Source organism: Nerophis ophidion, linkage group LG01 (assembly GCF_033978795.1).
Source record: "Nerophis ophidion isolate RoL-2023_Sa linkage group LG01, RoL_Noph_v1.0, whole genome shotgun sequence".
In the NCBI taxonomy this organism is placed as follows: Eukaryota; Metazoa; Chordata; class Actinopteri; order Syngnathiformes; family Syngnathidae; genus Nerophis; species Nerophis ophidion.
Genome location: NC_084611.1, coordinates 35,139,447 through 35,261,777, shown reverse-complemented (window position 1 = coordinate 35,261,777; position 122,331 = coordinate 35,139,447). Strand labels below are relative to the sequence as shown.

General features: G+C 40.3%; 4 protein-coding genes and 1 long non-coding RNA gene across 13 annotated transcripts; 3 read left to right on the top strand and 2 right to left on the bottom strand.

The window, feature by feature from the left end:
- Positions 1–17,839: 17,839 nt before the first annotated feature.
- rmi1 (RMI1, RecQ mediated genome instability 1, homolog (S. cerevisiae)) lies at positions 17,840–38,501 on the bottom strand. Of its 5 annotated transcripts, none has more exons than XM_061901475.1 (10): positions 37,505–37,617; positions 37,164–37,351; positions 33,729–33,919; positions 32,474–32,584; positions 29,100–29,249; positions 28,948–29,018; positions 28,749–28,872; positions 25,879–25,972; positions 23,208–23,403; positions 17,840–19,826 (listed from the first exon to the last, which is right to left on the bottom strand). In XM_061901475.1, the coding sequence occupies exons 2-10, from the start codon at positions 37,174–37,176 to the stop codon at positions 18,914–18,916; spliced, it is 1,863 nt and encodes a 620-aa protein (XP_061757459.1). In that variant the 5' UTR covers positions 37,177–37,351; positions 37,505–37,617; the 3' UTR covers positions 17,840–18,913. The 5 variants fall into 5 exon arrangements, with proteins under 5 accessions (XP_061757459.1, XP_061757454.1, XP_061757476.1 ...); XM_061901470.1 differs by having other exon boundaries at positions 17,840–19,829; positions 37,505–37,616; XM_061901492.1 differs by lacking the exons at positions 37,164–37,351; positions 37,505–37,617 and adding an exon at positions 38,347–38,501 and having other exon boundaries at positions 17,840–19,829.
- On the top strand, positions 37,666–58,364 carry hnrnpk (heterogeneous nuclear ribonucleoprotein K). Of its 3 annotated transcripts, none has more exons than XM_061901530.1 (16): positions 37,666–37,755; positions 44,110–44,245; positions 47,593–47,690; positions 47,845–47,901; positions 48,602–48,645; positions 50,029–50,101; positions 50,170–50,283; positions 52,173–52,301; positions 52,549–52,868; positions 53,127–53,174; positions 54,882–54,915; positions 55,667–55,682; positions 55,974–56,006; positions 56,101–56,159; positions 56,571–56,740; positions 57,629–58,364. In XM_061901530.1, exons 2-16 carry the CDS (start codon positions 44,191–44,193, stop codon positions 57,657–57,659), a joined length of 1,281 nt encoding a protein of 426 aa, XP_061757514.1. In that variant the 5' UTR covers positions 37,666–37,755; positions 44,110–44,190; the 3' UTR covers positions 57,660–58,364. The 3 variants fall into 3 exon arrangements, with proteins under 3 accessions (XP_061757514.1, XP_061757496.1, XP_061757505.1); XM_061901512.1 differs by having other exon boundaries at positions 54,876–54,915; XM_061901521.1 differs by lacking the exon at positions 57,629–58,364 and adding an exon at positions 57,410–57,622 and having other exon boundaries at positions 54,876–54,915.
- Positions 58,365–60,419: 2,055 nt separating this feature from the next.
- On the top strand, positions 60,420–85,426 carry qng1 (Q-nucleotide N-glycosylase 1). Of its 3 annotated transcripts, none has more exons than XM_061901417.1 (7): positions 60,420–60,507; positions 64,452–64,652; positions 66,282–66,428; positions 66,872–66,984; positions 74,951–75,094; positions 75,310–75,505; positions 81,337–85,426. In XM_061901417.1, the coding sequence occupies exons 2-7, from the start codon at positions 64,463–64,465 to the stop codon at positions 81,567–81,569; spliced, it is 1,023 nt and encodes a 340-aa protein (XP_061757401.1). In that variant the 5' UTR covers positions 60,420–60,507; positions 64,452–64,462; the 3' UTR covers positions 81,570–85,426. The 3 variants fall into 3 exon arrangements, with proteins under 3 accessions (XP_061757401.1, XP_061757410.1, XP_061757418.1); XM_061901426.1 differs by lacking the exon at positions 81,337–85,426 and adding an exon at positions 78,944–79,568; XM_061901434.1 differs by lacking the exon at positions 60,420–60,507 and having other exon boundaries at positions 64,462–64,652; positions 66,281–66,428.
- Positions 84,695–98,089, bottom strand: LOC133553352 (uncharacterized). Its single transcript, XR_009806901.1, has 3 exons — positions 97,858–98,089; positions 88,640–88,772; positions 84,695–87,636 (listed from the first exon to the last, which is right to left on the bottom strand). It is a non-coding gene; the product is annotated as an uncharacterized LOC133553352 (long non-coding RNA).
- LOC133553347 (kinesin-like protein KIF27) lies at positions 87,017–118,157 on the top strand. The gene is made up of 13 exons (XM_061901448.1): positions 87,017–87,628; positions 88,657–88,860; positions 97,330–98,216; positions 98,802–98,924; positions 98,996–99,145; positions 101,234–101,409; positions 101,489–101,694; positions 101,770–102,008; positions 105,531–105,761; positions 105,836–106,027; positions 107,658–107,846; positions 114,075–114,273; positions 116,599–118,157. Exons 1-13 carry the CDS (start codon positions 87,325–87,327, stop codon positions 117,075–117,077), a joined length of 3,579 nt encoding a protein of 1,192 aa, XP_061757432.1. The 5' UTR covers positions 87,017–87,324; the 3' UTR covers positions 117,078–118,157.
- Positions 118,158–122,331: the final 4,174 nt, after the last annotated feature.

Sequence of the window (122,331 nt, the reverse complement as noted above, 5' to 3'; positions counted from 1 at the left end):
TACATCCAGCGGCCTGTGAAGCAGCGGAGTATAGTACCAGCTGAGGCCGTCAAAGGAACAGACGCAAGCGGTGTGATCGGAAGCAGAAACGCGGATGCCGAGCGGGGCTAAAAACAAAGCAAAAGGCTAATCCCCACAGAACACCGCTTCCCTCCATTCTGAAGCCGGATTTAAAAGGAAGACACGAGCCCACTGGTCTAGGTAAGGAGTCAGTTGAGTTCGAACAAGTTTTTTCTGCTTTGACTGTTTCAGAGTTGGACATGCGTTCCACTGAGGTGGCAAATTATGATGCATTCAGTTTATCAAAGCACCAGACAAACAATCGGAACATGCGTTCTAATGAGGTGGCAAATTATGATGCGTTCTGTTTATCAAAGCACCAAACAAACAATCGGAAAATTCCCGTCATATCAATTCCTAGATATGGCCGTAATTATTTTAAGTGCACTGCGCATAATAAGCACAACATTATTAATATTGCTACTACGGATAATTTGATCAAAAACTCCTTAAAACAGCTCACTACATAGAATACAGGCTTTTTAAACATAAGATCATTGTCTCCCAAAATGTTATTTGTTAATAAGGTCATCAGAGACAACAATCTTAACGTCATCTGTCTCAGCGAAACCTGGCTTAAACCAGACAACTTTTTTGCGCTAAATGAGGCATCTCCTCCTAACTATACGTATGCGCATATTGCCCGTCCCCTTAAAAGGGGTGGGGGGGTCGCACTAATATACAACGAAAACTTTAACCTTAGTCCTAACATAAATAATAAATATAAATCGTTTGAGGTGCTTACTATGAGGTCTGTCACACCGTTGCCTCTATACCTGGCTGTTATCTACCCCCCCCCCCCCCCCCCCCCCAGGGCCCTATTCAGACATTATCAATGAATTCTCAGAGTTTGTTGCTGATCTAGTGACGCACGCCGATAATATAATTATAGTGAGGGACTTTAATATCCATATGGCGCTCCAGACTATAGTTGATAGCTGTGGTCTTACACAAATAGTAAATGAACCCACGCATTGCAACGGTCATACGATAGACCTAGTATTTGTCAAGGGTATCACCGTTTCCAAAGTTATGATACTCCCGTATACTAAAGTAATGTCCCATCATTACCTTATAAAATTCAAGGTTCAGACTCATGTTCGGCAAACTAATAATACTAATAACTGCTATAGCAGCCGCAACATTAATGCTGCCACAACGACGACTCTTGCTGGCCTACTGCCCTCGGTAATGGCACCATTCCCAAAGTATGTGGGCTCTATTGATAACCTCACTAACAACTTTAACGACGCCCTGCGCGAAACTATTGAAAGTATAGCACCGCTGAAGTTAAAAAGGCTCCAAAAAGGCGTACCTCATGGTTTAGAGAAGAAACTAGAAATCAGAAATTATTATGTAGAAAGCTGGAACGCAAATGGCGAACGACTAAACTTGAGGTGCACCATCAAGCATGGAGTGATGGTTTAATAACTTATAAACGCATGCTTACCTTAGCTAAAGATAAATATTACTCAAATCTCATCCACCTTAATAAAAACGATCCTAAATTTTTGTTTAGTACGGTTTCATCGCTAACCCAACAAGGGACTCCTTCAGTAGCTCCACCCACTCAGCAGATGACTTTATGCAATTCTTTAATGAGAAAATTGAAGTCATTAGAAAAGAGATTAAAGACAATGCGTCCCAGCTACAACTGGGTTATATTAACACAGATACGACTGTATATACGGCGGATACTGCCCTCTAAAATAGTTTCTCTCGTTTTAAAGAAATAACATTAGAAGAATTGTTACAACGTGTAAATGGAATAAAACAAACAACATGTTTACTTGACCCACTTCCTGGGAAACTTATCAAGGAGCTCTTTGTATTATCAGGTCCATCAGTGCTAAACTTTATAAACTTATCACTTTCCTCTGGGACTGTTCCCCTAGCATTTAAAAAAGCAGTTATTCATCTTCTCCTTAAAAGACCTAACCTCGATCCTGACCTCATGGTAAACTACCGACCGGTGTCTCACCTTCCCTTTATTTAAAAAATCCTCGAAAAAATTGTTGCGGAGCAGTTAAATGAACACTTAGCGTCTAACAATCTATGTGAAACCTTTCAATCCGGTTTCAGGGCAAATCACTCTACGGAGACAGCCCTCGCAAAAATGACTAATGATTTATTGCTAATGATGAATTCTGATGCGTCATCTATGTTGCTGCTCCTCGATTTTAGCGCTGCTTTTGATACCGTCGATCATAATATTTTATTAGAGCGTATCAAAACACGAATTGGTATGTCAGACTTAGCCCTGTCTTGGTTTAACGCTTATCTTACTGACAGGGTGCAGTGCGTCTCCCATAAAAATGTGACCTCGGACTATGTTAAGGTAACGTGTGGACTTCCCCAGGGTTCGGTCCTTGGCCCTGCACTCTTCAGCATCTATATGCTGCCGCTGGGTGACGTCATACGCAAATACGGTGTTAGCTTTCACTGTTATGCTGATGACACCCAACTCTACATGCCCCTAAAGCTGACCAACACGCCGGATTGTAGTCAGCTGGAGGCGTGTCTTAATAAAATTAAACAATGGATGTCCGCTAACATTCTTTTGCAACTCAACGCCAAAAAAACAGAAATGCTGATTATCGGTAATAGTTTTTGTTTTCTTAGCCAAGTTTTGTACCTCCGATGTAAGCGCCTTTTGTTTTCACCTTTTGATAGATTAATTAAAAGATGTCATTACCTTCACGTCGTGTCCGGTTCAGTTGCTTTGCACCACGGGAAAACAAACCGCACCATTGTTCACGTCATGACAAGTTACAGGATCATACAACTATCTCCACCATACATGGAGTTGACAGTGCACTATGGGCTGACCTCTCACACTATTAACTAGATCCACTTGACGTCCATTGCACCAGTCGCCCGGGGGGGGGGTCCCCTCCAAGGTTTCTCATTGCATCCCAATAAGTTGAGTTTGTTCTTGCCCAGATGTGGGACCATACGGCAGGTACGTGGATTGCCCACCTGGGCGCAATTCTGAGATCACCTGTCAGTGTGTAAAAGGGCACGAGTCAGGAGGAGAGGGGCAAAAGGAGCTGGAGAGACGCGAGCACATGCAGCGTGATATCAACAGAGAGCGAAGGACAGATAACGACGCGGGAGGCTGAAAAGCGACCGGAAGAGCGAGCAGTGGAAGAGGAAGGAGCTGAAAAGCGTCCTGACCAGAGAGTAAGTACTATTGAAAAAAAAACGGTCACAAACTGCTTGCAGTCGTGCCAGTCCTTGGTGGTCCATGGAACACCGACAGCGAGAGACTATCACAATAACGTTTATGTCAAACACACACACAAGTGAATGCAAGGCATACTTGGTCAACAGCCATACACGTCACACTGACGGTGGCCGTATAAACAACTTTAAAACTGTTACAAATATGCGCCACACTGTGAACCCACACCAAACAAGAATGACAAACACATTTCGGGAGAACATCCGCACCGTAACACAACATAAACACAACAGAACAAATACCCAGTACCCTTTGCAGCACTAACTCTTCCAGGATGCTACAATAACATCTACGGCTTTTGGAGCTCAGTGCACAACTGCACACACAACAGGAAGGAGACGCAGCAGAAGAACAAAGAAGAGACATGGCGACGACGAGTAAGAAGAAGAAATACGCTTGCAAGTTCCAATATGGTTGGAAAAAAAGAATTTAATTTCATCCAGGACAGCTCGAAGGGGAAGGGGTATGCTGCCTGCACCTCAACTCCCGCCCCCAACACCCTCCCACCCCCCATCTCCTGAATTCGGAGGTCTCAAGGTTGGCAAGTATTCCTGTCGCTGATGAGCTCCCTGGGCTTCTTAAGCCAGAGCAAACCTGCGTTCCGGGCCAGAACATAGCTACCTGTTCTCCGTACAGTAAGTAAACTCGTGTCTAGCTCTGTGCTCACTCTCGCTCTTTGTGCTCTTCCCCGTCGTGCCCATTGTGTCCTGTGTGTTGTGTCGTCATCCAGCTTCCCGTCTTCATTCCCCTGTTGTCAAGCTGTGTCTCGTCTTCCCGGAGCCCCTCTGACCACGACGCCTTGCTCCAGCCCTTGACCTTCCGCCTGTCTCTGGACTTCCGAGCCTGCCTTGCCCTATCTCGGACTTCCGCCTCTCACTCAACACTCCCGGTAACACTCAATATATAATCACTACACATGGTCGCACACATACACATTTTGGATTAGTTACATTTTATATTGTTTATTATGATAAATAGAGCCAAAGGACGTCCTATTGAAAAATAAACAAAGTCAAAAACTGCTTGCAGTCGTGTCAGTCCTTTATGGTCCATGGAACCCCGACAGCGAGAGACTGTCACAATAATGTTCAAACACGCACCCACACGCACACAAGGGAAGGCAAGCATACTTGGTCAACAGCCATACACGTCACACTGACGGTGGCCATACAAACAACTTTAACACTTTTACAAATATGCGCCACACTGTGAACCCACACCAAACAAGAATGACAAACACATTTCGGGAGAACATCCGCACCGTAACACAACATAAACACAACAGAACAAATACCCAGTATCCTTTGCAGCACTAACTCTTCCGGGATGCTACAATAACATCTACGGCTTTTGGAGCTCAGTGCACAACTGCACACACAATAACAAGGAGACGAAGCAGCAGAATAATGAAGAGATATGGCGATGACAAGTAAGAAGAAGAAATACGCTTGCTAGTTCCAAATTGATTGGAAAAAAATAATTTCATTTTATCCAGGACAGCTCTTGAGGAAGGGGTATGCTGCCTGCACCTCACCCCCCCTCATGTCCTACTAATTTCTGACGGGATCGTGCTGCCCACCTCTGAACATAACATGATTTTTTGCTTTTTTTATCCATTTATCTTCTCCTGAAGTCTTTTCATCCGCTGCATTAATGATAAGAACTAAGGTTGGGGGGAAAAAAAGACTTGATGATGTTGGAGAGGTGTAAAGGGAGCAAAGAAAAGCACTCTGCACAGCTTGTCAAATTACCTTTCTAATGACCCGCTTGTCTGCCAGTCTTATCTCAGTGCAGGAAGGGAGAAAAAAAAAAAAAGACAAGTGGGGGAGCAAAGCCATTCTTTACCTTGTCACAAGAATCACTCATTGGTCTCTTTCTCACGCTCGTCTCTTTCAAGGCCTGTTTGGCTGCGGCATGCCGCTTGTATTCAAATGTTAGTAATGACTTAGCAGTATGCGAGCGCGCAGCGTTGCATTGTGGGCTTGTCAATCGCTTGTCTGCATTCTTTCAAGAGTTGCCCCGTGGAGACATAATGGGATTTTCCATTAAGTCTCCTTAATGATTATTCACCTGAGCCATCACTGAAAGGTCACAGACAGGATGGATTATTTCTGCTTAATTGCAGGAATTACATCTGTAGAAATCCTTTTTTTTTTTTTCTACAAAGGAATATTAGATGAGAAACGTCCGCTGATAGAGTCATATTGCTACCAAAAGTTTTAATTGAATCATTGTTTGTGCACAAGTCAGCATTATAATGCAAGTAAACCTTGACACTCATGTGAATATTAATAAAATATTAATCCCAGAATTTATTTTTCCCACATAAAATTAGCTTTTTCTAATATTTTTAGTCTTTTTACGCCATTTCCCAACAGCTTTTTTCAGTAATATTATGGTTATTCTTATGTTTTCAAGTAATATTAACTTATCTTAGCTTTTTTAGTAATAATGTGACTTTCCTATAATTTCTTTAATAACTTTTTTGTCATATTATGACATTATTAGTGTAACATTAAAAATAAATTATCCTAAAATCAATCCTTTTTCCTACATAAAAATAGCATTTTTAAAATATTTTTGGTATGAAATTTTTACACCATTTTCCCAACACACTTCATCAGCTTTTTCCAGTAATATTGTGACTATTCTAATGTTTTCTGGTAATATTAAATAATATCGAAGTCATTTTTTATATCGTAAAATGATGCTTTTTTCCACGTAAAACATGTTTTTCCCAAAAGTTATTATGACATTCAATGACAATCTGTTTTTCTAGTAATACAATGACTATTATTTTATTTGTTTCTAGTAATATTAACACAATAGTAGTATTAAAAATATCTTGGAATTGTGCTTTTTTGTCATCAGTTTTTCTAGTATAATTGTGACTTTCCTATAGTTTTGTTATAACTTTTTTGTCATTTTATGACATAATTAGTATAACATTAAAAAATTACAGTGAAGGGACGCTAATATAGGGGTATTGTTCTCACGTCTGCGGGTCTGTGTTAGCAGACGAGCAGCAGAGTTCTGCACGAGCTGCAGGCGGGCGAGGGAGGCCTGGATAATGCCTACATACAGGGCATTGCAGTAGTCTAAACCATTCGAGATAAAGGCGTGAATTAATTTCTCGAGATCATGTCCTGACAGAAGCGGTTTCACTTTCGCTATTTGGCGTAATTGATCAAATCTTTTTTGAACGACGCTTCTGATTTGTTTTTCGAATTCAAAATCTGAGTCGAACTTTACCCCCACGTTTGTGACACAGTCGCTGAGATACGGGGTCAGAGTGCCGAGGTCAACGTTGGGGGAGGGAGAGCGACTTGGACCGAACTACATAACTTCTGTATTGTCTTCATTTGGACTCAGGAAGTTAGCTGAAAGCCTTTTTGATTGATTAATTGATACTTTTATTAGTAGATTGCACAGTTCAGTACATTTTCCGTACAATTGACCACTAAATGGTAACACCCGAATAAGTTTTTCAACTTGTTTAAGTCGGGGTCCACGTTAATCAATTCATGGTAAGCCAGGCTTTGATGTCGTGCAGGCAGTCAATCAGACGTTGAACGGTGATAATTTTGTGCCATGGGAAAATAGATCTGGCAATCATCGCCATAAAAATGAAATGCAATACCATCCATCCATCCATCCATCTTTTTCCGCTTATCCGAGGTCGGGTCGCGGGGGCAACAACCTAAGCAGGGAAACCCAGACTTCCCTTTCCCCAGCCACTTCGTCTAGCTCTTCCCGGGGGATCCCGAGGCGTTCCCAGGCCAGCCGGGAGACATAGTCTTCCCAACGTGTCCTGGGTCTTCCCCGTGGCCTCCTACCGGTTGGACGTGCCCTAAACACCTCCCTAAGGAGGCGTTCGGGTGGCATCCTGACCAGATGCCCGACCGGATTTGCGGCCTTATGTTTTGGACACTCGGGTGAAGAGAGGGGCGGAGCTTTCTACCGATCATCACCTGGTGGTGAGTTGGCTGCGATGGTGGGGGAGGATGCCGGACAGACCTGGCAGGCCCAAACGTATTGTGAGGGTCTGCTGGGAACGTCTGGCTGAGTCTCCTGTAAGAGAAAGTTTCAATTCCCACCTCCGGAAGAACTTCGAACATGTCACGAGGGAGGTGCTGGACATTGAGTCCGAGTGGAGCATGTTCCGCACCTCTATTGTCGAGGCGGCTGATCGGATCTGTGGCCGCAAGGTAGTTGGTGCCTAAAACCCCTTGGTGGACACCAGCGGTGAGGGATGCCGTCAAGCTGAAGAAGGAGTCCTATCGGGTCCTTTTGGCTCATAGGACTCCGGAGGCAGTGGACAGGTACCGACAGGCCAAGCGGTGTGCGGCTTCAGCGGTCGCTGAGGCAAAAACTCGGACATGGGAGGAGTTCGGGGAAGCCATGGAAAACGACTTCCGGACGGCTTCCGCCGCCTCAGGAAGGGGAAGCAGTGCACTATCAACACCGTGTATGGTGCGGATGGTGTTCTGCTGACCTCAACTGCGGATGTTGTGGATAGGTGGAAGGAATACTTTGAAGACCTCCTCAATCCCACCAACACGTCTTCCTATGAGGAAGCAGTGCCTGGGGAATCTGTGGTGGACTCTCCTATTTCTGGGGTTGAGGTCGCTGAGGTAGTTAAAAAGCTCCTCGGTGGCAAGGCCCCGGGGGTGGACGAGATCCGCCCGGAGTTCCTTAAGGCTCTGGATGCTGTGGAGCTGTCTTGGTTGACAAGACTCTGCAGCATCGCGTGGACATCGGGGGCGGTACCTCTGGATTGGCAGACCAGGGTGGTGGTTCCTCTTTTTAAGAAGGGGGACCGGAGGGTGTGTTCCAACTATCGTGGGATCACACTCTTCAGCCTTCCCGGTAAGGTTTATTCAGGTGTACTGGAGAGGAGGCTACGCCGGATAGTCGAACCTCGGATTCAGGAGGAACAGTGTGGTTTTCGTCCTGGTCGTGGAACTGTGGACCAGCTTTATACTCTCGGCAGGGTTCTTGAGGGTGCATGGGAGTTTGCCCAACCAGTCTACATGTGTTTTGTGGACTTGGAGAAGGCATTCGACCGTGTCCCTCGGGAAGTCCTGTGGGGAGTGCTCAGAGAGTATGGGGTATCGGACTGTCTTATTGTGGCGGTCCGCTCCCTGTACGATCAGTGCCAGAGCTTGGTCCGCATTGCCGGCAGTAAGTCGAACACATTTCCAGTGAGAGTTGGACTCCGCCAAGGCTGTCCTTTGTCACTGATTCTGTTCATAACTTTTATGGACAGAATTTCTAGGAAATGCAATACCGTACTTCCTAAAAATAGAACCAAGGGGGAGAAGGTAAAGCGCAAATAAGATTGGGGTAAGGATTGAGCCCTGCGGGACCCCGTGTGGTAGAGGAGCTGTGGGAAACATAAAACTGTCTATTTTTACACAAAAACTCCTGTCGGTTAGGTACGCCCTTAATACCCACACAGTCCTCAAGACGTAATACAATGACTATCATTTTATTTGTTTCTAGTAATATTAACACAGTAGTAGTATTAAAAATATCTTGGAATTGTGCCTTTTTGTCATCAGCTTTTCTAGTATAATTGTGACTTTTTTTAATAACTTTTTTGTCATTTTATGACATTATTAGTGTAACGTTAAAAAATAATTATCTTAAAATCATGCCTTTTTCCTACGTAAAATTTGCTTTTTGTAATATTTTTTTCTATATGAACTATTTACGCCATTTCCCCAACAACCTTTTATCAGCTTTTTCCAGTAATATTGTGGCTATTCTTAAGTTTTCTAGTAATATTAAATAATATAATAGTATTTTTTTAAATGGTAAAATTATGCATGTTTCCAACGTACAATTAGCTTTTCCGATTACTTTTTATGACAATTTCCCTGTAACATTTAATCTGTTTTCCTAGTAATACTGTGACTAGTAATACTTGTTTCTAGTAATATTGATACAATACTAGGATTAAAAAATATCTTGGAATTGTGCCTTTTTGTCATCGGCTTATTTTTTTTTTGCAAATAATGATTAACTTAGAATTTCATGGCTGCAACACATGCCCAAGTAGTTGTGAAAGGGCATGTTCACCACTGTGTTACATCATATTTTATTTTAACAACACTCAATAAACATTTGGGAACTGAGGAAACTAATTTTTGAAGCTTTGAAAGTGGAATTATTTACCATTCTTACTTGATGTACAGCCTAAGTAGTTCAACAGTCCAGGGTCTTGTTGTCGTATTTTACGCTTCATAATCCGCCACACATTTTCGATGGGAGACATGTCTGGACTGCAGGCGGGCCAGGAAAGTACCCGCACTCTTTTACTACGAAGCCAAGCTGTTGTAACACTTGTCTTGCTGAAATAAGCAGGGGCGTGCATGATAACGTTGCTTGGATGACAACATATGTTGCTCCAAAACCTGTATATACCATTCAGCATTAATGGTGCCTTCACAGATGTGTAAGTTATCCATGCCTTGGGCACTAATACACCACCATACCATCACAGATGCTGGCATTTGAACTTTGCGCCTATAATAATCAGGATGGTTATTTTCCTCTTTGTTCGGGAGGACCACACGTCCACAGTTTCCAAATATAATTTGAAATGTGGACTCGTCAGACCACAGAACACTTTTCCACTTTGCATCAGTCCATCTTAAATGAACTCGGGCCCAGCGAAGTTGGGGGCATTCCTGGGTGTTGTTGATAAATGGCTTTCGCTTTGCATAGTAGAGTTTTAACTTGCACTTACAGATGCAGCGACCAACTGTAGTTACTGACAGTGGTTTTATGAAGTGTTCCTGAGCCCATGTGGTGAAATCCTTTACACATTGATGTCGGTTTTCGACGCAGTACCGCCTGAGGGATAAAAGGTCCGTATTATCATCGCTTACGTGCTGTGATATTTTCAGATCCTCTAAACCAATTGATGATTTTACGGACCGTAGATGGTAAAATCTCTAAATTCCTTGCAATAGCTCTTTGAGAATTAATGTTCTAAAACTGTTCGACAATTTGCTTACTAATTGGTGACCCTCGCCCTATCCTTGTTTGTTAATTACTTAGCATTTCATGGAACCTGCTTTTATACCCAATCATGGCATCCACCTGTTCCCAATTAGCCTGCACACCTGTGGGATGTTCCAAATAAGTGTTTGATGAGCATTCCTCAACTTTATCAGTATTTATGGCCACTTTTCCCAACTTCTTTGTCACGTGTTGCTGGCATCAAATTCTAAAGTTAATGATTATTTGCAAAAAAAAAAATGTTTATCACTTTGAACATCAAATATGTTGTCTTTGTAGCATATTCAACTGAATATGGGTAGAAAATGATTTGCAAATCATTGTATTCCGTTTAAATTTACATTTAACACAATTTCCCAACTCATATGGAAACGGGGTTTGTACTTGAATGTTTTTCACATAAGTATACAGCTCTTCTTCTTTATATTTCTTAAAATATCACAATAAACAAAACAAATTACAGCTGTTGTCTTTACATTTCATAAAATGTCACAATAAATTAATCAAATATGTTTTACTCTATTTAATACAAATGATCTTAAAAGTAAGTATTTCATTCCCCTAACAATCCAAAAGTACTGTGAGTTTCTTATAAACCGTTGTGACATCATTTCTTCTAATTTTCTGACTTTATTCCGATGAAAGTCAGAGAAATAATATTTTGATGAAGAGATTTGAATGGACTGTGCAATGGAGGAGCGGTCAAATGAAGAGTACACTCCATTAAGAGCCAAAAAAGCTCCTCCGTCCAATCCTCTTTTCAAGGCTCTCCGTCCAGATGAGGCGAAATAAAGCAAAAGTTTAATATAGCTTAAGTTCAATTTCCTGGTATTTTTCTCTTCCTTTAATGATTCACATCCTCAAGCCCGGGGCACATTTTCATTTCGGCCCTAAAAGAGCACTTGAGCCATCAGAAAGGATTTTTATTTTATTACTAATAGTAATAAGGCAAAGAAAACTACAGCTGCTCAAGTTTTTTTTTTTTTCTTCCCCCACCAGACTTTTTTCAGGATTGTTTATTTGCTTTTTCCCTTGAAGCTGGAAGGCGTATAGTGCATGAAGCTGTACGGGACCATTAGACAAATTAGCACAGCGCTCTCCCCCATATGGGCACCGGCCCTCCACGTCTCTACGGTCTCGGCCGCTATTTGCAATCGGGGGAAAGAAAAAAAACATTCCAACTAAAAGGGGAATGAACACTTATTTTATCTCCAGCTACTGTACATCTCCGGCCCTCAAGTGGGGGGACTAACGTAATCATGTTAGTAATATGGCAAATGGAAAGCTATTAGGGCGGAAAAGTGCTTTCTGGTGAGCGCTGCTGGAATATGGACTCTGCTTTCTCAATGCATCTACATTATGGATGGAAAAGGTTCCTGTTAGCTTTTCTGTATTTCTTGTCCACGGCTCACCTTGTCGCTGTTACAATCATTTGTAACACTTTAAGTCAAGCTAAAATCAATCCAAAAATATGCTAAGTTATCTGTTGTTAGTTTTGCTGCTACTGTATGACATGCAAACCAGCAGTGTGGTACTTATGGAGTTATGGAAATGCATGCAATACAGTATGCATTATTGTGTCGTTAGCAATGAGACCGCCAGAGCCCCCAGAGCTGTCATCTCATCCAGACTCCTTAGCGCGTAACGGGCTATCAACATGCATAGTCGGGTCTGGATTTTAGATGCTCAATCTGATTAGTCCCTAATGAAGAAAGAGCAGCCACGTGAATGGAAGCGCACAGAGCGGCGTCGGGAAGGAAGTCCACCGCCATGAGCTGTGTGAACACATATATTAACGTAAACATACATTTTGGATTTTTCAGGGCGTTGGAAACCCTACAGGATTTTGGTTTTTGTCCCGTTTATAGATATGCTCAAAGGTTTTGAGGCTGTCGTTCGGCAACTTATCATTTCAGCTCGCCCTGCATATTTTTAAAAGTGACTATAAACTAACTCTGAATAATAGTGTTGTGTTTGGGACGCTCCTTTGCCCATCAACTTCCTGTACCTGTAGCAAAGCAAAGCATTTTTTATTTTTTTTTAATGCATTAGTGGTGTCTGTAACTAATAAGTATTTAGTCAGCCACCGATTGTGCAAGTTCTCCCACTTAAAATGGTGACGGAGGTCTGTAATTTTCATCATAGGTACACTTCAACTGTGAGAGACAGAATGTGAAAAAAATCCAGAAATTCACATTGTAGGAATTTTAAAGAATTTATTTGTAAATCATGGTGGAAAATAAATATTTGGTCAACCATTCAAAGCTCTCACTGATGGAAGGAGGTTTTGGCTCAAAATCTCACGATACATGGCCCCATTCATTCTTTCCTTAACACGGATCAATCGTCCTGTCCCCTTAGCAGAAAAACAGCCCTAAAGCATGATGTTTCCACCCCCATGCTACAAAGTAGGTATGGTGTTCTTGGGATGCAACTCAGTATTCTTCTTCCTCCAAACACGATGAGTTGAGTTTATACCAAAATGGATACATGGATGATACAGCAGAGGACTGGGAGAATGTCATGTGGTCAGATGAAACCAAAATAGAACTTTTTGGTATGAAGTCAATTCGTCGTGTTTGGAAGAAGAAGAATACTGAGTTGCATTCCAAGAACACCAGACCTACTGTGTAGCATGGGGGTGGAAACATCATGTGTTGGGGCTGTTTTTCTGCTAAGGGGACAGGACGAAAAGAAAGAATGGGGCCATGTATCGTGAGATTTTGAGCCAAAACCTCCTTCCATCAGTGAGAGCTTTGAATGGTTGACCAAATACTTATTTTCCACCATAATTTAAAAATAAATTATTTAAAATTCCTAGAATGTGAATTCCTGGATTTTTTTTCTCACATTCTGTCTCTCACAGTTGAAGTGTACCTATGATGCAAATTAAAGACCTCTGTCATCATTTTAAGTGGGAGAACTTGCCCAATCGGTGGCTGACTAAATACTGTTTTGCCCCACTGTATGTATATCCATATATAAATACATACATATATATATAAACACATATATATATATATATATATATATATATATATATATGTGTGTAATATATATAAATACACGTACATACATACACACACGTGTGTATGTATATATTCTATATATATATATATATATACACGTGTATATATACGTATGTATATATACATATATACGTATATTTGTATAAACTTACAAGTGTATATATAAATATATATATATATATATATATATATATATATATATATATATATATATATATATATATATACATACACACACATACATACATATAAACGTAAATATATACATGTATATACATACATATATACCGGTACGTATATATTAGGGGTTTAACGGTACGTGTATTTGTATTGAACCGTTTCGGATGTGTACCGAACGAGTTTCCACAAGAACATATGAAGTAGCCGCCTAAGCTAATGTCTTAACAAGCTGTTTTGCTTTCTGCCTCTGTCTCCTACACAGCACCCAGCATGGTTCCACCCACACAACCATCTGATTGGTTACAACCAAAGCGGTAACAGCCAATCAGCAGTGCATATTCAGAGCGGAAACAACCAATCAGCAGTGCGTATTCAGAGCGCATGTAGTCAGCGCTTCAGCGTCGAGCAGATTGGTGTTTAGCTGGTGAGCATAATGCAGCGTACTCTCCCCAAATGATAATAAACACTTCCCAGTCAACTACTAGTATCATCACTATGAGCCCGTCAACGTTCTAGAAACAAACTGCAGCTCAGCTCACTCGCAGTCCTGGCTTGAGGTGAAGGCTAATTAACTTTTAGCGTAACGTTAGCTCATTTTGTGGTGTGTGTGTGTGTGTGTGTGTGTTACGGACAGTGTTGATTGAGCTGTGTTGAAGCAGCAAAAAAGGACATTATGTTAAATGAAGAGTTTCTGTCTGTGATAATGTATATAATAATGTAAGTGCATCATTAAGCCTACATGAACTCCATGGTGTTCTGGTATGAATAGTGTCTCCTATTGCTATTGCACAATTTTTTCAGCTCCAGTTACATTAATCATTAGTAATGTAGCAGCCTAGATTTGAATGGCAGTGTCCCTGCTATCACATGTTGATAAAAATATAACATTTACATAATAAAAATCGACTACAGGCTTCCCAAATGCTGTAATAAATTAAACACGATGAGTTGACTTGAAACTGTTTAATGTTGCACTTTTTATATGTAGAAGAAAAGTTTGGTCATTTTATTTACAAACCCTGTTTCCATATGATTTGGGAAATTGTGTTGATGTAAATATAAACGGAATACAATGATTTGCAAATCATTTTAAACCCATATTCAGTTGAATATGCTACAAAGACAACATATTTGATGATCTAACTGATAAACATTTTTTATTTTTTTGCAAATAATCATTCACTTTAGAATTTGATGCCAGCAACACGTGACAAAGAAGTTGGGAAAGGTGGCAATAAATACTGATAAAGTTGAGGAATGCTCATCAAACACTTATTTGGAACATCCCACAGGTGTGCAGGCTAATTGGGACAGGTGGGTGCCATGATTGGATATAAAAACAGCTTCCCAAAAAATACACCCCTTTGTCCACAACTGCAAATACTAAAAACAATTTAAGAACAAGGTTTCTCAAAGGGCAATTACAAGAAATTTTGGGATTTCAACATCTACGGTCCATAATATAATCAAAAGGTTTAGAGAATCTGTAGAAATCACTCCATGTAAGCGGCATGGCCGGAAACCAACATTGAATGACCGTGACCTTCGATCCCTCAGACGGCACTGTATCAAAAACCAACATCAATCTTTAAAGGATATCACCACATGGGCTCAGGAACACTTCAGAAAACCACTGTCACTAAATACAGTTCGTCGCTACATCTGTAAGTGCAAGTTAAAGGTCTACTATGAAAAGCGAAAGCTATTTATCAACAACATCCAGAAACGCCGCCAGCATCTCTGGGCCGGATGGACTGATGCAAAGTGGAAAAGTGTTCTGCGGTCTGACAAGTCCAAATTTCAAATTGTTTTCTGAAATATTCAACATCGTGTCATCCGGACCAAAGGGGAAGCGAACCATCCAGACTGTTATCGACGCAAAGTTCAAAAGCCAGCATATGTGATGGTATGGGGGTGCATTAGTACCCAAGGCATGGGTAACTTACACATCTGTGAAGGCACCATTAATGCTGAAAGGTACATACTTGTTTTGGAACAACATATGCTTCAATCTAAGCGCCGTCTTTTTCATGGACGCCCCTGCTTATTTCAGCATGTGTTACAACAGTGTGGCTTCGTAAAAAAAAGAGAGCAGGTACTTTCCTGGCCCGCCTGCAGTCCAGACCTGTCTCTCATCAAAAATGTGTGGTGCATTATGGAGCGTAAAATACAATAGCGGCGACCCCGGACTGTTGAACGACTGAAGCTCTACATAAAACAAGAATGGGAAATAATTCCACTTTCAAAGCTTCAACAATTAGTTACCTCAGTTCCCAAACATTTGTTGAGTGTTGTTAAAAGAAAAATGTGATGTAACACAGTGGTGAACATGCCCTTTCCCAACTACTTTGGCACGTGTTGCAGCCATGAAATTCTAAGTTAATTATTTGCAAAAAAATAATAAAGTTTATGAGTTTGAACATCAAATATCTTGTCTTTGTAGTGCATTCAATTGAATATGGTTTGAAAAGGATTTGCAAATCATTGTATTCCGTTTATATTTACATCTAACACAATTTCCCAACTCATATGGAAACGGAGTTTGTAATCTAAGCAACATCTTGAGGCAGTTTAATTTGGGATTAACGTGGGCAGAATTATTATAGTGTTCCCAATGTTAAAATGATAAAGCCATTGTTTACAACTTTGGTAAATAAATAACCCAAAAATTAATATTTTGTTGTTTTCTTACTGTACCGAAAATGAACTGAACCGTGACCTCTAAACCGAAGTACGTACCGAACCGAAATTTTTGTGTACCGTTACACCCCTAGTATATATACATATATATATACATATGTATATATAAATATATATACATATATATATGTGTGTATATATACACACGCATATGTATATATATATATATGTGTATATATACACACACACGCATATATGTATATATATCTAATATATATATATATATATACATATATACATGGATATATATCTAATATACATATATATACAGTGGGGCAAAACAGTATTTAGTCAGCCACCGATTGTGCAAGTTCTCCAACTTAAAATGATGACAGAGGTCTGTAATTTTAATCATAGGTACATTTCAACTGTGAGACAGAATGTGAAAAAAAATCCAGGAATTCACATTGTAGGAATTTTAAAGAATTTATTTGTTAATTATGGTGGAAAATAAGTATTTGGTCACTTCAAACAAGGAAGATCTCTGGCTCTCAGAGACCTGTAACTTCTTCTTTAAGAAGCTCTTCTGTCCTCCACTCGTTACCTGTATTAATGGCACCTGTTTGAACTGTATAAAAGACACCTGTCCGCAGACTCCAAAACTCCACTATGGCCAAGACCAAAGAGCTGTCGAAGAACACCAGGAAAATAATTGTAGACCTGCACCAGACTGGGAAGAGTGAATCTACAATAGGCAAGCAGCTTGGTGTGAAAAAATCAAATGTGGAAGCAATTATCAGAAAATGGAAGACCTACAAGACCACTGATAATCTCCCTCAATCTGGGGCTCCACGCAAGATCTCATCCCATGGGGTCAAAATGATCGTGACAACGGTGAGCAAAAATCCCAGAGGCACATGGGGGGACCTGGTGAATGACCTGCAGAGAGCTGGGACCAAAATAAAAAAGGTTACCATCAGTAACACACTACGCCGACAGGGAATCAAATCCTGCAGTGGCAGACGTGTCCCCCTGCTTAAGCCAGTGCATGTACAGGCCCGTCTGAAGTTTGCCCGAGAGCACGTGGATGATACAGCAGAGGATTGGGAGAATGTCATGTGGTCAGATGAAACCAAAATAGAACTTTTTGGTATAAATTCAACTCGTTGTGTTTGTAGGAAGAAGAACACTGAGTTGCATCCCAAGATCACCACTCCTACTGTGAAGCATGGGGGTGGAAACATCATGCTCTGGGGCAGTTTTTCTGCTAAGCGGACAGGAAGACTGATCCGCGTTAAGGAAAGAATGAATGGGGCCATGTATCGTGAGATTTTGAGCCAAAACCTTCTTCCATCAGTGAGAGCTTTGAAGATGAAACGTGGCTGGGTCTTCCAGCATGACAATAATCCCAAACACACGGCAACAAAGGAGTGGCTCCATAAGAAGCATTTGAAAGTCCTGGAGTGGCCTAGCCAGTCTCCAGACCTCAACCCCATAGAAAATCTGTGGAGGTAGTTGAAAGTCTGTGTTGCTCAGCGACAGCCCCAAAACATCACAGGAATGGGCCAAAATACCAGCTACTGTGTGTGCAAACCTTGTAAAGACCTATAGTAATCATTTGACCTGTTATAGCCAACAAAGGTTATATTACAAAGTATTGAGTTGAATTTTTGTTATTGACCAAATACTTACACACACAGACGCACACAAATATCTATATACATAAACATACATACATGCATATATACTTACGTATATACATCCACATATATAGATACACATACATATATGTATGTAAAATATATACACACACACTACACATTGACAAACTGTACATAACTTAATTAAAAAAAAATATTGCAAAGTTCAACACTTAAAATATAGTGATTTCTTCATCAGAGCAGCTACGTTTGAGTTTCCAGTGTTTCCTAAGAGGGGACACTGACTCAAACCTTGAAACAAACTGTTTGCTTTTCATATAATCTTGAGGAGTTGTGGGACCCACTCAGATGCAAATCTTTAATAGATTAAAACAAACAAAAAAAAGACGACTTTCCAAACAACTGCATACAGTTAATATTAACAAAGCGTAAACATTAGTGCCACATGAAGCTATTAGGACAAAAACACAGAGGAGCTGTGTAATGAACAGAAAGAATCGAAAATCATGTCTGCTTCCTCGTTTCCCTTTCCTCTTATTTTCCCTCCTGGGGCGACTTTATTGAAGACCCGCGCTGCCCTTGGATATTCAATTATTTTCCAGGCACACGTAATAGAGGTAATGAATGAATGCAAAGCCGCCAATTCATTACTGCAATCTGAATATAAACCCCCTTCCGTTTTCTCCACTCCAAAGATGGTATAGGTTTAAATACTCTTTAAAATTGTAAATTCTTTTTGGTCTGGCTTTAGTTGAAATTCAAATTTTTTTGATATCTGATGGAGGGCACAAAATATCAGTGTGAATAAATGAATGAAGCGTGGTCTCAATGACAGCATGTTATATTCACATATAGCAGATGGGCTGCATTGCAGCATGGACTTCAAGTTCACACATTGTCTCCTCCAGATTGGAAGCAGAAGGACAGCTTGATCATCAGACCCCCACCAAAAAAAGTCTCATTAAAAAACATCTTTAAGGCTTGCGCTGATGTAAAATGCCATATTTGGCTTTTCTCATTTTCACATCCAGCAGTGAGTTCGTTCTCATTACAGCCTCCCCCACCAATTCTCATTTCCTCCTGTCTCTCACCCTTGCCTCCAGCCCCCGATGGACCCTCTCGTTGACAGGCTCGGCCCGGGTCACCACCGCTCTCCTGCTGCCCTCGGCGACCACCTCGATGGTCATGAGGCAGCACATGTCCACCAGCTCCTCTTGACATCGCCTCATTCCGGCATCCAGCTCGCCCCTGCGGGCGGGGTCTCGCCTCATGGCGCCTTTCTCCGCCACCGAGAAGCCCAGCAGGCCCGTCAGGACATGGTCTGAGAGCTCCACGTCTAGATAGCCGCTTCCGTCGGACACGGTGGCGCAGATTCGCCAGAGGCCGTTGTTGGCGCTCAGTTTGCCCAAGAGAGTGACGATGAAGGCTTTGACGAGGATCCTAGTGGAGGCGGGTGGTTCTGGCACGGAGAAGATGTCCTCCAGCAGGTTCAGGTATGTAAATGGCGGCGAGGACAGAGTGATGGGGGGAATTTTTGGCGCGATTTTATCAACTTCGGCGGCCCTTGGGGCGTGACTTTCTCCCTTGACTGCATGATGGGAGCTCTCAAAATTCCTAATAGAAAGCACATCGATTTCATTTCCACCTAAGTGGCTGAGAGCGCCTCCTGATTCCACTTCATCAGATTCAGCTTCTGCAGGAAAAGTGTCCATATTGTCCTCCATGACGTCACCTCCATCCTGTACAAGAGGACGGACAATGTCTCTGTTCTGGGCCCTGTCCACTTCTGCTGCCCCCTGAATGATCGCGTTGTCCAACTCGTCCAGGGTCAGGTCGTCAAAGTCCTCGTCGGGAAAGTCATCGGCCAAGGTCACGTGGTCCGGAGACCGCGGGTCAACGGGGTTGTAGTCCTCCTGCTCGTTGCTAGGGCGACGGCTTTGGAATGAATTGAACGCACCAGCGTTGGGGTGGGTAGAGGCCTCACTTCTAAAAGACAACGTTATACATTAAACTAAATGGACACATCGATCCAACAAAAGAAGAGGAAATTAGAAAACTATTACCACTACAAGTGCGACACCCACTACTGATAGTACTACTTATTCAAACAACCTTAGTTCCTTACATTACTCCATAACAAGGTTGTTCTGATACCAATAGTTTGGTAGCGGTACCAATATATATATATATATATATATATATATATATATATATATGCATATAAACACACACACACACATATATATATGTATATATATATATATATATATATATATATATATATACACACACACACATATATATGTACACATATATAGATATGTATACACATATATGTACACACACACATATATACACGTATATATATATATACACACATATATATATATACACACACACATATATATATATATATACACACACACACACACATATATATATATGTATACACATATATGTACACACACACACATATATATATATATATATATATATATATATATATATATATATATATATATATATACACACACACACACACACATATACATATATATATATATATATATATATATATATATATATATATGTATATATATATATATATATATATACAAACCCCGTTTCCAAATGAGTTGGGAAATTGTGTTCGATGTAAATATAAACGGAATACAATGATTTGCAAATCATTTTCAACCCATATTCAGTTAAATATGCTACAAAGACAACATACTGTATTTGATGTTCAACTTTTTTTTTTGCAAATAATCATTAACTTTAGAATTTGATGCCAGCAACACGTGACAAAGAAGTTTGGAAAGGTGGCAATAAATACTGATAAAGTTGAGGAATGCTCATCAAACACTTATTCGGAACATCCCACAGGTGTGCAGGCTAATTGGGAACAGGTGGGTGCCATGATTGGGTATAAAAACAGCTTTCCAAAAAATGCTCAGTCTTTCACAAGAAAGGAAGGGGCAAGGTACACCACTTTGTCCACAACTCCGTGAGCAAATAGTCAAACAGTTTAAGAAAGACGTTTCTCAAAGTGCAATTGCAAGAAACTTAGGGATTTCAACATCTCCGGTCCATAATATCATCAAAAGGTTCAGAAAATCTGGAGAAATCACTCCACGTAAGCGGCATGGCCGGAAACCAATATTGAATGACCGTGACCGTAACCTTTGATCCCTCAGACGGGTATCAAAAACCAACATCAATCTCTAAAGGATATCACCACATGGGCTCAGGAAAACTTCAGAAAACCACTGTCACTAAATACAGTTCGTCGCTACATCTGTAAGTGCAAGTTAAAGCTCTACTATGCAAACCGAAAGCCTTTATCCACAACATCCAGAAACGCCGGCGGCTTCTCTGGGCCCGAGATCATCTAAGATGGACTGATGCAAAGTGGAAAAGTATTCTGTGGTCTGACAAGTCCACATTTCAAATTGTTTTTGGAAATATTTGACATCGTGTCATCCGGACCAAAGGGGAAGCGAACCATCCAGACTGTTATCGACGCAAAGTTCAAAAGCCAGCATATGTGATGGTATGGGGGTGTATTAGTGCCCAAGGCATGGGTAACTTACACATCTGTTGCTGAAAGGTACATACAGGTTTTGGAACAACATATGCTGCCTTCTGAGCGCCGTCTTTTCCATGGACGCCCCTGCTTATTTCAGCAAGACAATGCCAATCCACATTCAGCACGTGTTACAACAGCGTGGCTTCGTAAAAAAAGAGTGCGGGTACTTTCCTGGCCCGCCTGCAGTCCAGACCTGTCTACCATCGAAAATGTGTGGCGCATTATGAAGCGTAAAATGAGACAGCGGAGACCCCGGACTGTTGAACGACTGAAGCTCTACATAAAACAAGAATGGGAAAGAATTCCACTTTCAAAGCTTCAACAACTACTTTCCTCAGTTCCCAAACATTTATTGAGTGTTGTTTAAAAAAAAAAGGTGATGTTACACAGTGGTGAACATGCCCTTTCCCAACAACTTTGGCACGTGTTGCAGCCATGAAATTCTAAGTTAATGATTATTTGCAAAAAAAAAGTTAAGTTTATGAATTTGAACATCAAATATGTTGTCTTTGTAGCATAGTCAACTGAATATGGGTTGAAAATGATTATATTTACATCTAACACAATTTCCCAACTCATATGGAAACAGGGTTTGTATATACATATATAAACACATACATATACATATACAGTATACGTGTGTATATATATATATATATATATATATATATATATATATATATATATACATATATATATATACACACACACACGTATGGGGGTGCATACGTGTGTATATATAAATATACACACACACACACACACACACACACACACACACACACACACACACACACACACACACGCACACACACACACACACACACACACACACACACACACACACACACACATATTTTCTTTTTTTTTTTTAAACAATCGTTTACTTTGACAGAACTAATACAGTGGTCCCCAACCACCGGGCTCAATTGGTACCGGGCCGCAGAAGAATTTATTATTATCATCATTATTTTTTTATTTTTATTTTTATTAAATCAACATAAAAACACAAGACACGTTCACAATTAGTGCACCAACCCAAAAAAACTCCCTTTTTCATGACAAAATAAAAAAAATAATCGGGCCGCGGAACAAATTATCAAGCATTGACCGGTCCGCAGCTACAAAAAGGTTGGGGACCACTGCACTAATGTATACATGTATCAATTAAATGATTAAAAAAATGTATGTCTGCAAACATGTTTTCCACCAAGCTCATGAAAAAGATGTGCTAATAAATGAACAGAAAAAGGAAGGCTATAAAATGCCAAAGTAAAAGTAATAAATTCTGTATTTGTCCACAATACATTCTCTATAAAGTAAAGCTATTCAGCCCATCCATTAGCAGTCTGATCTCCACCAAGGCCAAACAATAATGTCAGCTACAGTTGTTTAATTATAGCAGTGTTTTGCAACCAATATCATGAATGATACTGCGCTATTTGAGGGTATCAAATAAGACGTGCTGAAATCATTGTAAATAAATAAGGGAAACTGTGTCTTCTAAAGCATTAGCCACACATAATTGTATGTCATAAAGTATTCATACTGTCCTCAATATCGATATTTTGTCCCAGGTGTACATTCTCCCCAGTAACAACACACAAGGAAATGAAACCTCCCTTGGTAAAAATTGCTCGTTGCCACAGCAATAAATGCCACCGAAGCAATCTAAAATGTAAAATGTCATGACGATTATGATGCCAGTGATGCAGGGCTGGGGAAGGGGAGTTTAAACTACTAACTGTCAAGACATCGCACTGACAACCACTCACCTGGATGAGACACTCCTGACAGTGGAGCTTCTGGAGGACTGAGTGGAAATCGGGCTCAGTGTCCTATAGCCGCTGTCGTGAGGGGGCCGAACCGGAAGCCTTTCCACCATCATCTCCTCATTTTGGGCCTCCAGACTGGCCAACAGATCTTGGTCATCAAGTTCTAGGTCCAGACCTCGCTGGTTTGTAGCATTACCTTTGGTAGATTTCATAGTAACACAATAGGGATGGGTATTGATAAGATGTTTCCGGTTCTGATTACACTTAACTGATTGGAGTATCCGTAAACAGTTAATGTGCAGTATGTAGATGCTGAAGAAACAAGTCTGTGTCAGAAAACCAACAAATTTAGCTGAACTATACAGATTTTGTCAAGAGTGGTCCAAAATTCAAACAGAAGCTTGCCAGAAGCTCGTAGATGGCTACCAAAAGTGCCTTACTGCAATGAAACTTGTCAATGCTCATGTAACAAAATATAAACATTGCTGTATGTATACTTTTGACCCAGCAGATTTGGTCACATTTTTCATGGACCCACTGTTACGTTTCGGGAGCGCACAGCTGCACTGGTAGCGTTCCTTCCAAGGCAGAAGACAAGCAGGAGTAGCATGCAGGTAAGATGCAGAGAGGTAGCATCATGGGTAATGTTAGCTGTGGGGCGAGTGGTAATACAAGCGAAAGAAGGTGCGAATCTGGTAACAAATAAATGAATAATTCATTCCCAAGAAAAAAAGCAGGGGGTCCATCGTCTGACGGTGGTTTGGCTTCAAGCAGGAATATGTCGAACAGACAACCGTAATTTGTAAAGTGTGGGCCAAAAGCGTTGCTAAAAAAAGTAGCATTACTGCTAATATGTAGCATCATTTGAAAAGTCACTCGCTAAATAATGAAGAGTGCTTGAAACTCCGCATGTCAACATATCTGTTCGGTGCCACACCAACAAAATGCAGAGGCAACTATTTCCACATCAACACTGTATGAAAAAAATAGTCAACAACCGAAGGGGATAACGTCCGCAGTAACCTACCACATACATAGCGAAGGACATACACTGTTTGATTTCCTATCCATCCATCCATCCATCTTCTTCCGCTTATCCGAGGTCGGGTCGCGGGGGCAGCAGCCTAAGCAGGGAAGCCCAGACTTCCCTCTCCCCAGCCACTTCGTCTAGCTCTTCCCGGGGGATCCCGAGGCGTTCCCAGGCCAGCTGGGAGACATAGTCTTCCCAACGTGTCCTGGGTCTTCCCGGAGGCCTCCTACCGGTTGGACGTGCCCTAAACACCTCCCTCGGGAGGCGTTCGGGTGGCATCCTGACCAGATGCCCGAACCACCTCATCTGGCTCCTCTCGATGTGGAGGAGCAGCGGCTTTACTTTGAGTTCCTCCCGGATGACAGAGCTTCTCACCCTATCTCTAAGGGAGAGCCCCGCCACACGGCGGAGGAAACTCATTTCGGCCGCTTGTACCCGTGATCTTATCCTTTCGGTCATGACCCAAAGCTCATGACCATAGGTGAGGATGGGAACGTAGATCGACCGGTAAATTGAGAGCTTTGCCTTCCGGCTCAGCTCCTTCACCACAACAGATCGGTACAACATCCGCATTACTGAAGACGCCGCACCGATCCGCCTGTCGATCTCACGATCCACTCTTCCCCCACTCGTGAACAAGACTCCTAGGGACTTGAACTCCTCCACTTGGGGCAGGGTCTCCTCCCCAACCCGGAGATGGCACTCCACCCTTTTCCGGGAGAGAACCATGGACTCGGATTTGGAGGTGCTGATTCTCATTCTGGCCTATTATGCAACTAATTTTTATTTGACAGGTTTGGAAATATCTTGTGTGAGATCATGCACAAAAGTGCACTTTATTTGTTTTAAACCATTGTAGTGGCATTTTGTACAAAAAGTGCACTTGAATTTAGTGTTGTTTTGATATGTCATCTTAGTGACATCATGCACAAAAGTGCACTCATAGCTTGTTTTAAAATGTTTCTGACAATCTTGCACTTTCTGTTTTGAAATGACATGAATGTTTGTGCCACTCCTTAATAACTGTTTAATAAATACAGTTTTGCTAAATTGACTTAGTTGTGGTTTCCCTCTCTGCATGAAAGTTTAAAATGAGCATATATTAATGCAGGATGAACAAGAATGTTTTAATGTAGACACATAGAATCATCATACTGCTGTGATTACATGCATCAAATGTTAATTCAAGGCTAAGGCCTAAGTAAACATTGATTGATTGATTGATATAAAGTGTGTATACAAAACATTAATGGAGGGTTTTGAAGTTGTCTAGGAGGGCATTAAATTTTAACAACGTTGACTCGTATTCGATGCATCTTCCAAGCATTTTTTTATCATCTTTAAAATCTTAATTAAAAAAAGACGTGTTGTTGTCTTTCATAATTATTGTGAATAATAGGCAAAACTCCAAAAAAAGTGCAGTTCTCCTTCAAGATAACAAGAAATGCAGTGTATTATTAGTTTAGGGGAGGAGCTCAACACTGTGTCTAAGGATACATAATTAGTGGCTAGCCGCTTTTCAGCCAGACAGGATCGGCGTTTGTGATCGGAGACTTCAAATCGGCAACAGCCACACGAAAATTGTCCGATACTGATCGGTGGCTGGTCGTTCGCCACATCCCCAGAATTGTGATAGTGTACCTTGGTTTGACTGGTGAGCATCCGCCCTGACTTCCTCCCCTTGCTCCTGAGGATGATCTTCAGGAAGTCCCAGGGTCCGACATAGTACCCTTCCCTGGCGGAAAAGTGACAGTGGAATCTAATCTTTTTTTTAATTATTATTAAAAATCAAAAACAAAAATCTACCCTTTTCATACAGGAATCTTGCAAAATTAAGGACCATAGGAATAGACAATGGCCAAATGGATGGTGCCACTTGGATGGTTGCAGACTTATGCGCTATTAAGCGCTTAAAGTTAGGCACATTTATCTTATTTGTATTTTCCCATCCAGCCTGCGGACGAGCCCACCCATGCGTAAGTCAGGCAAGAGTTTTTAAGTTGTGAATGAAAAAGTTAAAGTTCCAACGATTGTCACACACACACACACTGGCTGTGGTGAAATGTGTCCCCTGCATTTAACCCATCCCCTTGTTCACCCCCTCGGAGGTGAGGGGATCAGTGAGCAGCAGCAGCCTGCGCCACGCTCGGGAAACATTTGGTGATTTAACCTCCAATTCCAACCCTTAATGCTGAGTGCCAAGCAGAGAGGCAATGGGTCCCATTTTTTGTAGTCTTTGGTATGACTTGGCCGGAGTTTGAACTCACGACCTCCCAGTCTCAAGGCAGACATTGTAACCACAAGACCACTGAGCTGGGCTTCTGGTCTTCAAGGCATGCTCATTACTAATGAGGCAGACTTTGCAGGTGCACCCTTTTTTTAAAACGGTGCAGCATGGAGTTTTACTAATACTTGTAAATGTCATTGAAATACAAAAAAATAACACTTCAAATTTTAAAAGGCGTATCAAATCAGATAGTACTAGCCACGTGAACGTGTGTCGCCATGGTGATGTAATGTGTGCACGCTACATCTCCTATTCCTCATTAGCTGTGAAAAGAAATCTGTAGATGAAACTTTGTTTCCCTTATTTTTACAACCACTTTGATGTTATTTGTGATGTTAAGAGTTAGGTTTAGTATACATGTTTGTGAAGCTGTGATGTGTCTAAGGGGCTTAAACAGCTCTGTGTGTGTGTGTGTGCGTGTGTGTGTGCTTGCACGGGGGAAGTGTGACAGTTTGATATAAACTTTTTTCACTTAGCACATGGGAGAATTGTGAATCATATTTATATAGCGCTTTTCTCTAGTGACTTAAAGCGCTTTACATAGTGAAACCCAATATCTAAGTTACATTTAGATGGACGGCATGGCGCGGTTGGGAGAGTGGATGTGCCAGCAACCTGAGGGTTCCTGGTTCAATCCCCACCTTCTACTATCCTAGTCACGTCCGCTGTGTCCTTGAGCAAGACACTTCACCCTTACTCCTGATTGGTCCTGGTTAGCGCCTTGCAGGGCAGCTCCCACCATCAGCGTGTGTATGTGTGTGTGAATGGGTGAATGTGGAAATGGTGTCAAAGAGTTTTGAGTTCTTTAAAAAGGTAGAAAAGCGCTATACAAGTATAACCCATTTACCATTTAGACCAGTGTGGGTGGCACTGGGAGCAGGTGGGTAAAGTGTCTTGCCCAAGGACCCAACGGCTGTGACTAGGATGGCGAAAGCAGGAATCGAACCTGGAACCCTCAAGTTGCTGGCACGGCCACTCCACCAACCGAGCTATGCCGCCCCACTTGGGAATTGGGAAATGCACCATTAAAGACCTACTGAAATGAGATGTTCTTATTTAAACGGGAATAGCAGGTCCATTCTATGTGTCATTATTGATCATTTCATGATATTGCCATATATTTGCTGAAAGGATTTAGTAGAAAACATTGACGATAAAGTTCACAACTTTTGGTCGCTAATAAAAATGCCTTGCCTTTACCGGAAGTAGCAGAGGATGTGCGCGTGATGTCACGGGTTGTAGGGCTCCTCACATCTGCACATTGATTACAATCATAGACACCAGCAGCGCGAGCGACTCCGAAAGAGAAAGCGACGATTTCCCATTAATTTGAGCGAGGATGAAAGATTCGTGGATGAGGATATTGAGAGTGATGGACTAGAAAAAAAAAATAAGGCGATTGTAGTGGGAGCGTTTCAGATGTTATTAGACATATTTACCAGGATAATTCTGGAAAATCCCTTATCTGCCTATTGTGTTGCTAGTGTTTTAGTGAGATTATAAAGTACCTGAAAGTAGGATGGGTGTAACCACGGGTGAAGTGACCGCCAGTGTCTCCGTGGGAAGAGGTAATAGTCGCCGCAGCAGCTGCAGGAGGACGCAAGCTCCGCTCATAACTACGGTAAGAGGCAACTTATTACCACAATTTTCTCACCGAAACCTAGCGGTTGACATGTGGTTGGGATCCATGTTCGCTTGACCGCTCTGTTCCATAGTAAAGCTTCACCTTCGGGAATTTTAAACAAGGAAACACCGACTGTGTTTGTGTGGCTAAAGGGTAAAAGCTTCCCACCTCCATCTTTCTACTTTGACTTCCCCATTATTAATTGAACAAATTGCAAAACTTTCAGCAACACAGATGTCCAGAATACTGTGTAATTATGCGATTAAACCAGAGTACTTATAGCTTGGATCGGGCTGGAAAATAATGTCCGCTACAACCCGAGACGTCAAACGCACGCGTCATCATACCGCAACGTTTTCAACAGGACACTTCGCGGGAAATTTTAAATTGCAATTTAGTAAACTAAAAAGGCCGTATTGGCATGTGTTACAATGTTAATATTTCATCATTGATATATAAACTATCAGACTGCGTGGTCGGTAGTAGTGGGTTTCAGTAGGCCTTTAAAGTCTTCAATGTGTGACCAATTGGAATTGAATTTGGGTGCTAAATGGTTAACAAGTCATACAGTACATCAACAAGTCAATTGTTTGATGTCACCTGGTTGTTCCTCTCAGACAGCTCTTCCACTTCCCCGCCCAGGACCTTCACGTTGGACGGCCCCAGCAGAATCACTCCAAGTCTGCAAACCATCTGCCCTTGCAGCTGCAACTTGACACCGGGTCTAGTGGTCCATAGAGGCCATTAAGTGTCCTGTTTTCATTCTGAATTTAGAATGCAAATATATATGTGGAACTACCTAAGAGCAGTGCTCAGTGCAGGGACGGTCTGATACTCCATGGCCTCCAAGCTCTGGACTCCATCGGTCACCTGGGATGAAGATCATGTGGTTATTCGGGGAGGGAACAAAACCTATTTGAGAAACATGATACCCATAATCCACTACCCGACCTGCAGTAAGAGCATGCGTGTGGGTCTGGCCTCCCACGATCTCTGCGTGGTCTGTGTGACAGCAGATACGTCATCATTGGAGCAGTCTGTGCCCTTCCATTTCTGCAGCTGGCCATACGCAGGCTGACTGATGTCCAGTAATGAGTCAACCTGCAACAGAGAAAGAAGAATCAAGTCACACTGCTTTTTTTCTCACTTCAAATAATACATTTCACCGAATATACTCGATAAATGCAGCCCAGGGGCTATTTTTGGACTTTTTGACTGGAGAGGCAATGTTTTACGTCACATTTTTCACATTCATTATGACCATACATACAGGTGAACAAAAAAGAGAACAAGTGAGGATATGTATAACAAACTAGGACAAAAGTATTGGGATAGTATATGAAAGGTGTCCATCTTGTATCATATGCTTTAGTTTTTAGTTTTGGGGTTTGGGTACATACACAAGAAAATTAACTATAAAGTCATTTTTTTAATAAAGAAAAGTTTCCCACATATTGATCTGATTATATATTGGATTGGAATGGAACTATCTTGTCATTGCACTTAAAAAGTACAACTAAATTTGTTTTCAGCTCAAACCCGTCCAAGAGCAGACAGACATACAGTAGACACGGGTAGACAGAACAGGAAAACTCATGGATTGCTACACGGACGGTGACCAGCAGTAAATTAAGAAAAAAAAAACTGGTAAACGTAGTCAATAAATATAATCTAAAATATTAATTCAAACTACCTTAAACATTGGAAAAGTAGGACTCCCTAAAATGTGACTTTGCCGATAAATATACGGTAATTAAAAACCTTCAGAATGTTTTTATAGTTATTTTTTTAATAAATTTGTGTTACTCAGTATCCCAAATTTACTTAAAAAAAAATTCTAATCAAACAATAATAATTCAGGTAAAAGTCACACTTTAGATGTGACTCTGGGTTTTCACTCAGACCTGCTACCCCATTACTGAAAAGTTTAAACTATTCTAAAAAATCAAATGGTCGAAAGGAAGTTGCATCATTCATGTCAGGCTTACCCCTGACAGTTTGTTTGTGTTTTAGTTTTTCCTCTGTGTGTGTGTAGTATTTCCTGTCTTTAGTTCCTGTCAGCGCTCTTATTTTGTCTGTTTCCTGTTTTTTCCCCTGCGCGCTGTTTCCCTTCAGATGCGGCTGATTGGCACCTGGCCACACCTGGCGTCAATCAGCCCGCTCTTTCCTATCCAGTCTGTGCTGGATTATTGTCATGTATTGTTGTTGTTACCTGTCGTGTCGTATCATATCGTGTCAATGCAGCGTTGCGGTAAGCTATATTTGATAGTGGTTTGTAGCTTACTGTCTTTTGTTCCCTGCTTCCAAGTTTGTTTTCATATTATAAGTACAACTTCTGTTTCTTGCTCGATACCTGCTAGCTTCCATGCTAGGCCTTTTTGTTTGTTATCCGCCTCGTGAGGGCTTTTTTTTGTAACCCTTTGGTTTGTTCTTGTTTTAGTATTTTTATTAAATCATGTTTTCTCACTCCATGCCTGCCTCCATCTCTGCATCTTGGGGTTCGTCACAAACTAACTCTGACAGAATAATCCAGCCAAATTCGAACCCCGCAGAGATTTCCATGGCGGAGAGGCTTAATTTACCGTTAAAATTAATGGCTAAATTAAAGAAGAGTTCGGCCGCGTTTCAAACCCTCTCCCACCCACCCCTGTTGTCTGTGGGCCTATCTGGGGACGTCTTGGATCCGTCCCTTGAGGGACCGCCTCGCAAATTGCAGTGGCGTTCTATTCGCCGTCGCCACCTGACTCTTCCCCGATGGGTGCGGGGACACTTGGCCTGGCAGCCCACCGCCTTGTCTTCCCTCCACCCTCCCTTGACTTTGGACAGTTTTTTTTTCTTAACGAGATATTGCAAGGAATTTAGGGATTTTACCATCTACGGTCCGTAATGTCATCAAAAAGTTCAGAGAATCCGGAGAAATCACGTAAGGGATGATATTACGGACCTTTGATCCCTCAGGCGGTACTGCATCAAAAACCGACATCAGTGTGTAAAGGATATCACCACATGGGCTCAGGAACACTTCATAAAATCTCTGTCAGTAACTACAGATGGTCGCTACATCTGTCAGTGCAAGTTAAAACTCTACTATGCAAAGCCAAACCCATTTACCAACAACACCTAGAAACGCCGCCGGCTTCGCTGGGCCCGATGCAAGGTGGAAAAGTGTTCTGTGGTCTGACGAGTCCACATTTCAAATTGTATTTGGAAACAGAGAACATGGTGTCCTCCAGAGCAAAGAGGAAAATAACCGTTCGGATTGTTATAGGCGCAAATTTCAAAAGCCAGCATCTGTGATGTATGGGGGTGTATTAGTGCCCAAGGCATGGGTAACTTACACATCTGTGAAGGCACCATTAATGCTGAAAGGTCCATACAGCTTTTGGAGCAACATATGTTGTCATCCAAGCAACGTAATCATGGACGCCCCTGCTTATTTCAGCAAGACAATGCCAAGCCACGTGTTACAACAGCGTGGCTTCGTAGTAAAAGTGTGCGGGTACTTTCCTGGCTCGCCTGCAGTCCAGACCTGTCTCCCATCGAAAATGTGTGGTGCATTATGAAGCCTAAAATACGACAGCGGAGATCCCGGACTGTTGAACGACTGAAGCTCTACATAAAAGAAGAATGGGAAAGAATTCCACTTTCAAAGCTTCAACAATTAGTTTCCTCAGTTCCCAAACGTTTATTGAGTGTTGTTAAAAGAAAAGGTGATGTAACACAGTGGTGAACATGCCCTTTCCCAACTACTTTGGCACGTGTTGCAGCCATGAAATTCTAAGTTAATTATTATTTGAAAAAAAAATTAAGTTTATGAGTTTCAACATCAATAATCTTGTCTTTGTAGTGCATTCAATTGAATATGGGTTGAAAAGGATTTGCAAATCATTGTATTCCGTTTATATTTACATCGAACATAATTTCCCAACTCATATGAAAACGGGGTTTGTACTTTTGGCAATATAGTGTAGTTCTCCCTCGGTGAGTTGGAACCAAACCTAGCACTAACATTCACAAAACATTGGCATTTTCCCGATACATTTTAGAACCATTTAAATTACTTTATTTAACATACATAAATAATTTATGTTTGACATTTGTCCGTTCAAATCGTGACACATTGGTGAATTGATAATTTTCCCAACTCTATTATTTACTGTATAAGGTAATTGACTGTATGGTTGTATTTTAATTCATTGTATAAATGCATACCTCACACTTACTGATTTTGTTACCCTGTATTTGTAAATGTGTAATGACAATAAAGTTGAATCGCATCAAGTAGTGTATGTGCTGGTGTGTCCCCATTTCATATCAGTTGGTACCTGGACACAGAAGGTACCACTGAGCTCAGTCTTCAGGGCTTGAGCGAGGCCATCGGGGAGAACAGGGTAGTCCAAGTCCTTCAGGTCCGTCAAGAGCCACTGGTCAAGCGCCTGAGGATTCCCGATTGCCATGCAAATAAGGAATAACAGTTGTTAGTGTCAGGCTGGTTTAAACTTAGGCCATGTCTACACTAAGTCATTTAACACCTTAAACAAATCATTATTTAGCCTAAGCCCCGTTTTAGCCACACTAAACCAGCTTTTAACGTCCCCCTCCTCGGAACAATTTTTACACATGTAAGACAGCCGTGTAATTCTTGAATCTCCGGCACTTAGCTTTGTATGGACTCATTGATCGTTTACAAAGTGAGTTTGGAGAGGAAGAGACGCCAGAAAGACCTCGCTCCACACAGGAAGTTATGTGAGAAAGAACGCGCGACAGCCAGCTTCATAATAAAGCGGTTTCTCGGAGCTAACCACTGGAAATATGGAGGCGAGTCATCCTGACATGCTCGTGTTTCTCCTTCTTCTACATGTACAGATGCTTGTGGAAATCACACATCAATACCTTAAGAGAAAGCGATTGCAGCTATTTGGGATACAACACTTCTCAAACGGCAAGAGAACTTTCCAATGTGCGGCCTGGTCAGCTATGATGCTACTCAGCGAAAAACTTTGTCCATTTGTCGAAGGAGAGACAACGAGAATGCAAGCTCCGGGTGAATGCATTTGGACTAGCAAAGCAGACTGTATCAGTTATTGTCCGCCATGTATGTCGAGGACACAAGTTCTCGGTCCAGAGTATATACAGTCACCAAAAACGAATGGACAATGAAGGTGAGGCAAAAGAGAGAAGAGTGTCCTGACCAGATACCTACATCCCTAGATTGATTAATGTTAATTGTTATTTATCATATTATTTACTTGTCTAATAAAGATTTGATTAATTTATGATGGCTTAGATGGGATTCACTATAAGAGGGCCCCGCAGCACAATAAATTCCAGTTAATTGAAATACCACAACACTGGATATTGTTCAGATAAGTTACAGTTAAGAACTTGCACACAAAGCAACACTGGAGGTGACTACGACGTGCGCATTTTCCACGCATGCGTACGAGGTCGCGTTGCGCCGGCGGACGGAGTGGGGCGGGGGTGTTAAACTGTGCCATTAGTGTGCATGGACATGAATAAGGTTAGGTGTGATTTACCCTGGATAGTTTAAACAGGGCCTTAGATCCACTCAAGTCCTACCTGTTGGTTGATTTGCTGTTGCGATAGTCGACCTGCTCCTCCGGCCTCTTCTTGTAGCCACTCCACACATGCCTCCAGCCAGGCGAAAGGCACCCGGATATGCCAGGCGGATTGCAGCCAGGCCTGTGTCACCTGTACCACAGCCTGAGGAGCCATCTGTTTTTCTTCTTCGGGTATAGCTTTAACTTCACCTGTAGCAATGTCATTAAGCGCAAGCAAAGAACCGAATGTTTAGTCGATTTAAAGTTAAAGTTAAAATACCAATTATTGTCAACCAACAAACGAGATTTCTCTACAGAATCTCCTCTCTGGTCAACAAAAGCACCATGAAGATTCTAGCGGGAACTCTCATTCAACCCTTTTTAGATTACCCCAGCACCTCCAAAACCCTCAAATCTAGACTCCAAACACCCCAGAACAAGCTAGAAGGTTACTTCTATACCTCCACCCCAGATCACACCTCACTCCTACCCACTTCTCCAAAGTGGGCTGGTTCAGGCTGGAGGACAGTGTAAAACAACTTGCACTGAGCCTAGTCTATAAAATTCGCTACACCTCCGATACCGAAGTACGTGTCAAACTACTTCCATAACGTAAATGACCGCCATAACCACAACACCAGGGGGAACTCCACAAAACCATGTTAAACCCAGATTCCGATCTAACAAAGGTCTTAACTCATTCTCTTTCTATGCCACATCAATATGGAATGCAATCCTAACAGGTGTAAAAGAAACTGCATCTCTACCCTCCTTCAAAACCGCACTAAAAGAACACCTCCAGGCAACTACAACCCGAGACTACAACTACAACCCTCCCCCCACCACATTCCACCTCCCCCAATTGTAAATAATCAAATGTATATACTTGTTCTAATGCTTTCTGAGCTCACTATGTTCACTGTACATATCCTACGAAGTCAGACCTACACTGTTTCCATGTCCATTTCTCAAATGATATAATTGTTGATAAGCCCGCACCCCCCCCCCCCCCCCCCGGATTGTTAATAATGTAAATAATTCAATGTATATACTCTGATGATAACTTGTGTGATGACTGTATTATGCTGATAGTATACATTTGTACCATGAATTGATTAATGTGGACCTAGACTTAAGCAAGTTGAAAAACGTATTTGGGTCTCACCATTTAGTGGTCAATTGTACGGAATATGTACTGTACTGTGCAATCTACTACTACAAGTTTGAATTAATTTCAAAAACACACGCAGCACGGTGGCAGAGGCGTTAGTGCGTCTGCCTCACAAAACGAAGGTCCAGGGTTCGATCCTGCGCTCGGGATCTTTCTGTGTTGAGTTTGCATGTCCTCCCCGTGACTGCGTGGGTTCCCTCCGGGTACTCCGGCTTCCTCCCACTTTCAAAGACATGCACCTGTGGATAGGTTTATTGGAAACACGAAATTGGCCCTAGTGTGTGAATGCGAGTGTGAATGTTGTCTGTCTATCTGTGTTGGCTCTGTGATGAGGTCGCGACTTGTCCAGGGTGTACACCGCCTTCCGCCCGATTGTAGCTGAGATAGGCTCCAGCGCCCCCCGCGAACCCGGAGGGAATAAGCGGTAGGAAATGGATGGATGGATAGACACTAGGTGTGGTGAAATTACTCTCTGAATTTGACCCCTTGTTCACCCCCTCGGAGCAGGTGAGGGGAGCAGTGAGCAGCAGCGGTGGCTGCGCTCGGGAATCATTTTTGGTGATTTAACCCCCAATTCCAACCCGTGATGCTGAGTGCCAAGCAGGGAGGTAATGGGTTCCATTTTTATAGTCTTTGGTATGATTCGGCCGGGGTTTGAACTCACAACCTACCGGGGCGGTATAGCTCGGTCGGTAGAGTGGCCATTCAGCAACTTGAGGGTTCCAGGTTCGATCCCTGTTTCCGCCATCCTAGTCGCTGCCGTTGTGTCCTTGGGCAAGACACTTTACCCACATGCTCCCAGTGCCACCCACACTGGTTTACATGTAATTTAGATATTTAGTTCCACTAGGTAAAGTGCCTTGAGTCACTAGAGCAGGGGTAGGGAACCTATGGCTCTCAAGCCAGATGTGGCTCTTTTGATGACTGCATCTGGCTCTCGGATAAATCTCAGCTGACATTGCTTAACACGATAAGTAATGAATAATTCTGCTGGTAATCCATCCATCCATTTTCTACCGCTTGTCCCGTTCGGGTCGTGGGGTTGCTGGAGCCTATCTCAGCTGCATTCAGTGTTAAAAATAACGTTCAAAATATAAAACATTCTCATGCATTTTAATCCATCCATCCGTTTTCTAGAAGTCGCATTCATGGAAAGAAGTATTTTATTTATCGGTTAGCTTCAGAATAACAGTGTTATTTAAAAAGAACAAGAGACGTATTATACTGTAAAAATGTTGGTCTTACTTAGAAATGCACACACTTAGTTGTATTCAGAGTTAAAAAAAATATTATATGGCTCTCACTGAAATACATTTAAAAATATTTAGCTTTCATGGCTCTCTCAGCCAAAAACGTTCCCGACCCCTGCACTAGAGAAAAAGTGCTATATAAATATAATTCATATCAGGGCGGATACTCTAACGTAAGTACGTAAGTGTCACGCAGCGAGAAGCCAAAGTACAATAATAAAACAAATCACAAACATACATACATCCATTTCCTACCGCTTATTCCCTTTGGGGGCGCTGGTGCCTATCTCAGTTACAATCGGGCAGAAGGCGGTGTATACCCTGGACAAGTCGCCACCTCATCGCAGGGCCAACACAGACAGACGGCTGCTAGACTTTTGACAAGAAGAAGAAAGTTTGATCATATTACGCCTATATTGGCTCACCTGCACTGGCTTCCTGTGCACTTAAATGTGACTTTAAGGTGTTACTACTTACATATAAAGTTTTCCTTGCCCTTATGTGGGCTCTACTGAGGATGTCGTTGTGGTTTGTGCAGCCCTTTGAGACACTGGTGATTTAGGGCTATATAAATAAACATTGATTGATTGATAGACAGACAACATTCACACTCTAGGGACCATTTAGGGACCTCTTGGGATGGTTTCCTGCTGGCTCCACTTTGGACGGGACTCTCGCTACTATATTGGATCCACTTTGGTCTGGATTCTGGATTCTCACGGTTATGTTAGCTCCACTATGGATTGGACTTTCACAATATCATGTTAGATCTGCTCGACATCCATTGCTTTCGGTCCCCTGGGTGGGGGGTTGCCCACATATGCGGTCCTCTCCAAGCTTTCTCATAGTCATCATTGTCACTGTCACCGACGTCCTACTGGGGATAGTTTTCCTTGCCCTTATGTGGGGTCTACCGAGTATGTCGTTTTGGTTTGTGTTGTGGTTTATGCAGCCCTTTGAGACACTTGTGATTTAGGGCTATATAAATAAACACTGATTGATTGATCGATAGACAGACAACATTTACACTTACATTCACACACCATTTAGTGTTGCCAATCAACCTATCCCCAGACGCATGTCTTTGGAGGTGGGAGGAAGCCGAAGTACCCGGAGGAAACTCACGCAGTCACGGGGAGGACATGCAAACTCCACACAGAAAGATCTTGAGCCAGGGATTGAACCCAGGACTACTCAGGCACTCACTCCTCTTCCATCGTGCTGCTCACAAACATACAATTACGTGCGGAAACAGTGTGATAAAACGGGCCGAAACTATATATTTTTAAGGCTCTATCGAGTATTATACTGTTAATATTCATATACAACTGTCGCCTTTGACCCAATATGTGGAGAAGTTCACATTTAACCTACCTCAAGACCAGAAAAAAAAGCGCCACTATTTTGCAGCTCACACGACTTCCGTTAGAGGCGGGTATTGTACTACAAAGCAAAAAAAAAGATTTTTGATTGACAGCCACGAGAACCAATCAGACTCGCACTCTAAAAGGACTTTGTTCCTCTTGTTTAGCCAATGGGTTTGCTGGTTGACATGCGCACTTTCATTTCGCAAGCAACGGAAGGGGGAGCGGCAAAGCGGGCAAGGCATCGCACTGTACTTTTGGGTTAGTACGCTCTTTTTTATACCGAGTTGTTTTTATTTTACAAAAATGTATACTTACTTACACCACAGCCATAAATCGTGGTGTTGCAAAAATTAAATTGCGGCGCCAAGCTGTCCAAATGAGCCAACATCATTTGTAGCAAAATGGCGACGTTAGCGAACTGTGGCTAACGGCTAGCGTCATTGCTTTGAAGTGCTCTTTAAATTCTCGTAGTTTAACGACGCAGCTATCTCCAGTTTGGTGTATACTAGTGCGTTGTCATCCCCTGGCCAAATAGGAGAATTGTTAAGACCTTTACGGACGTCGTTTTAATGATAGTTTAATGGCGGTCCACTTTACGAAGCGCCAAGCTAACTCGCCCCCAAGCTAGCTAGCATAACTGGATTGCAATGACTAGCTACAGCAATCTGCCTGAACTGTTGCCAAGGTAGTGTTGAAATTAGTAAACATATTATCGCCGTTTCTGTTGTTTAAAGTTACTTATCCATGGACGTTTGACTAATGCATCCGTGAATGCGCTTGTTATTCGTTGTACACCATGAATTGATTAACGTAGAACCCGACTTAAACAAGTTCCATCCATCCATTTACTTCCGCTTATACGAGGTCGGGTCGGGGGGGCAGCAGCCTAAGCAGAGAAGTCCAGACTTCCCTCTCCCCAGCCGCTTCGTCCAACTCCTCCCGGGGGCTCCCAAGGCGTTCACAGGCCAGCCGGGAGACATAGTCTTTCCAACGTGTCCTGGGTCTTCCCCATGGCCTCCTACCGGTCGGTCTGCCCGAAACACCTCCCTAGGGAGGCGTTCGGGTGGCATCCTGACCAGATGCCCGAACCACCTCATCTGGCTCCTCCCGGATGGCAAAGCTTCTCACCCTATCTCTAAGGCAGTGGTTCTCAACCTTTTTTCAGTGATGTACCCCCTGTGAACATTTTTTTAATTCAAGTACCCCCTAAACAGAGCAAAGGATTTTTGGTTAAAAAAAAAAAAAAGATAAAGAAGTAAAATACAGCACCATGTCATCAGTTTCTTATTTATTAAATTGTATAACAGTGCAAAATATTGCTCATTTGTAGTGGTCTTTCTTGAACTATTTGGAAAAAAATATATACAAATGTATAAAAAACTTGTTGAAAAATAAACAAGTGATTCAATTATAAATATTTCTACACATAGAAGTAATCATCAACTTAAAGTGCCCTCTTTGGCGATTATAATAGAGATCCATCTGGATTCATGAACTTAATTCTAAACATTTCTTGACAAAAAAAAGAAATCTTTAACATCAATATTTATGGAGCAGGTCCACAAAAAATCTAGCTGTCGACACTGAATATTGCATTGTTGCATTTCTTTTCACAGTTTATGAACTTACATTCATATTTTGTTGAAGTATTATTCAATAAATATATTTATAAAGGATTTTTGAATTGTTACTATTTTCATTATATTAAAAAAAAAATCTCACGCACCCCTTGGCATACCTTCAAATACCCCCAGGGGTACGCGTACCCCCATTTGAGAACCACTTCTCTAAGGGAGAGACCCGCCACCCGTCTGAGGAAACTCGTTTCAGCCGCTTGTACCTGTAATCTTGTCCTTTCGGTCATAACCCAAAGCTCATGACCATAGGTGAGGATGGGACCGTGTATTGACCCGTTAATTGAGCGCTTTGCCTTCCGACTCAGCTCCTTCTTCACCACAATGGATCGATACAGCGTCCGCATTACTGAAGACGCTGCACCGATCCGCCTTTCGATCTCACGATCCACTCTTCCCTCACTTGTGAACAAGATTCCGAGGTACTTGAACTTCTCCACTTGGGGCAGGGTCTCCTCCCCAACCTGGAAATGGCACTCCACCCTTTCCCGGACGAGAACCATGGGCTCGGACTTGGAGGTGCTGATTCTCATCCCAGTCGCTTCACACTCTGTTGCGAACCGATCCAATGACTTAAACATGTTGAAAAACTTATACGGGTGTTACTTTTTAGTGGTCAATTGTACGGAATATGTACTGTACTGTGCAATCTACTAATTTAAGTTTTAATCAATCAATTCACTAATGCCAAGTGTTGATTACTGGTGTCCACCGCACCTTTAAGCCCAAGGTAATTCATTTAAATCAGGCTGATGATGGAGGAGTAGCATTTTAGTATATGTAAATAAACTGATGATATTGGCGCTGAAAAAAGTAAAACGCAAAGATACAAATTGAGGTGATTTAAAAACTTTTTTTTTTCTCCGCAAATGCACCTCAAAAGTCGCCCTTGCAGTTTTTGTAGCTTTCCTTTCATTTGCTGTAATTTCCATCTGCTTTGAAAGGTTAGCGCGTCTGCCTTACAATACGAAGGTCCTGGGCTTGGGATCTGTGGAGTTCTTTGCGTGACTGCATGGGTTCCCTTCTGGATACTCCGGCTTCCTCCCACTTCCAAAGACATGGTCCTGGTCATAGGTTGATTGGCAACACTAACTTGGCTCTAGTTTGTGAATATGAGTGTGATTGTTGTCTGTCTATCTGTGTTGGCCCTGTGATGAGATGGTGACTTGTCCAGGGTGTACCCTGCCTTCCGCCCGAATATAGCTGACATAGGCTCCAGCACCCCCCGCAATCCTAAAAGCAACAAGCGGTAGAAAATGGATGGATAGATGGGCCCATGGACAGATTCACATTGCGACAAGGCACTATTTTGAGGGTAATTTGGGCAATATGGTAAGGTTTTTAAAAATCCCACAAATGGGAAAAGGGAATAGTAGTGATTGTTGCCTTCTACTGCCATCACACCTACTCATGCTGTAGTGTCAAAATAAATATTTTCGATTTTCATCCTGTTTCACAGCCATTAGTGTCAATGCATTGAATTAGTCCGATTCTACAACCCGTGTTTGGTTTTTGAAAAGTCGGGCTAACACACCTAGGTTATGCAATTGAAAACCAGATCTCCTTGAGTGGGTAGCGACGGAAATGGAGAATGTCAGCCAAATTTGGACTCTCGAAGGAAGGACGAGTGATTTAGACTTAGACAAACTTTAATGATCCACAAGTCAAATTGTCCCAAACATTTGAAAGACAAGCAGGTATTTTACAAATAAATGAATAAAGTCTATGTAAACCCCTTCACGCTGCATTCGTGCACTTCAAACTAATTATTAATAACTGTATTGAACACAACTGCCAAGATAATCCATACTAATAACCACCTTCACCTGGAACAGTATTGACCGTAACATGAACTGTCTTTACCTTCGGATTTAGAAAAACCTTCCATCAAATCAATATTATATATTATGAATCAACTCCAAGACATTCAACATTTTTGTTTCCGTGATTCGCCGTTTGGAAATTCCTTAAAACACACTCTCGCTGGTCTTTTTTTGCCTTGGACCTGCATCCTTTCCAAGGCCTTCTTGGTAGTAGCGTCATGATCAGATCATTTCTTGATGCTGTCTATTTAACACCAGAAAAGCCATTAGAGACGGAAATATTTTTTATATGTGCCAATATTACAGCTGACATCAGGTACAACATACCTAGGCGGATAACTTGTAAGGAGCTACAGATGCCTGGGTCAATGGGATAAGCAATACAATAATGCACGCTAAAATGAAAAAAGCGCACCCCCCCAATGTGCGGTAGGCACATGGCGTATGACCAATCACATTAGAGAGTGTGCATGGACACTAGGACTTCACATGTAGGTGTGAAAATACAAAAAACTGAACTACTTGAGAAATCGGACACATTTTTGGGCATGGAAATGTGGTGATTGTCTTTATTATGAACTCTGTTTGGAACTAACTTGATACATATGGTATGGGTTTAACAAATGTCACATGACTGGTTGTTTAGCATCCCCAGAACAGTGCTTCAAATGCTTCCTGAGAAGCTATTTGCTTCTACCTGTTTGTTTATGTTCCTCTGATCAGCACGCTCCTACTCTTGTAACAAGACAATAGCAACCTTTCTCAAGCAAAAACAATGTTTTTTTTGATTGATTGATTGATACTTTTATTAGTAGATTGCACAGTTCAGTACATAGTCCGTACAATTGACCACTAAATGGTAACACCCGAATAAGTTTTTCAACTTGTTTAAGTCGGGGTCCACGTTAATCAATTCATGGTAAGATTTATCCATAAGAGTTTTGAAACCTGTTTTCTTGACCCACACACCACAAAGTTGTAGACATCGATGCTTTTCTAAGCTTTCATCTGTTTTGCTGTGTGGAAAGACTATGGACCGCCAAATATTTCGTCATATTTAAGAACTCGACTAGAGCTTCAGCTATAGAATATTCTTATCAAATATCCCAATCAATTAAACAAGTAATCAAATAAATCATATTTTGCCCAATTAATTTTTATTTTTTTTGTCCTGTTTTCATTATTGGAGGCTGACACGCACAGCTGAAATGCATCCGTGGTTGATTGTGCCAATTTGTGTGTGCTAACAAAAACAGGTGCGCTCACAGCCCAATGTGCTGTGTGGTGTGACCGCATAAACAAAGTCCTTGTCTCTCATGCATTTTTAATGATTATTTTACTGTGCCGTTTAAATGGTGGTTTCTCCACGCAAATCCGCTAAGCTGTTTTCAACCTGCCAACAATACATAAACAATATAAAAAGACAAACCACTTAATGATGACGACAACCATTTTAAATTATAAGAATGCAATACAGTTTATTGCATTCTTTGCATGAAAAATAGTAATCAATGTTTATTTTGCCATAATATGTTTGAGATGAAAACACACACACATATATATATATATATATATATATATATATATATAAATAATCAGTTCAAAATTTGTATTCTTGTCCATCCGAGCACCCACTGGCAGAATTGTAGATCGCCGCCTATGCTATAGAGACTATAGTGGGTGCAAGTGCAAGCTATCCAAGTAGCAAGTGGTTGCATGACTTGAATAACCCGAATAACATTGCACGACTACTTTCACGTGGTTACTAATAAAAGGCCAATTGAACACGACAGCTCGGATAGCATTGTTAGTTTTCAACACCTTTTAGCGACATTTGATGACATCGCAGGAGTGAGAGAACACATCCTGGTTATCATAACGAATAACATTTAGTTTACTAACACAACTTTTGCGTTTACATTTGATAATAGATGACTAGCCTCGCCTCCGGACGTCCTTCAAATCGGATGCTTTTTCTACCGGTGCTACAGCATCGAACTTGTGCTATTGTGGTATGTGCGCTCCACTTTGCAATGTTTCCATACTACTGCATTTTCTTTCAATTTTTTTGTGATTATCCTACACCTTAGACACCTTTTGTCGCTTTTTAATTCCCTCGTTTTGCTATCGCTCTTGTCCACTGTTTTCTGCGGCGTCTGCCATTGCGAGTGATGTCGGCGAAAAACTTTTCTAAACTCAAGCGTATTTAATTAAAAGATTGGCGTTGTTGTGCAGTGCAGGGGGCGTATGGTGTGTGACGTACACACGCTGTGTGCAATACCAAAACAGTCCGTGCGAAAGGTGAGCTTTGACTACTGTTTCCTAAACAAGGCAGAATGCCGTAAACTCAACAACGCCTGTAGGCAATGAAAATTCCGCGAATATATTTTGTAATCGAATTACTCAAGTTACTCGAGGAATTGTTTCAGCTCTAAACTTGACCGACAGATAGTCCTGGAGATCATTTGACAAATCTTTTTTTGATTATGCAGGGGTCGGGAACCTTTTTGGCTGAGAAAGCCATACAAGCCAAATATTTTAAAAAGTATTTCCGTGAGAGCCATATAATGTTTTTTTTTTAAGACTGAATACAACTAAATGTGTGCATTTTTAAGTAAGACCAACATTTTTAGAGTATAATAAGTCTCTTTATTATTTTTAATAACATTGTTATTCTGAAGCTAACCAACAATAAATAAAATACTTCTTACCATTAATGCGACTTCTTGAACAGGTGCGGTAGAAACCGGTTGGATGGATTAAAATGCATGACAATGATTTATATTTTGAACGTTATTTTTGACACTGATAACCAGCGGAATTATTCATTACTTACTTTGCTAAGCAATGTCAGTTAAGATTTGTCTGAGCCAGGTGCAGTCCTCAAGAGCCACATCTGGCTCGAGATCCATAGGTTCCCTACTACTGATGGATAGGGATCAATCCTATTACATAGTTTGAGTTTTTTCTTGTATCTGCTGTTAGTGGTAATATTTAGACTCCTTGCATACTTTGCTGCACAATAGCCATATTTGTTTGGTCGACCACCAGTTTGTTTGCTTCTGTTCAAAAGTCACGTAACTGATTACTACCTATATGCGCTTTGCTTTTTTTGCATCTCCAAGCAAACGCCTCCTCTCTTACAATGTTGACAGTTTACAAGACCGAGGAAGTTTTCTCGTTTCCCCCTGCTGTCACCGTTGTGCCAACTCCTGGTTTTCCACGGTCAGAAGATCATGGACATGAAAGACGATCAAGACGATTCCTCGTTCGGCAACATGGAAGCAAACGGTAAATGGACACTGCATCAGGAAAGTATTCAGTGCCTTACTTTTTCCACATTTTGTTATGTTGCAGCCCTGTTCTAAAATGAAATACATGTATTTTTGTCCTTAAAATTCTAAACACAATACCCCATAACTGCAATGTGGAAAATGTTTCTTTTAGAGCTTTTTAAAATGTATTAAAAAAACAAATAACATGTACATAAGTATTCATGACCTTTGTGCCATACATTGTTGATGCATCTTTGGCAGCAATTACAGCCTCAAGTATTTTTGAATGTCACACATTGGCACACCTATTTTTGGGCAGTTTCCTTCATTCATTCCATCAGGTTGGATGAGATACTTTTTCAGATCTCCAAAGATGTTCAGTTAGATTCAAATCTAGGCTCTGGCTCGGCCACGCAAAGACATTAATAGTTGTCCTGAAGCCTTTTTTTTTTTATCTTGGCCATGTGCTTTAATAAGGTTGTTGTTCTGCTGAAAGATGAACCGTTTCTCCTGTCTTGATTTCAAGAGGGCTCCATCCAGGATGTTCCTGTACATTTTTGCATTCATCCTTCCCTCCATCCTGACGAGTCTTTCAGTTCCTGCCGCCGAAAAACATCCTTACAGCATGATGCTGCCACCACCATGCTTCACTGTAGGGGTGGTATTGGCCTGGTGATGAGCCTTGCCTGTTTTTTTTCCCAAACAGGACACTTGGCATTCTCACCAAGGAGCTAATGTTTGTTTGTCAGACCAAAGAAATTTGTTTCTCATGGTCAGAGTGCATTTTGGCGAACTCCAGGTGGGCTGCCACATGCTTTTTGCTAAGGAATGGCTTCCGTCCGGCCACTCCTCCTATACAGGCCTGATTGGTGGGTTGCTGCAGAGATGGTTGTCCTTCTGTGAGGTTCTCTCTCTCTCCACAGAGGAATGCTGTAGCTCTGACAGAATGACCATCGGGTTCTTGGTTACTTTCCTGACTAGGGCTAGACCAGTGGTTCTCAACCTTTTTTCAGTGATGTACCCCCTGAGAATATTTTATAACTTAAGTACCCCCTAATCAGAGCAAAGCATTTTTGGTTGAAAAAAAGAGATGAAGAAGTAAAATACAGCACTGTGTCATCAGTTTCTGATTTATTAAATTGTGTAAATATAATGTTAGACCTGCTCGACTTCCATTGCTTTCGGTCCCCTAGAGCAGTGGTTCTCAAATGGGGGTATGCGTATGCTGGGGGTACTTGAAGGTTTGCCAGGGGGTACGTGAGATTTTTTTTAAATATTATAAAAATAGCAACAATTCAAAAATCCTTTATAAATGTATTTATTGAACAATATTTAAACAAAATATGAATGTACGTTCATAAACTGGAAAGAAATGCAACAATGCAATATTCAGTGTTGACAGCTAGATTGTTCCATAAATATTGATGTTAAAGATTTCTTTTTTTGTGAAGAAATGTTTAGAATTAAGTTCATGAATCCAGATGGATCTCTATTACAATCCCCAAAGAGGGCACTTTAAGTTGATGATTACTTCTATGTGTAGAAATCTTTATTTATAATTGAATCACTTGTTTATTTTTAAACAAGTTTTTAGTTATTTTTATATCTTTTTTTCCAAATAGTTCAAGAAAGACGACTACAAATGAGCAATATTTTACACTGTTATACAATTTAATAAATCAGCAACTGAAGACATAGTGCTGTATTTTACTTCATCTCTTTTTTTCAACAAAAAATGATTTTCTCTTGAATTAAAAACATTTTCACAGGGGGTACATCACTGAAAAAAGGTTGAGAACCACTACCCTGGGGGGGGGGGGGGGGGGGGGGGGGGTTTGCCCACACATGTGGTCCTCGCCCAAGGTTCTCATAGTCATCATTGCCACCGACATCCCACTGGGTCATCATTGTCACCTACGTCACACTGGGTGTGAGTTTTCCTTGCCCTTATGTGGGCCTACCGAGGATGTCGTAGTGGTTTGTGTTGTGGTTTTGTGCAGGCCTTTGAGACACTAGTGATTTAGGGCTATATAAGTAAACATTGATTGATTGAAAATATTGCTCATTTGTAGTGGTCTTTCTTGAACTATTTGGAAAAAAAAAGATATAAAAATAACTACAAACTTGTTGAAATATAAACAATTGATTCAATTATAAATAAAGATTTCTACACATAGAAGTAATCATCAACTTAAAGTGTCCTCTTTGGGGATTGTAATAGAGATCCATCTGGATTCATGAACTTAATTCTAAACATTTCTTCACAAAAAAAGAACTCTTTAACATCAGTATTTATGGAACATGTCCACAAAAAATCTAACTGTCAACACTGAATATTGTTTAGTTAAAGTACCAATGATTGTCACACACATACTAGATGTGGCGAAATTATTCTCTGCATTTGACCCATCACCCTTTATCAACCCCTGGGAGGTGAGGGGAGCAGTGGGCAGCAGTGGTGCTGCGCCCAGGAATCATGGTGATTTAACCCCTAATTACAACCCTTAATGCTGAGTGCCAAGCAGGGAGGTAATGGGTCCCATTTTTATAGTCTTTGGTATGACTCGGCCGGGATTTGAGCTCACAACCTACCGATCTCAGGGCGGACACTAACCACTAGGCCACTGAGTAGGTATTGCATTGTTGCATTTCTTTTCACAGCTTATGAACTTACATTCATATTTTGTTGAAGTATTTTTCAATAACTATATTTATAAAGGATATTTGAATTGTTGCTATTTTTAGAATATTTTTGAAAAATCTCACCTACCCCTTGGCATACTTTTAAGTACCCTCAAGGGTACGTGTACCCCCATTTGAGAATCACTGGGCTAGACGGCCGGCAGGCTCTAGGAAGAATCCGGGTGGTTCCCAACTTCTGTCATTTACGGATGATGGAGGCCATTATGCTCACTGGAACTTTCAAGGCAGCATATTTTTTTCTGTACCCTTCCCTGGATTTGTGCCTACAGACAAGTCTGCCTCGTTGGTCCACAGTCATAAGACTGCAACTTATCAAAATGTGGAAAAAGTAAAGCGCTGGGAATACTTTCCGGATGCACTGTAATGTTTTCAATGTAGCTTCTGTAAAAAAGCCCTTGGTTTTGGTAGCTAATTTCCGGGTACTTAATCCTAAATGAAATTGTATGTACAAGAAAGTAGTTATTTCCTGATGACATCTGTGTTTGCTACTTGTTTTTCTTGGTGAAATGTTCACACAATAACAATTGTGTGCACTTATTGTACCTCACATGGACCAGGTTAGAAAGCTATCATTTACTCAGTATGTTGTAGTTGATTTTTTTTTAACTGAAGCGATGTTAGCTGGCCTCATGCCGTGTGTTTTTATCTCCTTTACGCCAGGTAAGCGCCCCGCTGAGGATGCAGATGAGCAGAAATCATTCAAGCGCTCCAGGAACTCTGAGGAGTTGATTGAGCTGCGCATCCTCCTGCAGAGCAAAGTAAACTAGCTTGTTTTATTTTTTCATTTCTATTTGTATGTCTGAACTGTACATAATGAACGTATATCCGTTTGTCTGGCTCTGCAACAACTTATTTTTTCCGACCTGACAAATTATTTTTAGTTACTCTTATCAATTGTGTTTTTACTTGCAGAACGCAGGGGCTGTTATCGGAAAAGGTGGCAAAAACATCAAAGCCCTACGTTCAGACGTGAGTAGAACTGAAATGTTCTGTCTTTTTTGCCCCTGTTCCTCAGCATCTTAAAAACTTAATCCTCTATTGAGCAACAATATTTTTTGATAAGATTCTGCTTGAAGAATAATTTTTATTTGATTGCCTTAGAAAAAAATGCTATTGTTCCTACTATTAATTGTATGGCCATGCATTTCAAATCACTTGTGTTGTGTGTTTTAACGATAAGAAGTGCATAGTGTTGTGTTCACTTGCAGACTTCAGGTAACCCGGCCAAGTCTTAATTATTTCCTTTAAAGTCTCTTGCCCTCCACAGTTTGCCCCCCTCCCTCTCCACTGTCTTCTAGTCTGTTCCCCAACATTGAACTCTTCATGTTCTTTAATATGAGTGACCTATTTTTCCAATGTCAACCTCTTTACTCTCTTTGACAAGCCAATCTCTGAGAGAAATGAAGACACACAATTTGATCAGTGTAGAGCCTGTATATTAAAAATGTTTCCACTCTCCCCTCTCCCTTGTTTATTATTTTACTGTTGACTTTTTTGCCCACTTCCTCCTCTGTTGCCCATGTTCTGGACGGCCCCTCCTGCGCCCGCCCGCCCACCTGACACCCCGGTTGGCCCTGCCCATAATCGTGCCCTGTCCCTAAACGGGCCGCCTTACTTGATTGACATCCGTGCTCGAATGGCCCTGGCCCCCTGCCCATGCCACGCCCAGTACAATGCCAGTGTGTCAGTCCCAGACAGCAGTGGGCCTGAGCGGTATGTCCCTAAGCTCCTCCCTCTCACTGCCTGACTACAGGTCAAACAGACAAGAGACGATCAGTCATAGTCATCCTGCCTCTTTTCAAGTCACTGTGTTACTATTATAATCTACTTGTGTTCAATATATTGTAGCCACAGTTAAAATGCCTTAATGCTTTCATGTTCAGTGTTGCCTGTTTAAAGCCATGTCAGCATCCTTTACATACCACATCCGCATTGAAACTTTTAAAGGTTTTTCCACAATCTGCCACTGGTCTTTTCCCCAATCTTGTTAGAATCTGCCTATGTGCCAGCAGTTCTTTTTTTAATTTACTTACTGATTACTTATTTTGTTAATTTTTTCCTATCCTGTGTTTTCATCTCCCCCTTCTTTTAAAGTGGAAGTTTTGGGTGGTTTATGTTGTTGTCGGCTCCATAAATGCTCACCTGTGGCTTTCCCCGGCACATTCTATCCTTGCAATGTTGCGTGTTTCATAACAAAAGGGCTTAGCGTCCTATCCATTCCCTGATACCATTCATTGTGTGTGCGTGCGTGCGTATGTGTGTGTGTTTTGCTCACTAGCCTCTTGCTTCATCCCAATGTAGCTTTTAATTACTGCAATGGTTGGACGAAAAGGGTGCCTCTGTCCCAGTCCCTGCTCATAACTGTGCCCTTTGGTTTTATAGTTTGGCTACTCCCATCACCTAATTAGCACCGTTTACAGTTACGGCAATCCTAATTTGACTTCCATGTACAAACTTTGCTTCAGTAGTTTTATAAAAAAAATTTTGCCAAAGTCCTCCGGTGAGCGGATGTACAATGGTAGTTTTGACTTCGCTAACTTGATTAAATCAACATTTTTTAAGACAAGGACATGTTAACCTATCCTTTTTAAAATTTGGTTTGAACCGCTTTTTTGGAATGTAGTAATGCGCAACCACTAAATATTTTTTGCTTTTTTTGCAAATTATGTAGCATCCAGTGGTGCTTTTTTCCCCCTGAGCCAGATTGTCCCCAGACTTGCCTCTCCTCATCTTTTCCGTTCAGTATTTCACTGATTCCTCTTATTTTGTTTTGGGTTTTCCTTTATCTCTTTTCCTACTTCTATCTGATCTGGACTAAATATGACATTCCTTTGTATCTGCTTTGTTCAGTTTGTGGCTTTTGGCCAGCTACAGTGTGGTGTTATCTCACTGTCCTGTCATTAGGCGTCACAATTTATTCCAATAATCTGGATTTACTTAAATGGGGTTTGACAGTTTTCTGTGGTTCTGTGGGGGATTACTTTTAATTCTCCCATCTAACATGCTTTCCCTTCCTTCTGGCATGCCTTGTTGGGCACTCCACCATGTGTATGGCTCTGCCACTGCCTTGTCATTGCCGCTCCCAACCTAATAAAGCATCCTGTACATCTCTGCCGACATCGACACCGTCGGAGAGATCATGCTCAAGATTATCCCAACCCTGGAAGAGGTGAGGACCTGACACAACATTTCACACAGACCTGAATAGTGGCATTAACAGGTTAATGTACCCCACAGTACCAGCAGTACAATGGAATGGATTTTGACTGTGAGCTGCGTCTACTGATCCACCAGAGCTTGGCTGGCTCCATTATTGGAGTCAAGGGATCCAAGATCAAGGAGCTCAGAGAGGTATTTTTTAAATGAAACCACAAAGGTTTTTACTGATTTAAACTTAGGCAATATCGACCTGATGTTAAACATTCTCCTGTAGCCTATCCCAGCTTCACTAGGGCAAAAGGCAGGGTACACCCTGGAAATGTCTCCATCTAAACACAGAGACAACATTCACTCTCGCATCCACACACCGAGGCCAATTTAGGGTTGCCAATCAGCCTATCCCCAGGTGCATGTCTTTGGGGTGGGAGGAGGCCAGAGTACCCGGAGGGAATCCATGCAGTTACGAGGAGACCATGCAACCCCCACACAGAAAGACTTTAAGCCTGGGGATCGAACCCAGGACATTATTATGAGAAACCAGCTGTTCCTCCGTGCTACCCGGGATTCATTTCAATTTGATAATGATAGGCGGTGTTAGTACTAGAAATGTAATGGTATCAAAATCTCACTGTACCATATTATCACGATATTAAGGGCACAGTACGATATTAGTTTGTGGTATATGTCTAAAAAAAATTCCATAGTGTGTAAAATTAAGTGGCAGGATTTTTTAGGAATAACACACTTCCTGTAATTGAACACAAACATAATGCAAAAATGTTCTAATAGTACTACAAACATGTATTTTTAATAGCCGAGAATTGTGCAGGGCATCCAGTTTTTTGAGAAAATGTTACTTGCAGTTAAGTGTCTTTAAAGTGACAATGTAAACATCCAGTGTAAAACAATGTTCAGTTTAGTGTCTTCCAACGTTTACTTTCTGAGATGCAGTGTTGTCCACAGTAGACATGTTTTTATATTAGTTTGGAATATGCTGTTTCTCAGATTAACTATTTAACCATTAATAATGTAAATACCTCACAAACAGATGTTTGGCTGTTTATAAGGCGACTATTTGTCTGTGGTGTAAGCTGCCTTCCGCTCGAGTGCAGCTGGATAGGTCCCTGAAACCCTGGGACATGGAGACAGACAAGCGGTGGAAAATGGGATGAATGGATTGAGTATTTATCAAGTAGCTTTTCAGTTTACTCCTATTTCCTGCGGTTTACAGTTGTTTTTTTTGTTACGTGACCAGCTGGCTTTGTGTCGCCTTGGAAATGCTTGAGATGAAAGTGCATATGCATAATTTTAGAACGCAGACTTTACCTGTGCCAAAGAGGTTATGTTTTCGCCAGGGGTTGTTCGTCTGTTTGTTAGCAACATAACTCAAATAGTTATATATTTCAAATAATTTTATCTGGAAATGTCCAAGAAAAACATTTCCTTTATCTGATTCGAACGCTGTTTTCAGCGTTCCACGCCCCCACCTGGTTGGCCTGCACTGCACAGAGGAGTCTGGTAGATGTAGTTTAATTTCAGACCCGGCCATCGCTAAAGCGGAAGACAAAAAATACATATCAAGTTTTTGTTTGGTACCGTCACGCATCACACCATTATTTTAAAGACTTTGAAACCACAATACTGTTACACCCTTAGTTACTACCTGTTGTATTCAGATGACATGCTAGCATTACAGGGGCTGGGATGACAGAGTGGTTCAAAAACAAGCACATTTATTTATGGTTATGCCACGCTTTGTGTTCAATATGTTTCAACATATCACCATTTTGATGTAATGTCAGCCTTGCTATTATTACAAGTAGCACTTTTACAATTTTTTCTTGTAAAATAAAGCCAAATTTTAGAGTGTTCCCACAATCTGGGCGCCATTTTGCTGTCTGAAGCAACTACGCACGTTGCGTAATGACATTCCAACCCGCAAGAATCGTTAAGGGAATCATTTGAAAAATTGACAGCGGTTTTAAGGAATTGATACCCCAGGAACCAGTTCTCAACAAGAACCGGTTTTCAATTCCCATCCTTACTGGTAAATATACGTATTTTTGTGTCCATTTCTCTAGACCACAAAGACCAGTATCAAGCTGTTTCAGGAGTGTTGCCCTCAATCGACAGAGCGAGTCGTGCTTGTCAACGGTAAAATGGAGCGTGTGGTTGAGTGTATCAAGACTATGTTGGAGATCATCGCTGATGTAAGTTAGACAATTTCAACGTGCCTCCTTTTTGTTTTAAAACATTTTTAAATGTATTGTTTCATTTTAGGACCCAAAATAATTTTTTCCTGTTTACGTATGTCGTGTACCTAACCCACCCATTTGGACATACACTGTGCATTGCTTTACACTGTATGTTGTCGTTTTGGAGTAGTATAGGTTCAAGTGTTTTCCTATTAACTTGCACTTCTTTTTTTTAACTTTCTAATTTGTTCTTTTCCGCCAGGCTCCAATTAAAGGCCGTTCACAGCCTTACGACCCTAATTTCTATGACGAAACATACGAATATGGAGGGTTTACTATGATGTTTGAGGAGAGAGGTAGCAGCCGCCGGCTAATGGGAGGCTTCCCCATGCGAGGGAGCAGGTCCAGTGCCGGCGACCGGGGCTATGACCGAATGTCATCTAGCAGATCGGGACGGGCATCCTTGTCTTCCTCACGCAGGGATTACGATGACATTAGCCCTCGTCGAGGTCCTCCTGCACACCACCAGAGCAGGAGCGGGAGGGGCAGCAGTATGTCGATGGGTCGCTCACACCGAGGCGGGTAAGACCGGTTGTGCTTTTTAAAGTGACAGGTTGTTTGATTCTCTTCAGGTGCGTATTTATGATATTTTATTTCTATATTGCCCAGACTTGCTTTACATTGGTGCTTTCATCGGATAAATGGTGTCTAGTTGTAGTTGTACTATGCGTGCATCTGAAAAAAATTATATTGTTTTCCATTTCATTAAGTATGTTCTCATGCCTGGTTGTCTGGGTGTTTTTTTGTCTTTTTTTTCCCCATCTCCATCTTTCCCGACAGAGATGATCGTTACTATGACTCATACCGTGGCTCAGATGAAAGGTCAAAGTAAGTTTCAGTCTTCTGCCCCCAAACCTCTGCTCCCCTAATGTATTCCTCTAGTAGTCATTTTTGTTTGTCACACAGGCTTCAGAGTAGTTTGTCTCTAATATGCAACCCTTCTCATCCCAGTTCCTCTTTCAATTGTGTTGGAAGTAGAGTGCTATGTTCCTCTTGTGCTGAAGACCATTAGAACCTTTTTGTAATACATGGTGGTGTGGGTGATGGTCACATGCTAGTGGGAAGTTGACAAGCTGTCACGATAGTCTCTAACAAACCTGCTTATAGGATAGTAGAGTAGGGATGCACGATAAATATGTACCGTATTTTTCGGAAAATGCATAATAAAGAAGGAAAGAAACATAAGTCACACTGAAGTATAAGTCGCATTTTTGGGGGAAATTTATTTGATAAAACCCAACACCAAGAATAGACATTTGAAAGGCAATTTAAAATAAATAAAGAATAGTGAACAACAGGCTGAATAAGTGTACGGTATATGACGCATAAATAACCAACAGAGAAGGTGCCTGGTATGTTAATGTAACAAATTATGGTAAGAGTCATTCAAATAACTAACATATAGAACATGCTATACGTTTACCAAACAATCTGTCACTCCTAATCGCTAAATTTCATGAAATCTTATACGTGTAGTCTCTTACGTGAATGAGCTAAATAATATTATTTGATATTTTACGGTAATGTGTTAATAATTTCACACATAAGTAACTCCTGGGTATAAGTCGCACTCCTGGCCAAACTATGGAAAAATCTGCAACTGAAAAAGACGGTAGTTTTTTAAATGGATACACATTACTTCCTGCTTCTCGAGTATTACTAATAACTACATCACTTTTTAATTTAGATTTAACAAATTTTTACACACCGGTCGTGGGGGAGCTTTTTTTTTCTTTTCAGACTTTCAGTACATCATCATAGCGGTGCTGATGTTTTCAGGAGACTGAAGTTTGATGTGTTGAAGCTCAATGCTTGTTTTTTTCCCCTCTCTCTGAGTGAGCTTAGGAGGTTTCCAAAAGGCAGTTAACAGCATGAGCAGCAGAAAAGGAGTGCTTGATTTGCTCACTCTAACCTCCCTACAGGACGGTACCGGTAATCTCGCCTCACTTTAGCATTTTTTTAAAATCCTCGGTTATTGGAGCTATTTTTTATGTTATCGGATTTCTTGTATGACCTCATTCCCCTGATAATTATCAGCCCCCTATTTATCGTGCACCTCAATAGCACTATATATTTGTTGTACTTATCCACCTTGTAAATGCACCAATTCAAAACCACCGCAGTTCAACATATGGAACTTGGGAAAGAAGAGCAGATTTCAATCAAATGTCGTTTATTCATGCTCTTCAGTAGCGACAAGAGTAGCAAATAAATGCACATTATGAGAGGGGAGCAGCGGCAGCCCTTGGCTCTGATTTTCATCACCACCACCTGTCACTCCTCTCACCATAACACTGTCAGAGCTGTTCCTGTTACTGTGTGGGAAGATGGCTGAGAGTAAATGTGTTTATACTGTAATCTTGCTCAGCGTGTGTGTGCAGGTTGACCCGGACCAGATTTATTTTTTCTTCCTTGGAATGTTTTCAAGCATTTCTGAGCATTTTCCTATTTCTTTCCACCCCCACCCGCATCGTTCCTGACTACCTCCCATCTTCCCCTCCCACCCTCTGTACCACTCCTCATCACCAGTGACAGAAGAGGCAGACCGGATCGCTACAGCGATAACATGGTTAGTGACCCTTGCTAAATACATGCGGCTCTGCTTGTAACAACTCACAGGGTGCCAGCATCCTGAGGCTAGTGCGTACTGGTCGGTTCCAGTCTCCGACAAGCTGTGATTGTGCATCATGTTGTACTCATGCCAATGCCTCATTGCGCTTTATTAACGACAAAGCTGGCCACCCGTGCACAAACCCACCTCGGCTCAAGACTGGCATTTGAGCTCGTTCTGGCGCTATGTAGAAGTCGTCCCACCAAAATGACCGTAATCACCGCAGCTGGAGACATCCCATAATAATCAACTATAATTGTCCTCTTACTGTGTACTTTTCATGGCCAGGCCTGTTTTTCTGTATAAGAGAGAGGGGTGGTGGTGACCACAATTGGTTGCTAGGCAATAATAACGCTTTGTTGACAGACTCTCTCTCTTTCTCTCTCTCACCCCCCACTCTCTCAGAACTGGCAGGATACTGCCTGCCGTTGCTGGGCAACAGTATTTTGAATTGCTTGTTGCCCCGGTGACAGCAGCCGCTGAATAGCAGGTGAAAATGGGGGCTGATGAGATGCAGGGAGAGAGGAATAAGGAGGAGTCTGGCATATGGATGAAAACCGGGTGGCTTTTAGTTGAGTCTACTCCATTGACGAGGTTACAGTGTGATCCGCGTTGGGCTTACAATGTACTCCTCAGTCTGCATGTGTAGGGAGAAGAAGGGGTGCACTCCCATTTTTAACATCTCTGTATTTCTCTTTGTTTTTCACAGAGTGGAGGAGGATATGGTAAGTCTCAAACCTTTTTATTGGTCTGCACTACGAGGATATGGAATGTTCCTTCTCTTGAACTACCGACTGTATTGCCTTCAGCAAACTGTTACCTTTTGAATTGTATACAAGTGGATCAACATGCAGAACGGAACCTTCAAGCTTGGTGTGATGACATTTTGCAAGATATTTTTTAATTTGCATGCAATCTCAAATGTAGTAGATTCCTCGTACATTTTTTTTTTTTCGGCTTTTAAAAATAGTTGCCTAAATGTACATTACCTTTTTGTCGCTTTCTTGCGTGCTTAGACAACAGTTCCTCCTGGGATGGCTACCAATCCGGTGAGTTTTAAGAATGCCCTGCTTACTCCCTCAGTTCCTTTTTTCCTGTTGTCCCTGCTGTGATTCTACACCTGTTTTTATCTGTTGCCATCAGGTGGACGGTGCTCTTACAACGACCCTGTCATTACCACACAAGTGACCATCCCTAAAGATGTGAGTAAATACCCGCATTAATGTTGACATTTAGTCACATACCTGGTCGCATGGTCATGGGTACCATAGTGGTTCAAATTGCCATCAATTCCGACTTTGTGCGCCTTTCACATCTGTGATTGACTGACAGCCAGTACAGGGTGTAGCCCGCCATCGGCTTTAAGTCAGAAGGGGTAGGCTACCCTTCACCCCCACCTGCTGTGACCCTGAGCAGTATAAGATGTATAGAAAATGGATGGAGATTCAATATATGATGGTCTGTGTCACCTGTTGGGTATTTTGAAAACCACTCCCAAACAATTACACTTTTTCCAATATTATATGGGGATATTTTATTGAAATGGAAATTTTTGCACTAATTTGCGCACATTTTTCTCCTCATCCCCTCTCCGCTTACCCTGGCCCTTCCAGCTGGCGGGCTCCATTATTGGCAAGGGGGGCCAGCGGATCAAACAGATCCGCCATGACTCCGGAGCGTCCATCAAGATCGATGAACCTCTGGAAGGTTCGGAGGACCGAATCATCACCATCGTGGGCACCCAGGATCAGATTCAGAATGCCCAGTACCTTCTGCAGGACAGGCAAGTTTTAAATTTGAATATTTACTGCACTAGCATCCTCTAGTACTTGATGAGTCTATTAGTCTTAGCTTGTCTACTTAAGAAATGGTTATATATTTTTGATGATGATTGTGAAATACATGTTGCATCCTGGTGCAAGCTAACTTAGTTTCTCTTGCCTGCTGTCTTCTTCACTAACACCCTTCCTTTTTTCCCGTGCAATCTGCAAAGTAGTTCAAACCTTCCTCTTTCATGAAATGGCTATGACAAGGCAATTTATTAATATTTTATATATTATTTTTTCAATTGGACTTTTCCTGTCGAAAGGTTCCTCAAATTGGTCAGACACCCCCAATTTTCATTTGCCTACGAAGCCGTTTCACTGTGAAGCAGGGAGTGGATTGATTCTTCCCCCGGCCGCTGCTGTGTGGAAGACTAGTGATTTTGTTGTTTTTAGTTAGATCAAGCGACAACAAATCACAGTCTGCCATATAGCAGGGGCTCCTCCTCTTCTGTCTCCCTTGGCAACCAGTAGGCACGTATACAACACACGACTTCCTTGTTGATGCTCGCCAAGCTTAGCCTGAATGCTAATACAGCGCTACAACCTGCTGTTGCTGTCTAATTAGTGGTGGTGTTGTCATGGTAACTAACCCTGCCTCCCTTTTCCTTCCTCTCCACCCCCTTCAGTGTGCTGCACCTGCTTGGACTCAAGGACTAACCACACCCCCCTCTTTTTTCTTTTTTTTTTGGCCACTTTTTTCATTTTACCCGTTGTCCTTTTCCTCAAAGGACACCACAGCCCTACACGCCTAGTTATACTCTATGCTTTAATACATGGTTTAACTGTGACTGGTGAATTGTTGCTGTTGTAAATTTTATTTATTTTTTTCACTCTTCTTATTTCAGTGTGAAGCAGTTCTCTGGTCTTTTGCTGTAGACTCCCTGGATTGAAGCAGATTTGCCCCCTTGCTCCCTTTTGTTTTTTTTTCTTTCTCCCTAACTTTTTGCCCTCGCCCCTTTCTGGCTCCACACAGCCCCCTTCAGACTATTAATTCTGGATTTTGGGTATCTTTTTCTTTTTCTAATTTTATTTTTGTATTTTTAATGAAATTAAATGTCAAACATTCCTGTTCATCAAATATGTTCTGCATTCTTTTAAATGTATTCTTTTAGTTGATTTGCTTACTGTTTCCAACACGTGTATTGAAGCATATCCTTATCGCTTGGCAGACAAAAAATTTCATTTGTGATGGTTTTGTATATTGTTAATGTGTAGCTTTTTCCCTCAGTCCTGACTCACACACTGCTGTAAAACATCTAGAATGTAAGCTTCCATTGTTTTGTTTTTTCCAACACAATTTTGTGTCATTTGTGGCAGGACTTGTTTATGCACCAGATATACTACACATTGACAATTTACTACAATGTTCATAGGTGTTGTGTGAGTTAAATACATTCATCATTCAATTGTACTTCCAAATGGAAAGACATGACAGTTTTGTTACTAAACTTTATTGATGAAATGGAAATAAATTAACAATAAAGCCACCTTGTCTGTGCTCTACTACACTTGCTTGATGTGCGTGCTCGAAAGCTTATTTGTCAAATTGTAAAATGAATAAAGATGCCACTTTTCACTTCATGTGTTTGCTTATTAAAGATATATTTGAAGGCATGACTATTTGTAAATTATAGTGATTAATTATTTTACTATTAATCACTTTCTAACAAATTGTGAAGGCAGCTTACAAAAGTGGGAAATTGCTTTTTTTTCCAAAAATGTTTAGCAAATCATATCAAAATGTACATTAAGAAACACATTTTAATTTTTTTTAGAAGAACAAATATTTTAAATCGATTTGTAAATTTTTCTTTGACTTTTGGACTGGCAGCAGAATTTGGACACAGCAAAATATGTCCTGTACCACAAGTCACTGCATGTTCTCTATTGCTTGCTAGTGTTATATCTGAGTTATAGGTGTAGAAATATGGGGAAACAGCTGCAAATGTGCACTTTATTCATTAACCGTGTTACAAAAAAGATCAATTAGACTGATTCATAATGTTGGATATAGAGAACATACAAACCTTTAATTTATTTAGTCAAAAATATTGGAAGTTAAATGATTTGGTAAAATTGCAAACTATAACCTGCTACCCAAGAATGTACAACAATTATTCTCAACTAAAAGAGAGAAATATAACCGTAAAGGAAAAACTAACTGGAAACATTTGTATGCACGTACAACTCCAAAAATCTTTAGCATGTCAGTATGTGGAATTAAATTATGGAATGGATAAAGTAAAGAAGTTAAACAACATACTGATATGATTCAGTTTATGAGGTTGTTCAAATTAATAGTGCTTACAAAGAAGAATTATGAGAAATACCTTCAACTTTATTGAAAATGTGTTATTCTTCATCTCAGTATCCAACCAGTAACCAGTCTCCAAGGTTTCTCATTCGGTTGAGTTTTTTTCTTGCCCTGATGTGGGATCTGATTTGATTTTATTTTTATTTTTATTAAGGTTCCCCATTAGCTGGTTGCCACAACAACCCACTAGTCTCCCTGGGGTCCACAAACTCAATACCTCCATCCATCCATTTCCTACCACTTGTCCCTCTTGGGGTCACGGGGAGGTGCTGGAGCTCATCTTAACTGCATTCGGGCGGAAGGCATCATACACCCTGGACAATTCGCCACCTCATCGCAGGGCCAACACAAGTAGACAAACAATATTCATACTCACATTCACACATTAGGGACCATTTAGTGTTGCCAATCAACCTATCCCCAGGTGCATGTTTTTAGAGGTGGGAGGAAACCGGAGTACCCGGACGGAACCCATGCGGTCAAGAGGAGAACATGCAAATTCCACACAGAAAGATCCTGAGCCTGGGATTGAACTCAAGACTTCTCATGACCTTCATATTGTGAGGCACATGCATGCACTAACCCATGTTTCACCGTGCTGCCCAAACTCAATACAATTACAAGTAAAAGCATATGGGAAGAGCTGGATGAAGTGGCTGGGGAGAGGGAAGTCTGGGCTTCCCAGCTTAGGCTGCTGCCCCCGCGACCCGACCTAGGATAAGCGGAAGAAGATGGATGGATGGAGCATAGAATTAAAACTACACAATACAGGGGAAAAAGCATCAATAAGAAAACAAGCAAACAATTTACAGTCACAGAATAATAATTACCATATAAATATAAATTACACAATACAAAACCCGAGGATGTCGTCGTGGCTTGTGCAGCCCTTTGAGATACTCGTGATTTAGGACTATATAAGTAAACTTTGATTGATTATGTTTATCATGACTGCCTTAATCATCTATTACAAGAACTGCTGTATTAATCATTCACTTATGTAATTGTGTTGCAAAAAGAAGACAGTAAATGTATGTATTTGTAAGGGGTAGGAGTAAATAAGATTTGCTTCTTCCTACTCCTTTTCGGACAGGATGTAAAGAGAAATGATATGAAATTGTGTGATGTATTTTACTGTAAGTGTGTTCATGTTCGAAATTAACTCAAACTCAAACTTGAAAAAAAAGGAGACGAAAGACTACCAATTGGTTTTGTGTGACAATAGTCCAACTTCAAGGTCAGTGTGTTTGGTTTGTCTTGTAATTAGTAACGAATTGAAGCTATTTCCGGTTTTGTCAGCTGACTGCCAGTGATTGGTTGAGAATGTACAGGCGGAGGCTCTGATTGGGCAAATTTCACTTACACACTGAGCGGATGTAGATGGGCGTGTCCAACGTGCTGCCAGGAGCGGTAAGTTGTGTTTGTACGACGAGGAAAATTGATTAAAAGCGTGTCAAAAACTACAATTACACGTTTCTAAGTGTTTGTATGAAGTAAAAAGCATAATATTTAGCACATGTTGATACGTAGACCTGAAACAATGCAGCCAACATCGGCTAGCTTTTAGAAAACGTAGTTGTAAATGTGTGATACAGTCTGTTAATTCAATCAAAAGTTGGATTTAAACGTACAATCTTTTAAGTTTTAGAGAAAGACGTGAATATAATTCAGTTCAGTTTCAGTGTATTTCGAACATGTATTAAGTGAATTGAATTATATTTATATAGCGCTTTTTCTCTAGTGACTCAAAGCGCTTTACATAGTGAAACCCAATTACCAAATTTTACATTTAAACCAGTGTGGGTGGCACTGGGAGCAGGTGGGTAAAGTGTCTTGCCCAAGGACACAACGGCAGCGATGAGGATGGCGGAAGTGGGGATCGAACCTGCAACCCTCAAGTTGCTGGCACGGCCACTCTATCAACCGAGCTATACCGACCCTGTAATGCATCGTACAATTCCAGTTGTTTTATTACAGCACGTCCGAAAAGGAGTAGGAAGAAGCAGAGCTTATTTATTCCTACCCCTTTTTATACCATAGCAATTTGATCCCATTTCCTTGTTCTCTCTAACAGAACGTTGAACAAATAAATAATATACCATAGTATTACCTGACACCTGTCACATATACAGCTGTCACATATACTGTAATATTCCATCCATCCATTTTCTACCGCTTATTCCCTTTGGGTTCGCGGGGGGCGCTGGTGCCTATCTCATCTACAATCGGGTGGAAGGCGGTGTAGTCCCTGGACAAGTCGCTATCTTATCGCAGGGCCAAAACAGATAGACAACATTCACACTCACATTCACACACTAGGGCCAATTTTAGTGTTGCCAATCAACCTATTCCCAGGTGCATGTCTTTGGAGGTGGGAGGAAGCCGGAGTACCCGGAGGGAACCCACGTATTCAGGGGAAGGACATGCAAACTCCCCACAGAAAGATCTTAAGCCCGGGATTGAATCCTGACTACTCAAGACCTTCGTATTGTGAGGCAGACGCACTAACCCCTCTGCCACGGTGAAGGCACTGTAATATTGTACATGGTAATTGTTATATATTGTATATATCAGGGGTCGGCAACCCGCGGCTCTTCGACCACTCTGATGTGGCTCAGCTGCATACTTGCCGACCGCCCGGAGAAAGAAGCCCGGTAGATTTCCAAATTTTAGTTTCTCTATCAGAAATCGACCAGGTAAACATTTTTAAATTTTCACCCAGACATCAACCTTTAGGGCATGCCGTGATGACAATGCCTCTAACACCTTTTGTACATGTCATCGCGCCAGGATTTTCACCATGCTATCTGCGTGCCGGCCGGCCGGTCACATTTTCAATGCAACCTCTATTTGAACGCACAAGCAACTGCAAGGCATACTTGTTCAACAGCCATACAGGTCACACTGAGGGTTGTGATGTAAACAACTTTAGCACTCTTACTAATATGCGCCACACTGTGAACCCACACCAAACAAGAATGACAAACACATTTCAGGAAAACATCCGCACTATAACACAACATAAACACGTCACAACAAATACCCAGAATACCCAGCTACCACCAACCCAACCCCGCCCACCTCAACCGACGCACGAAGGGTTTGGGGGGGAGAGGTTGGCTTGGTGGTAGCTGGGTATTCTGGATATTTTTTCTGTCGTGTTTATGTTGTGTTATAGTGTGGATGTTCTCCTGTGTTTGTCATTCTTGTTTGGGCTAGCTTCACAGTGTGGCGCATATCACTAAGACTGCTAAAGTTGTTTAAACGGCCACCCTCAGTGTGACTTGTATTGCTGTTGAATAAGGATGCCTTGCAGTCTTACGTGTGTCTGCAACAGCTTCGTCAAACAATTCTTTGGGCTTGCAAGCTATTTGTACAAACTGTAGAGGGCGGTAGTGCCATTATTGTACGCCCTTATTATTGTTAATTGGGTGAACACCAGCATACATTCGAGAGAATAATTACTCTGAAATTCGGGAGTCTCCCGGGAAAATTGGGAGGGTTGGCAGGTGTGACGCTGTCAAGCGGCATTCTTATAAAACTCGCGGGCCGCACTAACATTAAATTTTCATATTAAGGTGCGGGCCTCATATCTGAGACCCCAGGTGTATACGTAGCACAAAGCAAAAAATACTCAGTATGCAGTATTATTTCATTATGTGGCTCCCATTGTTTTCTTTACTTTGTGAAACGGGTCAAAATGGCTCTTTGAGTTGTAAAGGTTGCCGACCCCTGTTATATATGATATAGAAAGTATCATGTTAGACCCGCTCGACATCTATTGCTTTCGGTCCCTTAGAGGGGGGGTTGCCCACATATGCGGTCCTCTCCAAGGTTTCTCATAGTCATCATTGTCACTGTCACCGACATCCCACTGGGGTGAGTTTTCCTTGCCCTTATGTGGGCTCTACCGAGGATGTCGTTGTGGTTTGTGCAGCCCTTTGAGACACTGGTGATTTAGGGCTATATAAATAAACACTGATTGATTGATTGAAAGACATAATATATCAATATATATTATATACTGTACATATATTATGTAAATATTAAATACACATGTTATAATTTACATCGCTATATTTAGTCTATTTATACCTGCACTGTCCTTTCCATCCTTACACTTACCATCATTGTAAGTGAGGTACTGTGCGGAACAATTTCCCTTGTGTATCATTAAAGTTTGTCTAAGTCTAAGCATACAAATATTAAATACATAAATAATATTTGTCTCAATTAAAAAAAAAAATAGGGTTCAAGATATTCATCATAATTCTTGTTCTGTGTACTTTGTGAATACTTGTAGTTTGAACATTCTCTTAAACTGAATCATATTGGTGCTTTCTTTGATTTCTTTGGTTATTCCGTTCCCTCCATCCATCCATTTTCTACTGCTTATTCGATTTGGGTTCGCGGGGGGCGCTGGAGCTGGAGCCTATCTCAGCTACAATCGGGCGGAAGGCGGGGTACCCCCTGGACAAGTCGCCAACTCATCACAGGGCCAACACAGATAGACAGACAACATTCACACTCACATTCACACGCTAGGACTAATTTAGTGTTGCCAATCAACCTATCCCCAGGTGCATGTTTTTGGAGGTGGGAGGAAGCCGGAGTACCCGGAGGGAACCCACGCAGTCATGGGGAGAACATGCAAACTCCACACAGAAAGATCCCGATCGCAGGATCGAACCCAGGACCTTTGTATTGTGAGGCAGACGCACTAACCCCTGTACCACCGTGCTGCCTGGTTAATCCGTTCGATAATTTAATTCCACATACTCATATACTGAAGGTTTTAAGTATTGAACAAGCATATACATTTTTTAAATTAGATTTTTCTCTAAGGTTATAGGTCTCCTCTTTTGTTGAGAAAAATTGTTGAACATTCTTGGGTAGCAGTTTATAGTTTGCCTTGTACATAATTTTAGCTGCTTGCAAATGCACCAAATGGTAGAATTTCAATAATTGTGATTTAATAAATAAAGGGTTTGTATGTTCGCTATATTATGTATTATTCTAATTGATATTTTTTGTAACACACTTAGTGAATGAAGTGCACATTTGTAGTTGTTTCCCCATAGTTCTACACAATAACTCAGATATGATAACAGTAGAGAATATGAAGTGATTTTTGGTCTAGAACATGTTTTGCTTTATTCATTATTGACTTTATGTTGTATATTTTTTTACATGAGATTTCCAATTCATTGTATCATCTATTATTACACCCTAAAATGTGTTTTCTTTTACCCTTTCAATATTTAATCCCGTCTGTCTGTATAATGTAATAACAGTTGTGTTATTGTCTACAAAAATGCAATAGATGATGCATTATTTTGTATTATCTGTCCCAGCATAGTCCACCATGGAGCCTCCATTGTTTCCAAGGCAGTCGGGCAAGTTTGTAGCAGAGCGCAGTCAGGATGTGTTTGTGGAGGATGAAGGCATCCAGAAGGTGGCCGAGATGCTCTACGCTCTGCGGAACAGTGAAGAGCTGACTGCCAATGGCTGGAAGAAGGCCAACCCTCTGGCCCCTGCAGCTACCTCTGACCAGGGTAGTGTTGATCCTGCAAGTCGCTGTGACTCCACTTACAGTTGTGCTCATAAGTTTACATACCCTGGGAGAATTTATGATTTCTTGGCCATTCTTCAGAGAGTATGAATTATAACACAAAAACCTTTCTTCCACTCATGCTTAATGGTTGTGTGAAGATATTTATTGGCAAACAACTGTGTTTACTCTTTTTAAATCAAAAATGACAAAAGAAAGTACCCAAATGACCCTGATCAAAAGTTTACATACCCCTGTGACTTTGATCTGATAACATGCACAAAAGTTGACACAAACAGGTTTGAATGGTTAATCAAGGTTCCAAACCTCACCTGTGCCATGTTTGTTTATAATTAATGTGTGTGTATAAAAGGTCAGTGAGTTTCTGGGCTTCTGACAGACCATTGCATCTTTCATCCAGTGCTGCACAGATGTTTATGGATTCTGAGTCATGGGGAAGGCAAAAGAATTGTCAAAAGATCTGCGAGAAAAGGTAAGTGAACTGCATAAAACAGGAAAGGGATATAAAAAGATTTTAAAGGAATTTAGAATGCCAATCAGCAGTGTTCAAATGCTGATTAAGAAGTGGAAAATGAGGGATTCAGGTAGACCAATTAAGAAGTGGAAAATGAGGGATTCAGGTAGACCAGCAAAGATTTCATCCACAACAGCAGGAAAAGTGTTCGAGATGCAAAGAAAAATACACAAATAACTTCAGCTGAAATAACTTGAAGAAAAATGGGCTGCATGGTCAAGTCGCCAGAAGAAAGCCATTTCTGCGCAAATTTCACAATGTATCCCGCCAAACAGCACAAAGACAAGCCTCAAAACTTCTGGAACAGTAATTTGGAGTGATGGCTTTCTTCTGGCGACTCGACCATGCAGCCCATTTTTATTCAAGTTTCTCCTTATTGTGGATCTTGAAACAGCCGCACCACAATATTTCAGAGAGTTCTGTATTTCAGCTGAAGTTATTTGTGGATTTTTCTTTGCATCTTGAACAATTTTCCTAGCAGTTGTGGCTGAAATCTTTGCTGGTCTACTTGAATCCCTCATTTTCCACTTCTTAATCAGCGTTTGAACATTCTCAATTCTTTGGATATCTTTTTATACCCTTCTACTGTTTTGTGCAGTTCAATTACCTTTTCTCGCAGATCTTTTGACATTATTTTGCCTTCCCCATTACTCAGAATCCAGAAACATCTATGCAGCACTGGATGAAAGATGCAATGGTTTGTCAGAAGCCCAGAAACTCACTGACATTTTACACAAACACATTAATTACAAACAAACATGTCACAGGTGAGGATTGAAACCTTGATTAGCCATTCAAACCTGTTTGTTTCAACTTTTGTGCATGTTATCAGATCAAAGTCACTGGAGTATCTACATTTTTGATCAGGGTCATTTGGGTACTTTCTTCTGTCATTTTGATTTAAAAAGAGTAAACACGGTTGTTAGCCAATAAATAGCTTCACACAACCATTAAGCATGAGTGGAAGAAATGTTTTTGTGTTATCATTCACATTATCTGAAGAATGGCCAAGTAATCATAAATTCCCCCAGGGTATGCAAACTTATGAGCACAACTGTATTTTGATGTAGTTTGTGTTTCTCGCTCAAACCCTGCAGGCTTTCAATTGGGTGTTTGTGGTGGACACTTTGAACTTCTCCTTCTGGCCCGAGAAGGACACCGAACAATGCGAGGTGACTTTTAAAGGCACCACGCACACGGGCTACATGACCCTCTGTGCCGCCATCGCCAGGGCCATTGATGAAGGTAAGGCGCTGTTAATCCTTTTTGTTCGAAACCTGTAACCTGACTGTCTGTACGCACGTTTCTTTTCAGCCCTCTACCCCCCCATGGGCTGTCCAATTATTGTGAATGTGCCCTTTGCTTGAACTTGGACAGCTGGTGGGGGGCGGGGGGTGATGCTGGTAACTCTGCACACGCCAGTGCATCATTTGCAATTAGCGGGAATGATGCTGGATATTAATCAATAAGGTTTTATATGAAACGCCGCTTTCCTATGTGTGCTCGCCGTGGCCTTTTGCAATTAAGGGGAATTCTCCCCATAGCATGGCTGCGCAGCGTGAATCCCATGAAATTATGTTGTCGGGGCTTCTTCACAGAAATTCCTGCTGTAGAGAGCCTCCCCCCACCACTCTGCCCTCTTCACTTGTTACCAGTTGAATGCATACTTGCTCCTCTTCCCTCCCCAGGGGTGCCCATCACGGATCCCAATTTCTTCTCTCAGATGAGCGTAGAGGAGTTGGCGCACGTTCTCCGCTCGGACAACGCAACGCCCATGCCGATGCTTCGCGAGCGTCACCAGGTTGCACAGTTATTCACCTGCTCACATCCAATACGAAATTCGGCAAAAAAACCCCATATGTAATTAGGAGTGGGTACTGTTGCGTCTGACCAGTCTTCCCTCTCAGGGAATTAAAGTCACTGGTCAATCCCAATTTCTTTCAGATGACATATATGCAGAGTAAAAAGGACCATCAAGACAGAGTTGGAATATTATTAAGTTTTACTAAAACTTTAGGAGACCAGTCCACACCAATGCGGTCACACCGGCATCTCGAAATGGTCTAACATTCAAACGGGAAGAGACAACTTCTTGAATTAATAGGCACGTACTGATTCAACCAGTGCCATTTTATGATACTTATGTCGTATGTCACGTCTGGTTGCACACTTGGCGGGTCAACAAGCACGTAGAGCGGACTCGGTCGGACTGCCTCTAGGAAATGTAAATTTTCAATTCCATTAAAACCTCTAAAGGCCTTAGTGGCCACATGCGTGGACAGCACCTTTTAGCTTTTATTTCCAAAATTGTGTACACTACTGAATTGGGGTCTTATGCTACTATATGGACACTTATACTGCTATCTGGTGGTGTCAAAAAAGTATAATAAAATGGAATTTGGGAAAAAAAAAGGGTAAAAATAAAAATTAGCATGTCACTAAACATGAAGTACACGTTTGTGTACTTACGGACTAAGTACATTATATTTAAAGATGATTTTTAGTTTTTATTATAATCAGGGTCCTATAAGCCCAAATAGCAAAGAGAAATAAAAAAAGCATGTAAACAAACAACTTGGGCCTTAAAAGGTTAAAGCAAGAATGCCTGATAGAAAACACTTGTACTGAGAGGTCCACTTTTCACAATACGATAGCTCGATTAGATTTGCCATAGACTGATGAGCATTAGCAATATTGCATGAAAATTTCAACACCTCTAAATTTGTTACTGAAAACTACTATTAAGATGACACCAGAATCCAAAATTATCCACCTGCTCACATCTAATCAGAAAGTCAGCAACAATAAAAAATACATATGCCGTTAGGAGTGGGTACCAAAAAATCTCGGTACTCCCGGGTATTGATTCACAAAAATCCAGACAGTGTCATATGACGATACTTTTGTTGTATGTCACGTCCGGTTGCACACTTGGCCAGCTCAAACACTTGGCGGGTAAACAAGCAGCTTGGGCGGACTCAGTCAGACTGCCTGTAGGTAATGTTGCAATTTTCAATTCCATCAAAGCAGGTATGCCTGATAGAAAACACTTGTGCTGAGATGTTCCACTTTTCAAAATACGCTAACTCAATGCTAATTGGATTTGCCATAGACATCCTATTGACGAGCATTAGCAATTTTACATGGCGATTTCAACACCTCGAAATTAGACAGTGAAAAGTACAACTAAGATTCTACAAGGTTTCAAAATGATCCACCTGCTCACATCCAATCAGAAAGTCAGCAACAATAAAAATACATATGTTACGTTAAGAGTGGATACCGAATTATGTCATTACTACCGGGTATTGATTCACATAAAATCAAACTGTGCCATATTACGATACTTTTGCCCTATGTCACATCCAGTTTCACACTCAAACACTTGGCAGGTAAACAAGCACGTAGAGCAGACCCAGTCGGACTGCCTCTAGGTAACGTTGCAATTTTCAATTCCATCAAAGCAAGTATGCCTGATAGAAAACACTTGTACTGAGAGGTTCCATATTTCTAAATACGCTAGCTCAATGCTAATTTACATTGGATTTGCCATAGACATCCTACTGATGAGCATTAGCAATTTTACATGGCGATTTCAAAACCTCCAAATTTGGTAGTGAAAACTACAGCTAAGAATCCAGCTATTTCCAAAAGTATCCACATGCTCACATCCAATCAGGAATGCAGCACAAATAAAATAACTATAAGCAATTAGGAGTGGGTACCTAATTCAGTACTATTATAGGTACAAACCAAATTCCGATGGTACCACCGGGTATCGATTCACGTAAAATCAAACGGTGTCATATTTTGATACTTTTGTTGTATATCACATCCGGTTAGCATTAGCGATTTTATATGGCAATTTCCACACCTCCAAATATGGTAGTGAAAACTACAAGTAAGATGCATGTTAAAATCAAACAACTGATAATGTAATAAGTGTAAATTGTAAAGTACTTACAAACACGTTTTAGTGCGCAACATAATGGAAGATTCAGCTTAATGGCAAAGACTACTCCCTGATTAGGCAACACACCATATAGTGCATAGGTGTCAAATTCAAGGCCAGTGGCCAAATCTGGCCTGCCACGTTATTTTATTTGGCCCGCAAAAGCCTGGAAATAATATGCATTAATAAAATGTTTCATCTTTTCTTACTAACTATATTTGTTGTTTCCCCTTTGACATTAAAACTCATGTACTGTGTATCTTTTAAAATATTACAGTATATTATCATATATTTGAAAAATATATTTTTGTAAAATAAAGATAAATACTAGGGGTGTGGGGAAAATTTCGATTCGAATACGAATCGCGATCTTCACATTGTGCGATTCAGAATCAATTCTAATTTTTTTTTAAATCGTTTTTTTGTTGTTGATTTTTTATTTTTTTATTTATTTTTTTAATCAATCCAACAAAACAATACACAGCAATACCATAACAATGCAATCCAATTCCAAAACCAAACCTGACCGAGCAACACTCAGAACTGCATGTGTGAGACAATCATTGGTACTTTAACTTTAACTTTAAACAGAGCAATTGAAAGGAGACACAAACACGACACAGAACAAACCAAAAGTACTGAAACAAAAATTTATATTATCCACAACAGTTTCAATATTAGTTATAATTTCAGCATCGCAGTGATTAAAAATCCCTCATTGACATTATCATTAGACATTTATAAAAAAAAAAAATAAAAACAATAGTGTCACAGTGGCTTACACTTGCATCGCATCTCATAAGCTTGACAACACACTGTGTCCAATGGTTCGTTTAATAGTTAAAAAAAATTTACATTATTGCAATCATTTGATAAAACATTGTCCTTTACAATTGTAAAAGCTTTTTTTTAAAAATCCACTACTCTGCTAGCATGTCAGCAGACTGGGGTAGATCCTGCTGAAATCCTGTGTATTGAATGAATACAGAATCGTTTAGAATCGGAAAACTATCGTTTTTGAATCGAGAATCGCGTTGAATCGAAAAAATTGATTTATAATCGAATCGCGACCAGATAGACAAGATTTACACTCACATTCACACACTAGGGCCAATTTAGTGTTGCCAATCAGGTGCATGACATCCCCAGGTGCATGTCTTTGGAAGTGGGAGGAAGCCGGAGTACCCGGAGGGAACCCATGCAGTCACGGGGAGGACATGCAAACTCCACACAGAAAGGCATCTTATTTCAAAATAATTTGAAAAAGCAACTTTTCTTACCTTCTGGTACCTGCTGATCTGAATTTGGGATCTGCTTAAATCCGGAAAAATTGCTCATCCGCCTTTGTAGTTTGTACCGACTACATAGTCGATAAGCTTCTTCTTTTTCTCTATCTTCTTATGTGACATTCATCCTCCGCTGTTGTCACTTCTAATATAAAGTAGTGTAAAGTTCTTACTTATATTTTTCAGTAAACTCGCCATGAAAGCGCTAAAACATACCGGTGTAGTGAGTTTATATTATTCACCCAAGGAACTTAAGTTATTAGAGTTCCAGTCGGACGCTTTTTCACGGGACAGACTTGTTGTTGTTTCCGGATGAGGGGATGCTGCTTCGTTATTGATTTAAGTAAAGTCTGAATGTCATTGTAGAGGTTGCCCGCTAGTGGGTTCTTCAGACCACTGCACACGGCCAGGAGAGCCCTGAATTCAGGGTATAACTTTATTTTCATCCAATTGTACAAAGTCTTTTGCTTTTCAGCAAAATGTATTTTCTGCGTCTGTCTCTCAGCAGTACTTCCAACGCCAACCACGTCTCTCCTCCCGGTTGCTGCTTATACAGAGCGACAGGTGATTAGATAACAATGCCCAAGTGGGCCGTGCACGCACCTTTTGCTGACTTCGAGGCTAGTCCTGCCACACCCCGTTCCAATGCAGGCCCGCAGGCCACGCCCCCCTCCACTGTCATTAAAACAGTTAGCTCCATCTTTTGACACTTCTTCAACTCCCGTCCTTGCACACTACACCGCTACAACAAATATGACGGGGAAAAGACGCTGCCGAAAGTGAGCCACGTAAATCAGACCGCCCACAAAACGGCCCATCCGGAAGCGACTGTCAGAAAGCGGCTTGTAGATGATCTCTAAAACTTAATCGGTGCAACATTTTGACCAAAGAACCACCATTACATGTTATGTAGACCACAAGGAAGTGTTTTACATTTACAAAAAAAAGGAATAATATGACTCCTTTAATGCGCCATATACAAACCCCGGTTCCATATGAGTTGGAAAATTGTGTTAGAGGTAAATAAAAACAGAATACAATAATTCTCAAATCCTTTTCAACTCATATTCATTTGAATGCACTAAAAAGACAACATATTTGATGTTGAAACTCATAAACTTAATTTTTTTTTTTTTGCAAATAATAATTAACTTAGAATGTCATGGCTGCAACACGTGCCAAAGTAGTTGGGAAAGGGCATGTTCAACACTGTGTTACATCACCTTTTCTTTTAACAACACTCAATAAACGTTTGGGAACTGAGGAAACCAATTATTGAAGCATTGAAAGTGGAATTCTTTCCCATTCTTGTTTTATGTAGAGCTTCAGTCGTTCAACAGTCCTGGGTCTCCGCTGTCGTATTTTACGCTTCATAATGCGCCACACATTTTTGATGGGAGACAGGTCTGGACTGCAGGCGGGCCAGGAAAGTACCCACACTCTATTTTTTACAAAGCCACGCTGTTGTAACACGTGCTGAATGTGGCTTGGCATTGTCTTGCTGAAATAAGCAGGAGTGTCTATGAAAAAGACGGCGCTTAGTGGCAGCATATGTTGCTCCAAAACCTGTATGGACCTTTCAGCATTAATGGCGCCTTCACAGAAGTCTAAGTTACCCATGCCTTGGGCACTAATGCACCCCCATACCACCACGGATGCTGGCTTTTAAACTTTGCGTCGATAACAGTCTGGATGGTTTGCTTCCCTATTGGTCCGGATGACACGATGTCGAATATTTCCAAAAACAATTTGAAATGTGGACTGGTCAGACCACAGAACACTTTTCCACTTTGCATCAGTCCATCTTAGATGATCTCGGGCCCAGAGAAGCCTGCGGCGTTTCTGGATGTTGTTGATAAATGGCTTTTGCTTTGCGTAGTAGAGCTTTAACTTGCACTTACGGTTGTAGCGATGAACTGTATTTAGTGACAGTGGTTTTCTGAAGAGTTCCTGGGCCCATGTGGTGATATCCTTTAGAGATTGATGTCGGTTTTTGATACAGTGCCGTCTGAAGGATCGAAGGTCACGGTCATTCCATGTTGGTTTCTGGCCATGCCGCTTACGTGGTGTGATTTCTCCAGATTCTCTGAACCTTTTGATGATATTATGAACCGTAGATGTTGAAATCCCTGAATTTCTTGCAATTGCACTTTGAGAAACGTTGTTCTTAAACTGTTTGACTATTTGCTCACGCAGTTGTGGACAAAGGGGTGTACCTCGCCCCATCCTTTCTTGTGAAAGACTGAGCATTTTTTGGGGAGCTGTTTTTATACCCAATCATGGCACCCACCTGTTCCCAATTAGCCTTATTTGGATGTTCCAAATAAGTGTTTGATGAGCATTTCTCAACTTTTTCAGTATTTATTGCCACCTTTCCCAACTTCTTTGACACGTATGCTGGCATCAAATTCTAAAGTTGATGATTATTTGCAAAAAAAAACATGTTTATCATTTTGAACATCAAATATGTTGTGTTTGTAGCATATTCAACTGAATATGGGTTGAAAATAATTTGCAAATCATTGCATTCCGTTTATATTTACATCTAACACAATTTCCCAACTCATATGGAAACGAGGTTTGTAATCCGGTGCGCCTTTTATTTGAAAATAGATAGAAAATAGACCATTCATCGACAGTGCACCTTATAATTCGGTGGGCCCTACGGTTCGGAAAATACGGTACTACAATGGAGAATCATAAACAACTTACAATAACACGTGACCACGACTATTTGCAAAGAAAGTACCACAAGGCATGACGGTAAGCCAGAGACACTATTGACACAGTATATTCTTTTTTTTAACGCTAGACTGTTTCTTTGGAAATAAGTCAAAGAAAAAGTACAACATCCAGAGTTAGTCAAGCACATTGATGTCTTACACTTGTGCAGTTGGACAAACTTCGCATGTTAGACTTAATTTATACTGTGTTGGGTAAATCCAGCATAATAACAGTTCATCCGTGTTAGAGCTGTAAAAATGTTTTGATTAGTTCGATAAGAAAAAAGCATAGCTTTATGTTCTGTTGCTTTGATTAAATGTTTGTTGAGTGTAACTAATAACAATTGCATGGAGTGCCAGGAACTTTAAATATACGAACATAGTTTCAACACGGCCCACGCAAGAGAGACCACATGATTGCGTTTGCCTTTTTTTTTATTCACGCGTTTAAAAAGTGCAATTTCAATGTTGATTGATGATGTGCATTTATTAGAAAAGAGAATAAAATTTATGGCAAGCAAAAAAAAAATCTTTATTTCACAAATTTCCCATAAAACACACATTGAGGCTATAAAGTGTGTTTTATTCGATTACTCGATAAACCGAACAAGCAAATCAATAAATCACTCGTTTGCTAAAATAATTGATATCTGCAGCCTGGATCCGGATTTTTTTTTTGTTGATGTCACTACGGCGGTTCAAATTTCAAAGTTTTTGTATGACTTTTTTGCCCATTTCTGTTGTCAAATTCAGAGTTGTACGGCTTTGGGGGTGATTTAATTTGAAGTTTCCACTGTAGGGCTCGGGATCTTTCTGTGTGGAGTTTGCATGTTCTCCCCGTGAATGCGTGGGTTCCCTCCGGGTACTCTGGCTTCCTCCCACTTCCAAAGACATGCACCTGGGGATAGGTTGATTGGCAACACTAAATTGGCCCTAGTGTGTGAATGTTAGTGTGAATGTTGTCTGTCTATCTGTGTTGGCCCTGCGATGAGGTGGTGACTTGTCCAGGGTGTAAAACGCCTTCCGCCCGATTGTAGCTGAGATAGGCGCCAGCGCCCCCCGCGACCCCAAAAGGGAATATGCAGTAGAAAATGGATGTACCCGCCTTTTGCCCGATTGCAGCTGAGATAGGCGCCAGCGCCCCCCGCGACCCCAAAAGGGAATAAGCGGTAGAAAATGGATGGATGGATGGATGGATGGGTTTCCACTGTAGGAGAAATGATGTGGCAGACGTGACATGCTGTTTGAAAACAAAACAAAACACTTTTAGTAATTGCTGTGATCTTCATGCGATGTGACGACATCATTGTTTTATCTGACCATGATGTCGCCTTTTGTCGTCGGTAGAAGTTGTTGATTTACGTTGCGTTTTCTTGGTGATTAATTTTTACTCTGTGAATGAACAGGAATGCTAGTAAACTTGATTTGTTATTTTTTATTAGTATCCCTATTTTTTTTTTAGTATTTATAGTCATTTTGTGACAAAATTTTAGGTTTTTATTTTTTTATTTTACAATAATATCAAACACTGAGTCCAAGTATACGTATTCCAGCACATCCGTACCAAGAAAAGCACTTTATAAGTGTGATGTAATATTGTTATTATATATTTTCCTATGCGGCTTACAAACTATTTTGGCATGTCATCCGAGGTTTGCTATGATAGGCCGTGATGTCCTTGTTCTTGTCTCTGCTTTTACACACAATGGAAACGTGCAAGGTGCTATTTCTAGCTAGATTAACATCGCACTTTATTTACAGCTCTGTATAACACGTGCACACCTCCTCCTGTCTTTTAACAATAAGGTGCTGACGGAAGGCGGCCGCGTGCTTTTGAAACACGGCGGAAGCTTCTGCAATTTCATCAGCCAAGCTGGGGCCGACGCCCGGAAGATGGTGGAGCTCATTGTGGACAAGATTCCTTCGTACAGAGACGAAGCTACCTATGAGGTTTGTCAGCATTGTTTGAGTCCAATATGAAGTTTTAATCCATTTCTGGATGTTGTTGCTAGGATGCACGCTTTATTAATAATGTCACTATACTCATATTGTATAGGTATTAGATGAGCAATGAACAGGCTGTGATGTAAGGGCTCCCTCTGGTGGCCAAAGACAGCAAAGCAACAGGTGTCCCATTCAAAGAGTACCCCTCCGCTTCATTCCAGGGTAAGAGAATCGCATTCTACAAGCGAGCTCAAATCCTGGTGGCCGACTTCTGGGGCATCATGGCAGCCCGGGGCGAGGCGGACATCTCTAACATGGACTGGCTGACCATGTTCGCTGACTACAGGATCCCTCAGGTCCTCGTCTACTTCGGCGCCCTGCGGTACTCCGACGCTCTTCTGGGCATGCTCCACAATGGTGTGTGTGAGTGTGTGTCGCTTCGTCAGGTGCACCCGCACCTTCTCATGCAAGAGCAACATCAAAACATTATATTCATACTAGCTTATCCCCCAGCTTTAGTTACACTACTGAAAACTGTTTTTAATATTTTGGTTGACTTTGTTAACCACGTTCGAGGGTCTAAATCGGGGGTGTCAAACGTACGGGCCGTGGACCGGATCAGGCCCGCAGAATGAGTTTGCCAAGTATAAAAATGAGCCGAAATTTTTTGATGAAAGACAGTGCTGTTGTAAATGTGTCCACTAGATGTCACAATAGCAATTTTTTGTATCTTTGTAGATGATGCCAAATATGTGCAAAATAAACCACATGATGTTAGTACATCAGGTGTGGAAAATGAGCAAACTACATGAATAACATCCTGTAATTTGATTTTGATATTTTTTTATCTTGATATACCGTATTTTTCGAACTATAAGTCGCAGTTTTTTTCATAGTTTGGCCGGGGTTGCGACTTATACTCAGGAGCGACTTCTGTGAAATTTTTAACACATTACCATAAAATATCAAATAAAACTATTTAGCTCATTCACATAATAGACTAGACGTATAAGATTTCATCGGATTTAGCAATGCGGAGTGACAGATAGTTATTTGAATGACTCTTACCATAATATGTTACGTTAACATACCAGGCACCTTCTCAGTTGGTTATTTATGCGTCATATAACGTACACTTATTCAGCCTGTTGTTCACTATTCTTTATTTATTTTAAATTGCCTTTCAAATGTCTATTCTTGGTGTTGGGTTTGATCAAATAAATTTCCCCAAAAAATGCGACTTATACTCCAGTGTGACTTATATATGTTCTTTTCCTTCTTTATTATGCATTTTCGGCAGGTGCGACTTATACTCCGAAAAATACGGTATTGAAAATGAACACCAACGAGTTGACATGAACATTATCAGATAATTTATCCGGAAAGTAAAAATAACGACAAATAAAGGTAGAATACTATCAACATGTAAGTGTAAAAAAAAACCAACAACATTATGATTAGTACATTTTCAGAATGTGCTTGTTCTATTTTTAAACAAAGAAAACATCTGAAGTTGTCTTTATTTTTTTAAGATATCGTGCCATGATTTTACCAGTCTGGCCCACTTGGGAGTAGATTTTTCTCCATGTGGCCCCTGATTTAAAATGAGTTTGACACCCCTGCTCTAAATACTTTTAGATAGACAAAAATATGTCGTTTCACAATTATTCAAACCACAATCGTACAAGTTTACCTCATGCTAAAAATGTAATAAACATCAAATAAGTCATGTGTTAGTAAATACTTTTATTGTAAATAGATTATAAATGAATATATATTCCAGAAATGTATTCATTACTTTATTGTTTCGCAAAGGAGCATACCCTGCATTTCCTTGATTCCGCCCACTACCGCCTGATAGGTCACTCAACAAACACATAAATTCACGATTTTTTTTCAATAGAATTAATTCAGGTTTATACGTCACAATGTAATAATTATAAATTGTGAGTCAGTCTTTAACAGTTTGTTGTTATTGATTTAGTTTTATTTAACTAAGGAACTATAAAAATGTATATACAGTACAGGTCAACAGTTTGGACACACCTTCTCATTCACAACACAACTGATGGTCCCAACCCAATTGATAAAGCAAGAAATTCCACTAATCAACCCTGATAAGGCACACCTGTAAAGTGAAAACCATTTCAGGTGACTACCTCTTGAATTTCATGGAGAGAATGCCAGGAGTGTGCAAAGCAGTAATCATAGCAAAGCGTGGCTATTTTGAAGTGTTTTCGATTACTTCACCTTTTTTTGTTAAGTACATAACGCCACGTGTGTTCATTCATAGTTTTGATGCCTTCAGTGACAGTCTACAATGTAAATAGTCATGAAAATAAAGAAAACACATTGAATGAGAAGGTGTGTCCAAACTATTGGCCTGTACTGTGTGTATATATGAAACTTCTTTTTTTCAAAACCTTTTATCATTAGTATTCAATATTTTTAGGATTTATATCAGGGGTCCCTAAACTTTTTGACTCGGGGGCTGCATTGGGTTAAACAAGATTATATATATATACAAAAAAAGAAAAAAAAAAAATATATATATATATATTGATGTCACATTATTGCCTGAGTGGCTATGAGACACAGAGTAATAACCATCCATCCATTTTCTACCGCTTGTCCCTTTTTGGAGTCGCGGGGGTTGCTGGAGCCTATCTCAGCTGCATTCTGGCGGAAGGCGGGTTGCACTCTTGACAAGTCGCTACCTCATCGCAGGGCCAACACAGATAGACAGACAACATTCACGCTCACACTCATACACTAGGGCCAATTTAGTTTTGCCAATCAATCTATCCCCAGGTGCGTGTCTTTGGAGGTGGGAGAAAGCCGGAGTACCCGGAGGGAACCCACGCAGTCACGGGGAGAACATGCAAACTCTACACAGAAAAATCCCAAACTCAGGACTACTCAGGACCTTCGTATTGTGAGGAACATGCACTAACCCCTCTGCCACCATACAAGCGGTGGAAAATGTATTAGAAAGGACAGATTTAAAAAAATAATAAATATGTGTATATATATATATATATATATATATATATATATATATATATATATATATATATATGTGTGTATATATATATATATATGTGTGTGTATATGTATATATATATGTGTATATATATATATGTATATATATATATATATATATATATATATATATATATATATATATATATATATATATATGTTTGTTTTTTTTCTAACTTGGGACTTCCTGCGGGCTGGATTTTGGAGGCTGGCGGGCCATAGTTTGGGGACCCCTGAGTTATGATTTTTAAAAATATTTTTTTATGATTTTTTTATTACCAAATAGATCACTGATTTCAATATAAGGCCTTAAAATGTCTTAGATTATATTAATTTCTCATAGATAGTCTTAAACATGACTATACAAGGTCTTCAAAATATAATATGTCGGGTCAGGACCCGGATGTGGACCTTAGTAAATATTATGGTAAAAGTGAATGGAACGATAATGGAAAAAGTAAAAAATCGGGGACAAGTCTGTCAAAAGCTGCCAAAAAAGCTGCACTGTTATTGACTTATACTTTTCGGTGGATCTTAAATCTTCTTCATGACGGTCTTAAAGGTCAAACTCCGTTTCCATGTGAGTTGGGAAATTGTGTTAAAGGGAAATATAAATGGAATACAATGATTTGCAAATCCTTTTCAACCCATATTCAATTGAATGCACTACAAAGACAAGATATTTGATGTTTAAACTCATAAACTTTTTTTGTTTTGCAAATAATAATTAACTTAGAATTTCATGGCTGCAACACGTGCCAAAGTAGTTGGGAAAGGGCATGTTCACCACTGTGTTACCAAAACCTCTTGCAGTTGGCCCAGGGATGGGAGATGGAGGTCCACCTGGGGCAGAAGCTCCTCTTCCCAGAGGCAGTACTGTCCACCACTCTGAGACCAGACTTAGTTTTGTGGTCCCCAGAGGGAAAGAAAATCATCCTGGTGGAACTTACTCTCCCGTGGGAGGAGGGATGTGAGGAAGCGGCAGAGAGGAAGAAAACAAAGTACCAACAACTTGTCCAGGACTGCCGGGACAAGGGGTGGACAGCATGGCTGATGACAGTGGAAGTTGGTTGTCGAGGATTCCCTGCGCAATCTGTGTGGAATATGAGGACAAAGGTTGGATTGAGAGGTCACTTGAGAAAAACAGCCGTTCGTAGGCTGGGAGAAGCGGCGGAGAGAGCCTCCTGTTGGCTCTGGCATAAAAGAGAGGACAATAGCTGGAAGCCTGGATGAGAGGAGCAGTGATCTGGCCAATCTCTGCTGACCCACCAACCGGAGAGTGTTGTGGTTAAGGGTCGAAACACTCGGTGAACGTTGGGGACCACCTGATGACCTCTTGTCCAGGCCAAAGCTTTATCCATTAGAAATGGATTATAATAGCATCTTTGATGTATTTTCAAACCTTTTCTTTTAACAACACTCAATAAACGTTTGGGAACTGAGGAAACTAATTGTTGAAGCTTCGAAAGTGGAATTCTTTACGATTCTTGCTTGATGTACAGCTTAAGTTGTTCAACAGTCCGGGGTCTTGTTGTCGTATTTTACGCTTCATAATGCGCCACACATCTTTGATGGGAGATATGTCTGCACTGCAGGCGGGCCAGGAAACTACCCGCACTCTTTTACTACGAAGCCACGCTGTTGTAACACGTGGCTTTGCATTGTTTTGCTGAAATAAGCAGGGGCGTCCACGATAACGTTGCTTGGATGACAACATATGTTGCTCCAAAACCTGTATGGACCATTCAACATTAATGGTGCCTTCACAGATGTGTAAGTTACCCATGTCTTGGGCACTTATACACCCCCATACCATCACAGATGCTGGCTTTTGAACTTTGCGCCTATAACAATCCGGATAATTATTTTCCTCTTTGTTCCGTAGGACACCACGTCCACAGTTTCCAAATATAATTTGAAATGTGGACTCGTCAGATCACAGAACACTTTTCCACTTTGCATCAGTCCATCTTGGTTGCGTTCGGGCCCAGCGAAGCCGGCGGCGTTCCTGGTGTTGTTGATAAATGGCTTTCGCTTTGCATAGTAGTGTTAATTTGCACTTCCAGATTTAGCGACCAACTGTAGTTACTGACAGTGGTTTTATGAAGTGTTCCTGAGCCTATGTGGTGATATCTTTTACACACTGATGTCGGTTTTTGATGCAGTACCGCCTGAGGGATCAAAGGTCCGTAATATCATCACTTACGTGCAGTGATCTCTCCAGATTCTCTGAACCTTTTGATGATTTTACGGACCGTAGATGGTGAAATCCCTAAATTCCTTGCAATAGCTCATTGAGAAATGTTGTTCTAAAACTTTGCTTACAAATTGGTGACCATCACCCCATCCTTGTTTGTGAATTACTTAGCATTTCATGGAAGCTGCTTTTATACCCAATCATGGCACCTACCTGTTCCCAATTAGCCTACACACCTGTGGGATGTTCCAAATAAGTGTTTGATGAGCATTCCTCAACTTTATCAGTATTTAATGCCACCTTTCCCAACTCCTTTGTCACGTGTTGCTGGCATCAAATTCTAAAGTTAATGATAATTAGGAAAAAACAAGGTTTATCAGTTTTAACATCAAATATGTTGTCTTTGTAGCATATTCAACTGAATATGGGTTGAAACTGATTTGCAAATCATTGTATTTCGTTTATATTTACAACTTACACAATTTCCCAATTCATATGAAAACGGGGTTTGCACAATAATAATAAAATAAATACAATAACTACAAAAACTACTTATTTATATACTAATGAGTCTATATGTATATAGTATATATAAATATGTATGCATAATATATAAATATATTTAGATCAAATCGTGAACGAGGCCGGGACGACAACACTCGGCATCTGGTCGCGAACGGCTCGGTGCCCCTCGCTGCGAGGCGGGCTATATCGCAGTCCGGTGGGCACGGCCTCCGGGGGGCACACCGAGCACATGGCTAATTTGCATGCTAGGGCGGGTACAAGAGTGGTAGAAACGTTGCGGGTGGTACCGGAAAGTGGGGCGCACGGGACGTTCCGCGCCCGGTCACGGGGGCGCGTAAAACGGGCGGGATTTTTTGGAGAGTAATCACATGGTTCTTCTCTCTTATAGAGCGGTGTATTTGTTCCAAATGCCCTGGATATGGAAAGTGCAGCGTACCTAATGTTGTGACCCAACGTGAAAACCTTTTACAACCTCGTCCTCCAGGCGAGCTGCTGCCCTCAGGCGACAGGAGAGAGGTGGAGATCCGAGCGTGTTCCATCTGGGCGGTGGAGCGCATCAGGACGCGTTTGAGCGAGCTGCTGCAAGAGCGGGACGGCAGGAGCAGCGGCAGCATCAACTCTGCTATCATCGACTTCTACCTGTGGCCGTACGCCAAGCAGCACCACCAAGAGATGGCCCACATCCCCATACACCACACACGCTCCATCTACTACTGACAAGATGGCTGCCTTCGCACAGAGTAGGCAGTGCCTTCTAAACTGGAGGTTTTCAACCTTTTTCTTTTTGACCTCGGAAGCCAACTTTTCCACTACAGATTGGTCCGGGGCCCATTTAAATTTTAACACTGAATTAGTAATGTACTATTGATTTTGCTCATATTCAATAATTACATTTAACCTTACAGTTTTTAATAGGATAAACCTTGCCAAATGTTATGAAACCATGTGTTACCAGGCTGATTAGAAAAAAAATAGTGCGTATGTCATACTTGCCAACCCTCCCGATTTTCCCGGGAGACTCCCGAATTTCAGAGCCCCTCACGAAAATCTCCCGGGGTAACCATTCTCCTGATTTCCACCCAGACAACAATATTGGGGGCGTGCTTTAAGTCACATAATATCTACGGCTTTTCACACACACAAGTGAATGCGATGCATACCTGGTCAACAGCCATACAGGTCACACTGAGGGTGGCCGTATAAACAACTTTATCACCATTACAAATATGCGCCACACTGTAAACCCACACTAAACAAAAATGACAAAACACATTTCGGGAGAACATTCGCACCGTAACACAACATAAAGACAACAGAACAAATACCCAGACCCCTTGCAGCACTAACTCTTCCGGGACGCTACAATATACACCCCCTACCCCTCCACTCCAACCCCCTCCCCCCCATCTCACGAATTCAGAGGTCTCAAGGTTGGCAAGTATGGCATAAGTAGGGGCTCAAAAATAACTCATGAACAATTTAATTCACATACAATTATAACCTTAATGAATGAATGTTTCTTAACAAAAATGTCAATAAAATAAAAGTGCTTATGAAAATACAGCTTTATCACTCGGTCATAATGTTTGCGCTTAACAAACTTCGACTTTCGCTGTCAATACTGCCACAAGTGGTGGAAATGTATATTACATCCGAGTACCGCTGCGGCCCAGACGCAGACTAACAATGACAATGGTTAAACACTGTTCTAAGCCACCCACACAAGTCATAAATGTAGGTGCCAGCATTTGGACCATGGTGGCATACAATATTACAGTGAAGCACATCACATATTTCATGTCTTTCTTTGACTAGAGATAAATACATTTGTGAAGAATTCAAATTTAAATGGAATGTAGTGGAATATCCCATCAAAATTAAAATTTGTAAAATATTGTTTTAATGTTGGAAAAATAATTACATGTAAAAAAAAAAATATTTACCAAATGTTGCATCTTTAAGATTGATACATTGAGTTTATATTTTACTTAATATATACACTTCAATTTTTATGAAGTATTGACACTTGTAATTTTTCTCATTTTTAGAAATTCAATAAAGTGGAAAAAATTAAAATTTCAAGTGTAGACTGAAGTCCCTCAAAATATTTAATACTTTATGAATTACAAAAACTTTAGTTAATCTTCACTTTTCATCTTAGCTGTACTGCAATATTAACTGATATTTAAACATGCAGAAATAAACCCAGTGACATGCTGCTGAAATATGGTATTATCTTTATTGTACTTTTTACACTGTATAAGTACATCAGTAATTATATGAATATTATAATATTGTGTGAATGCTCAAAAGCACTCACACTTATGATTTTTTACACTAAAATTAATCTATTCATTAAACCACTACTACTGCAGATTTTGGCGAGCTCAGCCTTCCACATTTTTCACCCGATTCAAACCGTTCCCACTTCAAACTATTCAGGAATCACGGGGTTTCCCTTGAAAAATCCCCAGATTTCCCAGCATTCAAGGTTTTCTGGGACATTTTTCCCATTCAAAATGAAATGGCCATTTTTCAAACTTTCACCATTTCCACATTTTTCAACCGATTCAAACCATTCCACCTTCACCACATTCCACCATCCTGGAAATTTAAACAACCTTTTTTCCAGGTTGAAAAAAAAAACATTCCAGGATTTTCCAGAATTCCTGGCTTTCCAAAGCCCTAAACCCACCCTTTTTCTGGCGACTACTCCTTCCACATTCAATGCATTTTAACCGTTCCACCGTCAAAACATTCCTTTTAATCTGGACAGAAAACGAAGTTGTTTTTTGAACTGGAAAAATTCCTGGTTTTCCTTAAATTCCAGGAATTCCGTATTACCATTTTTCAATTCAACATGTTACTACTTCAACATTTCTCGACTGATTTGAAAAATTTCAACACCAGCCATTGCAACTCATTCACACCATTTAAGTTTTTTACCATTTTCAAAAAAAAATCCCGCTTTTCCTAAAATTTCCAAACTTTGTGGAAATTCCCATTAAAATTAAGGGGACATTCCAACTTCTAAATATTCAGCCTGTTTGGGAATTGTGTGCTCTATTTCAACAATACTAAGAAAAAAAAAAGTTTGTTTGTATACGAAAATTAATTTATCTTCCGTTTAGCAATCGCATTTTTATCGTAAGTCCCATCTCAAAACTCCTTTGCATTCTCTCGACTTTAAATAGACCCCCCCTTTTAGACAGTTGATCTGCCGTCTCTTTTCTGTTGGGGACGTCTCTGCGCTGCTGACTTGTCTCCACTCAAGATAATTGCCTGCTGACCCCACTATGGACTGGACTCTCACACTATTCCCTAGATCCACTTGACGTCCATTGCACCGGTCGGTTCCCCACATCTGCGGTCCTCTCCAAGGTTTCTCATTGTAGCCCACTGGGTGGAGTTTTTCCTTGCCCTGATGTGGGATTTGAGCCTAGGATGTCTTTGTGGCTTGTGCAGCCCTTTGAGACACTCGTGATTTAGGGCTGTATAAATAAATGGATTGATTGATGATCGTAGGTTATAAAATCTTTTTTATACGTTTTGTACACTTTGTGTAATTTAATCATATACATAAGACAAAGGTACGCTAAAATATTTTGTCATAAATGACTAATTTAAAGCACAAAAGTACAATATTGAGCTAACTATTAGGTCTGGCAACCAAACAAGGTACTTCTCTGTCATTAAACTGTTTTTTAACTTTTTAACTGCTTTTTATCTGACAACTTGTTCTTAGGGCATACTTGCCAACCTTGAGACCTCCGATTTCAGGAGGTGGGGGCGTGGTCGGATAAGGGGGTGCGGGGGGCGTGGTTAAGAGGGGAGGAGTATATTTACAACTGTTGTGTGCGCAGTTGTGCACTGCACTCTCTAAAAGCCATAGATGTTATTGTCACATATGCACAATTGATTGATTGATTGAAACTTTTATTAGTAGATTGCACAGTACAGTACATATTCCGTACAATTGACCACTAAATGGTAACACCCGAATAAGTTTTTCAACTTGTTTAAGTCGGGGTCCACGTTAATCAATTCATGGTACAAATATATACAATCAGCATAATACAGTCATCACACAAGTTAATCATCATAGTATATACATTGAATTATTTACATTATTTACAACCCGAGGGGTGGGATGAGGAGCTTTGGTTGATATCAGTACTTCAGTCATCCACAATTGCATCAACAGAGAAATGGACATTGAAACAGTGTAGGTATTACTTAGTAGGATATGTACAGCGAGCAGAGAACATAGTGAATTCAGATAGCCTAAAAACAAGTGTATACATTAGAAATACATTCGATTATTTACATTAGGTTATTTACAGATGGGATGTGAATGGAGGAGGGTGTTAGTAAAGGGTTGAAGTTGCCTGGAGGTGTTGTGGTGCATGTACCGAAGATGGCAGTACTGTCCTGTTTCAGAGTGTCACAACATTGTTGTTTACGGCAAACAAACTGCTTTACGGTAGACAAAAACGTGACTGCTGTTGTTGTGTGTTGTTACCGCGCTGGGAGGATGTTAATGAAACTGCCTAACAATAAACTCACATAAGAAACCAAGGACTCGCCCTCGATCATTCTACAGTTATAACGTCATTGGGCAGACACACTGTTTATATTGTGGGAAAGCGGACGTGAAAACAGGCTGTCCTCACTCAGGTCTGCATGGAGCTGGAGGGGCGTGGTCTCCAGCTCCGCCTGAATTTCGGGAGAAAATTTGTCCTGGGAGGTTTTCGGGAGAGGTGCTGAATTTCGGGAATCTACCGGAAAATCCACGAGGGTTGGCAAGTATGTCGTAGGTTAATTTGTATTTGCTTTTTGAATGTGTATTTTACTTCCGTTTTAAATGTTACTTTTTAGTCTGTCCTTTGCCTGTATTTCTTTGTGGTGTACAGCCCTTTGTTCTTCAACTGTGGTTGCATTTAAAGGCCTACTGAAATGAGATTTTCTTATTCAAACGGGGATAGCAGGTCCATTCTATGTGTCGTACTTGATCATTTCGTGATATTGCCATATTTTTGCTGAAAGGATTTAGTAGAGAACATCGACGATAAAGTTCGCAACTTTTGGTCGCTAATAAAAAAGCCTTGCCTGTACCGGAAGAAGTAGACGGTGACGTCACGGTTTGTGGAGCTCTTCACATCCTCCTATTGTTTACAATCATGGCCACCAGAAGCGAGAGCGATTCGGACCGAGAAAGCGATGATTTCCCCATTAATTTGAGCGAGGATGAAAGATTCGTGGATGAGGATAGTGAGATTGAAGGACTAGAAAAAAAGGCGAGGGCTGTGGGAGCGATTCAGATGTTATTAGACACATTTACTAGGATAATTCTGGAAAATCCCTTATCTGTTTATTGTGTTACTAGTGTTTTAGTAAGATTATATGGTACCTGAAAGTCGGAGGGGTGTGGTGACCGCCAGTGTCTCCGGTGGGAGGAGGCAAGAGAGTCCGCAGCTGCAGGAGGACACAAGCTCCGCTCATGTCTACAGTAACAGCCGACTTATTACCACAAGTTTCTCACCAAAACCTGCTGGTTGACATTTGGTCGGGAACTATGTTCGCTTGACCGCTCTGTTCCATAGTAAAGCTTCACCTTCGAGAATGTAAACAAGAAAACACTGGCTGTGTTTGTGTTGCTAAAGGCAGCTGCAATACACCGTTTCCCACCTACATCTTTCTTCTCTGACGTCTCCATTACTAACTGAACAAATTGCAAAAGATTCAGCAACACAGATGTCCAGAATACTGTGTAATTATGCGATTAAAGCAGACTACTTATAGCTTGGATCGGACTGGAAAAAAATGTCCGCTATAATTCGAGACATCACGCGCACGCGTCATCATACCGAGACATTTTCAACAGGATACTTCGCGCAAAATTTAAAATTTCAATTTAGTAAACTAAAAAGGGCGTATTGACATGTGTTGCAATGTTAAGATTTCATCATTGATATATAAACTATCAGACTGCGTGGTCGGTAGTAGTGGGTTTCAGTAGGCCTTTAGAGGGCTTTACAATAAATTTGGTATGGTATTACCCCTCACCTTTCGGTGCAGTCTTGGGAGCTCCACGTAGGGGCGCTGTTAATCTTTATAACTTTTTTTTAACGGTCTTCCGGTAGTCCTTTGAGGCCGTTGTTGAACATAGCGTCTGTTTCCACGGCAACCGGGCTACCTCGGACGAGACGGAATTATGTGTCATTTCATTGCGATAAAAGCACCGAAAAATAGACGAATGAAGAATTAATAATGTAAGTTTAAACAAAAGTGGATTTTTAGGATGTGTCGTAGATGAAAGAGGAAGGATTCGTCGCTTGTGTTTCTCCTATTCTTTGCCTTTATTGTCTTGTCTAGGTTACTTTGATCTTTTTTTAAAGATGGCGCACAATTACAAAGCGTCTTTATCTTTTATTAACTTAATGTCAAATTTAAAATAAGCGTTTAATCTTTTATGATAATGGCGGAGGTTCGTATCCGTGTGGCGGTTCGGTTGCGTCCACTCCTGCCCAGGGAGCTGCTGCACACCCACCGGGAGTGCCTGCGGGTGGTGCCCGGAGCCCCGCAGGTGATGCTCGGTTCCGACCAGCTTTTTTCCTTCGACCACGCCTTTGGACCGAGCTCCAGCCAGGATGAGGTATACGAGTCTTGCGTTAAGCCGCTGACCAAGTGCTTACTGGACGGAACCAACGCCACCGTGTTCTGTTACGGTCAAACCGGGTCTGGGAAGACTTACACGCTGGGTGGGAACAAGATGGGTGAGAACCTGGATGGAATGATGAAGAAATATTAAGTTACAAACCCCGTTTCCATGAGTTGGGAAATTGTGTTAGATGTAAATATAAACGGAATACAATGATTTGCGAATAATTTTCAACACAAATTCAGTTGAATATGCTACAAAGACAACATATTTGATGTTCAAACTGATAAACTTTCTTTGTGTGCAAATAATCATTAACTTTAGAATTTGATGCCAGCAACACGTGACAAAGAAGTTGGGAAAGGTGGCAATAAATACTGATAAAGTTGAGGAATGCTCATCAAACACTTATTTGGAACATCCCACCTGTGTGCAGGCTAATTGGGAACAGTTGGGTGCAATGATTGGGTATAAAAACAGCTTCCCAAAAAATGATTAGTCTTTCACAAGAAAGGATAGGGCCAAGTATACCCCTTTGTCCACAACTGCGTGAGCAAATAGTCAAACAGTTTAAGAACGCTTCTCAAAGTGTAATTGCAAGAAATTTAGGGATTTCAACTTCTACGGTCCATAATATCATCAAAAGGTTCAGAGAATCTGGAGAAATCACTCCACGTAAGCGGCATGGCCGGAAACCGACATTGAATGACCGTGACCTTTGATCCCTTAGACTGTTTTAAAAACCAACATCATTCTCTAAAGGATATCACCACATGGGCTCAGGAACACTTTTAAAAACCGCTGTCACTAAATAGTTTGTCGCTACATCTGTAAGTGCAAGTTAAAACTCTACTCTGCACAGCGAAAGCCATTTATCAACAACATCCAGAAACGCCGCCGGCTTCTCTGGGCCGGAGATCATCTAAGATGGACTGATGCAAAGCGGAAAAGTGTTCTGTGGTCTGATGAGTTTGAACATCAAATATCTTGTCTTTGTAGTGCATTCAATTGAATATGGGTTGAAAGGGATTTGCAAATCATTGTATTCTGTTTTTATTTACCTCTAACACAATTTCCCAACTCATATGGAAACGGGATTTGTATTAAAGTTAGACAAATGGTTGACCTGTGTGTGTGTTTCAGATGCAGAGGGCGGCATCATCTCCTGCTTCGCCAAGGATGTCTTCTCCCTGCTGGACAAGAAGAAGCAGAGGAGCAGCGATGGCGTGGACGCCACCATGCGCCTGTCCTACCTGGAGCTGTACAAGGAGGAATTGCGTGACCTTCTGGAGCTGGACACCGCACACAAAGACCTCCACATCCGGGATGACCTCAGGGGAAACACAGGTGAGCTCACATAACGCGCCCTACCGGACCTCCTGCTTGTGTATAACAAGGAATCAGAAAATGTAATACACTTGCATTCCCTTTAAAGGAATCTTTCACGCGAGTACAATCTTTAACCATGTAAATCATCGATAATTGGATCGTATCAGGACATCTCATAACTTTTTTCACCGGGTAACATCTACACCTTTGAAGAGCTATGCACGACAACGTCCTAAGAAGGAGTCTGTTACGTTCATTTATTCCACACATAAAGATGACCCTGATCCCATGGTCAATGGTAGTTATCCATCCATTCATTTTCTACCGCTTATTCCCTTTGGGGTCGCGGGGCACACTGGAGCATATCTCAGCTACAATCGGGCGGAAGGCGGGCAACAAGTCGCCTGGACAAGTCGCCACCTCATCACAGGGCCAACACAGATAGACAACATTCACACTCACATTCACACACTAGGGCTAATTTAGTGTTGTGAGTGGGAGGAAGCCGGAGTACCCGGAGGGAACCCACACAGTCGCGGGGAGAACATACAAACTCCACACAGAAAGATCCTGAGCCCGGGATTGAACCCAGGACTACTCAAGACCTTCGTATTATGAGACACATGCACTAACCCCTGTTCCACCTGGTAGTCAATGTAGTGAAAAAATCTAGACTTTTTGACACTTAAAAAAAATACAGACTTTTTGACTCAACAAAACCCGACTTTTTGACACTTGGAAAAAATCCAGATTTTTTGACTCAACATAACACGACTTTTGGACACTTAGGGAAAATCCAGACTTTTTGACACTTACAAAAAATATACTCTTGACATTTAGAAAAAAAATCCAGACTTTTTGACACTTACGAAAAGTCCAGACTTTTTGACACTTGGAAAAAAATCCCAATTTTTTGACACTTTAGATAAAACAACAACTTTTTGAGACAACAAAACCTGACTTATTGACACTTAGAGAAAATCCAAACTTTTTGACATTTAGGAAAAATCCAGAATTTTTGACACTTAGAAAAAATCCAGACTTTTGACACTTGGAAAAAAATCCCAATTTTTTTGACACTTAGAAAAAACAAAAACTTTTTGACACAACAATACCAAACAACTTATGAAAAAAAAAAAACGACTTCTTGACAGTTAGAGAAAATTCTGACTTTTTGACACTTAGAGAAAATCCAAACTTTTGGACATTTAGGAAAAATCCAGAATTTTTGACACTTAGAAAAAATCCCCAATTTTTTTGACACTTAGAAAAAACAAAAACTTTTTGACACAACAATACCCGACTTTTTGACACTTAGAGAAAATCCAGACTTTTTGACACTTACAAAAAAAATCCTGACTTGGAAACAGGGAAAATCCAGACTTTTTGACTCTTACAAAAAATCCAGACTTTTTGACATTTAGAAAAAATCCAGACTTTTTGACACTTAGAAAATATCAAGACTTTTTGACACCTAGAAAAAAATCCAGATTTTTGGACACTTAGAGAAAATCCAGACTTTTTGACACTTAGAAAAAATCCAGACTTTTTGACACTTTAGATAAAACAACAACTTTTTGACACAACAAAACCTGACTTTTTGACACTTAGAGAAAATCAAGACGTTTTGACATTCAGGAAAAATCCAGAATTTTTTACACTTAAAAAAAATCCAGATTTTTTGACACTTGGAAAGAAATCCAGACTTTTTGACTCTTACAAAAAATCCAGACTTTTTGACATTTAGAAAAAATCCAGACTTTTTGACACTTAGAAAATATCAAGACTTTTTGACACCTAGAAAAAAATCCAGACTTTTGGACACTTAGAGAAAATCCAGACTTTTTGACACTTAGAAAAAATCCAGACTTTTTGACACTTTAGATAAAACAACAACTTTTTGACACAACAAAACCTGACTTTTTGACACTTTAGATAAAACAACAACTTTTTGACACAACAAAACCTGACTTTTTGACACTTAGAGAAAATCAAGACGTTTTGACATTCAGGAAAAATCCAGAATTTTTTACACTTAAAAAAAATCCTGATTTTTTGACACTTGGAAAGAAATCCAGACTTTTTGACTCTTACAAAAAATCCAGACTTTTTGACATTTAGAAAAAATCCAGACTTTTTGACACTTAGAAAAAATCAAGACTTTTTGACACCTAGAAAAAAATCCAGATTTTTGGACACTTAGAGAAAATCCAGACTTTTTGACACTTAGAAAAAATCCAGACTTTTTGATAATTTAGATAAAACAACAACTTTTTGACACAACAAAACCTGACTTTTTGACACTTTAGATAAAACAACAACTTTTTGACACAACAAAACCTGACTTTTTGACACTTAGAGAAAATCAAGACGTTTTGACATTCAGGAAAAATCCAGAATTTTTTACACTTAAAAAAAAATCCTGATTTTTTGACACTTGGAAAGAAATCCAGACTTTTTGACACTTAGGGAAAAAAAAAATACTTTTTGACACTTGAAGAAAAATCCCAATTTTTTGACACTTAAAAACAACAACTTTTTGACACAACAAAACCTGACTTTTTGACACTTAGAGAAAATCCAGACTTTTGAAACTCATAAAAAATCCAGACTTTTTGACATTTAGGAAAAATCCAGACTTTTTGACACTTTGAAAAAATCCAGACTTTTTGACACTTGGAGAAAATGCAGACTTTTTGACACTTACAAAAAATCCAGACTTTTTGACATTTAGGAAAAAGACAGACTTTTTGACTCAACAAAACCTGACTTTTTGACCCTTACAAAAAAAATCCAGACTTTTTGACACTTAAAAAAAATCCTGATTTTTTGACACTTAAAAAAAATCCAGACTTTTTGACACTTGGAAAAAAATCCAGACTTTTTGACACTTAGAAAAAAGAAAAACTTTTTACCAAACAATACCCGACTTTTTGATACTTAAAGAAATTCCAGACTTTTTGACACTTACAAAAAATATCCAAACTTTTTGACACTTAGGGAAAATCCAGAATTTTTTACTCTTAGAAAAAATCCAGACTACTTGACATTTAGGAAAAACCCAGACTTTTTGACACTTAGAAAAAATCAAGACATTTTGACACCTAGAAAAAAATCCAGATTTTTGGACACTTAGAAAAATCCAGACTTTTTGACACTTACAAAACATCGACTTTTTCACATTTAGAAAAAATACAGACTTTTTGACATTTAGAAAAAAATACAGACTTTCCGACACTTAGAAAAAAATCCCAATTTTGTAACACTTAATAAAAATCCAGACTTTTTGACACTCGGAAAAAACTCCAGACTTTTTGACATTTAGAAAAAATCCAGACTTTTTGACATTTGGGAAATATCCCAGTTTTTTGACAGAGAAAAAACAATAACTTTTTGACACAACAAAACTTTTTGACGCTTAGAGAAAATCCAGACTTTTTGACACTCACAAAAAATCCAAACTTTTTGACATTTAGGAAAAATCCTGATTTTTTGACTCTTAGAAAAAAATCCAGACTTTTTGACACAAAAAAATCCAGAAATTTCGATATTTAGGAAAAATCCAGACTTAAAAAAAAATCCAGACTTTTTGACACTTACAGAAAATTCAGACTTGTCTGACATTTACAAAAAATCCAGACTTTTTGATATATAGGAAAAATCCAGACCTTTTGACACTTAGAAAAAAAACTACTTTTTGGCACACTAAAACCCAACTTTTTAACTTTTAGAAAAAATCCAGAATTTTTGACACTTAGGAAAAATCACAATTTTGTGACATTTAGAAAGAAATCCAGACTTTTTGACACCTAGGAAAAAAAATAATACTTTTTGACACTTGAAAAAAAATCCCAATTCTTTGACACTTAAAAAAAACAACTTTTTGACACAACAAAACCTGACTTTTTGACACTTAGAGAAAATCCAGACTTTTGACACTCATAAAAAATCCAGACTTTTTGACATTTAGGAAAAATCCAGACTTTTTGACACTTAGAAAAAATCCAGACTTTTTGACACTTGGAGAAAATGCAGACTTTTTGACACTTACAAAAAATCCAGACTTTTTGACCCTTACAAAAAAAAATCCAGACTTTTTGACATTTAGAAAAAATCCAGACCTTATGACACTTAGAAAAGTCCCAATTTCTTTTGACACTTGGAAAAAACTACTTTTTGACACAACAAAAAACAACTTTTTGACATTTTGAGAAAATCCAGGCTTTTTTGACACTTACCCAAAATCCAGGCTTTTTAACACTTACACAAAATCCAGACTTTCGACACTTACAAAAAATCCTGACTTTTTGACAATTACAAAAAAATTCAGATTTTTTTGATACTTAGAAAAAATCCAGACTTTTTGACACTTAAAAAAAATCCAGACTTTTTGACACTTAAAAGAAATCCCGACTTTCAGACACTTAGTAAAAATCCCGACTTTGTGACGCAAAAAATCTCAGGTGGCCAATTTAGCCTTCACATTTCATTTCATGTTCTTCAAGGAGAACTGCACTTTTTTGCAATTTTGTCTCTCGTGCACAATCCTTATGAGAGACAAGAAGTCACAATTGTTTATTTGTTTTTTGCATTAAAATGAAGTGTATTTCTGGTCTGTACAGAAGGATGACGCGGCAGTGCGGCTAGATTAAAAGAGATGTCGGAGGCGCTGTACTGAACTAGACATAGACGTTGCTTTATTAAAAGCGAACATCATTACACAGGACTGGAGTACCCGGAGGAGCCTAAGTCAACAATGAAGGACTCCTAAACTGGAGAAGCGAAGCTATCAATGTGTCACATCAAGCCTGGCTCCGGGCCTCCAGGGACCAGATGTTTCCCCCAAACACGGACAACCACTACAAAGCTGCTGGGTTAATACACTATACGTATCAAAACTGACCTTGACGTGGATATGTGCGCTGCCTCACGCCAACTTCATATTTCTACAGGCTTTGGATACATTGGCGACACACAGAGGTGGTCGTTTGGGCTTTGCCAATATTTGATTTCCACATTGTAAAAAACATCAGGGCAAGGACACACAATTATCTTTTAGCCAATGAATAGAATGCTTCATTTTAGAGGTGTCCGATAATGGCTTTTTTGCCGATATCCGAGATTCCGATATTGTCCAACTCTTAATTATCGATTTGATATCAACCGATACCAATATATACAGTCGTGGAATTAACACATTATTATGCCTAATTTTGTTGTGATGCCCCGCTGGATGCATTAAACAATGTACCAAGGTTTTCCAAAATAAATCAACTGTAGTTATGGAAAAACATGCCAACATGGCACTGCCATATTTATTATTGAAGTCGCAAAGTGCATTATTTTTTAACATGTCTCAAAACAGCAGCTTGGAATTTGGGACATGCTCTCCCTGAGATAATCCTGAAAACCACTACAATTATGGGAAATACTATACTTTGATTTTCACAAAGTGCATCATTTATTTTTTTTTTAAACATGCCTGAAAACAACAGCTACAAAAACAAAGAAGGCACACAATAACATAGTCCTCCTTTACTGCAAGACTGCCTGGCATACTGTATAACAGAAAATTATAAACTGGGCTCAATCTGCCCTGCTCTAATGTATTTGTATGAGTAACACAAATGTGCTGCAAGCTAGTGGTGAGTGCTTGAAGTGGCCTAGCAGTCAGTCAGAGCTTCTGAAATGCTGCTTGAGACAGGGCAGCTCAGCTCACTGCAAGCTGCAAAGTGTGCGCCATGCAGGGCAGACAATCCACACCAAACTCCACCGTAGCTTTTGTCATATTGTGTGGGCTTTCGCCTTGGGGTGTTTTTTGTTGTATTTTTGTTTTTTCCCGGCGGAGTCTTTAAGCAACAACTGTGTGGTACTAACTTTTTTTCGCTGTTTGCTTTTCATCCATCTTTTGCTTGTAATCATCGTCTATCTCCTTATGATTCTTGAACATGTGGGAGATCAAATTGCTTGTGTTAAAGGAAGACGTCTTGGTTCCTCCTCGCATAACCAACTTTTTGCAGTCAAATTACCAGTTTTTTATCCGTCAGACACACTTTAAAATAATCCAAAGCTATAGACATGGTGTCGTTAGTCGGTCACCGAGCGAGCTCGCTTGTTTGCCACGGCTACAGCACCGGCAACAACACACTCTTGTTGTTGTTATGCTCCGCTAGCGGCGGTTTGATGAGGTCATCAAGTGTCACCAGTAAACCACTTATGCTGCAGTTGTCAACTCCTGTGTTGTGTGTGGGAGAGGGGAGAGGTGAGGGGCTGCTGACTGGGAGACGCAACTGTTCTGTGTTTCTCCTTACGTTCGTATTTTACCGGATATGTACCGCTCCGTACAGCGGCGTTTTAAAAAGTCAATAATTTCACTTTTTGAAACCGACACCAACAATTTCCGATATTTCACTTCAAAGCATTTATTGGCCGATATTATCGGACATCTCTACTTCTTATTCATATTAATATGACGTTATTTAGGCGATCATTATGTCACCGATTGCTTTCAAAACGTGTTCCTGTGATTCCTTGGCCATTTCAGGCAAACAACATACTGTAAGTGGTCGTGACAAACGCTGGCACCAAAGAGAAACTCACATATACAGCTGCTACCGCAAGAATCTTTCCTGGGTTATAATGATAAATTCATTAATCAAATAATAGTCAAAGTCTTTTGTTTCTTTTGTGATATGCTGGCATGTTAACATTTCAGAGATTGCAAGGTTACATAATCCCGTCCGCTGGCGCTTAGCACTGTGCTTTTTACTGGCGTATGCCAAGCCTAAGTCTATATTTAGTAGGAAAGCCACGCACCTGTTGTAACATGAGGGCCGAGGTCTTACTCGCGAGCATTAGCTTACATCTAGAAATCGACTTAACTTTGGTTTTCCAACCTTGAGAAGGAAGAAAGTGAGTGTGAAGTACAGTGCTGAGAGGAAGAAGCGGATGATATTCATTGAATTAAAAAACAAAATCATCAAAAACATTCAGAGCGTGTCGCCATTTCGGGTGTGGCACTGTGAGCCTGCACCATACTGAAGCAGAACAAGACTACTGCCAGCCAAGAATGTTCAACGGGGGTGTATATTGTAGCGTCCCGGAAGAGTTAGTGCTGCAAGGGTGGCTGGGTATTTGTTCTGTCGTGTTTATGTTGTGTTACGGTGTGGATGTTCTCCCGAAATGTCTTTGTCATTCTTGTTTGGTGTGGGTTCACAGTGTGGCGTACATTTGTAACAGTGTTAAAATTGGTAATACTGCCACCCTCAGTGCTTTTAAGGTTTATCGGCGCTTTGTACCCCTTCCCAAGTCCGTGTACACAGCAGCGTTTTAAAAAGTAATACATTTTACTTTTTGAAACCGATACCGATAATTTCCGATATTACATTTTAAAGCATTTATTGGCTGATAATATCAGCAGTCCGATATTATCGGACATTCCTAATATTTAAAATCAAAACCCAGTGCCAGCTTTGGTGTTAGTGACAAATTGTATTAATGTTAGTTATTAGTATCAACATTTCAGTTATTTGTCATTACAATACGTGTTTTTTATTTTTTATTTTTTTGTGACAATATGTTGCATGCCAACAACACCCGAATTTTAGTTTCCAAATAGCCCCCCTGGCGGCACTTTGGACCACCTCTGAAATGGCTAATCGTACACTTTGTCTCCCGTAACACAATGCTGACACAATTTTTTTTCTTTAAACATATGTTTTCAGCATTGTTTTATACAAAATAAAATAAGATCAAAATGGCCCCCGCATACGTTGATGTTTTGTTATGCGGCCCTTGATGAAAAAAGTTTGGACACCCCTGTTCTATTGTTTTTACACAATATTTTTTATCTAAAAGTTAGTTTTTCTTTTTAAGAGGCATGTTACTTGTTAAAATTGTGCTGGTTAAGTGTCAAGGGGATGGGGAGGTCAAACATCATTTAAATTTATTTTACCGGTAATAATTTTATTGGAGGATGTTGATTTGCTTTTAGAGCTCAATCACAGAACCAATTCAGTTCGTAATTTCAATCAATCAATCAATCAATCAATCAATCAATCAATCAATCAATCAATCAATCAATCAATCAAAGTTTATTTATATAGCCCTTAATCACAAGTGTCTCAAAGGGCTGCACAAGTTGAGGTACTTCTGCACTTTTTTGGAAATATATACATTGTGATGCGAACTAGAGGGCTTAGTGTAAACAGTGCAATTAATAATGCAATAACATTTTCATTACATGGTCACTACTGCCTAGTTTCTCTTGTTATATTCTTATTTGTACTGTTATTATTGTTGCTTTTTATTTTTATTGTTATATTTTCTATATTATTTCCATTTGTGCCCCCATTATTTATTATTTACTTTTAAAAATTCGATCTCAATTCTGTACACTGCTGCTGGAATTGAAATTTTCCTGAGGGAACTCTCCTGAAGGAATCAATTAAGTACTATCTATCTATCTATCATGTCATGTCCCTCCAGTGGTGGTGGGAGCCAAAGAGGTGGTGGTCTCCTCCGCCGAGGAACTCCTCAACGTCCTGGAGGTGGGCAACGCCTTACGTCAAACGGGCATCACTGGCATGAACCAGCAGTCCAGTCGCTCCCACACCATCCTCACGCTGTGGCTCAGCCAGACCTTCCCTGACAAGTCCTCCAAGGCAGTGCGCCTCTCCAAATTCTGCGTGGTCGACCTAGCGGGCTCAGAACGCGTCGGGAAAACGGGCAACACGGGGCTCAGGTTTGAGGAGTCGGTCCACATCAACACGGGCCTCCTGGCGCTGGGCAATGTCATCCGGGCCCTGGCTAATCCCAGTAGACAACGCAGCGCCTATATTCCCTACCGCCATGCCAAGATCACACGCCTGCTACGTGACTCTCTAGGGGGCAATGCCTGCACCCTATTGGTGGCATGTGTAAGCCCCTCCCACTACAGTTTTGCAGAAAGCCTAAGCGTACTCAAGTTTGCGTCCAAATCTCGTCACATTCGCCGTCATGCAGAAGTCATCTCACCGGACGCTGAAGACAGCCTTCCTTCCACGTTGACATCTGACAACTCGAATCTGACCTCCACGTACAGCCATGTGGACTATGGCACCCAGTCACGTAGACCGCAGTTGGCGCAAACTAGCCTTCCTGAGGACGACAGCCCAGCAAGAGAAGCATCTGGTTACGCTTCACTGGTCTATCAGGCGGCTAATCTTCTGGCCGAGGTCTGTGGCACGAAGACTAACAACTCCTTTATGTGTCGAGTGGAGGAGTGGAACAAGAGACTGAAGGCCGTCAGCCAATCACGTCACATTGAGGACGGCATCTGGTCGGAGGAGAGCGACTCGCCCCATCTTGTCACTGAAGACCTGGATAGATGTCAGGTTAGTTGCGTTTCTCACCTAGCCCTTCAGTAAAGTCCGACTTCAATGATTACCTCTCAAAATACCATCATTTATGTCCCCACATGACCATTGCTGGATGAATACTATACAAAAAACACATTTACTGGGCATTGAACAGTGTACAAAACGGGTTATTTTCTGGCACATTTAAAAATCAATAAAGCCGCATCAGCAGTTAAAACATATCTTATGTGGTAGCACATAGGAACAGGGGTTTGTGCAGACCTGGGCAAATTAAGGCCCGGGGGCCACATGCGGCCCGTTATTTGGTATTGGATCGATACACAATTGTGTAGTTTTGCTTAAAATTTGGAGCCTTTGTAACCTGTTTTAAAAATGTCAAATACATACCAAATAATACATTGTAATATATGTTGTTATCGCGGGAATCTGCAATATATAGTCCATATGGCTGATCCATCCAACCAACCATAATGTTCATCCAACCATCTAATTCACCCAATCCAACTGTCTGTCCTTAACACCCACTCAGTCAACCATAATGTTCAGCCAGGCAGCATCCAACCAACAAAAAGAAAGATGATTGTATTGTGTTTCTTTCAGGAGTCTCTGGACGCAGAGTCTCAGCTGTTGAAGCAAAAAGATGCTAAAGTGCAAAAGGAAGTTCAGGAGCTCTTGCAGAAGCAAAACATCTCCATGCAGGCATTTTGTGAGGACAAGGAACAGGTCAGCAGCGTTCTTTTCTGACATTCTATCCTCTCCCATCCTATAATCATAAACGTACGAATGTCCTTCAGACGGAGCGCCTTGTGGACCAGCAGATCCTCATTGACCGTCTCCGCTGCGACCTCATGAGGCTGAGGGGCAGAACATGCTGCAGGGTTCAACACGGACCTCACAGCGCCAGCTTGATCAGACCCAGTTGTGGACACATGCTTGTCAGCAAGGTGCGGTAACATTCTTAACTGATGCACAAGATTAAAAAGAAGTTGGGCGTCTTAGTATCAAGGCGTAAACACGATAAAATATCATTGGTTGACAATGATGAATGTTGAAGATGATTACTTGCAGATCCACCTCACAAACTTGGCTGGCCCGTTGCATAAACACTCTGAGGTTGTTTAGGGTCACAACCATATGATCATGGCATAGGCTTCGGAAAGATCTGAAGATGATTTTCTTTCATTTTAATCCATCTGTTTTTAAATATGGCATCAGAAAAGTTTAGATAAAATACATTTTGTTCAATAATAAGGTTGTTTGAATCAAATTAGGAAGGGTTAAACAATCCCAGCCCCCCTGCAAAAAGTAAAAATTCCCTGTTTATTTAACAGACATTTAAGCACTCACACACAGAGCCAACATTTTGGAAACACTATAAGGTGATAGAAAAAAGGTAAAAAATATAATAAATCTATTGGTGGCAACATGTTTAAGTTTGACTTTTGCATTTCATAGCACATTACTGTGGTGCTTTCAAGGAACCTTGATTAAAAATTGAAACAGAGGCGTCACTAGTTTTTAAAGACTCCTGTTTTTGCCCTAAAAAAGGCCGACCAGAACAGATTTTTTTTTTCAAATATGGATTCTTTAGACATGATAGACGTCTCCAGCCATTTTGTGAAAACACGTGAATCTGGTGGCATGGGCTAATTTTTTTTCCTAATTTTCAAGGGGGCTGTCAGGTTCAAACACTGATGACGTCTATTAAACAGACAAAGAAGCAAGGAATTACACAGAGACAGAATTCAATTTAACTCAGTTGGGGAGAAACGTCTGGGCTGTACTCTTGTACAGTGTCCCACCACGCTCTGACGAAAGATTATACGCCTCCTCTTTTATTTGGACTTTCCCCGATTACATGGAAACAGCTGTTTCTAAGGGAAGGGGGTCGTAAACAGCCGCTGCCTTTGGTCACAAAACAGATAAAAGAAAAGGTGCCTGGAGGGGGGTCAGGCCCTGCTTCCTCTCCGCTCTGTAGATCTCGGGTCAAGACAAAATCTACCTATGGATTACAATACATCAAAGAAACCGACACCTTCATGTCGCTTCACATACTACACAGAGAAGTTTTACAAGCCTTTTGTCAGAGTCAAATACCATGAGACATTGAATACACACAGAAGCAGTGAATAGAAGACAAACCAGTGATCGCTTTTGTCGTACGAGGAGAGTGACCTGGAGAAAGTGTTGTCAGTTACAGGCTCCAACTCACTCAGAAACCTTTCTCCCACTCCCCTTGCCTTTTAATTCATTCGGGAGGCCCTGCATCTCACACACACACACACACACACACACACACACACACACACACACACACACACACACACACACACACACACACACACACACACACACACACACACACACACACACACACACACACACACACACACACACACACACACACACACACACACACAGCTGGAGGGGGATTTACAGCTGTGTTGGAAACATAACACCTGTGTTAAGAACATAACACATGCAAATATAAAAAAATACAGTAAATTCCTGTGTTGCTCTGTCTCATCTGCCAACTCCTCTTTGCGGTTGGCAGGTCAACCTAAGTTCAATCTAATGCCAAGTTTCATTTCTCTTCAGCTTGTCTAACGCAATGCATAAGCAAACAATCATATTTGAAAAAATATGAGATAACTTATTTACAATTAATCCAACACCTTTTGCTTGGTAGGATCAAAGACAGCTTTTGTCCTTTCGCCGGGGACTCATGGCAACACAAAGTTTTGTGATAACTTAGATACAATTATTCTGACAGGGGCCCTATGGAGTCAATTATAGAATTTTGTGTTCGGGAGCTCAAAAATCTAAAAATGGAATTTAAATCAATCCAAAAAAACTATTTAAATACCAAACAAATGCTGCTCAAGCCTTAATAATGATAAAGTAATATTAAATACTACAATGGATCCACACAAATAATCTTGTCCCTAAGCGTCTGTTTACACTTTTCATTTTTGAAAACATTTTTACTGAAAGAAGTCAAGCGCTGTAAAATTTGTGCCCATGTTTACCAGATGCACTCCAGTCTTCCAGCCGAGTCGCTGCAGAGGCTGATGGCAACGTTTAAAGTGAGCAGCCATCGCCTGCAGAGTGAGGAGGAAGTGAAGGATTTCTGTCCTCTTCTGAAGCAAACGCCAGAGGTCAGAGGCCAGTTGGCGAGAGACGGGAAGGACTTTGTGAGTGGGTTTGGGTAAGAAACACACATGCGTTGATAGGAGAATGTAAAAGGTGAAAGAGAAGCTTCTTAAGGTCACATGGTGGTGCTGCAGATGGACCAGCAGACAGAAGAAGTCGGCCCTGAAAGAAAAGACGTTAGGGGAGGCGCAAACGTACAAGGAGAGTCCTCTACAAGCCACCGGCACCTATGAGCAATATCGTACTAGGCAGCGCACCTTCTTGACTCAGAGGAGGATCCAGCTGCTCTCAGCCAACATATCCTTAAAGGAGGACCTGGTCAAAGAGATGGAAAAAACCGGTGTGCCTAATGTGGTGACCAGTGCTGTGTTTCAAGCGTGCGCTGCTACAGTTCACTTTTCTCTACGTCCTACAGAGAGGGACACACTCGCGGCGGTGCGACACGACTCGGGCGACCTGAGAGAGGACGACGTGCTGACGTGGCTGTCGGAGCAGAGCAGGCAGGGCCGAGCAGTGCTGCGTCAAAGCCTGCAGCACATGGACCTGCAGAGGACTCAGCTGCAGAGGAGCCTCAGGAGGACTACAAGCCCAGAGAGCAGTGACAGCCCTGAAGAATGCACCCGTGACAGCCCTGAAGAATGCACCCCGGACAGGGTCAGTGTTGGTCACGAGAAACATTTTTAAGTCAAAATTGCATGCAAAATATAGAACACTTTAAGGCTTGAAAAGTATTATATCCTCTATAGCAGTGGTCCCCGACCTTTTTTGCACCACAGACCGGTTTAATGTAGGCATTATTTTCAGGGACCGGCTTTCCACTTGTGCCAGATAAACACAGCAAAAATAAATGCATGAAAAATACAAGTCACTATGATGCTGAATTAGTGGGAGACCTGGGCTTGTTGCTTTGCAATGAGTTGCAGATGGAAATCAGCCTTTGGCTACAATCTGTCACATTTATATTTTATATTTCCATTAGTGCGCATTTTATCATGTCACAAAAAGGCCAGGCGGAAGTGAAGTCAGAGAAAATGCAGTCGTTTATAAATTATTTAATGTTTCTCTGGCGGCCCGGTAGCAAATGCGTCAGGGACCGGTAGTTGGGGACCACTGCTCTATACCACAGGTGTCAAACTCAAGGCCCGCGGGACAGTTCTGTCCCGCCACATCATTCTGAATGGCCCGCGATAGCCTGGAAAAAGTGGGTTTCAATAAAATATATATACATATTTTTTTACTAAATGCATTATTTCTTTCCATTTTGACAGTTAAAAAATGCTAATTTAAAAATGAGAATCGATTCTGAATCGCACAACATATTCGATTCGATTCGTATTCGAATCGATTTTTCCCCACACCCCTAATATATATGTATATATATATACATACATATATATATGTATGTATGCATGTATAAATGTATATATATATATATGAATGTATAAATATATATATATATGTGTGTGTGTGTGTGTGTATATATATATATATACACATGTATGTATATAAATATATATATACATTTATACATATATATATATATATATATATATACATATATATATATATATATATATATATATATATATATATATATATATATATATATATATATATATATATATTAGGGGTGTGGGAAAAAATCGATTTCAAATACGAATCGCTATTCTCACGTTGTGCGATTCAGAATCGATTCTCATTTTAAAAAAAATCTTTAAAAAAAATGTTGTTGTTTTTTGTTTTTTTAATCATCCAACAAAACAATACACAGCAATACCATAACAATGCAATCCAATTCCAAAAACAAACCTGACCCAGCAACACTCAGAACTGCAATAAACAGAGCAATTGAAAGGAGACACAAACACGACACAGAACAAACCAGAAGTAGTGAAACAAAAATGATTATTATCAACAACAGTATCAATATTAGTTATAATTTCAGCATAGCAGTGATTAAACAATCCCTCATTGACATTATCATTAGACATTTATAAAAAAAAAAGAAAAATAACAATAGTGTCACAGTGCCTTACACGTGCATTGCATCTCATAAGTTTGACAACACACTGTGTCCAATGTTTTCCCAAAGATAAAATAAGTCATATTTTTGGTTCGTTTATTAGTTAAAACAAATTTACATTATTGCAATCAGTTGATAAAACATTGTCTTTTACAATTATAAAAGCTTTTTTAAAAACATCCTACTCTACCAGCATGTCAGCAGACTGGGGTAGATCCTGCTGAAATCCTATATATTGAATGAATACAGAATCGTTTTGAATCGGAAAAATATCGTTTTTGAATCGAGAATCGCGTTGAATCAAAAAAAAAAAAAAAGCGATATATAATCGAATCGCGACCCCAAGAATCAATATTGAATCGAATCGTGGGACACCCAAAGATTCGCAGCTCTAATATATATGTATATATATATATATATATATATATATATATATATATATATATATATATATATATACCTTCAATGCTTAAAATCTTTCAAAAACTTTAGATCTATCTTTTGATATTACCTTTGTATTATTTTGTAATGCTTTTTTGGGGAGTATGACCTATTTATCAGAAATTACTTCTTTTTCTAATGGGAAAAAGCAAAAAATGCTATCGTTTGAAAATAAGTAGGAGTGGAAGATTATTTTTACTGTGCCTACTGAACTAGAATGAGCAGGACTTGGTGGAGTTTACTGAGTTCACGCAAGTGATTTATAATTATCTGCCATGATACATGTAACTGCCCAGGATCATTTCCATGGTTTAATGGTAGATTAATATATATTTACACACACACATATACATATATACACACACATATCTATAGATATATATACACGTACACATGTGTACACATCAAATCTCCAAGAATTATGCATCTTGTTTTTTTTGGTGCCATGTGGGGGTTCATGGGCACAATTACGCCATAAGACTACAGTATTTCCTTGTTTTTCAATCGGCAAGATTGAAATAAAAGTGTTTTTCGCGGAAAAAGCATAGTAATATACCAGGATTACAGTCTGTTATATATAGCAGTTATAATGGGAGAGTTCTTAAGGGAACGTGCCTATGCCTTATGTTTATATCATAGCTACTGTATGCTAACAACATTACAATCAAAAATACAATGCAACATAATGCAAGTGTTTTCTTTGATGGTACTTGGTGAAAAAAGCTTGAGTCCCACTGTTTTAGCATGTATTAATTATCGGTTGTGAAGTGAAGTGAATTATATTTATATAGCGCTTTTCTCTAGTGACTCAAAGCGCTTTACATAGTGAAACCCAATATCTAAGTTACATTTAAACAGTGTGGGTGGGCATGGGAGCAGGTGGGTAAAGTGTCTTGCCCAAGGACACAACGGCAGTGAATAGGATGGCGGAAGCGGGAATCGAACCTGGAACCCTCAAGTTGCTGGCACTGCCACCCTACCAACCGAGCTATACCTCCCAGTTACAGTCATTTTAATCTGAAAAAAACGTTTGGCCATTTATGTTGTCAGGTTCAAACACTGATGACATCTATTAAACAAGACAAAAAGCAAAGAATTAAACAGAGACAGAATTCACTTTGGCTCAATTTGAGGAGAGACGCCTGGACCCTGTACCCTTCTACAGTGTCTCATAACGCTCTGGCGAAAGATTGTACGCCACCTCTTGTTATTTGGACTTTCCCTGTTTACATAACAACAGCTGTTACTAAAGGAATGGGGTGTATGTAAACAGCCATTATTTTCGGTCACATTAACACAAAAGAAAAAGATACCTCGGGCTTGGACTGGTCCTGGATCAAGCTTGAGCAGGTCTTTTTAAATCAAAATAGATAACCCCTCCCGTCTCCTCCCATCGTACACAATGGAATTTTACAAGCCTTTGGCTTGAAGCAACAAAGACAGCCTCTTGTCTGTTCACTGGGAACTCGGAGAACAGAAAGTTTTTTGATAATTTACATACAATTTTTCTGACATATATAATATGCACTTTATGGTTTATCTGATAGTATGACACTGTGATGTGATGCCGCCTGCAGCACAAGTTAGTGAGCTTTATTTAAATAGGAAGTAGACCCATTTAGATTCAAAGTCTATTTTGCAAGGATCGTCCTGGTCCTACAAAAAAGGACACTGCTACCCGAGTTGACAAGAAGTATGTTTTTGCTCTTCAGGTGGACAGTGTTGCATATTTAAACGTGTGCAGAAACCAACAACAGCCGGGGTCAAAGGAGCCACGTGAGCTCTGTTGGCTGGAGGAGGCCGAGGAGTTGGAGCTGCAGAGGAGAGCCAAGCAGCAGGAGCTGGAGGAGGAGCTCAGGAGGAACCAGGAGGTGCTTCAACGCAGGGACGCCTGCCAGCAGCAGAAGAACAAACTGGATATGGAGAAGCTCCGCTCCAGTCAGGTCAGTCCCACACCATTGAGTTAACATCATCATACAGTATCTTGTATACAAACATGACCTTGGTGGCCCTGCAGGCTTTGAGTCAGAGCTTTCTCCGAGTGTCGGTGCAATTGGAAACACTGGACGTGAAGATGGCGAACAATGGCGGTGCGAATCACGCGACACAGACGTCAAGGAAGGAGCTAGAGAATAAACGAGAGATGCTTAAAAAACAGAGAGACAGCCTGGATGCACAACTTAAGGCCAACACAGTGCTCACTGTAGAGGTCAGTAAGAAAAGTTGAACTCAACCTCATTGTTATGAATTATACAAACAAAAACATCCATCCATCCATCCATTTTCTACCCTACCGCTTGTCCCTTTTGGGGTCGCTCGAACCTATTTCAGCTGCATTTGGGCGTAAGGCGGGCTACACCCTGGACAAGTCGCTAACTCATCGAAACCTTTCAGAAACATTTTGTGGGCCAGAATTGAATGCATCAAAAGCTATCAAAACAAATAATTCAATTATTAAATAGTCAGTTCAAATGTAGATTAATTTATCATATACTTTATAGTTGTATTGTCAACATTAAATGCATATAAATAGATTGTTAAAAAACTTAAATAAAATGTGAACTAATGTATCAAATAATTTTTTAAATTAATGCAATAGTTTTCATGGAATAATTAAATAGACATACAAAGCCAATTCAAATATGTAATTAAAGTTTTAAAGAATTATATCAAATGTAGAGTGATTTAACAAAAGGGTTCATTCGTTAATTGAATAGTTTTTTAATGGAAATTAATGTACATATAGTAAAGCCATTTAGATTGTCATTGTATAATTAAATCAAAAGTAGAGTAATGTAAAAAATATATACATATGAAACCAGTTCAATAGATGACTAAAGTGTTGACTAATAAACTCTAATTTGTCCAATTGTCCATTGTTTTGATATTTTTTTTAAGGCAAAATTAGGTTGACTAATTTAACTATTTAATTAATTCAAACAGAGAAAAAAAGATATATAATACAAAATATAGATTATTATTAGGTATTACCAAATACAATGTTATTCACTTCATTGACTTTTGCATTTAATGTCATTTTTATTTATTTATAATTGTTGTTTGTTTTTATTTCTTCAATCGTATTTAAAAACATTTTTGAAACATGCATTACTAGAAGTTGTCATGGCGGCTACTATGGTGTGGTTTGTTTTCCCGTGGTGCAAAGCGATTGGAACGGACATGGCGTGAAGATGAGGACATCTTTTAATTAATAACTCAAAAAGGTACAAACGAAAAGCGCTCACAGAAGAGGTACAAAAACTTGCACTAAGGCAAAACTATGGTCTTAAACCAAAACTTGTAAACTATGGCGTAAATTAAGAAAACTTACTTGGACCGAGAAAAGAGAATGAAAAAGGCAGCATGGTTCATCAGCATGGATTGCGAGGGTGGTAGAGGGTGAGTAGAAGGTGATGTCGCCAGGCTGATTGCCTGGCAACTACAGGCTTAAATGGCTGCAGTGATGACAGGTGCGTGAGTCCAGACAAATCAGGTGCGTGAGTCGTGAACACATAACAGGTGAATTGATTGGTAGGCATGGAAACAAAAAAACGAACCAGGGTGCGCAAAAACAGGAACTAATGGAGTCAAAAACCAAACAGAACATAACTAAACAGCACATGATCACAAAAACTTGACAGAAGTCACCCATTAAAGAGGTTTCATCATTGGATTGGATGATCAATGAATACTTAATCACTTTCCAGTGCTGATTGATTCTCTTTGCTTATTGGTTGACATCGTTAAACGTAGTCTCATAGCTGCTTCTTTATTATGACTTTTTTCTCAGCGTATTCCAAGAAATAACATAGTACATTGTATTTTAATGTGATGTCAAGGAAGAGCAGTTGGAGGAAACATTGCAAGTTCTGGACGCTGCTCTCGACTTCAAGGAGAAATCCATTAAGGACCAACAGGAGAAGATGCCGTCATCAAGTGAGGGAACATTTCTCTGTGACGTCACCAGGAAACTGTGGACACTCTCGCAAACAGAAGCATCCGAATTGCTTGTGAAATACTTCAACAAAGTAAGTCACTTTGTTTTAGGGCCCTAAAGGCCTACTGAAATGAGATTTTCTTATTTAAACGGGGATAGCAAGTCCATTCTATGTGTTATACTTGATAATTTCGCGATACTGACATATTTTTGCTGAAAGGATTTAGTAGAGAACATTGACGATAAAGTTCGCAACTTTTGGTCGCTAATAAAAAAGCCTTGCCTGTATCGGAAGTAGAAGCCGATGTGCGCGTGACGTCACCGGTGTGAGGGCTCCTCACATCCGCACATTGATTACAATCATGGACACCAGCAGCGCGAGCGATTCTGACCGAGAAAGCGACAATTTCCCCATTAATTGGAGCGAGGATGAAAGATTTGTGGATGAGGATAGTGAGAGTGAAAGACTAGAAGGAAAAAAAATGAGGGCAGTGGAAGCGATTCAGATGTTATTAGACACATTTACTAGGATAATTCTGGAAAATCCCTCATCTGCTTATTGTGTTACTAGTGTTTTAGTGAGATTATAAAGTCATACCTGAAAGTCGGAGGGGTGTGGTGACCGTCAAGGTCTCTGAGTGAAGCCATGGAGGAGACAAGAAAGTCGCAACTGCCTCTTTGACAGCTGCAGGAAAAACAACACAAGCTCCGCTCATGTTTTACGGTAAGAGCTGACTTATTACCACAATTTTCTCATCGAAACCTGCCGGTTGACATGTGGTAGAGAAACATGTTCGCTTGACTGCTCTGTTCCATATTAAAGCTTCACAACAAACAAAGAAACACCGCTGTGTTTGTGTTGCTACAGCCGGCCGAAATACACCGCTTTCCACCAAATGCATTCTTCTTTGTAGTATTGATTATTAATTGAGCAAATTGCAAAAGATTCAGCAACACAGATGTCCAGAATACTGTGTAATTATGCGATTAAATCAGACGACTTTTAGCCGTGAGTGGTGCCGGGATAAAATGTCCGCTACAACCAATAACGTCACAAGCACGCGTCAATATAAGCGTCATCATTCCGCGACGTTTTCAACAGGACACTTTGCGGGAAATTTAAAATTGCAATTTAGTAAACTAAACCGGCCGTATTGGCATGTGTTGCAATGTTAAAATTTCATCATTGATATATAAACTATCAGACTGCGTGGTCGGTAGTAGTAGGTTTCAGTAGGCTTTTAATTATTGCATTTACCAGAGATGCCAACATATGCTGTCTGCAATTATTACAATATATAAATAAATACAATAAATGGAATTAATGCAACGCTTTTAAAAGTTTTTCGGTGATGCAAATATAAAGAGATTATTATAAACCTAATATCTATGTTGTATCAAGTACCGAAATCCCACCAATATGAGCTAAAAATGTACTGGGGTTTTTACAAAAGCCAAGTTTCAGTCAGTCAGACAGTCAATCAATCAATGTTTATTTATATAGTCCTAAATCACAAGTGTCTCAAAGGGCTGCACAAGCCACAACGGCATCCTCAGTTCAGATCCCGCATCAGGGCAAGGAAAAACTCAACCCATTGGAATGACATTGAGAAACCTTGGAGAGGACCGCAGAATCCCCCCTCCCAGGGCGACCGGGGCAATGGACGTCGAGTGGGTCTAGCATAATATTGTGAAAATCCAGTCCATAGTGGATCTAACATAATAGTGAGAGTCTAGTCCATAGTGGAGCCAGTAGGAGACCATCCCGAGTGGAGACAGGTCAGCAGCGCAGAGATATCCTCAACCGATGCACAGACGAGCGGTCCACCCCAACTCCCGACTCTAGACAGCTAGCACTTCATCCGTTGCATCCGGACCTGTGCCCCTGACCTGTGCAGAGCAGAAAAGAAAAGAAACGGCAGATCAACTGGTCTGAAAAGGGGTTCTATTTAAAAGCTAGAGTATACAAATGAGTTTTAAGATTTGACTTAAATGCTTCTCCTGAGGTAGCATCTCCAACATTCTAGAGTACTGGAGCACGAATAGAAAACGCTCTACCGCCTGCAGACTTTTTTTGGGCTCTGGGAGACACTAATAAGCCGGAGTTCTTTGAATGCAGATTTCTTGCCGGGACATATTTTACGATAGAATCGGCAAGATAGGATGGAACTACTCCGTGTAGTATTTTATACGTAAGTAGTAAAACCTTAAAGTCACATCTTAAGTGCACAGGAAGCCAGTGCAGGTGAGCCAGTATAGGCGTAATATGATCAAACTTTCTTGTTCTTGTCAAAAGTCTAGCAGCCGCATTTTGTACCAACTGTAATCTTTTAACGCTAGACATAGGGAGACCCGAAAATAATACGTTACAGTAGTCGAGACGAGACGTAACGAACGCATGAATAATGATCTCAGCATTGCTAGTGGACAAAATGGAACACATTTTAGCGATATTACTGAGATGAAAGAAGACCGTTTTAGTAACACTCTTGATGTGTGACTCAAACGAGAGAGTTGGGTCAAAGATAATACCCAGATTCTTTACTGAGTCGCTTTGTTTAATTGTTTGGTTGTCAAATGTTAAGGTGGTATTAATGAATAGGTGTCGGTGTCTAGCAGGACCGGTAATCAGCATTTCCGTTTTCTTGGCGTTGAGTTGCAAAAAGTTAGCAGACATCCATTGTTTAATTTTTATTTTTATCAGCTCTAAAAGAAACATCTATATCAAACAAAGTCAGTCTGAGGAAAAGTCTTGATTTTAAAATTAAAACTTCTAAGTCCACATTTTAAAAACAAAAAAAAAACAAAAAGGTTAAGACTTAGACTTAGACTGCCTTCTAATTGTCATTCAAATTTGAACTTTACAGTACAGATAATAACGAAATTTCGTTGCATTAGCCCATGGCAGTGCAAGATAAAAATTATTTAGTTAAATTATCAATGTTACAAAAATATGTTACTGCTGTTGTAGGTCATCTTTATTAATGTACAACAAATGAACTGGAACTGTAAGTGACTTTGTGTTGAAAAGGGGCATCCATCCATCCATCCATCCATTTCTACCGCTTATAAGGGGCAGATATAAAATGTACTTCTTTCTGCTGCTTTTTGTTCATGCTAAATGCTGTTATTGCATTTGTTTTCAAGTAAATGCAATACATAATTAAATTAAAATACAAGTACCTGTGCCTGTTCAGTCCACCACCTCATTTAATTTGATGGAATCTGATAACTGATTATAAACAAATAAATTATTAAAATATTCATTTTTAAATCAAAGAAAAAATGCAAACTATGTTGGTTGTGTTTCTGTATTTGTTATAATTTATTGTATCACATATAATAATGAAATACTTACACAAATGTCAATTATTTATTGACAACCAAATTAAAATAAGCTAGCAGCAGCAAAAAAAAAAAAAAAAAGAAAACATATATGAATGATAATAAACAAAATTAGACAATAGACACGATGGGACAGGGGTTCGATTCCCCCGGGCCTGGGGTCTTTCTGTGTGGGGGTTGCATGTTCTCTCTGTGACTGCGTGGGTCCCCCCCGGGTAGTCCCACCTCCCACATTCACAGACATGCACCTGGGAATAGGTTGATTGGCAACACTAAATTTGTGTGTGAACATACATATATATATACATATATATATATATATTATATATATATATATATATATATATATATATATATCTTAATTGGATTATCCAGAGAATAGTGCTCGATACCGTGGTAGAGCGCAATATGTATGTGTGGGAAAAATCACAAGACTACTTCATCTCTACAGAACTGTTTCATGAGGGGTTCCTTCAATCGTCAGGAGATTTTAATGGGAGCATTCACATGCAATGGTTTGTATAGGGCACAGAGTGGGTAGGTACAGGCAGGCGTAGGGGCGTGGTGATTTGCTCATGTGTTACCTAGGAGGTGTTTCCGTCTGTGACGGCATGCTGATATGATTTCACTGCGCTTGTTGAGTGATGACAGGTCTGGGTGGTATATAATAAACAGATTGTCTTTTAAGCATAGGTTGCATCTTTTATTACCACTGTTGTAAGGTGTGCTGGATGCAAGAATTTGCCATGTTATTGAATATTCAACATTGTCTTTGAGGTTCCAAATGTGCTTGCTGAGTTATGTAGAATTCCGCAACGTCTGGTTTCTAAAGGAGGCCTTGTGATTATTCCATCTGGCTTTAAACTCTCCTTCGGTTAATCTTACGTACGTGTCGAATGTGTTAATGTCCTTGCGTGTTACCTTTGCTTGGTAAACGACTGATGTTTGTAAACACCCCCCGTTGAGAGGGCAATCAGGTTTCCTGCGGCAGTTACATTCCTTATTGGTTTTGGAGTCGTTCAGTCTGGGGTAAGGCAGTCCTTTTGCAATTGCTTTGTTGTGATTTGAAATTACTTGTTGTATGTTATTCATACATCCATCCATCCATTTTCTACCGCTTATTCCCTTTTGGGGTCGCGGGGGGCGCTGGCGCCTATCTTATTCATACAGCTGTAGCTCAATTTAATGTTGTTCTTGTTGAATACTTTTCTTAGGGTGTTGCCTTTGGGGAAATGTTTGTCGATCAGAGTGAGGAACTTGTGGCCGATATTAGTTAAGACGTTTTTGCTGAATGGGGGGATGATGATGTTTCGTTTTCTGCTCTTTTTTGGTTGGTTTCCTGGCGTGGGTTCGTAGGTGAGGGTGAAGTTGTATCCGCTTTCATCAAGTGCTTTCTGGTACGGAGGGTTGTTTGGTCGAATTCAGCTTTGCTAGATGACAGCATCGATAGCCTTTTATTAATTCCGGTAGGTATTATTTTCGTGGTGGTGGGTGGGTGGTTGCTGTCAGGGTGCCCAACACAACACTCCTATACGTGCAAAATAAATAAAAAAAATAAGGTTAAATTATCAATGCTACGAAAATATGACACTGCAATTGTAGATCATCTTTATTAATGTACAGCAAATGAACTGGAACTGTAAGTGACTTTGTGTTGAAAAGGGGCAGCCATCCATCCAACCATTTCCTACCGCTTGTAAGGGGCAGATATAAATATTCAAATCATCCGTCAAGTAAACATCAATTTGAAAAAGCCAGTTAACAGGAATACAAAATATATATAGTAGTTAAGTTGTTGAAAAAATAAAATAAACTACTGGTAATTAATACAAAAAAAAGATTGATTGTAAAATCGAAACTTTTAAGTCCACATTTAAAAAAAAAAAAAAAGGTTAAATTATCAATGTTTCAAAAATATCAATTAAATGGCAGAAGGGTTAGTGCGTCTGCCTCACAATATGAAGGTCCTGAGTAGTCAGGGTTCAATCCCGGACTCGGGATCTTTCTGTGTGGAGTTTGCATGTTCTCCCCGTGACTGCGTGGGTTCCCTCCGGGTACTCCGGCTTCCTCCCACTTCCAAGGACATGCACCTGGGGATTGGTTGATTGGCAACACTAAATCGGTCCTAGTGTGTGAATGTGAGTGTGAATGTTGTCTGTCTATCTGTGTTGGCCCTGCGATGAGGTGGCGACTTGTCCAGGATGTACTTCGCCTTCTGCCCGATTGTAGCTGAGATAGGCACCAGCGCCCCCCGCGACCCAAAAGGGAATAAGTGGTAGAAATGGATGGATGGATACTATAAATGGAATGCACCCCACCTTCTGCCCGAATGCAGCTGAGAAAGGCTCCAGTGACCCCGAAACTGACAAACAAGCATTAGAATACGGATGGATGGATGGAATGTAATATAAAAAATATTCAAATCATTTGTCAAGTAAACATCAATTTAAAAAAGCCAGTTAACAGGAATACAAAAATATATATTGTAGTTAAGTTATTGGTAAAAAAAAAATAAAATAAAAAATTGTAAAATCAAAACTTCTAGGTGCACATAAAAAAAAGGTTAAATTATCAATGTTACAAAAACCTCAAAGTGCTACAGTGTAATAAAACAAAAAGAAAATGATAATAATAATAAAATAATAATAATAAAAAGATAATATGAAAAATATTCAAATCATCTGTCAGGTAAACATCAATTTAAAAAAAGGCATTTAACAGGAATACAAAATATATATTGTAGTTAAGTTATTGGTAAAAAAATAGAACAAAATAAACTACAGGTAATTAATATAAAAAAAACAAAATTTTTGTGTCTATCGCAAGTTAGTATAAATACAATTATCTCAGTAAGATGCAGTACTCCGCTTAAAAGTACTGCATGAGGTAAGATTGTATTTTACCTCATACCTTTTCAAATGGAGCTTGCATTGTTTGATACAGCAATTAGTTCCTAAGTTATTTTTATTACCAGGTGATCGGCCTCCGCCAGACGGAACGCAGCCTGCGTTTGTACTGCGAGGAGCTGGAGATCTGTTATAGCGAGCAGAAGGCGGCGTGCGTGCAGCTGGAGGCCTTCATGCAACACTTGGCCTTAGATGCCGACTGCAGACTCACTCTGCAACAACAGGAGCATCAGAAGAACATCCAGTTCTTGCTGCACAAATGTAAAGGTGAAGATACACAATCTATGTAGTAATGCAACACTATTTCCTGTTTTGTACTTTTTCCTTGCACATGTGGGCTTTTCTTTGATGCGTGAGGAACCATGGATTTGAAAATACTAGGCCGAGGGTCAGCAACCCGCGACTCTAGAGCCGCATGTGGCTCTTTAGCGCCGCCCTAGTGGCTCCCTGGAGTTTGTTCAAAAATGAGTGAAAATGGAAAAAGATTCCACTGTTTAAATTAAACATACTTCACTGCTGAGAGTATTTGGCAAGCACTGTTTGGTCCTACTAATTCCCTTCTGCCTTATTTTGTCCACCAAATGTTTTATGCTGTGCACAAATGCAGAAAAGGTGCGCTTTGCTGATTTTATTGATTCGACCGAGTGCTTATCAGGCATATTTGGCCAATCCATGACTGCAAGCTAATCGATGCTAACATGCTATGTAGGCTAGCTGTATTGCATCATGATGCCTCGTTTGTAGGTATATTTGAGCTCATTTAATTTCCTTTACGTATGTCCTCAGTGTATTTTATTTACAAACCCCATTTCCATATAATTTAGGAAATTGTGTTGGATGTAAATATAAACGGAATACAATGATTTGCAAATCATTTTCAACCCATATTCAGTTATATGCACTAGAAAGACAAGATATTTGATGTTCAAACTCAAATTTTTATTTTTTTATTTTTTTTGCAAATATTAATTACCGGTAACTTAGAATTTCATGGCTGCAACACGTGCCAAAGTAGTTGGGAAAGGGCATGTTCACCACTGTGTTACATCACCTTTTCTTTTAACAACACTCAATAAACGTTTGGGAACTGAGGAAACTAATTATTGAAGCTTTGAAAGTGGAATTCTTTCCCATTCTTGTTTTATGTAGAGCTTTGTATTTTACGCTTCATAATGCGCCATACATTTTCAATGGGAGACAGGTCTGAACTGCAGGCGGGCCAGGACAGTACCCGCACTCTTTTTTTACGAAGCCACGCTGTTGTAACACGTGCTGAATGTGGCTTGGCATTGTCATGATGAAATAAGCAGGGGCGTCCATGAAAAATACGGCGCTTAGATGGCAGCATATGTTGTTCCAAAACCTGTATGTACCTTTCAGCATTAATAGTGCCTTCACAGATGTGTAAATTACCCATGCCTTGGGCACTAATGCACCCTCATACCATCACAGATGCTGGCTTTTGAACTTTGCGTCGATAACAGTCTGGATGGTACGCTTCCTCTTTGGTCCGGATGACACGATGTCGAATATTTCCCCCAAAAAATTTAAATGTGGACTCGTCAGGCCACAGAACCCTTTTCCACTTTGCATCGGTCCATCTTAGATGATCTCGGGCCCAGAGAAGCCGGCGGCGTTTCTGGATGTTGTTGATAAATGGCTTTCGCTTTGCATTGTAGAGCTTTAACTTGCACTTACAGATGTAGCGACAAACTGTTTAGTGAAAGTGGTTTTCTGAAGTGTTCCTGAGCCCGTGTGGTGATATCCTTAAGAGATTGATGTCAGTTTTTGATACCGTGCTGTCTGAGGGATCGAAGGTCACGGTCATTCAATGTTGGTTTCTGGCAATGCCGCTTACGAGGAGTGATTTTTCCAGATTCTCTGAACCTTTTGATGATATTAAGGACCGTAGATGTTGAAATCCCTAAATTTCTTGCAATTGCACTTTGAGAAATGTTGTTCTTAAACTGTTATGACTATTTGTTCACGCAGTTGTGGACAAGGGGTACCTCGCCCCATCCTTATTTGTGAAAGACTGAGCATTTTTTTGGGAAGCTGTTTTAATACCCAATCATGGCACCCACCTTTTCCCAATTAGCCTGCACACCTGTGGGATGTTCCAAATAAGTGTTTAATGAGCATTCCCCAACTTTATCAGTATTTATTGCCACCTTTCCCAACTTTTTTGTCACGTGTTGCTGGCATCAAATTCTAAAGTTTATGATTATTTGCAAAAAAAAAAAAGTTTATCAGTTTGAACATCATATATGTTGTCTTTGTAGCATATTCAACTGAATATGGGTTGGAAATGATTAGTAAATCATTGTATTCCATTTATATTTACATCTAACACAATTTCCAAACTGATATGGAAACGGGGTTTGTTCAATGATTTAGATTTTTAGATGTATTTTTGGTCCAATATGGCTCTTTCCTCATTTTGGGTTGCAGACCCCTGTACTAGACTTTTTTGGGCAGCAAAAAGATTGCTATACAGCTCAATACAGCTCATAGCCACCAGAGATCACTGTTTTCCACTTTTAGGGATTGGTCCTTTATCTTTTATAAATTTGTGAGTTTGACCACTTGCAGAGAGCATCCCGGGAGAAACCCATCAGGTAATCCAAGACCGTCTCCAGAACCTGGAGAAAGAACTCTTCTTCTACAAGCACTGCAGCCGCAAGCTGAGGAAGCAGCTGAAAGAGTCGCAGCAGGACGCCCATCCCGCCGACCCCGACGACCCGGCCCACGTGCACGCCGAGTCCAAAGAACCGAAGACGCACCCCGATCGACAACAGAGCCCCTCCTCGTCGTTTTCGTCCCCCGAGCTGCACGGCGGCGCCAAGGTACCCGCCGAGTACAACCAGATCGGCGCCCTGGCACGCTTCCATGGTTACAGCGAGAAATGGCCGACCCACCAGCACGGGCCGCGTTCCACAGTCGGCATCCATCGCAGGAAGCTGAGGGAGCTCTCCCCCGCCAACGTCCAAACTCGGGATTCCGTCGTGGACACCGGCATCGAGATGCTGTCAGACGACTCGCTGGACGCGTCCACCAGCAGCCACGGTTAGGATGGCGCACGCCTGCCTAATGTTGTGGCCGGTGAGTGGACGTTCCTACTATTTTCACACAACACGGTCTTAGCGGAGCACTTTTTTTTGTTTCTGGTATTTTGTCATCACCCGACCCGGGCAGGCACGAGACATTGACAAAACGTTGATTTTACGTACGTCCTTAAAAACTGGACTTTGAAACAACGTGGTAAAATAGTTGTACTTGTAAACTGAGACAATGTTGGTGTTCAACAATGGATCCACGTTGTTGGTTTCAACGGTCTAATCAACGTTACAACCCAACATTGATTAAAAGTCAAGAAAGCATGTTGTTTCAATGTTGTATTATTATTAGTGTATTAAAAAAAAAGAAAATAATAATAATAAAATATAATAAAGATAAAAACTAGAACAGCCTTTTTTTTGTTTTTTCTTTTAAAATAAGGGTTTTTAAGCCTTTTTAAAAAGCATCCACAGTCTGTGGTGCCCTCGGGTGGTTAGGGAGAGCGTTCCACAGACTGGGAGCAGCAGAGCAGAAAGCCAGTAGCTTTGACCTTGGAGGTTGGAGGAAGTTTGCCTGTTTGGAGCGGAGGTGTCGTGTGGAGGATTTGAGGGTGAGTAGTTGTATTTGTGTTGAAGGATATTGGTTGGGAAATGACCAAAATACAACGGTCTAATCAACATCACAACCCAACTTTGATTAAATCAGGGGTCACCAACGCGGTGCCCGTGGGCACCAGGTAACCCGTAAGGACCAGATGAGTCGCCCGCTGGCCTGTTCTAAAAATAGCTCAAATAGCAGCACTTACCAGTGAGCTGCCTCTATTTTTTTAAATTGTATTTATTTACTAGCAAGCTGGTCTCGCTTTGCTCGACATTTTTAATTCTCAGAGGGACAAAACTCAAATGAATTTGAAAATCCAAGAAAATATTTTAAAGACTTGGTCTTCACTTGTTTAAATAAATTTTTTTTTTTTTTTTACTTTGCTTCTTATAACTTTCAGAAAGACAATTTTAGAGAAAAAATACAACCTTAAAAATGATTTTAGGGTTTTTAAACACATATACCTTTTTACCTTTTAAATTCCTTCCTCTTCTTTCCTGACAATTTAAATCAATGTTCAAGTATTTTTTTTTTATACATTTTGATTTAATTCTTCATTTTAGCTTCTGCTTTTTCGCCGAAGAATATTTGTGAAATATTTCTTCAAACTTATTATGATTAAAATTCCAAAAAATTATTCTGGAAAATCTAAAAAATCTTTACAATCAAATCAGATTGATTGATTGATTTCAAAGTATTTAAAATGTATTTTAACATTTTTGTTCCGGAAAATCTAGAATAAACAATGATTTGTCTTTGTTATATATTCTAACAAAATGCAAGTTGGATTTTAACAAATTTAAAACATGTCATCAAAATTCTAAAATAAATTTTAATCAGGAAAAACTCTTTTTTTTAATTTTTTCAAAAAGATTCGAATTAGCTAGTTTTTCTCTCCTTTTTTTTGGTCGAATTTTGAATTTTAAAGAGTCGAAATTGAAGATAAACTATGTTTCAAAATTTAATTTTTTTTTTCCTCTTTTCTTCTTTTAAACCGTTCAATTAAGGTTTTTTTTCATCATTTATTCTCCACAAGAAACCTTCCGTAAAAGGAAAAAAAATGTACGACGGAATGATAGACAGAAATACCCAGTTTTTTATATACAGTGGGGCAAAAAAGTATTTAGTCAGCCACCGATTGTGCAAGTTCTCCCACTTAAAATGATGACAGAGGTCTGTAATTTTCATCATAGGTACACATCAACTGTGAGAGACAGAATGTGAAAAAAAATCCAGGAATTCACATTGTAGGAATTTTAAATAATTTATTTGTAAATTATGGTGGAAAATAAGTATTTAGTCAACCATTCAAAGCTCTCACTGATGGAAGGAGGTTTTGGCTCAAAATGTCACGATACATGGCCCCATTCATTCGTTCCTTAACACGGATCAATCGTCTTGTACCCTTAGCAGAAAAACAGCCCCACAGTAGGTTTGGTGTTCTTGGGATGCAACTCAGTATTCTTCTTCCTCCAAACACTACTAGTTGGGTTTATACCAAAATGGATACATGGATGATACAGCAGAGGATTGGGAGAATGTCATGTGGTCAGATGAAACCAAAATAGAACTTTTTGGTATAAACTCAACTCGTCGTGTTTGGAGGAAGCAAAATACTAAGGTGCATCCCAAGAACACCAAACCTACTGTGAAGCATGGGGGTGGAAACATCATGCTTTGGGGCTGTTTTTCTGCTAAGGAGATTGGAAGATTGATCCGTGTTAAGGAAAGAATGAATGGGGCCATGTATCGTAAGATTTTGAGCCAAAACCTCCTATCAGTGAGAGCTTTGAATGGTTGACCAAATACTTATTTTCCACCATAATTTACAAATAAATTATTTAAAATTCCTACAATGTGAATTCCTGGATTTTTTTTTTCACATTCTGTGTCTCACAGTTGAAGTGTACTTATGATGAAAATTACAGACCTCTGTCATCATTTTAAGTGGGAGAACTTGCACAATCGGTGGCTGACTAAATACTTTTTTGCCCCACTGTATATATAGATTTATTTATTGAAGGTAAATTGAGCAAATTGGTTATTTCTGGCAATTTTTTTAAGTGTGTATCAAACTGGTAGCCCTTCGCATTAATCATAACCCAAGAAGTAGCTCTTGGTTTCAAAAAGCTTGGTGACCCATGGATTAAATGTTGTCAAAAAAGAATGTTGTTTCAACGTTGTAATAATAATAATAGATTGTATTTGTTACATTGAGCAAACAACCTCAAAGTGCTACAGTGTATCAAAAGAAAGAAAGAAAATAAGAAGAATAAAAAGAGAATACAAATTAATAAAACATACAAACTACAACAGCCTAATAGCTAGAACTAGTATGCATACATCTATACGATTTTAATTAAAAAAAAAAAAAAGAAAAGGGTTTTTAAGCCTTTTTTAAAAGCATTCACAGTCTGTGGTGCCTTCAGGTGGTCAGGGAGAGCGTTCCACAGACTGGGAGCAGCGGAGCAGAAAGCCCAGTCTCCCATTGTTCGTAGCTTTGTCCTTGGAGGTAGGAGTAGGTTAGCCTGTTTAGAGCGGTGGTGTCGTGTGGAGGATTTGGGGGTTAGTAGTTGTATTTGTGTTGTAGGATATTGGCTGGGAAATGACCAAAAATTCAACAGTCAAATCCAACGTCAGAACCCAACATTGATTAAATGTTGTCAAAAAAGCATGTTGTTTCAACGTTAGGTTTGAGTTGCTCAACGTCAGAACCTAATTCAACAAGTTCTCAACGTTGTTTTCATGTCTTGTGCCTGCTGGGAAGAGAACCCAATCTAGAGAGGAATATAAACAATCTCATCACCAGAAGGATTTTTATAGCAGACCACTCACTACCCTTGTTTTGTTTTAAAAGCTTCTAATTATGTAATGTACTTATGTTGTGTTTAGATCAATTATACGGTTAAGATCAACTCATTGCACTGCGCTTGTGTATTTCTTGTTCAGTCCAGTGGATGCACTATACCAGGGGTCCCCAAACTTTTTGACCTGGGAGCCGCATTGGGTTAAAACAGTTTTGCCGGGGGCTGGGGCGTGTATACACTATATTGCCAAAAGTATTTGGCCACCTGCCTTGACTCACATATGAACTTGAAGTGCCATACCATGGAATTGTCCAAAATGTGTTGGTATCCTGGAGCATTCAAAGTTCCTTTCACTGGAACTAAATGGGCCAAGCCAAACTCCTGAAAAATAACCCCACACCATAATTCCTCCTCCACCAAATTTCACACTCGGCACAGTGCAGTCCGAAATGTAGTGTTCTCCTGGCAACCTCCAAACCCAGACTGGTCCATCAATTGCCAGAAGGAAAAGCGTGGTTCATCACTCCAGAGAAGACGTCTCTACTGCTCTAGAGTCCAGTGGCGACGTGCTTTACTGCTACTGCATCCCACACTTTGCATTGGACTTGGTGATGTATGGCTTAGATGCAGCTGCTCCGCCATGGAAACCCCTTCCATGAAGCTTTCTGTGTACTGTACGTGGGCTAATTGGAAGGTCATATGAAGTTTGGAGCTCTGTAGCAACTGACTGTGCAGAAAGTCTTCGCACTATGCGCTTCAGCATCCGCTGACACTTCTCTGTCAGTTTAGCGGGCCTACCACTTGGTGGCTGACTTGCTGTTGTTCCCAAACTCTTCACTTTTCTTATTACAAAGTTGACTTATGAGTATTTAGGAGCGGGGTAATTTCACGACTGGATTTGTTGCACAGGTAGTATCCTATGACAGCTCCACGCTGGAAATCTCTGAGAGCGGCCCATTCTTTCACAAATGTTTGTAGAAACAGTCTCCATGCCTAAGTGCTTGACTTTATACACCTGGCCAAGTGATTAGGACACCTGATTCTCATCATTTGGATGGGTGGCCAAATACTTTTGGCAATATAGTATATCTGTATACATACACAAGCACACACATACACACATATATATATATATATATATATATAAATATATATATATATATATATATATATGTATACATATATATGTATACATATATGTATACATATATATATGTATACATATACACGTATATATATGTATGTGTGTATATATGTATATACATGTGTATATAAATGTATATATGTATATATATGTATATATACAGTATATGTATATATATCTATGTATGTGTATATATATGTTTGTATATATATGTTTATATATATATATATATATTTATTTTTTTTTCTTTGCGCACTAATTGACTGAGAGCGCACACTTGCTACTGATGATGTCACCGAGAGTAACAAGCAACAAAAAAAAAGGAAATAGAAAAGACAGATTAAAAAAATTAAATTATTTCAAAAATGTAAATACAATTTGTATTTTTTATTTTTTTATTTTTAACTTGCGACTTCCACTAGTCGGATTTTGGACGCTGGAGTTTGGGGACCCCTGCACTTGTTGAACATTATTGATTTTAAGATGTCTTTCCAGGAATAACCCATTTTTGGACCCTGTTTAATTGTAACACCGCAATGCAAAGAGAGGCTTCCTTTTTTTCCCCATTTCATGAAAAAAAATCTTTATTATGACCTAAATATGGAGCCCCTAAAGGGACATGGGGAAAATAGGTTTTTGGGGTGGGATTTTTTTTTTCTTTAGATAAACGGGGGCTAAAAAAATCTATTTGCATCCAAATCGGAATCATCATTGTTG

What these genes read in the sequence shown, in the direction of transcription:
- rmi1 (XM_061901470.1), bottom strand. An exon ending in AACAGCAAATCAACCAACAG is followed by an intron (nt 32,585 to 33,728) that starts GTAGGACTTGAG and finishes GGGAATCCTCAG; the next exon opens with GCGCTTGACCAGTGGCTCTT. An exon ending in CACGCATGCTCTTACTGCAG is followed by an intron (nt 29,019 to 29,099) that starts GTCGGGTAGTGG and finishes TCTTCATCCCAG; the next exon opens with GTGACCGATGGAGTCCAGAG.
- hnrnpk (XM_061901512.1), top strand. Translation starts at nt 44,191, where the DNA reads ATGGACATGAAAGACGATCAAGACGATTCCTCGTTCGGCAACATGGAA. An exon ending in CGGCAACATGGAAGCAAACG is followed by an intron (nt 44,246 to 47,592) that starts GTAAATGGACAC and finishes CCTTTACGCCAG; the next exon opens with GTAAGCGCCCCGCTGAGGAT. An exon ending in GGCTCAGATGAAAGGTCAAA is followed by an intron (nt 53,175 to 54,875) that starts GTAAGTTTCAGT and finishes CCTCATCACCAG; the next exon opens with TGACAGAAGAGGCAGACCGG.
- qng1 (XM_061901417.1), top strand. Translation starts at nt 64,463, where the DNA reads ATGGAGCCTCCATTGTTTCCAAGGCAGTCGGGCAAGTTTGTAGCAGAG. An exon ending in TGCAGCTACCTCTGACCAGG is followed by an intron (nt 64,653 to 66,281) that starts GTAGTGTTGATC and finishes AAACCCTGCAGG; the next exon opens with CTTTCAATTGGGTGTTTGTG. An exon ending in GAGACGAAGCTACCTATGAG is followed by an intron (nt 75,095 to 75,309) that starts GTTTGTCAGCAT and finishes GCTTCATTCCAG; the next exon opens with GGTAAGAGAATCGCATTCTA.
- LOC133553347 (XM_061901448.1), top strand. Translation starts at nt 87,325, where the DNA reads ATGATAATGGCGGAGGTTCGTATCCGTGTGGCGGTTCGGTTGCGTCCA. An exon ending in AAGACCTGGATAGATGTCAG is followed by an intron (nt 98,217 to 98,801) that starts GTTAGTTGCGTT and finishes TGTTTCTTTCAG; the next exon opens with GAGTCTCTGGACGCAGAGTC. An exon ending in AAGAATGCACCCCGGACAGG is followed by an intron (nt 102,009 to 105,530) that starts GTCAGTGTTGGT and finishes TTTGCTCTTCAG; the next exon opens with GTGGACAGTGTTGCATATTT.